The sequence below is a fragment of the Macrotis lagotis genome, chromosome 5 (genome assembly GCF_037893015.1).
Source record: "Macrotis lagotis isolate mMagLag1 chromosome 5, bilby.v1.9.chrom.fasta, whole genome shotgun sequence".
Classification (NCBI taxonomy): domain Eukaryota; kingdom Metazoa; phylum Chordata; class Mammalia; order Peramelemorphia; family Peramelidae; genus Macrotis; species Macrotis lagotis.
The window spans coordinates 2,738,795-2,839,949 of record NC_133662.1 but is presented as its reverse complement, the minus strand read 5'-3'; the positions used below and the strand labels follow the sequence as shown (position 1 = coordinate 2,839,949).

Below are 101,155 nucleotides of genomic sequence, written 5' to 3'. Positions count from 1 at the left end.
GTGGGTTCAGGTTGGTTAACCTTCCTCAGGGTTAGCTCCATCATTGTGCACCAATAGAACCTTAAGCAGCTTCTCTTTTGTATCCATTCACTTGAAGTCTGAGCTATCTTTGACTCAAGAAGAGGGGCAAGGGGCAGCTAGGTGGCGCAGTGGATAGAGCACCAGCCCTGGAGTCAGGAGTACCTGGATTCATATTCAGCCTAAAACACTTAATAATTGCCTAGCTGGACCTTGGGCAAATCACTTAACCCCATTGCCTTAAATAAATTTTAAAAAATGTTTTAAAAATCAAGAAGAGGGGCAGTAGGGGTAGCAAGCCCCCATTGACTTCTTTTTTTTTTATAGGGGTTTTTTTTTTTTGCAAGGCAAATGGGGTTAAGTGGCTTGCCCAAGGCCACACAGCTAGGTAATTATTAAGTGTCTGAGACCAGATTTGAACCCAGGTACTCCTGACTCCAAGGCCGGTGCTTTATCCACTGCACCACCTAGCCACCGCCGCGCCCCCCCCCCCAATTGACTTCTGATTAAACCCTGATTAAACATGAATACTGATTCATGTCTTCTGCCCACCCCCCACTTTTTGTCATGGACTGCCCAGGGATCCTCATCTCCTTAGTTCCTTTGTTGTCACCTTTGTTGAATCCCCTGTTTCTTCTCTGTTGAATTCCCCTTTTCTTCCTTTGACTCCCCAGGCCCCATACAGACTGAGCTTCTATGTTACCTACTGGAGGAGGATACTCTGGAGTCAGACTTACTGGTGCTGTTGTTAAAGTAAGCAGTCTTCTTTCTCTGTCTCTCATCTGAGGTCAGGCAACACTTGGGACCTTGGCACATTGTCAGAAATACATCTAGAACTGGAGTAGATCTTAAGAGGTTTTTTTTATTCCAACCATCTCTGTCTCTCTCTCTCTCTTGTTTTTTTTTTCCTTTTTTTAGATTTTTGCAAGGCAAATGGGGTTAAGTGGCTTGCCCAAGGCCACACAGCTAGGTAATTATTAAGTGTCTGAGACCAGATTTGAACCCAGGTACTCCTGACTCCAGGGCTGGTGCTTTATCCACTGCGCCACCTGGCCTCCCCAGTCTCATTTTAATATAAGGAAACCAAGACCCAGAGAAATGATGAGATTTGCCAAAATGTCTTAGGTAGTAACTGAGCCAAGATTCAAATAGGACTTTTAACCCCAGGACCCAGGCTCTTGTGCTGGCCTTGGATCAGCCAATCCTATTTCCTGTTTCCTCGATAGGAAATGATTGTCACTGACTTTGAGTTTCTGCACATTTCTGCTACCCTGCTCAGATCATTAGTGTGATTTCAGATCCTGACTCAGTCAGCCATCTTATGTATACACTAAGCACCTCCTCCGCTTTTTCCTGTTGGAAATGGAAGGGAAGGTCAAAGACCTCACCTCTGCTCTCAGAAGGGCTTACAGTCCAAGAGGTTCATGTGGACCCACATGAAAAAGGAGAAAACATGGCAGCATTAACTATGACAGCACTCTGAGCTGCTAGACTATATAAAATAGCATTCAGATAGGTGGAAGAGAGAGTTTACATTGTACAGAACTGATAGCAAATGCAAATGGAATTGGGGTTTTTTGCTTCCTACTCTACTTACATTGCTGTTTCTCATTTGTCTTATGTAGCATTTTTAGCTATTTTTTTACTATATGCAGTTTTTCATAGATGGTACATTTATTGATGAGCACTGAACAAATAAATAATGGCAGCCTCCAATATGAGGAATCTAATAAGTGCAGATATATTTCTAAGCATACCCTGTTGGTTTTCCTAGAATACATGCAGTATCCTATAAACTCTTGCTTTTCAGCAGACAGCACAATGTTAGCTACTCAAAATCTGTACCTTAGCAAAAAGAAGGTTCTTGGTGCAGATTGGCTTCCATTGGCATCACCAAGGTGGATTCATCTTCAACAAGAAGTCTTTTTTGTTTAACTGTGCCCCCACTGCTCCCTTTCTTGATTCTTCTTCTCATGTTCTGGATCCTCAGCACTTATTTAGTGTTCATTTTCTACACTTTCCACATAGAACCATCTGTAGGGTTTTGTCAGTCTTCCTGTGTCATTTAGGAAACTCACAGAGATTCAGGTACCTTGAGGGCCCACAGGGGAGACCCACAGTTCTCCATTGTCCCAGAGTCCTTGAATGCCTAGCTGCATCTTCATCCAGGCCAACCCCCTCATTTCACAGCTGAGAAAATTGAAGCCCAGAGGAAAGAATGGCCCAGGGTCTCCTGGGCCTTATCAGATTAAAAATCAGGTCTCCTGATGCCAAATCCAGAGGTCTTTCTACTCTGCCAAAACTGTGCCTGAATTCAGGAGTCTGAAAAAGGGTCACTTGACCCACTGACTGATAGCTGAAGAGCTTCTCCTGCCACTTCCCCTTCATTTCCAACTTCTGCCCCTGGGATCCTGCTTCTGGTGGGTGGAAAGAATGTGGTGGGTCAGAAGGTGGGCGAGTTCTTCCCTCTCTTCCTTTCCCTCTCCCTTATCTGGGACTCTTGTTTGCAGACAAATTTTGGAGTTGCCCTGGAGAGAAGAGACCTTCACAGTGATGCAGTCCCTTCTGGGACAGCAGGTAAAGGGTCCAGACCATCGGTGATCTTAGGATCATAACTTACTGATGATTGGAGATCAGATGACTTGCACAAGGAATGTCTCAACCCAACCTGGCATTTGTTCCTCAGTCCATTCCTCCAGATCCTGTGTCACACCACCTGCCTAGCTGGGGAGTTGGAAATAATCCTACTGCAAATATCATTGAAGAGCTTCCTATGTTCTGGGCATTATGATCCAGAGAGGACCAGGCTCACATAATCCTCATTATAGCCCTAGAGGGGTGTGCTGGTATTGCTACCCTTGGTCAGTTTCCTGGAAAGACAGAAGTCCATCCCTGCCTTCAAGGAGCTCCCTCTAGGGAGGGGGCCAATGTATAAGTAACTACACGTTATGTCTAGAAGTAAATAAAAGGTAATGAGGGTGGGGGAAGAGGTATGAACCCTTGGAGAGGACGAGGAGAGGCCTTCTTTCTTACTTGACCTGGGTCTTCCAGGCCTGCTTGCTTTCCCCCTGCAGGCTCTGAGCAACATTCTGATTCTGGGTGTTTATTTTTATTGTGGAAATGAGCTGGGGTTTTTTCCCATTAAACCAGGACACAGCTTCTCCCCAAGGTCTGGTTGACAGCAGTAATAATGGTCCGTATTTATATGGTATGGGGCAACTAGGTGGCACAGTGGATAGAGCACCAGCCCTGGAATCAGGAGGACCGAATCTCTCCAGTCTCAGACACTTAATACTAACCTAGCTGTATGACCTTGGGCAAGTCACTTAACCCATTGTCTTGCAAAAACTACAAAAGTACAAAACAAATTTATATGTTGCTTTTCAGTTAAAAAAAAGATTCTTCCTATCCATTCATCTCACCTGATCTTCACAATAGTCTGGTGAGATAGACGGTGCCAGTATTGCCACTCTGGTTTTACTGATAAGGAAATTGAGACTCAGAGTGAAGTAAATCATCCAAAGCTAATCAGTGAGTAAATGCAAAGACCAGAATTCCAACTCAGGTCCTTGGGCTCTAAATCTGCTCTTTTCTCAACCTCAATAGAAAGGGAGTGGGGATGTGTCCTACCTCTACTATTGTAGCCTGCCCCAAGCCCTCTTTTCTCTCCCTCCCCCAAACACAGGTGGATTTGTCCCCAGAGAACTTCAGTGTCTTAGTGCAAAAGCTGTCTGGTGAAGGCCCAGCTGCTGCTGCTTCTGTGGGCTATGCCAAACTGGTCCTGACAGTTGTGACAAAGTACCAAGATCAGGTGAGCTTTCTGTAGGGTTGGGGACCAAGAGGGAAGGTTTGACTCAACATGGCCAGGCCTCATTTTCCTACTTTTGGTGGGAATGACATTGGGTTACTCAGGAATGCCTTCTCTAGTTCCTGCCCAAGTCTGTCCTCCTCTTGTCCTGATGAATTTAGGATAACTGGTGGAATGTGGGGAAGAAAAGGACAAATTTCACTAGAGTCCTGAACTGGCTCTCTTCTTGCCTCCAAGCTCTCAGAAGCCCACAAAGTCTGCCTGGCTTCTGCAGTGGAGTTCAACACAACCTTCCTGAAAAAGCCTCTACAGGCAGCCCTAAGACGTTTAACCCCTTGAGGAACCTTCCCTGCCAGTATCCTGAAGAACATCTAACTCAGCCTTAATTTGCCTTCACTGCCAGCTCTCTATAGCAGAGAAAGAACAGCAAGACAAGTTTGATTTCTTATCTTAGAAGCTACTCCAGAATGCTTAAAAATCAGCTCTGACCCTCTTCTCTTACAGCACAAATGATAGCTCCAACAGGATGGAGAAGGAAGAAATAGAAACAAAACAGAGACTAACTTGAGGGCATTTTAACTTTAGGGAAGTTTGAGTTGCTTTAGCTAAGCCTGAACTGAGCACACGGCTACTCCAAGATATCTGTTCTCTGTCAATTGTGCTGAAAACTTGGGGGAGAAGTCCCAAATAGAGGATCAGCCATCCTTTTTTAAAAAAAATTATTTATTTTAAATATTACTATAATAATCATGTAGTAAAAGTAAACAACCCCTCCCACACATAAAAAAGAGAAATCTTAAATAAAAATAAAGTGAAAAAAAACAAAACATGCTTCAGTACCATCTTTTCTGTCTTTGGGATAGATAGCTTTTTTTTTTTTTTTTTTTGCATAGCAGTGGGATTAAGTGACTTGCCCAAGGTTACACAGCTAGGTAATTATTAAGTTCCCTATTTGAACTCAGGTCTTCTTGATCCCAGGGACAGTGCTCTATCCACTGCACCACTAGCTGCCCTAGATAGCATGTTTTAATCTTAAGTCCTTAAGAGTTCTCTTGGGTCCCAGCATTGCTGAGAAAAGATAGGTCATCATTTTCCATAACAGAACAGCATTTCATCTCAATCATATACCATAATTTGTTCATCCATTTCCTAATGAGGGTCATCCCCTCAATCTCCAGCTTCCTACCACCAGAAAAGAGCTGTTGCTATAAATATCCCTTTCTTTTCTTCTAGTATTAATCTCTTCTGGAATATAGACTAGCAGTGGCATTGCTAGGCCAAAAGGTAGTCAACCGTCCCTTTTAACATAGAATGACAAAGAAGTAAAAAACAAGTTGAGCAAAACCAAACAATTCATCCAATCCAACATTACCCATAGTTTTCCACACCCATAGCACCCTATGAGCAAAGAAAATTTCTCAACTCTTTTTTTAAGGTTTTTGCAAGGCAAACGGGGTTAAGTGGCTTGCCCAAGGCCACACAGCTAGGTAATTATTAAGACGGTTTTGAACCCAGGTATTCCAGACTCCAGGGCCGGTGCTTTATCCACTATGCCACCTAGCCACCCCAATTTTTTTTATTTTTAACACCAAATAAGAACTGTATTTCTATATTTCAGTAGGGTCAAATTCAAACAGAAATGGGGCCCACTAAACCATATAGAGGGATCCCTTCAGGATACATATTGACTTAGAAATCTGTGTTTTATTATATTTTCTTTCAATAAATGTTTCCCAGTTGCATTTTTTGTATGGTTCCAGCATACTCTGGAGTATTTCAGACTACATGCAAGCCACAGGCCATTACTGTTTGATGCCTCTACTATACACAAAATATATCAGAAAATGAAAATTGTACTTGAAACCATGAATTTTTTACAGCTTGTCTTTTTCCTACGTGAATATAATAAACTATATTGTTTTCAAAATTATCCTGTTTCAGCATATATACTCAATGGGACAGAGTAAGAAGGAGAGAAGGGAGACAGGAGGAAGTGGGGAGATGTGAGTGATGGAGGAGAGGGTGGACCATGGGGGGTGAGAAGTCAGATATAACACATTTTCTTTTTTACTTCTTGCAAGGGGCTGGGATTGGATGGCCCGCTCGGGGCCACAGGGCTGGGTGGATGCTGGGTCTAAGGGGTGGTATGTAGACTCGGGGCCTCTTGGCCCCAGGGCCAGGGATCTTTCTGCTGCACCACTCAGCTACCCTAGGGTACATTTAAGAAGAGGGAGTGAGAGGAGAGAGAAAATACAGTGTATGGTAGTGGGGAAGTAAGAATGGAGGGAGTTGCAATCAGCAATGGCAGCAGTGGAAAAATATGGAAGTAACTTTTGTGATGGATTTATCATAAAGAATGATCCACCGGCAACAGAGCTGGAGTTGTTATAACACAGACTGAAGCACATTTATAATAATAATAATAATTATTATTTTATTGTATTTTAGGGGGGTTTTTTGGTTTTTGCAGGGCAATGGGGTTGGGGTAGTTTGCCCAGGGTCACACAGCTGGGTGATTGTTGGGTGTCTGGGGCCAGATTTGGACTTGGGTGCTCCTGGCTCCCAGGCCAGTGCTCAGTCCACTGCTCCACCTGGCTGCCCCTATTATTATCATTTTTAATTTTTTTCTCTTTATTGCTCATATGGGTCTATTTTTGGGGGGAGGGGTATTATGTTTACTGTTAAAATAAGAATAGTTTAGTAATGTATAAAAAAATCATTTGTACAAAAATAAGAATAAAATAAAAATTCAAAAAAAAATTATCTTGTTTCCTCCTGAAATTTTTTGTTTTGCTTCTAGAGATTTAAAACAGAATGTTTAGATGGCCTTTTTTCTTTCTCTTCTATTTTTTAATACAATAATATTGCTAGCTTAATTTCCTTCCAATTTCTCCTCAATTGAAAATCTAGAAAGACCTACATCCTTGCAATAAATAAGCAAAACAAAGTTATATAATAGCCATGTCCTAAAATATATATATTTCATTCTTTACAATATATGTTGTTGTTTTTAAGTTGTATCCAATTTTGTGACTTCATATGGGTTTTTTCTTTTTGTTTTTTGCAAGGCAATGGGGTTAAGTGACTTGCCCAAGGTCATACAGCTAAGCAAGTGTCTAAGGCCCTATTTGAACTCAGGTCTTCCTGACTCCAAGGTCGGTGCTCTATCCCCTTTACCACCTAGCTACCCCCATTTGGGTGTTTTCTTGACAAAGGTACTGGAGCAATTTGCCATTTCCTTCTCCAACTTATTTTACAGATGAGAAAACTGAGGCAAAGAGTGTTAAGTGACTTGCCAAGGTCATAAAACTAGTATCTGAAGACAGTTTATAGCAGCTCTTTTTTGTAGTAGCAAAGAATTAGAAATTGAGGGAATGCCCACCAGTTGGGGAATAGCTGAACAAGTTATTGGATATGAATATTAAGGAATACTGTTCTTTAAGAAATCATGAGTGGTTGAGCTTTGGAGAAGTACAGAAAGAATTACATGAACTGAACTGAGCAAAGGAAACAGAACCAAGAGAACACTACACATTAACAACATTGTGAATTGATCAACTGATGGATGAAGCTCCTCAGCAATTCAGAGATCCAGGGCAAACCTGGGAGACCTGTTCTAGACCATGCCATTCACATACAAAGGGAAAAACAAAAAAGCCCCACAGAATCTGTTTTCACTTTTTAAAAATCTCTTATTTTTTCCTTCCTATCCCATGGTTACCAGAATCTGAACATTAATCTCCTAATTCATCAGACACAAAATGATTAATATGTAAACATGTAAAACACAAATGTACATGTACAATTTTTACTAGACTGCCACTGAGGGAAGGGTGGTAGGAAGGGAGAGTGATAGAAAAATGTGTAACTTATAAATGCAAGTGGATGAATGTTGAAAATCTTTAATAACATCTAATTGGAAAAATTAAAATATTTTAAAAATCCCTGAAACATTTAATACATCAGTTATTAGAAAAAAAAATCCTAAACTGAAATGCTAAGAGAGCTTGGAAGAGGCAGATATCAGTTGTGTGGAGGTGTGTGGTTGGGAGGAAGGACAAAGGGAAAAAGTGATAAGTCCATGAATTATGTGACAACCAAGTCAATTCTTGTGGAACACTGTTTGAATAAAGGTCTGGAGATGGGAGATGGCAAAAGAAGGGTACTGAGTTTGTCTTGACTATAGAGGACATGAAGGAGAGCAGGATTAGATAAGGCTGGGGCATCTAGGAGGCAAAGTGGATAGCATGATAAGCCTGAAGTCACTAAGATTCATCTTCCCCAGTTCATACCTGGCCTCAGATACTAACTGTGTGAACTGGGCAAGTCATTGAACCCAGTTTGCATCAGTTTCCTCATCTGTAAAATGGAAAGGAAATGGAAAGCTACCCCACTATTTTTTCCAAGAAAACTCCAAATAGAGTCACTGAGACTCTGTAACAACTGAAAAAAATTAGATAAATCTTGAAACAGTAAATTGTAGTTTGGTTTTGGATGGATTTTTAATGTCAGAATCTGAAGGTTAAGCTTTTTTTTTAGGTTAAAATGTAAGCTAAATATATATTTAGCAGATACTTGAGAGTCATCTGTGATATGAGAGTAATTAGTATCACCTTAATTTTGATAATGTGGAAGTGATACAACAATGTAAATAATGTCAACAAGGAAAGGTAACAACAAACTCCAATCTGATTTAGTACCACAATGCTAATTTATCAGGAAATATATTTTATAAATAGGTTTGCTTGGGCAGTTTTTTGTTGCATCAGAATAAAAAATGTTATCTCTAGATTGGGGCATTTAGGTAGGTTGGCTCTTGCTGATTTATCACATTCCTTTCTATCCTTCAAGTACCGGCATGATATTGGGAAAAGCATTCCATCTTAGAATTAGATAGATGACTGCCATCTCTGATGCTATGAGTTATTACCTCAGTGAGTGGACAAGTTCCTCCGTAAAATGATAAGGTTGCCCTAGATGACCTTTAAGGCAACTTCCAGTTCCAGTTCATTGATCCAATAATCCTTCCTTTACATGTTACATAAATGGAAACTATTTATAGTCTTCTAGGGAGGATTCTTGCTTTAGTATAAACTACTGAAATTCTAAGACTCCTAAAGGAGTTTTCCTTAGCAAGCAGTTTCATTTAGATGGTTAATATCAGTTAGAATAATTTTTTCTGTTGCCTTTCCATCCTGAACCAGGTATAGGCCCTGTTAACCAGGACATTCTTGATGTTATATTTTCCTCCATTGCCTACCACCTTAACACACAAATAGGCATTTAATAAATATTTATTAAACTGAATATTTTGAATGCTCATGCATTCTCTTGAATGCTAAGACAAGGAACTTTTATCAGGTCTTTTTATTCTTTCCTTTATTGATTTATTTAGGATAAATTTCTCTTCTTAAATAAATCTCCCCCTGTCCTCCCTAAACATATTCTGCTTAGCCCAACTCTTTTTTAAGCCATTGTTGTTTAGTTTCCAATTACATGTAGAGATAGTTTTCCACATTCATTTTGTAAAGTTTTCTCCAACCCTCCCTTTCCTCTCCCAAGCAATTTGATAAGGAAACATGTAAACATGTTTTCATATTAGTCATACTGTGATAGAGGAAGCAAAACAAAAGGGAGAAAGAAAAAAACATTTAAAAATGAAATTAATATGTTTTGATTTGCATTTAGACTTAATAGTTATCTCTCTGGATGTGGATGGCATTTTCCATTAAAATTCTTTGATCACTATATTTCTGAGAAGAGCTAAGTTTATCACTGTTGATCATTACACAATGTTTAAGTTATTTTACATGATGTTTTTTCCAGTTCTGCTCACATCACTCAGCATCAGTTCATATAAGTCTTTCCAGGTTTTTCTTAAATCTAAATTCCCATAGAACAAAAGTTCCATCTTATTCAGCCATTCCCAATTAATGGGCATCTCCTCAATTTTCAAATCTTTGCCACCACAAAAAGAGATGCTATAAATATATTTGTATATGTGAATTGTTTCCCCTTTGTTATGATCTCTGGGATACAGGTATAGTTGTGGTATTGCTGGATCAAAGGTTTTGCAAAGTTTTTTAACCTTTTGGGCACACTGCCAAATTGCTCTCCAGAATGGTTGAATCAACTCACAACTCCGCTAACAGAGCATTAGTGTTCCAGTTTTCCCACATCCTCTTCAACATTTCCCTTTTCTGTCATATTAATCAATCTAATAGCTATGAGGAGGTACCACAGAGTTGCTTGTATTTGCATTTCTCTAATCAAAATTTTTTATAAGACAGAAAGTTTTAATTTCTTCATCTGAAAACTGCCTGTTCATATCCGTTGACCATTTATTGGGATTGACTTGTATTCTTACGTTTGACTCAGTTTTCTGTATATTTTAGAAATATAGAAATATTCCTCTATCAGAAATGCTAGCTGTAAAAATTATTTTCAACTCTTTGCATTCCTTCTAATCTTGGTTGTATTGATTTTATTTGTGCAAAAACTTGTTTAGTTTAATGTAATCAAAATCATCCATTTTGCATTTTATACTGATCTCTATCTCTTAATTGGTCACAAATTCTTCTCCTTTCCATAGATCTGACAGATAAACTATTCCTTGCTCTCCTAATTTGTTTGGTATTTATGTCTAAATCATGTACCCATTTGAACCTTATCTTGGTATAGAACCCCCTCTTTCTTAAATGAATGGCCAAACTAAAAAAGCAACATTCCAATTGTATTCTTTGTAACAGCATTCTTATTAAGACAACAGAATTTGGACAGATGGCATAATTTGAACCTATTCTGTGTTTATTAGCTTCCCCAGTCACAGAGTGGTCCACAGCCAAAAAAAAAAAAAAGGTAAAGAACCTCTGGGTTAAGTGATCTCTAAGGCCCCTCCTACAGTGGCAGGATTCAACTAATTCTGCATTGAAATTCCACAGTTCCCTCTCTGGCTATGGATGGTATTTTCCATCACAAATCTTTTAGGATTATTTTTGATAGTGCAGGGCTGAAATGAACAAGTCATCATAGCTGATGGTGGGACTCAGCCTGTTGCCACTGATTTGTCAGAACTGATACCTAATTTTATGTTGAATTCGGGGAACTGGTTGTTAAAATGGCACTTGTTATCAGGGTCCTCTCTAAGGTGAGCACCAGGGCAGCCGCCCACTGTGGAAATCACAAATTTATATTCCTTATTCTTTTTTTAACATTCCTCTGTGCAACAGTGTTTTCTAAGAGCCCATAGTAATGTTCATTCCAACCATTATATCTTTGATGAGATACCACATTTTATTTCACTTATTTTTGTTATTTTAGCAAATAAACCTATGATGTAAAGGGGAAACAGTGCCAAACAGCAAGGAGGTGACAAAATGTCACTTATTTCTGAGTGCCCTGGCGTTCCCTGAACAATGAAACCAATAGGAAACTGGGACACAATGAACCGATAGAAATATAGATTTCAGGAGTTAACTTATCTTCCATTTTGGGAGCCATGGAGGTAGAAGAAAAAAAAGTTAGGATAGGTAGAATGAGAGAACTGGCTGTTAATTGATTTGAATCCCAGCACTGCCTCTCCAGTCCTAAATGCCATGATCCTAAATGGGAAGATAGAGTGTTCTGGCTTCCCTGAGCAGCCCTTCCTTATGCCATAACCCACCCCCCATCAAGGCTGAATTTGATTATTCTAGACATCAGAAAATATTTATGGAGATTAAACTTAAATGTATATTTGCATATACAAATACTTTTATTCTTTATCTTTAACATTCACTTTTAAAAATGTTCAGTTCAGAATTCTCTTCTTTCTGCCCCTCCCCATGAAAAGGCAAGAATGGTGATATCAATTGTATATTTGAAATCATGTAAACCATTTCCATGTTGCAAAAGAAAAACAAAATGGGGGGGAAAAGTAAGCATCGATCCGCCATCAGGTTCCATCGGTTTTTTCCTCTGTAAAAGGTAACTCAGAGAAGGGCAAAGCAAATCTAAGGCATGCCTCCCCGCGGCCCCCACTTTTCTACCTGCGACTGTAGTAACCAGAGTTCTGACTTCTCCCCCAAGTTGTTTTCTGTGCATATATGGACTGCTCTCCTAACGTTTCTTTTATTTTTTGCAAGGCAACAGGGTTAAGTAGCTTGCTCAAGGGGACACGGCTAGGTCATTATTAAGTGTCTGAGGTTGGATTTGAACCCAGGTACTGCTGATTCCAAGGCCGGTGCTCTGTCCACTGTGCCACCTAGCCACCCCTCTCCTAACGTTTCCTGTCCTTTCATCCCAGAGAGAGCCCGAGGGGCACCTGGGACTGGCGGGGGAGGGGAGAGAGAGGCCGGCCAGGAGGCCGGCGCGTGGTCACACCGTACGCATGCGTCCCAGGCTCAGCTTGGCTCCTCCCTCTCCCGCTGCGGGGGGCGGGCACAGCTAAAATTTAGAGTCTCGCGAGACCCGAGGTTCTACTTGACCGCCCGCAACGAGAGCTTGCTTCTTTTCCGGTGTGCGAGCGGCGGGCCATCATGAGGTAAGCTTCTTGGTGCTCGCGACTAGGCCGCGCTCGCATCCGCCTCCATCCAGACCCCCCCGTAGCTGAGCTTTATCTCGAACGCCCCCGAGGGGATCCGGGGAGAGGCCCCCCAGCCTTTCCTCCGGCTACTTCCCACCTCCCCTGCCCGGGCCGCGCGCCAAGGCCAAGCCCTGCTCACGGAGCGCGCCCCGGGGTTGAAGCGCCCCGAGGAGGGCAGGGGCCCACGCGGCCAGCCCCGGACTCCCTGGCCCAGCCCCGGGCTGTGTAAAAGGGCGGCCCGAGGCTCCCCGCCCGGCCCCAGCGCGTGGTGTATTTGGCGCGGGCCGGCGTGGGGCGCCAGGATCGGGGCCCCGCAGGCCCCTCATTGAGCAGCATCATTTAACCGCTTTAACCTTGCACCCCTGCAGCAGCAAAGTGTCCCGGGACACACTGTACGAGGCCGTGCGGGAGGTCCTGCATGGGACCCAGCGCAAGCGCAGAAAGTAAGAACCCCCTTCTGCTTGTCTGGCTGGGTGGGCACGGGAGACCAGTTCAAATGCCGCTTCAGGGATTCCGGACGAGTCACTAAACCGCCGGACTCAGTTTCCTCATCTGTAAGATGGGGAGCATCATACATATACACACACACACACACCTCCCAAGGCTGTTGTAAGGAACCAGGGAGATAATTCCATTAAGTGCCTGGCGCGTAGTAATGTTATTCTTTAGTTTCTGTGAAGGGTATAAGCGCTGATCTTATTTTTGTTCACTTTTCTTAAGGTTTTTGGAAACTGTGGAGCTGCAGATCAGTCTGAAGAACTATGATCCCCAAAAGGACAAACGTTTCTCTGGCACCGTCAGGTTGGCACCGTTCTGACCATACCCAGCCCTCAGTCTGTCCCTGTCTTCCTTCCATTTTTCAGTTGTTAAAAAGGAAAGGGAGCCACGTGCAGCACTGATGTGCCAGGGTAGTTCAGACCCCCTGCTCCAGGCAGGTGAGGCTGAACGGACCCCTACCCTGGGTCTTAAAACATGAGGGGAGGCGAGGGGAGGCCTTGTCCGAACCCGCCGGCTAGTTTGAGAAGCCAGACTAGCTGCTGGTGGATGTGCATTCAGAATCTGGGTAAGGCTTCCTTGGCCAAGGTCCCAGGCTTCTTCTCCTTTTTCTTAAGGCTTAGGGTTACCTGTGTTCTATCCTTTGTTCCTTTTCAGGCTCAAATCCACCCCCCGACCTAAATTTTCTGTGTGTGTCCTGGGAGACCAGCAGCACTGTGATGAGGCCAAAGCTGTAGAAATCCCCCACATGGATATTGAGGCCCTGAAGAAGTTGAATAAGAACAAGAAATTGGTCAAGAAACTGGGTGTGTGAAAGTGGGGGGGGGAGAATGAGAAGACATGGGGTTTAATCTTGGGTTTTCCATGGTTGTACTAGGTGGTCTTTGAAGGTCTCTTCCAGTTGTAGTTTATGCTCCTTGCTTTTAAGGAGGAACCCACAATTGAAGTAACATGAAACTGTTGTATTGGCAAATAATCTGAAGTCTAATTTTGTACCTTTTCAAAGGAAACTTGGGGCTTCAGCCCTGAGAATACATACCTTGGAAATTTTGGACAGGGCACTTGGGTTTTCTTGGATGGGCTAAATATGTTACTACTTGGACAGGCTGATTGGTTCTTAGCTCTGCCTTCATTATTCCCAGTTAAGAGATCCCAGAGCCCTTTTATAGAGAAACATTGTGCTACTGCACTAATATTCATCCAAAAACTATGACTTTCTTGATAGCTAAAAAATATGATGCCTTTTTGGCCTCTGAGTCCTTGATCAAGCAAATCCCTCGAATCTTGGGCCCTGGTCTGAACAAAGCTGGCAAGTTTCCATCTCTGCTCACCCACAATGAGAATATGCTGGCGAAAGTTGATGAGGTTAAATCTACTATCAAGTTCCAGATGAAAAAGGTGAGGGGAAAGTTTTAGCCCCCATAATCTTGGCATGCTAGGTGGTCTGGGGTGATGTTCAAAAATAAAAGTTGAAGACCAGGTGGGTGGATAGGTAGGTACCCTTTGGTTTAATAGATTTCAAATGCTAAGAGTACAAATCAGAAGACAATGCTCATCTTCCAAGAGTATGCCTTGTTAGAGGAGTAACTATATGGACAATATGATTTTTGAAGTGATCATTAAACTTGTTCAAAGAGTTCCTTTACCCTTGAAGGGAACTAGGGATTTTTAGAAGAAGCATTTTAGCCTAAAGCAAAGAGTGCCATGAACAGCCCCTCCAGTTGTTGCTGTGATTGGAGTGTAGATGGGGGGGCACCTGCCTAAAGTAGAACTGGCATAAAAGTGGCTGTAAACAGTGGGAACTAAAAGGTTGTTTACCCCTCTTCTTGAACTTGGGAGCAGCCTTGTTTAAGAAGGCAGGACAATAGTTAAATTGGTTTCACAGACATCACCAACTGGTCCTGGTTTTCCTCTACTTAGGTGCTGTGTCTGGCAGTAGCTGTTGGCCACGTGAAGATGACAGATGATGAGCTTGTCTACAACATCCACCTGGCTGTCAACTTCCTGGTTTCTCTGCTAAAGAAAAACTGGCAAAATGTGAGGGCATTGTATATCAAGAGCACCATGGGCAAGCCTCAGCGACTGTATTAAATCAACATGGTGTTAATAAATGGCGGAAGCTGCTAATGATTTGTCCTTTATTCCGAGTATGCAATTTGATTGGGAGGGGGAAATAATATAGGATTGTATGCCATGGGACTTCAAGTCAAGGTAGAAATGTTGGCAATGCAAACTGTTTAGCCATCATTCAAAGTGAGAGGAGAAGGAATAGAATAACCTTAAGACTTCTCCCATTGCCAGAATCAGTTGTCCTCTTTTGGCAGGACGGAAGATCCCACTTCAAGGAGACATTTCACTCTTTAATATCTTTTGTAACTGATTTTATTATTTTTTATGCAATGAGGTTTAAGTGATTAACCAAGGTCACCCAGCTAGGCCTGATTTGAAGTCTGGTTCTCCTGACTCCAGGACCAGTGCTCTATCCACTGTGTTGTTTCCATGGTATACATTGATAATTAGATAATTAATTGTACAAATAACTTTGAAAGTATTTGTACAAGAAGCTTCAGTTACTCAACAAGAAAGGATGAAAAGGTGAGGGGACAGCAGGTTGAGCAACGAACCAGTCTTCTGAAATCCAGTAGTCTGAATATTTTCCAATTGTGTCAGATTTGTAATGGAACTGAACTGGTCAGTAGGATTGTTCTATAAGAGCTGGACTCAAGTTAGGAGATAGTGATTCAAGTTAGCCCTTTACACAGGGCAGCTATGTGGTACAGTGGATAGCACAGGCCTTCAAATCCAACCTTAGACACTTGCCACTTATTAGCAATGTGACTGAGCAAGTCACTTAACCCTGATTGCCATCTCCAGTCATCTTGATATCTTGCCACTGGACCCAGGTGACTAGGAGAAAGTGAGGCTGGTGACTTAGCACATCGCTCCCTCACTTGAATCCAATTCATGTGCTTGTGACCTCTGAGGTCAGTCTTCAGAAATGAAAGATAAAAACATTACTACTATATGCTTTCTATGTAACTGGTTAAGTCCTTTAAATGTTTTTTTTTTTCCTAACTCCAGTACTCCTAGGTTGCATATCAGTTACTTGATGTGCATTGGCAGAGGGAATTTTCTCATTGGGAGTTCCTCATCTAATGAAATCACCAGTCCAATAAAATCCAGTTCAAGATAAAACTTAAAAACAAGGGAGTGAACTATATTAAATCATTAAATTATGAAATAGGCCTTGTAAACACTTTGCCACTATCATGTAATGTAAAGAAATGACCAATGGAAAGTAGATAATTTTGGACAGTTAAAACTAAATGAAATTCATTCCCCCCCTTGGAACATTCAAGAGAGTAATTGACCTTGGTGAAATCACTGATCCCTAGACAAATTGTAATCTAAGTTAGTAGGAGTCCCCTACATGGAATCAATCACAAATCCTTTTCTTTACATGTTTATTCAAGGTTGTTTCTGTTTTGGATGCTTGGTGGCGCAGGAGAGGTGGGGGAGCTGGGCCCAGGTCCAGCTGACAGAAATGAATAGTGCCAAAGACTGGTGCCCTACTGACCCCTGGCAGGTTCTACTGTTCCCCTCTGTCTAAGTACTTTTCTATCCCCATTCCTGTCCCTAGTATGAGGCTCTAGAAAAAGAAGTCCAAACCCTTATTCACTTGTTGAAATGGAGATAATTCACCTTCCGGTGACTAACCAAGTGTTTGCTTCATTAGCTTTGTTAAATAAGGCATCTAAATCATACCCTAGTATTTCAAGGTAAGTTCTAGGTTAATCTCTTCCCTGAGTCCAAACTCTGTCCCCCCCCCAAATCAAACAAGCCTAGAAAAAAATAAAGGGGGGGCGGCTAGGTGGCCTAGTGGATAAAGCACCGGCCTTGGAGTCAGGAGTACCTGGGTTCAAATCCGGTCTCAGACACTTAATAACTGCCCAGCTGTATGGCCTTGGCCAAGCCACTTAACCCCATTTGCCTTGCAAAAAAAATAAAGGAAAAGCCTTATTGAACTCAACTCAGTTTCACTCAATTGCTATAAGGAACGGAGAAAGCATTTAATAAGGACCTACTATGTAGTGGAAACAAAGCAGCTACTGTACTATAAGCACTTAACATATTTCATATGTAGGAAAAAGAATCAAAGATAAGGTAGAATGAAGGGATCCCTACGGGGCAATGAAAATGGATTTAGGTTTAGAATCCTAACGCCTTGGTTCAAATCCCAGCCATGGCACTCAATGTATGAGGACCTTAGTCAGTCCCCCGCTCCCCCCCCACCCCCATAAAAGAAGACTCAACAATGAAAAAAAAACCAGACAGTCCTTACTGTCAGGGAGCTTATATCCTAATGGGAGAGATAATACATATGAAAAGTTTCAAATGTGAATCAGATGGAAAAGTTCCATGTTTCTGTAGCAGTTTTATTACTTTGTTATAGTATGTTTTATTATCTTTGTACTAGAAAGGACTCCAAAGTAGATGGTGATGTCTCTTCTTTCCTGTTCATTTGTACTGATAACAATCCTGTCAGAACCATTTGACAGTGCCAAGGATTTTTAGTGACAAAAACTTTCTTTCCTGGGTCTCTCATAGTTCCAACAATAATTGCTGAGCCACATCTGCACAAAGGTTGCCTCTTTGGACAATTGTTTCAGGCACATGGCTAGAAGTCAAAAGCTTTTCTAGGGAGCAGAGGTTTTCTTTTTAAAAAAAGGTAACCAGGCTAAGTGACTTACTTGCCCAAGGTCACACAGTTAAGGAATTATCAAGTGTTTGAGATCAAATTTGAACTCGAGTCCTCCTGCCTCCAGGGCTGATGGTTTATCTACTGCACCACCTAGCTCCTTCTCTAGCAGTCTTTTTGTTTAATCATTTTCAGTTGTTTTTGATTCTTCGTGATCCATGACTTTCTTGGCAAAGATACTAGAGTGATTTGTCATTTCCTTCTTCAGATCATTTTACTGAAACTGAGGCAAATAGAATGAAGTGACTTGCCCAGGGTCACACAGCTACTAAATGTTTAAGTCTAATTATGAACTCAAATCTTCCCAACTTGAGGCCTGGTACTATATCCACTGTGCCAAAGTGTTTTACTTTCTTTAAAGACCTGAAAGCTACTATATAAAACTATAAATACTGAGAAAGTAGAGCTGCTTTATTCTTATTTGAAGCTTGTTTTCCCTGCAAGAGAAATTATCTTTGTATTAGGAAGGACAGGATAAAATGACTAATGGGAAGTTGATACCTAGGAATATGATAGGAGTCCTTGGTAACTACCCTTTATGTAGCTAAGTGACACAGCTGGACCTGACATTGAGAAGACCTAAATTCAAATTTGACCTCAGACACTTGCTAGCTGTCTGACTTAAGGTAGATGACAATAGCAATTGACTTCAGTTTCTTCTTCTGTAAAATGGAGATAAAAGCACCTACTTCTCAGGTGAAGAGGGTCAAATGAGATATTTGTAAAGTGCTTATTTGCTATATAAATTATTTGCTATATAAATGCTAGCATATAGTTATTATTAATGGAAATTACCTGGAAGGCCTTATCTCCTCTTTTTATTTTTTTATTTTTGGTTTTTACAAGGCAATGGGGTTGAGTGACTTGCCCAAGGTCACACAGCCAGGTAACAAGTGTCTGGGGCTGAATTTGAACTCAGACCCACCTGACTTCAGGGTTGGTGACACTTAGCCACCCCATCCAAGTCTTTGCTATCTAAAGAAAAGCAACAGGGATGAAGAAAAGCCTTACGAGGAACCTTGAGAAAAGTCATAGTGAAGGAACTGGTGGTGTAGTTTGTTTTTTCTTACTGGAAGAAGACTTGGAGGAGCTCATGACAGCTCTTTTTCAGCTCTTTAAATGTTTTTGCTTAACCCCTGAGGCAGAACCAAGAGCTCTGAATGGAAGGAAAATTCTTGTAGACCTTCTACAAAGGTGTGTAAGGGTTGTGACCTTCTGGGAGGGAGGGAGGGAGGGAGGAGGGCTATCTTACTTAAAAAATCCTGGAGTCTTGGAATAAGGAAAGTAAGCAGGAGGTCCTATGCTAAACTCTGGGGATACAAGGAAGGGAATGTCTTCAATAGAGTTTACACTCTAAAGGGATTGGGTTGAAGAGAAGTGGGAATCAGAATTTATCAAATTCACTAGGAAGTAAAATAGGAAGGTAGAATATAATTAGGGCAAATGGGAGACCTGGTCAAAATGTTAGAATTTAAAGAGATTTTGAAGGGAGACATCCCTGATGATAGGGGATGGAGGATGGGGTAGGGATCGGGAAAGGCTTCATTCGATTTGAAGGAAGAGGGCTTTTTGCCAGCATTTAGCCCAAGGTTTTGTACATGGTAGTAGGAATTTTTAAAATGTTTATTAAATTGAACAGGCACAGCAGAGGAAAGAATATGCTCCAGGTTCTTGGAAAGGCTTGTATGACTACAGGAGAGTGGGAGAGGCCAGGAGATGGGGAAATTATTAGTGGACTAGTCTCATGGAAATATAGAATGTGTGAAGAAAGGTAAGGTAAATCTAGCTGGCAAGGCAGGGTGGGACCAGTTTCTGAATTCTATTTCTGATCTATGAAAGAGATACAGACCTTTTATTGAAGCAGATTTGGACTTGGAGTCAAAATAATCTGAATTTTAATCCTGCCTCCTACACATATTAGTTGTATGCTTCTGGTCACCTCTCTGAGGCCTCAGTTTCCTCGTCTGTAAAATGAGAGTATTGGATGTGATAACTTAATATCCCATCTGTGATCCTTATGCAGTTAAGACTTAAAATTTTCACATTTTAATATACTAGCTTTTGAATATTTAATCTTTCCAATGAAAACAAGTTTCTTCTTTTTTTTTTTACCTTCCCCAGGCTTCAATTCTAATTGTCACAGTACAAACTTGAAATGATGCTTGTATTCAATAGATTAATCAATCAACAGTAGGTTCTGTGGGGATACAAAAGGAGACAAAAGACAGTTCCTGATCTCAGGGAGCATATATATAGTCTTAACAGGGACATAGTATGCAAACAAATATATACAAAGAAAGCTATGTGCAGGATAAATAAGAGACAATTAACTAAGGGAAGGTGAAAGATTGAATGGTGGTTAGGGAAAGCTTCCTATAGAAAGTGGGATTTTAGTTGGAATTTAAGGGAATACAGGAAAGTCAGTAGGCAGAGTAAAGGAGGGAGAGTATTTCCGGCATGGGGGATAAGCCAGAGAGAATGACTGGAACTGATTGATGGAGTATCTTGTTTATGGAATAGTCAGGAGATCAGTGTTGCTGGATCAAAGAATCCACATTGGGGAGTAAGGTAAAAGAAAATTGGAAAGGTAGGAGGGGGGCTATAAAGGCTTTGAATACCAGAGGCAAGAGGGAGCTACTGGAATTTATTGAATTGGAAAGATTTTCTTAAAACTTGTGTTGATCCCAGAAATCCTGCGCAGCTGATGTCCTGCCAGTGATTTGATCTTGGACAGTCATTAAACCTCTTTGGATCTCAGTTTTCCCATCCTTAATAGAGGAATAATAATAATTCCTCTAGTAATATGTTCCAGCCTCCTTCTGCCCAACACATGTTCCTCCCTTGCCCTTTGCATGATCCTCATTTTTAATTCAAGACTGCCATTACATGCTCTCTAGTTATGCAGAATTACCAGAAAAATATTGATGTTAAATGACTAATATGTAAATAAGTTACATGTTAAACCTATACAAATGTACATGTATAACTTTTATCAGACTGTTAGCCACTAAGAGGAGGGAGGAGGGAAGGGAGGTTGGCAGAAAAATGTGGAACTTATAAATTTGCAAATGGATGAATGTTGAAAAACTACTATAGCATGTAATTGGAAATTAATTTTAAAAAAAGAATATTGATGTTAACAAGATGGTCCTTTGTTTTTGGGAAAAGCTGGTGGTCATTGAAAGCATTCTATTACAACTTCCTCTCTTTCTAAAACTCTTACCAACCAATCAGCAAGCACTTATTAAGCACTTACCATGTTCTAATATGCCGGAGACACAAAGAAAAAGCAAAAAGTTTCCTTCCCCAAAGATCTTACATTTGATTGAAGAGGATAATAGATACAGAAATATATGTATTTGGCAATGTTAAAGGAGGATAGACAAGATAGACACATTCTAGGACAAAAGATAAATATTTCTCTTTATTTTTTTTTATTAACTCTGAGCCCCCAGCTAATGACATTTCAGATAAAAGATTTCATGATAGAGCACTTGGATGGGGATATTTTTCTCCTTCAGTAGTTTCCCCCCAATTCTCTTGTCAATATTAATAGAAACCCAACTCAAAATTTCCAGTGGTTACCATTATTTATTTATTTGTTTGTTAGTTCTTTTACAAGGCAATGGAGTTAAATGGCTTGCCCAAGGCCACACAGCTAGGTAATGATTAAGTGTCTGAGGTGGGATTTGAACTCAGGTACTCCTGACTCCAGGGCCGGTGCTCTATCCACTGCACCACCTAGCCGCCCTATTACCATTATTTATAAAATCAAAGTAAATGTTTAAGACAGAGAGTAAACACACTTCTTCCTGTGCCCTGGGGGAAAAGTCTGGGGCTACTTTGAGGAAAGGAGATTCAGTTTTGGGGTCTCTAACAGCAATAGCACTTCTGTCTTGGTTTACCTTTGACCACTTCCCTCCTGACCCCTTTCTTAATGACAGTTTCCTCTTCTTTCTCTAGTTCCATGCTTCTTCTGATCATTCTGTTGTTAGGAGCAGAGTCTGTCTCATGGACTCATTGAACTTACTTTTAAAGATCACACTGAGGTGTGGCCCTTCATTCTTCATCTTACCTTTGCTCCTTTCGTAATTCATTAAAGGCACTAATTTCATCTCATAAAGGGTTGCCTGGCTTAAACGTATCTTATTTATACTTTAAAACATCATCATATATGACTATCAAGTGAGCTGTGCAATGGATTCATATTCTTCTTCCCTTACATAAATAAGATTGTATATGTGTGTATATAAAAATCAGTATGAGGAGGATTGGGACACAGAATATGTCAGGAAATATAATAGGAAGTAGAATATAATATAGGCAAAGGAGAGATCTTGATAAAATGATCTGGAAGAAATTGAAAAGGGAGAGATCCCTGAGGATACACACACACACACACACACACAAACTTCTATTTGTCACTTTATCCATTCATATATCTAACTGATGAGATCCCTTTCATTGAACCTCAGGGAAGGATCTCATCATAACTGTCATCTCTCTCTCTCTCTCTCTCTCTCTCTCTCTCTCTCTCTCTCAAAAATAAGTGGGGATTTGAGCTGATTTTTGAAAGAATTGAGGGATTCCCTAGAGTGGAGATGGGGAGGGAGAGCAGGGGGATGGGATAGTCAGTTTTCAAAGGCATAGAAATGAAGTCAGAATATCAAGTGAGAGGAAGAGGAAACTGTCTTGTATTATTGGACTCTTGACTGTGAAGGAGAGGGATGTGTGAGAAGATTAGAAAGATAAGAAAGGACCAAGTTGTAAAGAACTTTAAATAATAGAGCTTAGATTTGATCCCAGGAGTAATGGGGAGCTATGGAGTTTATTCAGTAAGATTGTGTGACAGGCCATGTTCAGATTTAATGCTTTAGAAAAATCATGTTGGAAACTGTGTGGAATATGGACTGGAATAGACAAGGATTCTAATTAGGAAGCTATTGGAAAAGTCCAGATGAGAGGTGATGGGGACTTGAATTAAGATAGTAGCTGTGTGAATAGTTCAAAAGGGATGTATTAAATATGTATTGTGAAGAGAGAAATAACAAGATATGGCAATTGATTTGCTGTGGAGGGGGTGAAAGTGGTGAATAGAACCTTGGTGATTGGAATAATTGTGGGGCTTTCAACAGCAAAAAGGAAATTCAGAGGAGGGGGATAGGTTTGGGGGCAAAAACGGAAAGTTCTATCTTGCATACATTGTATTTGATGTGCCTATGGGATATCTCTAATACCCTTTAGACAGTTAAAATCGGATTGGAACCTAGGATGGAGATGCTATTTGAAGCTGATGAGCTCTTATCATGTGAAAGAATGGAGAGAGAAAAGAGAACACAGGATATGGCCTTGGGGGGATACCTCCAGTTAATGGGAATGAGATGGATAAAGATCTAGCCAAAGAGATTGAGAAGGAATATTCAGACAGGTAGGAGAATCAAGATTAATGTCAAGCAATCCCAGAGAGGAGAAAATGCAGAGGAAGAGAAAGTGGTCAACAGTTTCAGGATGATGGGGATTGATCATTAGATTTGTCAAGAGGTCATTGGTAACTTTTGAAAATGCAGTTTCAGTTGGGTGATGAAGTCAGAAGAAAGACTAGCAGAAGGTTTAGAAGAGTGAGAGGAGAGAACAAGGAAGTACCAAATGTAACTGACTTTTTCCTCAGTTGAGCTAAGAAGCTGTGGCAGTTTATAGAATAATAGCTAGTGGAAATGCTAAGAGCTCTTAAGGATTTTTGTTCTTTTGATTTTGGATAGGGGAAACTTGGGAGTGTTCAGAGGGAAGGGAGCAGTAGTTAGGAAGAGATTAGGGAAAAAAAAAGCATGGATGATAGAGAGAACTGATTGGAGAAGATGATAGAGGTTGAGATCATTAGAAAATAGAGTAAAGGAGGAAATATGGAGAATATCAGAATGAAATGAAATAAGGTGAAGAGAACCCTGGGCAAATGGCTTCAATTTATGTTGTGAAGTAAGAGGTGAGGTCCTTAACTCAGTGAGTAGGGAAAACAGATGGCTTTTAAAAGCTTGAAAAGAGAACTTTCTAACAACCACTCTGTAGAGAGAGATAGAGAATGAATGAAGGAGGAGTGGAAGGATTAATTTCCTTATTACCAAGGGCCTAGTTCAGATCAGTTAATATGAATTTGCACTGGAATCAGGCAGTAATGGTTTGTGACTGGAATAAGAGAAAAAGAGGTGTAAGGATATGATTTCTCTTTCATCACATTCAACTTAGAGATCAATGTATACCAATGTAAAGACAAGCAGACTGCCATCTGTGGGGGGTGCGGGGAGGGAAGTGAAATTAGGGGGGAAATTGTAAAAGTCAAAATAAATAAAATTTTTTAAAAGAGAGAAAGAGGTGGATGGTTGGGGTTTGTCATATTGTGCTTGTTGATAGAATTAGGGGACAAGAGATTCAAGAAAAGAGGATAAGGGGCAGCTAAGTGGCACAGAGGATAGAGTACTGGCCCTGGAGTCAGGAGAACCTGAGTTCAAATCTGACCTCAGACAATAATTACCTAGCTGTGTGATCTTGGGCAAGTCATTTAACTCCATTGTCTTGCAAAATCCAAAAAAAGAAAAGAAAAGAATATAGTGTAAAGCTTAAGTGATTCTTCATGTGGTCAAGAAAGGGAAATGAGGATAGATAGTGTAGCTAGGACTGGGTGATGACTCAGGAAAGTACTGAGTGGAGGAGGGATTGGAGGTCATAATAGAGATATTAATCAGGCCACATTTTTTTTAGATTTTTTGCAAGGCAGTGGGGTTAAGTGGTTTGCCCAAGGCCACGCAGCTAGGTAATTATTAAGTGTCTGAAGCAGAATTTGAACTCAGGTACTCCTGACTCCAGGGCCAGTGCTCTATCCACTGCGCCACCTAGTCGCCCTAACTGCACTACCTAGCCACTTGAAAATATATGTGTATATATATATATATATATATATATATATATATATATATAATATATATATAATATATATATATTATATATATATATATGTAAAAAGAAATGTGTGGGGGGCAGCTGGGTGGCACAGTAGATAGAGCACTGACCCTGGAATCAGGAGTACCTGAGTTCAAATCCAGATTCAGACACTTAATAATTACCTAGCTGCGTGGCCTTGGGCAAGCCACTTAATCCCATTGCCTTGCAAAAACCCAATATATATATATATATATATATATATATATATATATATATATATATATATACATATATATATATACACACATATATATGTATATATATATATATATCTTATTTATTTGGTTATTTTTTTTTGGTTCCAAACTCTCTCCTTTCTTTCTTCAAACCCCTTCTGAACCTGATGAAAAGACAAGCAATATGATATCCATTATACGTGTGAAGTCGTGAAAAATATAGTTCCACATTAGTCATGTTGAAAAAAAAAAAGCAAGAAAAATAAAATAAAGTTTCAATCTGCACTTAGTTCATCTCTTCTTTCTGTGGAGATAGATAGCATTTTTCATCATGAGTCCTTTAGGATTGTTACAGAACACTGTATTGATCAGAGTACCTAAGTCTTTTACAGTCGATCCTTATTTTAATATTGTTACTGGTTCTGCTCACTTCATTTTGTATCAGTTCATATAAGTCTTTCCAGATTTTCCTGAAATCACTCCCTTCCTCAGTTCTTATAACACTATCTGCAATTGTTAGTCTTCTAGAATTGCCTAAAGTAAGTATATCAGAAAACTTTCTACTGGTAATAAATGAATATGTGTTAGATGTGAGACTTGAACGCAGGTATCCTGGATCCAAGGCTGGTTCCACTGTACCAAACTGCTTCTCAGGTGGGAGGGTGAAGATTAGATTAAGATTTAGGAGAAATAAGGCATAGGAAAAATGAATGATTAGAGATTGGGATCAAAGAAAATAATTTCTAAAAATATTTTAAAAGGTTTTTAAAATGCTTTTTTATTTCTTTATCAATATCTTTGATAAAGACTTTCCCAATGACTTTCTCTGCCCCCCTAGTAGAACCCTTCCTTAACAAATAAGTAATTCCTCTGGGAGTCAGTCAATCAATAACATGGGCCAGGTCTAAGTGCTGGGGATACAAAAAAAAGGGAAAAACTAAATAGTCTCTGCCTTTGGGGGGGGGCAAGGCAATGTGGTCAGGTGACTTTCCCAAGGTCACACAGTTAAGGGTCTGAGACTGGATTTGAACTCAGATTTTCCTGACTCTAGGGCCAGTGCTCTATTCACTGAGTCTCCTAGCCGCCCCAGTCTCTGCTTTTGAAGTTACAAAAGTCAAAATTAGTCACTTCATCATTCAGAGTTCTAAAGTCTTTCAATGCTGTTTTCCTTTATGTTATTATGAACAATATTTAAATTGTTTTTTGTGTTTCACCCCCTTTGCTCTGGATCTGTTTATGGAAGCCTTCCCAAGTTTTTTGAATTCTTCATATTTATCATTCTTATGCAATAATATTCAATTATATTAATATGCCATAATATGTGGAGGGGGTTTCTGCTACCAAAAAATGCTACTATTAATATTTTTGCAGTTATGGGTCCCTTCCCTTGGTCTTTGGCATTCTTTGAGCCTATGCCTAAGAGTGGTACTGCTGTGTCAAAGGATATATATACAGTTCAGTGTATATATATATATATATATATATATATATATATATATATATATATATTTCTTTTTAAGTAAAGTAAGATATTTTCATGATTTTTATATTTTTAAGTAATATTTATGTTTAAGTAAAATAATTTATTATTTTCGAGAACCGTTGAACTACAGCTCTATCCGTGTATTGTATTATCCTTCTCCAGTTTAATTGGGCCCAGCTCATTGTCCATGTACAATATCTGTCAGAAGCTCCATGAAATGTCCATCCATATCATAGACATTCTTCATCCACTTGATTTTTCATGTCTAGATTGTTAAACTCAACACTTTTTTTTTTTTAGGTTTTTGCAAGGCAAATGAGGTTAAATGGCTTGCCCAAGGCCACACAGCTAGGTAATTATTAAGTGTCTGAGATCAGATTTGAACCCAGGTACTCCTGACTCTAAGGCTGGTGCTTTATCCACTGTGCCACCTAGCCACCCTATCTCAACACTTCTTAATCTTATTTAAGAGACTGCAAACTTTGAGGGCTTACTGCAACAAGTTCAATGTCACCAATAAATATGAAAATCTGTAGAGCCTCACTATCTATAGATGAGGAATTCCTGGAAATCTTTAATGATAGTGACAAGTACCTATGGCAAATAAGTGTCTCCCTATTTTATGTTTCACTTGATATTAGTAACCTGAAGTCATTAAAAAGAACTATCTCCGTATTTTTGAAGAAATTTTATGTAGCTTTTCCACATGTATAGGAGATATCTTGTTAATTTTTTCTTGGGTGTTTTATTCATGGTTTCTAACCCAATGCCTAAATTGCTTTTTTTAAATTGAACTTTATTGTATTTTTAGAGTTCAGAATATTCTTCCTCTTTCCTCCTTCCCCACCCAACTGAAAAGGAAAGAAAACAAAACAAATTTGCATAGTCAAGCAATACACATTTCCTCACTAGCTATGGAAAAAAGAAAAAATGCTTCACTTTGAGTGAGTTTTCTATCTGGAAGAATGTTTTATCAATTCTTTGGTATGGCTCCTCATTGTGTTGATCAGAGTACTTAAGTCAGTCTTACAGATTGACCATTGAAGCTATAACCTACTGTTTTTGCCACCTGGGCCAGTTTGTCATTCCTTAGGTATCCTAGTGGTTCTCTCCTCCAAGGAGCTTATTGCATTGATTCTGACTTAATTAGAACTCTCCATTCTATTAAAACTCATAACTCCTAAACTTGAGATCTACTAGTCTCAGCCTCCCTAGAGGCAGGGATTATAAATGCTCTATGCCATAAGGGGGTCTCATACTATTTTATGTACATCTTACTCATGAATATGAGATCATTGTTTTATATTATACTGATCAATATCACATCATACTAGAATATGTTTCTTGAGGGCAGGAACTGTTTTACTTCTCAGATTTGCTTCTCTAGTGCTTGTCTGGAACATAGTGTTTCTTATTGAATGTTTGTTGGATTGTTTTTGAAGCTATTCGTCTAAAATGATCTTTTCTAATGAATAAGGACAATTTGAAAAGTCTTAACTTTGATGAGAGAGCAAGCTTTGGAAAGATGATTGAGAAAGAAGGAAAAGAAGGATAAGACAGGAAAGAAAGCGGCAAGTGAGAAAGAGAAGAATGGTGGGTGTGAGGGCAGTGGTAGATTATATTAGAAAAAAATTTAAGGAGCAACTAGGTGAATAGTGGATAAAGTACCAGCCCTGGAGACAAGAGAATCTGAGTTCAAATCCAGCCTCAGATACTCATAAGCTGTGGGACCCTGGGCAAGTCACTTAATCCTGTTTGCCTCAAAAAAAAAAATCAGTTTGAGCAATTTTTGACCATAGACCTGGGAAATGAGACTTGAGGAAAGGTGTGTGGGGGGGAGAGGAACATAGGAACAGAGAGAGAGAGGAGAGAGAGAGGAGGGGAGAGAAGGAAGAAAAGGAGATAAGATAGGTAATGAAGTAGAAAGGTGGAGAGATAGAAACAGAAAAAAAACTACTTTCTTAAGTGTTATTGTCTTGGGGGTGGGGTGGGGAGGGGAAATAAGAAGCCCATGAAAAACACATTGAAAGTCCTTAATGTGTACAATCCCTGAGTTGTTCTGGGTCACATTCATTGTAGACTACAGACTCCAAAGATTCCTCAATTTCTACAATGTAATAGACTAAGATAGTGGTTTAGGGATCACCTAATTTAACTGCCTCATTTCAAAGATGGGAAAACAGAGGTTTAAGAAGGGTTGAAATGTTGAGTTCAAAATCACACAATTAATGGGAAGCAGAGCCAGGACTAGAACTTCTAACTCCTCTCCTCCACTTCTTTTTCCAAGAATTTCACTCTCATCTATCTACAATTATTCCCAAACCAGAGAAAAATACAATGTAAACATTTTTTTGTTTAAAAACCAAACCAAACCAAATCTTTGTTTTCTACTTCTCTAACCCTTTCTATCAAGGGTGATGGAATGGAAAGAATATGAGACCTAGATTCAAGTTTACTGTATCTTTTCATTCTGAGCCTGTTTCCCCATCCAAAAAACTGGGGCTAATATAATCCTTATGAACTTCACAGGAAGATTATGGGGATCAATTTGATAGTAGAAAGGACAGTTTAATGGAACTTTTTTTTTTTAAGATTTGCAATTTTATCAGTTCAGGAAACTCCTTCCAATTTATTCTGAGGAGTTTATTCTGAGAAATTAGGTGACCTCCTCAAAGCCATACAGCCAGAATGCATCAGAAGTCTTCCTGAGCAGAGGTTGACTCTCTAATCACTATGCAAAGCTGCCATAAAACCTAAATTTCATAAATGTGGACCAGAAGGGACCTTAGCGTTCATATGGGTAATTGATAAGCATTTATTCTAGGTCAGCTAAACTCTGGACAGCTAACCAGGTGCTGGGAATATACAAAGACAAAAACGAAATTGTCCCTGCCTTCAAGGAGCTCATATTCTAGGGAGAGGAGAGAGGATATGTGCAGATAAAATATATATAATTAATTTGGAAGGAATGGGTACTAGCAGCTTGGGAAAATTGAGGAAGGCTTCATGTAAGGGCCTTTTAGCCTTAAAGGAAACAATGAATTTTTAGAGGCAAGGGTAAGGATGGAGTAAATTTCAGGGTATTTGAAACAACCCCCTCCTTTTACGGATAATGAAACTGAGGCCCAAGGTCATATGGATGACAGAGCCAGGATTTGAAACCTGGTTCTCTACCTACTCCATTACTACTGCCACAGAACTGGGGTTTGAACTTGGATTCTGTGAACTCTAAGGTTAACTCTTCTCTTACTCCAGGACATCAAGAGGATCCTTGATCCTCACATTCCTTAGGAACCCATCTCATCTTTTTATCTGATAAGTAGCCCCCAACCCTGGTCATCACTGGCTCTGACTGGCTATTTTTATTGACCTGGTTGGGGCTAGGAGTGATGTTGATTTTAACTTGAGTAAAGGAACATCCTTGGTGTTTAAGCCTCTGAATAAACTGAATTGCCCTGGAAGTAAGTGGGAGTAGAAGCAGCAGACTGGGAAATAGTGTTCTGGTATGGGACCTTGTCAAAGGCTTTTTAGGAATCTAATTCAAGGATATTTCCAAGTCTAATCTCATCCACACACTTATTTGTTTCTAAGAATGCCAAACAGCACACTATCTTGGACCCAGAGCTCAGAAGGGACCCAAGAGATCAACTAATCCAGTGTATTTAATTAGCCAATGAAGTTCAAGTTCAGGTTGGTTAAGAGATTGGGCCAAGGTCACCCAGGTAAAGTAAGAATCATGAAGTAGAATTCAAACCCAGCTCCTGATTCTAGAACCTGTGCCTTTTTACTAAATAATGTTGCCTTTGCATTATCTAATAGGGGTTCATCTCCCCCAAATCTACCTTCTCCCTCTATAGAGACCTGAACCTTCCCAACTCCTAGAGACCACATTTTAGGATTTAGTGAACATATAGAATATCCCAGAATCAGGGTAGCATTGGGGTGGGGATGGGGTGAGAGGGGCAGATGATAGGCCACAAAGCTGACCCACAAGCAAATAACTTTAATTTTTTTCCAAGCAGGAGCTTGGCCTTCTGAGGGCCACTGCCCTGCCACACGCCTCAGATATGATACAACCCATCACAGCTGGATTAAAAAAATACACAAAAATATATATATAATATATATAATATACATTACAAAACTGGGTGTGGGAAGAGGAAGGTAAGGATGTGGGGTGGCCTGAGCAATTTGTAATCCATGAAGGGCCTGGGGGAAGCTCAGGAGGAGAGACACACCTTGGGAGGGGGTGACATGTAGATGGAAGAGAAGGGGAACAGTACTTCATATGAAACTCATAAATAATCAAAGGCTTTTGTTACTTCCTCCAAGCTGGTATCAGGGGAAAGTCTAGTGGGGGTGGCTCTTTGGGGCGATGGGCAGACCAGGAGGAGAGAGGGAGGGTTAACCTTCATTCCCAGATATGGGGTCAACCCACATCTATATCTATTTTTTCTTTTAGAAATCTCAAGCAAATCAGAATTTTAAACATGAGGAATTGAACAACAGGGACCTGGGAGGTGGGGTTCTCCCTAATGAGATGGGTCCTTCAGTTCTCTCCCATGTTCCATCCCATGCTCCAGCTGTGTCTGTGATTCTCCAGCTGCCTGTCCAGTCCTAGGCTCTAGGCCATAGGCCTCTATAACCTATTCCCCCTCACCACTGCCAGCTAAAACAGTCCCCTTCCCTCCAAAGAGAAGTTCAGACTGAAATCTAAGCAAGATGGTCTTATTTTTGTTCTCTAGAATAGGCACTTCATTAAAGGCTGTTAAATCAAATCTTCAAGTTTGGTCAGAGTGAGAAGGGAATGGTACTGGGAGTTGGTTGCCCCTGCCAGCACCAGAGAGGGAATTGGGGAAAATTCCTGGGAGAAAGGGGTATGGTGGTTAACATCAACTGGCTATGGTCTAGACAAATGGTGGCAAGAATAGTTAGGTTGCTGAGGGCCTCCTTAGGACAGGTCTGGGGTCTTTAGAAAGACATGGCAACAGTAGGATATGTGTATGTGTGGTGTGTTTCTGTGAGGTATTTTGTGGGGAAGGAGGCTGTATGTTTGGGAGGAATAGGATCTAGGGGTAGTTGTGGTTGTGAAAGTTGTGGCTAGAGCTAGTCTTCCTAAGGCCTCCTTAGGGAAGGCACTCAGAATTTGGGCCTCTAGGTCTTAAGGTGGCTCAGCTAAAGATCAATGGAATGACCACTGGCTCTCCCCTCTTCCATGACCCAGATGTTAGGGGTATAGGCTCTGGTCTCAAGGATCCCTTGCTGCTGTTGGTGGACTCTCAGCCCACTCACTCAGTATTCAGTAACTATGATTAATTATTCCCATTTCCAACTTCCTTAGGACCATAAATTTGTTGGTCCTAATTCTTTGGTGTGACTTCAGAGATCCCACATCAAACTAGCTGCAATCCTTACTATCTGACCTTAGCCCATCTCCAAGAGCCCTCAGGGCATCGCATAGTGGAGCAACTCCGGGCTCCACATAGGAATCCAGCTACATACTGACCCCATCTCCACCCTTAACTGGCTTCAGCTAGAACTGGCCTTGGGAATGCAGAGACGCCACACCTTGCTGACCTTCCTTGTGCCTGCCCCTACTCTGACCAGCCTCTAATGGGGGATGACCATTTTCCACCCTAACTTTCTGTTTCATCATTCATCATTCCATTCTTCAGTTCTCTTTTCTTCCACTTTCTGTTTTCTTATCCATTCTTCTCTTTCCCAGTTTCACTCTGAGGTCTTCTACTATTTACTTTCCAAATCCTCCCCTTCCCCTCTTCAGTTGACTGCCTCTAAGATTATGGTCTTCCCATCATATGCTTTAAAACACCTCTGATTGTGTATATGGGGAGGCGGAGAGCATCTCACTTTCTGGTACCCATCTCTCTAATTCTTCTTCAACCTCAAATGAGTCTGTCCCAGCCCACTCCCCTGGACCAGAGCCTGCTTCTCAGAGAACTTTGTTTTTTTTTGTTCTCTTTCCAATCTGGAGAGGCCTCCATTGCCCCAAATCCAGGTCAGCCATGGCCCCACTTGAACTGGATAATGGTGAAGAGGAGAAGGTGGGAAAGGAAAAGGACAGTTTTGGTGTGAGAAGGGGCTGGTTGCCCCACTGCCTGAGGCTAATCTGTCTTCTTCAACAATTAAAGCATAGACCACAATAGAGTGGAGTGTATATAAGGGTGGGACTTGTCCTGGGCCTGGGACCTGGGTCAGCAGTGGGTAGAAGGTTAAGGGGCATGTCCTAGACCAAGGCCCCCAGGTCAGGAGGTAGGGATGAGGAGGGGAGACATGTCCTGGGCCCTGGCCCTGGGTTGGCAGGTGGTAGTTGAATCAGGGAGACCCTAGTCCTTTATCAGCTTATAGACATGATGTTGGGCCCCATGCTCACTGGTGGAGACTTCAAAGACAAAGGCAATGACCAGCAGTGTCTCCTGGGAGTCTCGACTTGTTACTACCTGAAATACAAGAGGGAAGGGAGAAATATGACACAAGGGGGAAGACACCAGGTCACCAAGTCTCTGGTTTTTCCCTTAGCTCTACCACTGATTTTCTAGGTGACATTGAAGAAGTCACTTTATTTTTCTGGACTTTTGCTTGAACCTCAAGGAAATGGGAAGGAAAAAAGGAACCAGTATTTATTAAAACATGTCAAGGACCTTCCAGATATTATCTCATTTGAGATAATACAACAGCCCTAGGAGATAGGTGTCATTATTATGCTCATTTTACAGACATGGCAGACAGAGGTTAAGTGATTTGTCAAGGGTCTACAGTTAGTGCCTAAAGCTGTATTTGAACTCGGGTCTTCCTAACTCTAGGCCCAGTCCTCCATCTGCTGTGCCAACTAGTTGCCCAGGTAGAATATAGGGAAAACAGGAATAGGGTCACTTTTTTTTTTTTTGCAAGGCAATGGGGTTAAGTAACTTGCCCAAGGTCACACAGCTAGGTAATTATTAAGTTGAGGCGGGATTTGAATTCAGGTCCATCTGACTTCAGGGGAGGTGCTCTATCCACTGTGCCACCTAGCTGCCCCCAATATGGTCACTTCTGAGATCCCATTCAGTTCTTACATTGGAGAATTCTACAGTTGCTGTAGGGGAGGGGAGGGGAGAGGAAGGGAAGGGGACTGGCTCTCACCTGCAGGATAGTGAAGTTCTCCAAGACGCTGTTCATCATATACTTCTCAGGTAGGTGTTTCAGCTTGTGGATAAAGTTGATCATGTATTCACACATGGGGGAGCGATGGATGCGGTACACGAAGCGGCCATTCTCTAGCCGCGCGTACTCTGTCTAGGGTCAGAGGACACATGATGCTTGTTAGTTTCTCTCTCTTCCTCCCTTGCCACCCCCTTCCCCTCCTCCTCCTCACACTCAGCTCACCTCCACTTTCTCTACCACCTGCTTGCCAAAGGAGCAGACTTTGGTGGAGACGCTGATGGTCATGCTGTCAGCTGAGCTGTACTGGGAGCTGACCCCGTAGAAAGCCCCAGGTCCATCCTGGATGGTGCTGTTCAAGTCCGCCTAAAGGTTGGGAGTAAGGTGTAGGATGGAAGAGGGAGAGAAACTTTGGTCATCTTAGAACTTCTCCTAGAGATTCTAAGAAAGAAAGTGTAATTTTCCCCAAAGAAGCAAGCACTTGGTACTAGGAGGAGGAAATGTCCCAAGGATATCCAGGTGTTTAAGAGGCAGTTCGGCATAGTGTAGAGAGCACCAGGCTTGGGAGTCAGGAAGAGCCAGGTTCAAATCCTGCCTTTGACAATTATTGCATTTTGACCTTGGGCAAATTTTTTCACATCTCTGGGTCTCAGTTTCCTTCTCTGTAAAGTGGTGGGATTGGACTTAAGGACTTCTAAGGTTCTTTCTAATTCTAAATCTAGCATATAATGACCAAAGTGCTTCTTACTATCCCTCGAAGCATTTCACATCCCTTCCCTACTCCCAAACCCTGGGACAAGGGTGTTTTTTGATGGTCAGAAGTTGTGGGGCAGCTAGGTGGCACAGTGGATAGAGCACCAGCCCTGGAGTCAGGAGGACCTGAGTTCAAATCTGGCCTCAGACACTTAATAATTAGCTGTGTGATCTTGGGCAAGCCACTTAACCCCATTGCCTTACAACCCTCCCCCCAAAGAAGAAGTTAAGGGACTCTGAAGTTTGAGATGGGAATGGTAAGAATCTTAAATTAGGAAAAGCCTAGGCCACTTCTGAAGGGGAGAACTAAGAGACTAACTAGAATTGGGGGGAGTAGTTCATTTTATCCAGTGAGCACTTTAATCCCACTATTCCATAATTGACTTAATAATAGAACTAAATGACTGATCCTTACCCAGAACTTGACAAGGAAGAAGGCATTAGGTGGCCCCTTTTCATAGAGGTCCTTCAGCCCACCCTTTTTCTCAGGGAATTTGTCATAGATCTGGCGAACGTCTACTGCTTCCAGGGGAGGATCCGAGAAGGCAGGGTTGGTCTGGCCGATGTGCACGAACAAATGCTTGCTGTACTGTAGGGGAGGGGTCCAGTACAGGATCATGTTAGAGGCCCATGGGAGGGTCCCCATGAAGTGAGAGGGAGATGGGACCAAAGTGATGGTTGGAAGAGAAAAGGGAATGATAGTACAGGGCAGAGTGAAAAGAGACAGACAAAAGGGGTAGGATGTTGAGGAGTGTGAGGTAAGTCACGCCAGTATCCATGAGCTCCTAAGAACTCAAGGATTATCTATAGAAGTTGGGGTCCTCTGGACCCACAGATATCAGGGCTCTTTTCATCCCATGACTGTCCCCTCATGATCCATGACTCTTTGCACCCTATGATTTTATTGTGTTCCCTCTTCTCCATGTCTATACCAGGGTCTTTATTTCCAATGACTTTGTTCTCTGCTGCCATGAAGAGGTTATGGTCTCTGTTCCATTCTCTGCCACACCAGGGCCATGGCTCTGTCTTGCTCTATCCTCCCCTTTCCCCTAAGACCATTTTGGACCATCTCAAGTTCTCTTCAGTCCAATTACCGTATCTGGATCTCGCTGCACTTCCATGAAAGCTGAATATTCTAGGAGCCGAAGTCGAGTGGAGGCAATGGTGCGGTCCTGCCACACAGGCACGGCAGAGGCGGCTGGTGGGAGCGGGGCCAAGGGCTCATAACCTGGGGGAGAGACTTTTATTGTGAACAGGCAAGAGGTCTGGATATATGCCTGTAGCTCTGGATCTATGCTAGCAGCTAAGGCCAGGTCTTTATCTCTGCTCCCAGGATTGGGCTGAGGCTCAAGCCCTCTCTTGTGGTAAGGTGGACTAAGACTGGAGAGGGAAGAGAGTCAGACCAGCAGGGCAGCACAATTTGACCCCAGTGCTGGACTACTTTTCTAACATTTAAAAAAGTTCAGCAGGTACTCAACATGAGTAACCATGTTCCTGGAGATCATTACATCAGGGATCAGTAAGGTCCACGCAGGAGAGTTCTGAGACAGAAAAGGCTTGAGAATTGAGAGGTAAAGAACCATATTGAGGACAGTGGTTCTAGTGTGAGAATTCCCTTAGGAATATGCGCGCTTGTGTGTGTGTGTGTGTGTGTGTGTGTATGTGTGTGAAACAGAGAAACAGAAAGACAAAAAAACCCATAAAGACAGAGATTGTCCATGAGTTTGAGTATCTATTTGATGTGTATCAATTTGATCATGTATGATTGTGTTTAGAACTAGGAAAAAACTCATGAAAAGATCATCTCTTTAAGGAATTATAGGACTTTAGAGATGACAGGGACCTCAATGGTTGTCTGGCCCAACCCTCTTATTTGAGAGGGGAAAATTCGGGGGTTGAAGTGGGAAAATGATTTACCTGAAGTCTTATATCTAGTATTACTGACTTAAACTCAATTTTGGCAAAACCATGCCTCAGATTCAAGACTCTGGCCCTAATATACTTATGTATAAATACACACTTATATGCATGCAACAGTGTATATATATGCACACACACTGTAGAAATAGGAACACAAATGTATATTTGTATAAGTCTACACACACATGTAAATACACTTATGTTTTGGGCAAGAACTGCAGACAGTGGTCTAGAACTGTGGGTGAACAAGAACTGAGCATCTAATCACACCCAACATGGCAGAACCCAAACTGCTTCTGGAGAAGTTCATCTCTAATACTAGTATCTCCCAGGGATCCTATATAATTGTTAATCATTGAATATCACAATCACCAGTGACTTAAATTCAAAGAAAAGATGCATGGTAGGCATATTTAAAGGCCACAACATGTTAATAATGATGTCTTCAAGAGGGAAGTGGTGTAAATATCACCATTAAAGGACTAGAAAAGGAGGTGGAAGGGCGGCTGGTTGGCACAGTGGATAGAGCACCGGCCCTGGAGTCAGAAGTACCTGAGTTCAAATCCAACCTCAGACACTTAATAATTGCCTAGCTGTGTGGCCTTGGGTAAGCCACTTAACTCCATTTGCCTTGCAAAAAAAAATCTAAAAAAGAAAATAGTAGGTAGACTGCTCATGAATTAAGATTAAGATCACAAACTGGCAGCCAAAATGCAAACTAGTATCCTAGAGAAATTAAAAATATTCTAGGGGTATCTCTGGGGAAGGATTTACAGAAAGGTATGTATGAGAATTACTCAGGAGGAGTGATTGGATTGTCAGCTGTACTATTGAATTGCTTGCCATTCAGGACCTGTCTGACAGTGATAATGGAGACATTTCCAGTAGAGTTATCCCTTCTACATTGCAAGAGTTAGGGGCATGGTGCCCCTGAAATATGAAAAATATAGTAAAATGTTTTGGCCCTCCCTTCAATCCAGAGAAGAAGTTTGAATTTTGTTTTCTTTTATGGGGTGTTTACAGAATTTTATTGTAAAATATGAGTTATATAATACTATACATTTTTTTGACCTTTGCATCATCTGTGGCTTCTGCAAAACCACCAAAAATTCTCACTTAATTTCTTATACTGACCTGCAATATATCAAAATGATGAGAGGGAAAACTGCAATGTAGGAGAGTTCATTACACTCAGATATACTACATTGTCTGTGTGTGTGTGTGTGTGTGTGTGTATTTGGAGAAACACAGACTGGAGGAGGGAGAAAGGGTTGTGTACATATGGGAACTGAATCGTGTGGAAGAATGTATATATACATACATATATATCTATCTATATCTCTATATCTATCTATCTTATCTATCTATCTATATGTGACCAAATATAGGGAAAATGATAAAGCAGTTTATTTTTGGCATTTCTCAAAATATGACTCTTGCTCACTTGAAACTTCATCTTTCTCCTGGCTTGATATCACCCCTTTGACTGTATTAGTGACTGAAGGTACAACAACCAAGGATTTAGTTCTCATAAACCTGCCTCAAGGACTAGGTTGAGGTTCAAAACCTATATTGGGGCAAAGTGGAGAATAGATTGTAGAGGACACAAAGTACAATTAGGAGCCAAATCAAGGTCTGAACATATAGGAAGGTGGAAACAGATCACAGTACTGGCCACTTACTAGTGAGTGTGGGTGGCAAGGGCGGCTGGATGGGGTAAGTTGGCTGTGCGAAGGGTTTGATGCTGAAAGACACAAAAAAAGTCTAGTTAGTGGCTGTCTGTCTTTTCCTTCCTCACTTTTTTTTTCTCCCTTCTCTCTCCCTACACACACACACACACACACACACACACACACACACACACACACACACACACTTATTGTCATAATCTCCCTTCTTATTTTGGGCATCATCAAGGAGGGTGTCTGGCCTTCTGTGGCTGACTGACTGTTTAAATAAATATTTGGCTAAGTGGCTGAGTGATTGGCTAAATGACTGACTGGCCAATTAACTGACCCAACCAGGAACCACGATCAAATCAATTCTGCCACTGTTTCTGAATGAGGGTTGTTAACCTGCTTAACAACAGTATTCACTTCCCTAGTAGTGACCAAAGTGGGCCTCTCCAGTCACCATTCCCCTTTGTATACTTGTCTTCCCCTTTAGAATATAAGCTCTATGAAGGTAAGGATTATTTTTGCTCTTTGTTTTCGTAGCTCCAGTTATGAACACAGTGTTTAATCAGTTGTTCTCAAAGTTCTGTGCAGGGACTCCTACTGTGATAAAGTCTGTGAGTCAAAACTATTTTAATAATAATAATAATAATAATAATAATAATAATAATAATAATAATAATAATATATTTTAACTTTACTAGGTAGGCATATAAAATCTCATTGAAACTTTTGAAAAAATAACTATTTCCCTTCCTTTTCTTCCAGGAAACTGGTTGATTGGTTAAGTGACTGGTTAAATAATGAGTTTCCTGATTCACTAACTAGCTAAGTGACTGACTCACCAAGTGGTTGATTAACCAATTGATTATTTAACTGACTGGCTGACTAGAATTTTAACCAGTGAGAGTTTAATCCCACTATTCCATAATCGAGTAAGACTGATTGACTAAGTGATAGACTTGACCAAGAGTGGTTGAGTAAATGTCTAACTAGTTAGCTTGTTGACTGATTATCTGAATAACCACCTGTATGAAGATAAACTGCCCATCTCTCTGGCTTACTAATTAAGTAACTCTATGACTAAGTTACTCATCCATAATGACCTAGACCAGGGTCTAGTTAGATAACTGGTTAAGAGACTAACTAAGTGACTGACTCACCAAATGATTGACTGACCAACTAAACTTAATGGACTGGCTATTATCTAACTAGAATTGGGGTGGCAGTGGGGAGTTATTTTAATAGGAGCACTTAATCCTATTGTATAATAATTAACTAGAGTTAAGTGATTGATTGACCAAGTAATTGGCTGGATGACCAGTTGGTTGCCTAAATGACACATTGAGTAAGTAATTAACTAGTTACTCTATTGACTATCTGTCTGTCTGTGTGACAGATAAGCTTCTAGCTAGCTAATTAAGTAACTTCATTCATCTACAATTAATCCATTAGACCAGGGTCTGATAAATTGATCTCATATTTCATGATGGAGGTGAAGCTCTGGGCCAGGGTTGGGGCTAGGGACCCAGTGGGAATCCAGACAGGGACAATGATGAGGGACTGAGAGAGAGGCCAGGAAAGGTAAAGTTAAACTGACTGAAATACTTACTCCTGAGAGGGTCCCGGCTGCTGTCCCGGGAGAGGGGGTCCGCTCCAGAACTGCAGAGAAAGGAGAAAGTTAGGGGGATCACTTAGCCCCTTCGCATTAGGACTGGAATCCTCTAATCCCTTAATCTGTCCAATCATCAATTCTCCCGTGATATTGTAGGTGCTCACAAGACTTGATTTCTATCTCCTAGAAACTTGTATTTTTGGTCCCCTCTTCTCTGAGTCCCCTGTATCTTACCCGTGAAGCAGCCGCAGAGAAAACTGCCTGGGGGAGTGGGGGAGGTGGGCTGAGTTTATTCTGCAAAACGCTGGCTGAGACAATTTGAGCTGAGGACATAGAAGCCATACTCTGGAGAGCCTTATCCTTGGAGACCTGGTCCTGGGGAGGAAGGAAAGGAGGGAGGTGATATTAAAAGGCTCATGTGACAACCTATTCACCTATGTAATACACACTACCACCATTCCCAGTTTTATACATGCCTGTGACTAGGTAACAGAAAACATCCAGGAGGGTTTGAGGAGTGGGAAGGAAAAGGAGCCCACTCAGTGGGACATCCATTAAGGAAACCTGATTAGCAAAGGCTGGAATGGGAGACAGGACAAGGGCAGGGGACTGAGAGCCGAGATCTGGGTCTAACCTCTGCCACTAACTCAGTGGGCAAGTCTCTTTACCACTCTGGGTCTGTTTGTAAAATGTGCCCTGACATTTCTTTTACAGTTTGGAAACTATTTCATTGAATCCTAAAAATGAAATAGGGTATAGGTACTAGACCTGTGAATGTAAGGAACCCCTCCTACTAATATGGGTCAGCACCCTCTCTGCCATTTATAATCTTAGAGAATTCCCTAGAGCACTGACTAGCTAGGTGACACACCCAGGGTGGTATGTGTCAGAGGTAGTCCTTGAACCTGGGTCTCATTGGCTCAAAACTTGGCTCTCTATCCACTCTACCTCTTCTAGAAATGGCATCATAAAATAAATAAGGAAGGAAGTAGGTTCCTTATTTCAGGGATGAAGGAAACGAGACCCAGAGACATTGTGACTTGCCCAATGTTACATAACTGGTAGGCACCAGAGCCAGGATGAGATCTTGGGTTTTCAGTGCTCTAAGGTTTCTCTTAACTTACTCCAGCAGCCAGAGGAAGGAGGAAGGAGGGAAAGATGGGGTGAGGGTAGGGGATTGCCACTTACCAGGTTCATGGCCTGTGAATGAAAAAACAAAATATTGGATCAGAGGAAGAGTAGAGGGAGAAGACCATTCCTCCCCATTTCCCTCTCCTCCCTCCAATGACTCCCTAGTTCTCAGTACTCACTAAAGAGGCAGGTCCAGGAAATCTAGCTTCCTGCTGGGGGCTCCATTTCTCCAGTAGTTCCTGACTAGGAACACTCACCTGCCTTCTAGTAAGCTCACCTGGGTAACCCACTAGGATTAAGAGGTTAAGGCCCAGGAGTCTCTACAGGAGGGTACTCAGGGGAAACTAAAAGGAATTGGACAGGGGGAGGATGGAAGTATCGAATAGTGAAACTGGCTGTATGCCTTAGGATGAGGAGGAGCTATAGGAACTGAGAAGACCCTACAGAACTAGGGCAAGGAGATGAAGTCTATAATGGCAGTTGATATGGGGAAATCAGATTGAAACTACAGGGGTGGAGTCTATGCTTGGGGAGGGAAGAGTCATCTATGGGGGGAAACATTCCTGTGTCTACCTCTTAGGAGCCCAAAGGAAAGGGCTGGGTAGGCCCAGAGCTGGCATGCCTTCTGAGAACGGTTGAGGAACAGGGAGTTGAATATGACCTGATCTAAAAGGCTAGGGGCTTCCAGGGACTGAGAACTGCTTTTAGACCAGGATGCCCTGGGACCAGAGGTCCACTGTGGTAAAATGAGTCGATGGGGGGGGAGGGGAACGAATCAATCCATCATATCCATCCCACCACCACTACCAAATAGCCCATAACCAAGCCCTGACCCCCAAAAGCCCCAATGCGGTTAGTTAGCGGTGGCGAGGAGGGAAGAAGAAAAAAAGAAAGCGGAGTAGAGGAGAGATCGGCCCTAGTGGCCCTCAGACCACCAGATGCTGCACCCATTTCCCTTTCTCTCCTCCTTATAATGGGGTCTGGGGAATGTGGGGAAGATCCTCTGCTCTCTACCCTCTACCCTAGAGGATGAGGGTGCTCTCTTCCTACTTCTTCCTCCTTTGGCAGGGTCTAGGTTCCCCCATAGCATCATCCCCATTGTGCCCTCAAGGGTACCCTTGGGAAAGTAGGGAAAGTGAGAAACACCTCCTACCTGCTTTCTCCCCCTACCCAGGGACCTTTTTATAGCCCCCTCTCCCTCCGTTTCCTGGCCCTGGGACAGTCAGAAAATGCTTTGTGGGATAAAAGGTAAGGGTGGTGATCTACAGAGCTAGAGAAGGAGGCAGGGATGGGAAGGGACCAGTGGGATGCCCAAGGGGCCCCAGGAGAGGCCAGGCCGGGTGATGGGGGACCCGTACCTTCAGCTTGGACTGAATCTCCCTCGATTTCCGCCTGGCTAGAACCTGCAAGTGGCTAGAGACCTGCAGAGAAAGAGCAGAAGGAGGGAGACAGCAGAGCCGTCAGCCAGAGAAGAGGTGGGAGCGAGCGGAGCGGAGAGAGGAGGGGCAGGGGAAGTCACTTGCCCATGCTGCAGATCGGAGGATGGTATGGCGGGTTTGGGAAGAGGGAGGAAGGACAGAGGTTGGAGACCCCAGACCAGGGTGAGGTGCTGACATACCTTGATGCCCACCTGGTACTCCCGCACCTTCTTCCTTGCTAGAACCTGTATGTGGCTGGACACCTAGGGGCACCACCCCACGTCCGACCAGAGAGGAAAACACAGAGAAAGTGAGGGAGGTGGGGGAGGCCCATGGGGATTGGAGTGACTAAAGAGCCATGGCCAGGGTGGCCCTGGTCCCCAGAAAACCTTTGAGTCCAGTGGAACACCTTCCTGGTCCAGAGGGTTCCAAAGTATGTCCCATTACCTGTATGTGTAGGATTATTCAGGATATCAGTCTACAAACATGTAAACATGGTAGTAACAATCATGGAGGGATACCTCATAGCTCCCTAACCTATCAATCCTATTTTTTTCTTTATTTTTTATGGATCCTATGGATATTCCCTCAGGGCTATCTCCTAGGTCCCCTAAACTCTTCTCTGTCTGGCTATCTTTTCTCTGTCTCTGCCTCTCTCTAAATTTCCATGGGTTTAATTATCTCTATACCAAAGACATTTTACATTAGATATTCCAGAGACATCTCAAACTCAACATGCCCAAAACTGAACTTTTCATCTTTCCTCTCTATAACCCCCCCAATCAAGTCTCCTTATTTTAATCTTCCAAGTTCATTATTTTACCAATTCCATTGCCAACCTTGCTCAAATCTATAGTGGTTTCCTCTTTTCTCTTGGATCATGTCTAAATTTCTCAGCCTAATAAAATAATTACAATCTATAGTAATATTAGAGAGTCTCTAGTTGGAGCAGGTTCCGAAGTACATTTAGTTCAGCCCTTTCTTTTTCATGGATCAGGAAACTGACCCACAGAAGGGGAAGTCGCTTATATACAAGATCTCACACAGGTAGCAGGAAAGAGGTTCACCAGACCCTTTCATTCTTCTTCACACAGTCTCTCTAAGTTTTTCATAGTATTCTCCTGAAGGCAACCTTGTGAGGTAGGTTGTATAAGTGTTTGGGGGAAGGAGAGGTCAAACTAGTGATTTCATTGGTATTAGGAATCATTCTATGGAAACTCCCTCAACCAGTGCAGATAAACACCTGCTGTGCCTAGAAGTCAAGTACTTTCTCAGAACCACATAGATCAGATGTGACACTTGAAACCCAGACCTTCTGACTGAAAATCAAATGTTTTCTACAGTAGCTACCACCCCTCCCCTCAAAGTTTCCCAGTTGCTGGCTCCACCTTATTTCATGTCTGACCACCCTACTGAATAATGCCTCTTCTCCAATTCTTGCTGGATGCCTGCACACCACACCATTCACACTTTTGCCTACATGGCTCAAGTCCCTAGGAACCTTTTCTCCAAACTCTAATCACCATTTCTTTCACATCTCACCTCTTCAGAGGAACTTTCCAGGCTTTCCCAACCCTTCTGATCTTTCTCCTTCTTGGCCTCCCTGAGTATGTATATATGTAACAGTTGGTGGTTTAGGGAGCACCTTTATATCCTGTTTGCTTATTCTTGTTTTGTCACATAGGGCTTGTCTCCCCATTTGTAGGTGGACTCTGATTTAAGTTGATCCAAGGTGTTAAAATTCAGCTTTACAGGAATAGTTCCTCAGTTTATGAACGAATTAGGCATGTGACTTTTTCAAAGGCTGAATCGCCCTCCTACCTCTAATAGGATTAGATTTACTTCCAGCCTTTCAGGGACACATCTATCAAAGTGAACATATCACTTGGTGAGCTCTTCTTGGCCATGGTGGTTCATAAGTCCTATAGCTGGAATGGAACTTAGAGATGATGAAGTCATGAATTTAGAGCTGGGGGAGACTTTGGAGATAATCTAGGTCGATTCTTCCCCTTCCCACCCTGACATTCTCCCCCCCAATCTGGGTCAGCCCCCTCATTTTACAAATAGTGAACTGAGATTCAGAGGGGTTAAGTGATTTGTCTCAGATCACATGCATAATAAGTGTCAGAGCCAAGATTCAAATCCACGTGCCAAATTCAATCCACTTCCATGGCACTCTTGTGCTGCCTTTTAAAAAAATTGAAAACATCAATTTTTAAGATTAACATGATCTTTTGAAAAAAATCTGAACAGACTAATAGTGTTCTTTGTTCTTTCTCTCTCTCCCCCAGAATACCTAGCAACCTGTCACCAAATCAGGAAACCTAAAACCCTTCAGAGAAGAAGGGACACTTCTTAGGATGATGGGATCAGAGGATCCTGGCCTCTTAGAGATCTAGGACCAAACCTTTTCCACCACCATCACCAGTCTCATACTCCTTTCAGGGACAGAATCTCTGAGCTTGGTTCTGTTAACTCATAAACATGTTGAGCATCAAGTACATTAGTTCCAACTCTATCTTTGGGCAAGAAGGTCAGGGAGGATGCGGGGGGGCTACTGTTACTCCTAACCCTCAGTAGATTTCATGGCCCCAGAATTTGGATGCTGAATCTTTTTTCATCTTCAGGAGGAAAGAAGGCTTCAGAATGCAGAACATCAGAAATGCCTATTCAATATTGGTTGAATTGAACTAAAATGGTGGTGGTAATGTTAGGCAAGATTGTCTTATGTCCTAAGATCACAGATTCAGGGAACTTATTTTATAGGTGATAAAACCCCTTATATTATAGCACCCCCTTATTTTTTAGATGATGAAATTGAGGCCTGTAGAGAGGAAGTGATTTGGCTAAGGATGCCAGAATGTGTGATACTCTCAGTGGAGCTATGATTTGAACCCAGGTCTTCTGACTCAAAATCAGTGATCTTTCCTCTGAGCCTCTAGGACCTGACTTTAATCTTCCTACCATAAATGGTCTAAGGTATAACCCTTAGGGTCTTAGCTAAGGCTGGACATTGTGTGTGTGTGTGTGTGTGTGTCTGTCCCTAGTCCTGGTCATGGAGAGCTGAGGAGCAACAGCATGGGCTCTCCTGCTGACCACCAGGCTGCTGAGATCCCCAAAGTTGCTATCATTTCCCAGCTGGGGAGATAAATAGGGTATATATTATAGGGTAGGAAGGGTTATAGATTGCAGGAAGTAGGTTTCCAGATTGCTTCCTGGAATCCATTATCTGTGACCAGAGGTTCCAGAGTTAGTAAAATAGTCACTGCCCCATTCCTAATAGAAATGACCTCAATTCCTTCAGAGAAGGTAGAGGAAGAAACCAGTTATCACAAGACCTGGAACCTGAGAGCAGTGTGAAAAAAGGACCAAAAAGAATAATGATACAGGATGGGGGTGGAGACCCTGCCATCATTCTCCCTGTCCCACAGGAAGCAGGTAATTGTGGCTTTTTTAAATTCATTCAGGGTTAAGTAATTTGTCCAGGGTCACACAATCACTAAGTTTCTGAGGTGGGATTTGAACACGGGTCTTTCTGGCTAACCTTTTATTATTCTTAGCAAGTACCTTGTAGATGGGGAGTATCAGTTTTCCTTTTTAAAAATCCAGACACCTAAAATCTTTGGGAATAGTGTATTAGGTGTGGTTTTGAGGGGATGTTTAGGTTTTCAATAGAAGCTTCTATTCTAAAACTTCCCCTCAACTCCTGGAATCCATTATCTGTGAACAGAGGTGCCAGGACTAGTAAAATAGTCACTGCCCCATTCCTAATAGAAAAAACCTCAATTCCCTCAGGGAGGGTAGAGGAAAAAACTAGTGACTACAAGACTTGGAACCTGAAAGGACCTAAACTCCCTGAATAGCTGGGGGTGAGGATCTTCTTCAGGTTACAGGCCCCTATATCTGGCTTTTCTTACTTTGCAGTACTTAGCCTGATATTCAACTGTCCAACTTTTGAAATTTCAATTCTGAGGAAACCTTTAAAAGTAGGCAATGCAAGGATCCAGGATATAGGGATGGAGCAGTTCCAGGGTAGAAGGCTAGGAATAGGGAGCAGGGGGAAGAAGCATGGAATGTCAGAGTTGAGATGAACTTTGGAGACTATTTACTCTAATGTCATCATTTCACAAACAAGGAAACTGAGGGCCAGAAAGGTTAAGGGCTGAGAGGAAGGGAGGAGAAGGGGCTAGTGTTGTAGAGGACAGTGCTTCAGTTCTTTCAAAGGTGTGAGGAAGAGAAAGATGGGAGAGGGAGGAAAAAGAGGTAGAAGAAAATGGAGGGAGAGAGAAAGAGGGAGGGAAAGAGGAAGGGAGGGAAAGAGGGAAGGAAAAATGAAGAGAGGGAGGAACAGGAGAGGAGGGAAAGAGGGAAAAAGAGAAATGTATGGTATGTATGTGTGTGCCAATTATATGTATATATGTCTTTTTTTCAAGGCTGTAGCATAAATTGTCTCTTTACCTGTTTCCTTGTTCGAGTCTTTCCCGTCCTTAGCTTGATATATCGGGCTATCAACTCATTGCGACCTAGATTGAGAAGGGGGGGGGGAAACCAGGGAATAGGTAAATGGGGTAACTGAAACTAGGCAGTCTATGGTCTTCTGCAACTCAACATCTATCTCTCCTCCTCTCCCTTCCTTCCTCTCATTACCACCCCAGATCTCTCAGAGCCAGAAGGTGGCACTAGTTGGAAAGAGTTGGGTGGAGGTCAACAGAGAAAGGGGTGGTTGCAGGGGATATGAGCAGCAAGTGGGACCACATGGCTCGGAGGCCCTTCTTGCAGCTGAGGACTTGGAACAGATCCCCAGTCAGGAGGCAGAAGATAGGTGATATTAGGGGTGGTGGCAACAGCTTCTAGACCAGAAGCATTAGGGTAAGAGGGGTCAACACTATCAGGTACTGTTGTTCTATTCACAACCCTTTTTGGTTCTGTAGACAAACAGGGACAGGTGAAGAAGACAACTGGCTAACTCAGACTGTGTGAGTGTGTATCTATTCATGTCTCTCCATGCCTCTTCACTCCCTCCCACCCTGGATGTGTCATTGTGAGCATCCTTTTGTGTGTACTGTCTTATGTTCCTTTTGGTAAATGTCTATGTAACTCTGTATCCTCTGAATCATAAGGTGTGATTCCTCCACCCATGTTATATGAAATAGCACTGGTCTGGTTGTCATGAGGGGTGTGTGTGTGTGTGTGTGTGTGTGTGTGTGTGTGTGTGTGTGTGTCTGTGGTCCTGCCTCTGTTCTGGTTTCCCTTCTTTTAGACCTTTTCTGTAAAATGAGAGGGTTAGATGAGACAGTCTGTAAGGCTCCTTCAGCTCTTCAACTCTGAATGATTCTTTCGAGGAGCCTAGTATCTGTCCTTCTGAATGTCTGTAATCATGATTGATATTTCTATACACACTCCTGTGTATCTATGAGGAAGCTTATATATCTGTGTCAATGTGTTCTTGAGTGTATCACAAATAGAAAGCAGTTGCTGTCTGCTGGCCTATCTATCTATCTATCTATCTATCTATCTATCTATCTATCTATCTATCTATCTAAGGGTGTGGATATGCCCTTTGTGTGACTCGGCACTTGGTCAGCTTCCTGATGGAAGAGGGTGGGGAGCTCATCTTTGGTGGGGGGGGGGGTCGATATCTGCCCTAGAAAGCCAGAAGACCTTGCACCAATCCTAGAAAATCTGCAGAAGATACCTGGCATCCTCCCAAAGAACTTGGCAACCTGGGGAGGGGGCAGAAGCTCTTGGTATCTGCCTCTTTGAGTGTATGTCACTGAACATATGGAATTCTCCATGTTTCCTCCTGCCCACTTCCCCTTCTACCAAATCCCAGTTGTGTTACCCCCAACCCCAAGTCCTCCCCTAAAACAGTCACATTCCTGGAATACTTCTCCCCTGACTAAACCAACCCCTTCCGTCTCCCCTCCCTCCTCCTCCCTTCCCGCCTTCCCTTCTCCACTCCTCCATCTCTGGCTAAAAATACCCCATTGGGGCTGCCCCAGCTAGTCTGTGGAGCTGGGGTGGGGACAGGCAACCCAGTGAGTACTGGGGAGACAAGCCTGTCCTAGGGCATCTCCCTGCTGAAGTAGAAAGGCCCTGTTGTAGAGATAAGAAAATTAGAGGTGAGGGGGTGAAACAGGGAGCCCAAGTCAGCCCTTCCCACTCCAATCTCCTTACTTTGGTCCCTTCCCTTTTGAGACTCCTCCCTTTCCCCTTCCCTCTTAGCCTGGGCTGAAAGGCTAAGGGCCTGTCTCTTTAAGTGGCCGCCAGCTGTCTGGGCTGCTGCTGGGAGAGCCGGTTTGGGGGGGTGGGGGGAGCTGGCCAAGGGCCAGCCCCGGCACGTCAGCGGGCAGAGTCATCCCAAAAATGCAGCTCTGGATCAGGCTTACCAGGGGCTGTAAGAGTAGGGGAAACTTCCTTTTGGTTTGGGGGCCTAGCAATAGAAAAAGAGAAACTCACAGTGGGGCTCTGGACTAAGAGCACAAATAAGATGGATAAGATTTGGGGAACCAAGGAAGGACAGATGTGGGCTTCTCTTTTGCCCAGTATACCTTCAACACAGGCCACACTTGCTCTCCCCCTCCCCACTCCCAACTCCTTCAGGTTTCTCAAACCTAGAATCCTGTCTCCTACCTCCACAAAGAGTCTAGCCCCAACCCCCATCCCAGCTGTCTGTCTTGGATCCACAGCTAATATGACCAACAGTGTCTAACTAGGGCTGGGATCTCTGCTCTACCCACAGTACCCACTAGTCAAACTTCCACCCTCTGTGGCAGATACCTTCAGAAAAGGCCTCTGTCCAACTTGTTAGGTTTCTATGACAGCTCTAGGGCCTGGGGGTGGGGGGTGGGGGGGAAGGGAAGGGTGTTTACCAGTTCCCTCAATACAAGCCCCTCCATATCTCAGTCAGAGACCCCTGACAGCCCAGAGCCTGTCCACCTTTTGAATCACACCGAAACCACCAAATAGTTTGGGGGAGGGAAGGTAAAGTTGGGAGCAGGAACAGCAGATGGGGGCAGAATGTAAGCCATGGACTGGGGGAGGGGGCAAAGTTGGCTTGTTTACGAAAAGGAGGAGGGGAAGGAGGAGGAGGACGGGGAGGAGGACAAGGAGGAGGAGGCCCAGATCCAGACACACGGGCTCACACGCCCAAACTCGCCTGTGGCTGGCGCAGGGGTTATTTCACCAAACCGGCTGGGTGAGGGGGCAGAGAGCAGCAAAGGGAGGGGCTAGGGAATGGAAGGGGAGCCTCTGGAGAGAACCATTTCATGAGGGAGGTCTGGAGATCTGAGCAGCCCAGCAGACCCCACCTTCCCCAAGGTCTCCCTGATCTTTCAGTCACCAACCTGTTCCACACTATTGGGTTTCCTGCCTCTGCCCCTTCCCTACAGGCTTCTTTATTCACACAGGCCCTGCTTCCTGACCTGGCACTCACCATACATCTTGCCTTCATCGGAGAGGATGATTTTGCGCCGACCACAAGGAGGATAGATGGCGAGGGCCTCCTGGAAACTCTGCTCGATGTCAGGGCTCCACACTCCCTCCGCATCATTGTCCAGCCCTTTGTCCAGCCCCTCAGGCCCATCATCCCGGCCCTCTCCGGGGCTGTTGCTGGCGTTCCAGCTGTTGGACGCTATTGTGCTGGTTGCTCTGGGCTCTGGCCTCGAGCCCGCTGGGCACGCGAGGACCTGGTAGAACAGAGGACAGGATGGGGGTCATGGAACTGGCTCAACCAGCTCTTCCCAAACCAAAGCCACACTCACCCTTCCCCTCCACCCCCCACCTCCCAGGCTCTCTGCTCGGGGCCTCAAGCCTCTCCACCCTCTCCACCAAGAAGGTGTGTATGAGGGATGGTGACAGAGGCTGACAGCTCTATGACTCTGATGGGGGGACAGATCTAATGATTTGGAGGAAGAGATGTGTTGGGGTGACAGGCTGCTGCCCTTAGCACCCACTGCCAGTGACCTCTTCCAAGCACTCCTCCCTGCAACCACAGACTTAGAATTCAAAAGAATCTTAGAAATGACCTAGTTCAACTCCTTCAGGAAGAAATTGAGTCTCAGAGAAATTAGGTGACTTGCTTAAGTTCACATGGGAAGTTAAGCCCAAGTCCTCTGACTTCAAATTCAACATCTTCCTACTTCACCAATGGGTCTGAGCTCAGAAGCTGAAAGGGCTGGGTAGCTTAATCATAGTTGGTCCCAGAAGTCACTTGGGCTAATGAAAAAAATGTCACTTTTATGACTGATACCCAGGGAAAGAAGAATTTAGGAAAGAACAGTGATCCATTTTTTTCCTACTCTGATTCTTACCACTTTCATATCTCTCCTCCAACATCTATCCATCTTTTGAATGTGTTAGCTTTGGGGTTCTGGCCTCCTGCTCTCATGGTGCCATTTTTTACTTCAAAACATTTTGAAGAATCCCAAAGAAATTCCATCTTAATTCATCCACTTATCCAACAAGCATTTATTGAATTTCAACACTTTGGGATAAGAGAAGTCATCTGCTCCCTTCAAGAAACCTATAGTCCATGTGGGGAGATAGAATTTACTCTCACAAAAATTAGTCAAAACAAGTTGCATTAATAAATGGCCTAGACTGCATGCTAAAGGAAAAGGGATCCATCAGTGAGAATGGGAGGCACTTGGGAAAACATGTGCCTTCCTATTGCCAAGAACAGCTCCATGTCACCCCCATAGTCATACAATCCCAAGAAACTTCATATACCCCATATGAAGGACTTGGACATGACACTAGAAACCTCTCACGGGCCTACATAGTGCTGGATAGAGCCACATGGATGCATACAGTTCCACATGGCCTTGTATAATCATAGCTCACATTTTAAAAACACTTTCACTTTTGGATTGGACTTGTGATTTCATGGTACAAAGATCTCTGAGAAAGAAAACTCGTGCTACCAATACAGATCAATGAAATCTTTTATATCTCTGAACTCATTTGATCTTTGCAATTAAGGCATGGAAGCATGATTTATTATTATTTGTTTCACAGATGAGGAAACTGAGGCTCAGAAAATTAAAGGGTCACATAGTTAGCACGAACAGGCAGAAGAATTAAAACCAAGTCTTCTTTGACCATCAATTAGTGTTATGCTAAGTGCTGGAGAGTCAAAGAATGGTAAAAGGCAACTTTCTATCCAAGGTTGTTGCTGCACTTACTACACAAGGATGTCTTCCCCATGGACATCTGCACAAGGTCACATGGTGACACAGAGATCCATATAAAGTCATTGATGCTCTGAACCCTAACAATTTCTCACAGTTCTAGGTCCCATATGACTCTCTATAGCACCAGGCTTATACCCCCTGTAAACAAGAGTGAGTAGGTGCCCAGGATAAGGTGTCTATCCTAGAACAACAATCACTCCTTGTTCTGATGAGTGCATGGCCCCCTCTTCCCAGTCTGAGGGAGACTCACTCAAAGGTGAGGGGGGAAGTCAGTGAGAACTGATAAAGGGAATGCAAAGAAGCTTTCTTGAATAGGGCATAAATTGAAAGGGGGAAGTCAAAGAGATGGGAGAGTTCTTTCCCCTAAGCCTTTGAGGTTCAGAGAAAGCCTCAAAAATGATGATGGGTTGGTTGGGGGCAGGGGGGCAGGCAGGGAAGGTATCTGGGGGAATCCTGTTCTTCAGCTAGATGTGAAGATGGACATGTTCTGGGATCATGGAAAGAAGGTGCCTGTTGTCATGGCAATGACTCTAGGCATCAGCTCTTGGATCTAAGGGAGCATCTGTGCCAAGGGGTAGTCAGGTCTGGGCAAGTGAAGGAGCCTAGGAGGGCCCAGTGCAGGCCGATAAACCTGTCCCCAAAGCCCTCATAGCCACGAAAAAAGACTTTTTTGATTTTAGAGCTGATGGGGGTGGGAAGAGACAGACAGACAGAAGAGAGACAGAAGAGAAAGACAGATAAAGGAGTGAAAGTGAAGAGAGAGGAGAAAGAGAAGTTGGAGAGAGAGAAGAGAGAGACCAGAGAAAAGAGTGAAAGAGGAGAAAGAGGAAGAGTCAGATCAAAGAAGAAACAAAGAAATATAGAGTATAGAGTGATTGGGGAAGAAAAAACAGGGACAGGATAAAGAGGAAGAGAGAAAGGAAGGAAACATTTATTAAGTGCCTACTATGTGCCAACCACTGTGCTAAGTTCTTTACAATTATCTCATTTTATCTTTACAACAACCTGAGAGGTAGGTCCTATTATCATCCTCATTTTACTGTTCAGGAAACTGAAGTAGACAGGCTAGATTTGAACTCTTAATCTTCCTGACTCTAGGCTCAAGAGAAAGAGAGAGCGAGAGAGAGAGAGAGAGAGAGAGACAGAGAGAGAGACAGAGAGAGAGACAGAGAGACAGAGACAGAGAAAGACAGAAACAGAAACAGAAATAGAGAGACAGATAGAAAAAGAGACATAGAGTGACAGGGAAAGGGACAAAAAATAGACAAGAAAGACAGGGAGAAGGAAGAAAGAGACATAGGAATGAATGAGTGTGAGAGAGGAGAGAGGAAGAAAGGGGGGGGGGGAGAGAGAAAGAGAGGAGAGAGAGATCTCAAACCAAGGAACCAGACAAGATAAAGAAGACAATACATAAGGTTCTCCCTGTCCTTGATCCCTATTCTGGACCTTTCCCCAGGAAGCCAAGAGGCCTGGTTTCCTTTCTCCTCTATCTCCCAGGAGTCCCACAGCTCCTCTCCACCAAAGTCCCCTGGAAAGGAAGGGATTAGAACTACAAGTGACCTAGAGATTGAAGTGTGAATGCTGTAGGGGGAGGGGGCTAAATGAGGCCAGGCAGAGAGGCCCTCAAGGCCCAGAGAATTTGCCCTTCTTGTGGATGGGAAACCAGGATGTAGAACATTCAAAAAGCAAGTCTCTGGGCAGCCAGGGTTAAATTCATCTATTAGAAGTAAGAGTGGGAAGAAGATGAAGGGGAGGAGGCTGTTTCCTGGGACCTCACTTTAGCCAGATGCTTTCCCCAAACCCATAGGTATCTCAGTGAAGGAGTGCCAGGGAACTATTCCTTTCATGAAGCCAGCCCCAAAGTCTTGGCCTTTCAGAGCAGCAGTAGTTGGGTAGTGTGGGGAGGCCCTGGCAGCCCTAGGGATAGCTAAAGAAACTTTTCTGCCTCCCCCAACTCCCTACCCCCTGCCCCTCCTTCTCTGTTCTTGGCGCCCCCCCTTCTCGAGGTGATGTCAGCCCCCGCCCCGCCCCCCTCGGGAGCACTGTGGCCAAATAAGGAGAACACGGCAAGAGCCAGGACTGACTTGGGGGGGGGGGGAGCAGGCTGCCCCTGGCCAGGGCTACATACAACTGATCAGCTAGAGGGGGAGGGAGAAACTGTGGGAGGGGGTAGTCAGAAAAGAAAAGGGGCTGGGAAGGGGATGAAAAAAGATACCCCTCCCAACAAAGGCACTTATATTCGAATGAACTTTCAGACAAATAAAAACATAACTACTAACTTGAAAACACACATGTAAGTTTGAGTAGTTATTAACAATTAGACATATACAAGGACAATAAGACACAAATGCACACATATATCAACATGAAGACACATACAGGAAAACTTATATATGAAAATGTTATATGTTTACTTCCATACAAAGGCAGGTTTCCTCTTTATTCCCTTGACTGTGTCCTGAATTAGTATGGCACAGAAGAAAGAGGATATACTTTGGGTTCAGAGGACCTGAGTCTGAATCCTGGCTCTGCCACTATATCTATCTATGTGACCCTGGGCAAATCTCTTAACTTTCCTGGGTCTCAGCTGCCTACTCTATAAAATGTCCCCTAAGATACACAGTAGTGACCTTAGTAAGTTGTCTCAAGAGAAATAGGAAGAAAAGTCTGACCTCTCCCATCCTTATTACTATCCTGAGTGGTTATACCAGTTTGGATTCTTCTGACATTTATTAGGAGCTGGGGACAAAATAAAAAGGATAGTTGGGGTAGAGTGAAAGACTAGCAGCTTAGAAAGAGGCAGCTAAGGGTCTCAAAATACTCTATAGGAGCATAGGATTCAAAGCAATACGGGACATTTCAAAGTTGAGGAAACTGAGAGGAAGTGACTTGCCCAGAGTCACACAGGCTATAAGCAGTAGAGTGGGGATTTGAACCCGGGTTTTCTGATATCAAATCTGGTACTTTTCTTACTCTATCATGCTGGCTAGAGTAGTAAGAACTTCAAAGGTGAAAACTAACAGAGGCCTACCATTTGCAGGGCTCAAAAGTCTCTTTGCTCAAAGTAGTAAGTGGGGCACTTCTGGCCTCACTGCCCATCATTTGAGAAAGGAGAAGGGAATCAGGGGTCAAGGAAGGTAGATTGGCCAGTCAGTGCCCTTAGGAATGGGGAAAGGGCGAAGTGTAGTATGAAACTCCTTTAGCTTTTTGTCTCCCAGGGGAGACAAGGGTGTGAACCTTTGTTCCCTTCCCCCCCATCCTCCCCAATGTTGGAGACTTTCCCCTTAAGCAGAGAAGGGATGGATGGGAGGGAGACACCTTTTTCCTTAGAGACATTATAGCTTACTTCCTCCTCCCCCTACTTAGCCTCTTCAGGTTGTAGACAACCTCTGTATTGTTTGACCATGCCATTGATTAATAATAGTAATAATAATAATAATAATAGTAATAAATCACATTTATAGAACACTTTAAGGTTGACCAAACTATTTCTTCCCAAACAATCCAGTGAGGAAGGTAGTATAAATATTTCAAAACTGAGGAAAGTGATTATCAGAGAAATTAAACATCAAATGTCAGACTTGGGCTCCTGACTCGAAATCCAGCATGTTTGAAAGAGAAAGGGGAGACAGATAAAGAGAAAATGGACAAAGAGAGAATGATAGATAGAGACTAGGACACAGACTGGAACAGGGATAGGAAGGAAAAAGAGAAAAGATGGAAGAAAGAAAAAAGGAGGGAAGGAAGGAGATATGGAACTAAAGAACAAAATATACGGATAAAATGTATAAGAAAATGAGAGACAAAGGAAGGGGAAGAAGATGTAGAGGAAAAGCAGATATAAAAGGAAAGTCAGGGAAGAAAGAAAACAGAAGGGGAGAAAGGGAAGAGAGACAGAGAAGAAGCAAATGACAGAGATAAAGAGGAGAAAGAGATCAAAACAACCAAGATAAAAAAAGATAGTGGAAGAGAAGGAAAATTGTAGTGAGAGGATGAAGAAGAGAGAGAAAGATATAAAACAGAGAAGAAAGGAATGGGAGAAATGACAGCGAGGAGACCACAAGCAGCAGTACAGGCAGGGTTGAAGAGACCCAAGCATCCCAATTAGAGCTTCTGGAAAGCCACAACCTATCTTTCATCCCTTATCGTCTCTCCACCAAGGATTTGAATTTAAAAATCTATATCAGGGCGGCTAGGTGGTGCAGTGGATAAAGCACCGGCTCTGGAGTCAGGAGTACCTGGGTTCAAATCCAGCCTCAGACACTTGATAATTACCTAGCCATGTGGCCTTGGGCAAGCCACTTAACCCCGTTTGCTTTGCAAAAACCTTAAAAAAAAATCTACACCCCTGACCATTTTCACTGACTTTAATTTATCCAATTTCTAATCCACAAATATTTACTGAATGCCTATTATGTGAAAGACTTGGTGATCTCCTCTGGCCCTCAACCCAACACTGTTGGCTACTGACAGTCTCTTTCCTCTTGTAACCATCTGCTCCCTGTACTGTGACCTCTAGATTCCCACCCTCCCCTCCCACTCGGCTCCTATCTACAGATATAGCCCATCCCTTCCCTTTGTCCAAGTTTTCAATCTTCCTTGGGGTCTGCCCTAGCTTGGTATTGGGAGGGGGGGGGGGGGAGGGAAAGAAGGAGAAGGTGCCTGAGCAGGCTTTAGGACAGGTGAGAAGATAAGGGGCCTCTTGCCTGCCCACTCCCCTTGGGGCCTGATCCACCAGAAGAACAGGCTGGACTGCTCCCTGTAGCTGGGGTTAGGCCTCTGGATGCCCGGGGCTCTCTACCCCCCACACCCTCTACAGCCCCTAGCCCATCCAGGATACTATCTTCAGCTTAGCCTAGCTCTGCACAGTGCAGAATCTCCCAGGGGCCCAAAACCTTCTCCCTCCCACCCCCCACCCCCTCCTCAGGGAGAGGCTTAACTTGTGTTCTGTGACTTCAGGAAGCTGTTATTCTGGTGAGAAGAGAGAACTCTGGAGAAGCAACCCCTGGGCACTACTCCCTGCCTGGTTACTTTTCTGAGATGTGGGAGGGGTCTTCACCCAAGCATGGTTTGAAGTCCTAGCCTTGGTCCAGGGCAGATCCCATGTTAGGTGAGTTCAAGAAGTGGGGCAGTGTGGTATACAGAAGGAAGCATTGCTCAACCACAGGTAACTCCTAGATATTTCAATTGGTGGAAAAAATTAAGGATAAATCAGTAGATGTTTCCTATAAACAAGAAACTTCATCTTGGCCAAGAGCACTGCTGTGGTCCCCCCCCCCCATCTCTACCCCAACCTGATTGGCTAAGAGGCCTGGGATAGGGAGAGGAAAGGGAGATGCACACACTTTCAGTACTTTGGGGCCTTCCCCACCCCCCATCCCATTACCCACTGCCAGCTGCTCCATTGCTTTTCCCTCCTATACCCCTTCCCCCATCCCCACCCCCACCCCCACTTGAGGGCCAGCTGTTCCCCAGCTGCCAGCCAGTTCCCTCCCCAGACATGGCCACATTGCAGCCTTGGGCTGGGGGGCCCACCTGGCTCCCCCTTAGCTGAAGTCCCTTGGAGAGATTCAGCCTAAGCAACCACACCCCCAACTAGTGGGGAGGTAAGGGGCTGTAGCCCTAGAGAAGCAGGGTCGGGCCTTCTACAGGAGGAAGCAATTTGGAGAGCCTGGCTAGGCAGACTAGTGGTGGTTGGCGGTAGGGGGGGTGGGGAAGGGAGGGAGGGATAAAAGGGGCTCCTCCCCTTCTCCCCCTCCCCCCTCCTTCTCCTAATGTGCTTCCAATTTGGGCTGGGCAGCCTCACTCTCTCCACATGCACACAGGGACATGGGCACAGGGGCATGGGGGTTGGGAGCTGTTAAAGATGATCTTTGGGGAGTAAAAGAGTGGGATTCTCCTAGTAGGTCTGGGAGGGGGAAAGGCAGAAGAGTAGGAGCACGGAGCAAGATATGCTGGAGTCTGAGCATGGGTTTCTTTTTTTGGTAGGGCAGCCTTTTAGTGCCAGAGAAATAGAAATAAGAACTCCTCAGGGGTCAGGAACAGGGTAGGAAGTGGGGTTCCAGGGGGTGGCAGGAGACGGGGTCAGACTACATGACCTATAAAGTTCCTCTCAATTCTAACATTCTGAGTCTAGGAGATAGGAGCCCCTCAGTCCTGGTCTGTGTTGTGTCTCTTTGAGAGGGAAGGAACCTAGTTCTGCCCCAGCCCCCTCCTTTACTGTCCCAGGACAGCTCAACCAGGACTTGCCAGGTCCCCAAGTCCAGCTGATTGTCTTGGCCTCACTCCTGAGAGAAGCAAGTGATTGAGGTGGGGGGGGGAAGGGACAGTGAGATAACACACACCTGGTCATCTTCCACACAACCCTGGTCTGCAGATGTCAGAGGGACTTCAGGTTCACACTTGAGTCCCCCAATGTGACAGGATCTACTCTGGTCACATATGCTAGCATTGGTTAATTCCCTTTCCTTCAGCCAAACACAGAGTCCCCAAAGTTACAGTGTGGTCCGAACATTAAGTTTATCAAATACACAGGCCAAAGTCTTCGTTTCTCTTCCTTCAGTATCTCTTTCTACCTCTTGATTCAGTCTTTTCTCTATTTCCACCCTTTTTTTTTCTGTCACCTCTCTCCTCTCTGTATCTCTTTTCTCTAGTTGTCTCTTTCTCCTCTTCCCTCCTTTTGTGTATGTCTCTCCTCTCTATGGATGTTTCTCTTTGGTGTGTCTCTTCTTTTCCCCCCTCTCCTCCTGCCTTCACATATACAGAGCCACATAACTTCTCTCAGTCTTATAACACGTTTGATAACAACCATACCCTTAGTCTCCTTCCACCAATTACTACAGTATCTCTCCTTCACAATCCTTTATATACAAACAAATGTGGCCACAGAATGTTACAGTGTATCTCCTAGTTGCAAAATCATAGAGTCATTCACTGTCTCATATAATGGCACATGAAATTTCTGACACTTGATGTTAAAATTTTGCGCATATATACAATTTCAGTCACTGCCACCCCACTGTCGTTTTTTAAATTTAAACATTTTATTTATTTTGCCCCCCCGTCTTACAGTTTTTTCTCTGCCTCTGTCTTTGTCTCAGTCTAACAGATAAAATCAGCCACAGTCACATATTAGCTCTGAAACAGTCACCACAGTGCCACGAATACATACATTGTCTTAGTCACTCCACATGGTCCCTCTTCTCTTACAACATAATGCATAGGTACAAAGTTACATTAATTTTCTCTCTCAAACATACAGGATTCTCTCTCTCTCTCTCTCTCTCTCTCTCTCTCTCTCTCTCTCTCTCACCAGTTCCTCTATCACTTCCTGTCTTTTCCGGCCTGGCAGGGAGCGCAGGAAGCAATCAGTGCTCCAGGAAACCTCAGGGGCCCTGGGCCATTGGGTTGAGGGGGTGGGAGATACTCCCTTCTCCCTACTACCATCCCATAATGAGGAAGGGGGCTGCAACCCAACCCAAAGCAACTAAATGATCAAGGGTGCCTTTTGCCTTTCACTTTCTGTGAGACAGACAAAGCTTCCACATACTCCATTCCCACTGAGTATCATCTAAAGGGATTGTAGCTATATCCAGAGAAGAGTATGCAAGCAACTGGACAGCAACATGAGTATCCTGGAGAGGGTCAGAGAGGTGGAGGCAAGGGAGACTGGACTGTGGAATGACCTGCTAACCTCCCAAAGAGAACCTCACAGGATTATAGATCCGACACTGGAAGGGACCTCTTCTTCAATACCCCACTCCCCCATTTTACAGATGAGAAAATCAAGGCTCAGAGTGATTAAGTGACTTGCATCTGTGGCCACACAGTTAAAAAATGATATCAAGTTGGGGTTTTAACCTGAACTTCTTGCCTCTAAGTCAGATATTATCCATGACACCATGGTGCCTCTCAGTTTCATGCCACTGTGTGGGAAGGGTAGGTTTCAGAATCCTAAATATTAAGGCCAGACAATTTCTGCAATTTCTGGACTTAAGTAAAAAAACTCTCCAAAAATCTCTTTTTTATTATTTTTGGGGTTTTTTTTGCAAGGCAATAAGGTTAGTGACTTGTCCAAGGTCACTTATTAGTGTCTGAGGCTGGATTTGAACTTGGGTCCTCCTGACTCCAGTGTGCAAGTCATTTATTTGTAAAGTAACCACAACCACAGGACTTAGTTGTTTTTGTTTTTTTTTTTTAGTTTTTGTAAGGCAATGGGGTTAAGTGGCTTGCCCAAAACCACACAGCTAGGTAATTATTAAGTGTCTGAGACTGGATTTGAACTCAGGTACCCCTGACTCCAGGGCCGGTGCTCTATCCACTGCACCACCTAGCTGCCCCACAGGACTTAGTTTAACTTTCTTACTCTCTTCACTGATGGCTCCTAGGATGTAATCTATATTTTAGCCCTGGATCCCTCCTCTCCCTACCTCATACTCCCAGCTCAGAATCATCATAGCCTCCTCTTTGTCATCTCTCTGAGGGAAGTGAGTGCCTTCTAAGAAGCACATTTATTTTGAGTGCCAATTTGATACACCTTGATCTTCCAACTTTTATCTTTCTCCTGGTTCTCAGGTTGTGAAGTACGTGTTCAGTATGTGGAGGTTGAAGGGATGATCCAAGGGGTCTGAGCCTGTCCCTGGATTACCTATCTCTGCACTGCTAATTGGGCATAATAATAACAATAACAACTATCATTTACACAGCACTTTAACATTTGCAAAGCACTTTACAAATATTTTCTTATTTTATCCTTCTAATAACCCTGGAAGGCAGAATCTATAACTATCCTATTTTAAAGATGAGGAAATTGAAGCAGATAGATGTTAAGTGATTTTCCCAAGTTCACAAAGCTAGTGAGTATTTGAATACAGGTCTTTTGGGTGTCAGGTCCAGTGCACTATCCATTCCATCACCTAACTACCTCTATCTCTAGAGTCTTAGAAATAAGCACAAAAGAATGTAAGTTTCTTGAGGGGAAGAACAATTTCTATTTCTGTCTTCATATTTACAGGGACTAGCATACACATGATAGGTGCTTAACCAATATTTATGGATGTGGTTTAAGCAGAGACACAATGTTCATGAGCCAATACTCCAAAGGGAGTTCCTTTGAAACAGCATCTCTCCAGCCAGTTCCACTCTTTCCCTAATTCACTCTTAACTCTCATACAGTTTCTTTGTCCCTGTGTGTGTCCTATGTCCCCAACTGTTTGGGATTTCCTCATCTCCCTTCAGAATACTCTTTGTTACTTGTTACTCTTTGTTCACTCTCTTATTTCTGGTCTAATCAAGTCACACCCTACTCTCCCTGAAGGACCCCCGGGGGATCCCAAGGGTCTATAGGGAAGGTCAGAGAAGACAACTAAGACTTTAGGTCTACAGATTCATGAAATAAAAGAGCTGGATTTCATGGATAAGGAAATTGAAGTCCAGTGATGGCCTAAGATCACAAGAGTTACTGGTGGAGCTGGGAAGAGAATTCACTGTGCCTCAACTCCCATCCCAGTTTCCCACTAAATCACAATAACAATCTCCATTCCCTTCTTTCAAAAGGACCCAACTGGGTAGATTTCCCCCTTGTATTTTGAATTTCTCACCTGACTTGGGTCTGGTATTTCATTCTTCAGACTGCCTGGCCTCTGTTTCTCTCTGCCCACCTTCCTCAACTTTCTCAGGGGGTCTAATGAGACCCCTGAAATGCCTGTCTAACTCCACACCAGTTTGACTTCTATGCACTTCCCGGGCATAAATGTGTTCATTAGCATTAATTATCCTTCCCTCCCAGAAGATGGGGGTTGGGTGGGTGGATGGGGGGTGGGGGTTGGGGGAAAGACCTGCCTGAGTGAGGTTTCTATTGCCTTTAAAGGCCCCTCCCTAGTGTCTTTGCCCATGTTGGTGGGGCAGTTTGGTCCCAGGCAGCAGGGAAGAGCAGAGACCTGTGGCCGTACACTGCCCACCAAAGAAGGAACAAAGGCTGGGTGGATGGCTATTGAAAAGACATTGATCTGCCTCCCACCTACCATCAGTTTTTATGGGGGACAGAAGGGGAGAGGCAGGACAGGGAGCTTCTCAGATCCTTCTAAGGGAAGGAACATACAAGATCACCAGCATCCTCTTGAGACAGGATGTCATGAAGTAAAGGGATTGACTATGCTCCCTAATATCTTAGGTCACTCTGTCTTGTCTAGCATAAACCAGAAACTAGACCAGAACCAGGCACTCCTACTTTTAGCTAGGCATTGGGTCATAGGTCCCTGGCCTGTGGTGTCCCCCACACAAGTTGAAGCTTAGGAGTAGAGGAGGAGCCAATGTGTACAGCAGAATTGGGCCACAGGAGACAGGCACACAAAGCTACCTCAGCCAGCCCCTCACAGAGTGCTGCTGTCCACCCCCATCTCTACCACCCCCTACTCTCCAAGGCTACAAGCCCAGGCCTGACCTGGCGCTGCTTCTACCAGAAAATGGAGAGAAGAGAAACACACACATAAAGTGTGTCTACTGCCCCTCCATAACACTTCCATACTCCTAGCCTTGTGAACCCCACCCCAAATTCTGGATTCCACCTCCCCAATATACTCCAATGACTTCTTTCTTCCTAAGAACCCTCTGGGGTTTTTGCCATGGGAGCCAATATAGGAGGTCTCCCCCTGACAATCCCTCTTCCATTTACACACACACACACACACACACACACACACACACACAGAGCTGGAAGTATGTATAGGACAGCTCCTCTTCCCCCATTCATCCCAGCCCAGCAAGGGGGAGGGGGGCATGACAGACAATGGAGGGGGTACAAAGGCACATCATTTCCCCCCACCCACCCCAATAAGGCGCATGGTGAATGCATTGAAGGAGCTGTGAAAGACAGAGAACCCTGAACCTATAGATCCACTACATAGGCCCACCATACTCATTGCTCCCTCAAGTTCTGTGCTGAGTGGAAGGGGAGCACACCCCACTCTGGAGTTGAAATAACTGAGAGAGAAGCAGGGATCCTGTGGGAACTTACTAACAGTTTTAGTCTTAGTGCACAGAATTCTACCTACAACTTCTCCTATCAATACAATCAACCCTTACTCTCAATGGGGCTGAGCTCTCCTGTCCTCTTGGTCGTGGCTACCAGGGCTTGGCCCAGCATAAGGCCCGAGGGCCCGGGCTTGGAGGCCTTGTGTGGGGCTGGGCCTGGGCTCACTGACTGCGGCTCCTTAGTCCCGGGAGTCCAAAGGGCGACGGGGCCCGGAGGACCCAGAGCTCGAGCCTGGGCCCTGGAGCTTTGGTTATGGGTTGGGGGAGCGGCCCAGGGGTGGCTAACCGGGGATAGGGAGAAAAGGCGCCAGTCTTGGGAGAGGGGTTCCCTTGACCCAGCTCCCCTAGAGTGGTCAGGCCCGGCTTTCCTAGCACACTCACATCACAACGTGCAGACACTGACCCCAGCACTGAAAGACCCCGCAGCCAGGGCCCCCCAAACAACACGCTCTGGCCCTCCCCGCCACAACTTCCAGAGGTGCCTTCGCCGCTGGAAGGGGGGAGGAATGGGTAACAACTGGGGGGCGGGGCTTCCCGGAGAGGACCCCCCCCCTTTCCCTAATAAACTTCCTACCAACCCGGCTGGACTCCAGGGTTGGACAATGGGGAGCCTTCTTCCCCAGACCCCGTCCCCCAAACTGGCGGCCTCTTTCCCCAGGAGCCGCCACCTCTTCCCTCCTCGGGCCTCCTAGTCTCTGCTTACCTGGTCCGAGCTCCGGGGAGGGGGGCTCCGGGCGGGGGCCCCGCTTTGGCGCGCCAAGGGGTCTGGAAGGGTCGGGGGGGCTCCGGGGCAAGACAGCTGGGGAAGGGGGGCCCGGGGGGCCGTGGGGAGGGGGTTGGCAGGAATGTGCGGAATGAGCCGGGCTGGAGCGGGAGGCGCCGGGCGCGGAGGAGGGAGCGATCGGGGCGGAAAGTTTGTGCCGAGGAGCCCGAGCGGGGGGGCGGGGGCAGTGGAGGAGGAGGGTGGGGGGCGGGGCGGAGGCAGGCGAGGAAGGGGCGGGCAGCGCGCGGGGCCCACCCCCGGGGGGCCGGCCAGCTGCCCCTCCCCCTCCGCGCCCCGGGCCTGCGGGCAGCCCCCCGCTCCCAGACCTTCCCGCGCACTCCCTCCCCGGCCCTCCCCCCAGAGCCCCGGCCGGGGATCCGCGCCTCCGTTTCGGGCGCCGGGGCACGGAACCCTTCATCTTCTTTCTGCCCCACTCTCGCCAGCGCCCCCTCCAGGCTTTGGGGGTTCCAGCGGGGGTGTGGCCTTCTCCGGGGGCGTGGCCTCTCGCTCGGGGGCGTGGTCTTTTACCCGGAGTCCACCCAGCGGGGGGGGGGGGCTGGCCGGGGCATCACCCCGAGGGGCCTCTGACTCGGGGTTCGCAGTGGCGCTCCCAGCTCCCGAACCCAGGGTCTTCGATGATCGGAAAGTAAAGGGACTTCTTTCTCCCCCATATTCCTCAGAGCAGACTGCAGCCCTTCCTAGAGCTTGGGCCCCCTCTGCCCCCCCAGACGCTTGGGAGACCCCCGCCCCCAGTCCTGGAACCCAGCAGCTCAGGTCCCGCACCCTCCGCCCCGCCCCGGCGGCTACTCCAGCCTCGCCCCGGGCCCGGTTTGTCTGGTTCTCCCCGAGAGTCTGGTTTCTCGAATTTCCCATTTCCCACTCTCCCTCCGGCTCCTCCAAGGCCCCCTCCACCACCACCACCCCCTCCCCTTTCCCCGCGTCTTCCGTAGCTCCCCGAAGGGGAAGACAACAGCACATCCAGGAGAAGGTGTGCGGGCGGGGGTCTCCAAAGTCTTTCCTCAATGTTCCGGGGCACTGGATCGGGAGGGATGGGGTGCAATTAATTCGCAGAATTCCTTGCGGGTCGGGAGTTGCGCCCTCAGGCTCACCCAAGGAGGTCGGGTCTTCACGCTTAGCTCCCGCTTCCTCTACTGCTCTCATTCCATCACAACTTTCCCCCAACCCATCTTCAACAGCCCCTTTCCCGTTCCCCTGGAACCCTTCCTCAGTGAAGTTCTGCTCACCGCCAGGAAAATTGCTTTATTGAGATGCATGTCCCCTGCAAGTCTGCCTTCTCAACCTTGCCCCAGGGAGCCCCAGCGCAGCTCGAGGTGGGGAGGGGGGGAGGAGGAGAAAGAGGGGAGGGTGGTTTAAAAATATACAACCCCAAACTGCTCCCGGACAGGAAGTAACCGGAGGGGAGGATGAGGGGGGGCACGCTAGGGAGAGAGGGGTGGGGGGAGAGGGAGAGGGAGGGAGGGAGAGAGAGAGAGAGAGAGAGAGAGAGAGAGAGAGAGAGAGAGAGAGCACCACATCCAGATGTGCAACGCCAACTTGAGTCCAGATGTTCCTCATCTCCTCCCAGCTGTCTAAGTTCCTCCCCTTGTCTCAGCCAAGAGCTGGCAGCATGGGGGGGGGGGGCAGGGACGAAGAATCTAGGGACAGGCCCCTTAAGGAATTAGAGTCAATAACTATAGAGACAGGGTCAGAGATCATTAAGGGAGTGGACCTCACATCAGGACTTTTGGAGCAAAGGGGCCACTCCTCCAAGGGTCCTTGTGGCTGGGGTAGAGGGATCTTTGGGGTTAATGTTTACAGTAAAAGAACTCCTGGATGAGGGAACCTCAGGATCCATAATCTCTGCTGGAGTCCTTTTTCACATAGAGCATGGCATCTTGAAGCAGAGGGGGCAAGGGAGAAGTCACTCACAGGCCAGCTTTCCATCAAAGCTGGAGAGGGCTATGGCAAAGCTTTGAAGGGCGCAAAGTGGGTATCGAAAGTCCAGCGTGAATGCATCCTCTGAAATTCGGCCAAACTGCAGCACAATATAGTCAGCTAGTTGAGAGAGAGAGACAGAGGTCTGGGTTGGGGTACCCTGGTTCCTGGCACTGTTAACTGAGAGGGGAACCTCTCCTTAAAGGCAATAGATTCATTGAGGCTTCAACTGTCAAGAAACAGGGCTTTCAGGGGGCGGCTAGGTGGTGCAGTGAATAGAGCACTGGCCTTGGAGTCAGGAGTACCTGGGTTCAAATCCAACCTCAGACACTTGATAATTACCTAGCCATGTGGCCTTGGGCAAGCCACTTAACCCCATTGCCTTGAAAAAATCTAAAAAAAAAGAAAAGAAAAGAAACAGGGCTTTCTCTGGTAAAGAAACAGGGCTTTCTCTGGTCCATCCCTCTACCCTCTGAGGTCTAGATCTAAGACCTCTCAGTTCTAAGGGATCTTATTCTAGTCACAGAATGATCCTCCTAACTGATCCCACCCCAAAGCCTCATCCTTATGTCCCCTCCTCTTAGCTCCACAACATACTCCACTTTAGTCCCACTTTTCCCACCCTCAATTAGTCTATACAGTCGTCTCTTCCAGACCTAAGATCTTCTAATTCAATCCTGTTTTCCCTATCCTAGGCCTCCACCCCCCACTCTTAAAATATCCTCATCTGTCCTGTGCCCCTATGTCTCATCCCCTAGGCCAAGTAACCCCCATCCATCCACCCCCAGGATCCAGGGGGACAGGAAGCTGCTAAAAATACCCCCAACCACAGCAGACCCTGCTCTAGCTGAAACTTGATCTGCTTAGCAGCTTCCCAAGGCCTTCAGACAGGTGACAGTGGGGACTTCTTTATGGGGGTTGGGAGAGGGAACTGTGCTTTGTATTTGCCAGGCATCAGGAACCTGGAGCTCTTCCCAAAAATATCCCTATGTGCCCACTAAACATTCCAATCTCAGTGGGAAGAACCTTCCCCACCCCACCCCCAGGGCTGTATAGATAGCACTGTGGAGTATTTTTATTGCTTTAAATTCCCCTTCCCCAACTAGGCTTGTGAGCTTCTTGAAGACAAGAATGATCCTCCATGAGATTCATTCATTAAACAAAGGAATTTGTTAAGAAAGTACTGTTTCTTTTATAGGACCTACTATGTTGGGCATATAGGAGGCACTCAAAAACTACCTCTTACACAGATTTGTGAAAGGACAGCTTTGCACAGAGAAAGACACAGAATACAATGTGAAATCTTGGGGAAAAGGTGGACAGGCAAGTGGGATGGAGAACTAGGAGACTAAGTCTCAGTATCATAGATCTGGAAGGAACCTAAGAGGTGATCTAAGACTAAACCCTTCATTTTAAGAGTGGAAAAAAATCTGACCCAGAGATATGATTTATCTGAGGTCATACAGGTTTTAAGTGGCAGAGCCCAGATTTGAATCTGAACTCAGAATTCTTTCCATGCCCCACAGAATATTTCTCATCTAGCTGCTGTGCTTGTCTGAATGTTGGAGGGGAATAGGTGGCACAATGGATAAGGCGCTGAGCTTGGACACTTACTGTGAGACCCTGGGCAAGCCATTTGACCCTGTTTCCTCATCTGTAAAATGAGCTGGAGAAGGAAATGATAAACTACTCCAGTATTTCTGCCAAGAAAACCCCAAATGGGGTCACAAAGTCATTTTGACTTCAAAAAAATCAGCCATCCCTCTGTTTTAGGTGGTGGTGGTGGAGGGGTAGGTAGAAAGTGAGAAAGAAGGGAAGAGAGAGTTTAGGTTCAGTCCGGTTGGAAGCCTCTTAAACCTAAAGTGCTTACGGTCATCCAAATGTATAATCTGGAAGTTCTTTACAGAAGCCTGGGTGACCCGTCCTTGGAAATTGAGGGTATAGGAGCCACTCTCTTCATTCCAGACTGGTGTCTTGTTGTGTAGCTCTATTAGATTCTCCATTGTCTTGTTCTGCCAGCGCACCAGAAGTCCATCACTAGCCTGGAGGCAATGAGATGTTTGAGGGGCTCAAAAGCAGAGGGCATTAGGTCCTGGGGCCAATCATTAAGTTCTCCTAGGGAGTATGGGAGGAAAAAGAAAGGGGACCAGTATCATAGGATTTAGAAATGGAAAGGTCTTTGGAAATTAGCTGGTGACTCTAGTCCTTATTTCATGGATGGGGAAACAATGTGCCAAAGTCATTTTGGGTGGAAGTCAGAGTTTGAATCTGGATTTGAACCCAGGTTCCTTGATCCCACATTCATTATTTATTCTACTATACTGCTCTGCTTCTGAGGTCATGCAGGTTTTGAATCCTTCTGCTGGTTCCACTTTATGGAAGGCTCCTGAGCCTGCTTGTGTGTTTGAATGTGTGCTATAAAGGGAAACACCTGGTGTCCTTGTGGACTCTGGTGAGTGCATTTGTGTATTTTGTGTGTGTCTATCTCTCTTATGCATGTGGAATGGCAAAACATTTTCCCTTAGTTTCCTTCTGTGCTCCATTTCCCTGTGGACATGTGTCCCTCTGGGAGGGGGCTTTGTCAGCAGTAGGTTATCACTGACTGAACAGTGAAAATGAAATCTAATTTATTATTCTGTGTCATGTAAACATCTGGCAGGTGCTTTGCAATTGTAGACTCTCAAATAACTGTTGATTTTATTTTGAATTAGTTTATAAACAAACCACCAAATCTGTGGTTTATTGAATTCTGCATTTAGTTCAAGCAGTTAAATATGAATTTTGGAGTTTATGTGGTTGTTTGAGGGTGAGTGTAAAGGATTGGAGGGGTTAAAAACACTGGGTTGGGTGCAGAGGGCATCCCTCCTCTCCCTTAGGGTAATCCATAGGGCAGAAATAGCTAGGATAGGGGGCAGGGGCAGGGTAAAACTCAGGGGAGAAAGCTCACATTTCGGGGCCGGATTGGGATCCTTTCATTTTCTGAGCTCATCCCTGGGATGATGACAGTCATTCGGCGGGGTCCCCGGAAGCCCAGAACGTTGGTCTCCTAGGGTGAAGATTCTAGTCAGTATGGCCCATTAGTGGGTCTGGGAAGAGAAACAGGGATGGTAGGGTGCTTGGGAGTAGGGAGCTTGGGCTAGGATGGTAATTATAAGGAATTGTGGGATGGGGGATTGGGGCAAGCTGAAGACTGGGAGTCAAAAAGACTGAGAGCCTAGAAAAGAAACATGGTCCTCACATAGATGACAGCAGCTAATTCTTGTCGGTAGGTCCCCACATCTGCACCCCCATGATGGGGATTCTTTCCATTGTCAAACACAGTGAATCGAGACCCTATAATATTAGACCTATAATGGAGAGGAGAAGCTTGAGATGGGGCAGGGGAATCTGAGTAGCGCTAAGGGTGTGTTTGTATTTGGAAGGTCAAGTCAAGGGAATGTCTGATAGGCAAGGGGATGTAGGGGCTATGTGGTGGTCCTTATTTTCCTCCTCTCTATTGTCCCTTCTCACTATTACCTAGTGCCACCAAATCTGAGAGCAAGCGGAGGGGGTCCCTATATTTGGTTCATTGAAGGAAGGACATGCCCCACCCCCCAGGACTAGTTAGTTGAGGGAAGTATCTCTGACTGCTGAAGTATCTCTGATTGACTAGTTGTTTTGAGGTCCTAAGGAGAATATGGATTATATAAACTGTGGGGCACAATATAGACATTGCTGATTGGAGAATTTAAGAAGGATCTTTTGCCTTTCTGCCTTAGCCCTCTCCTTCCTCCCCTACAGTTTTGGGAAGAGGATAAAGGTCTGTCTAAGGGGCCCAGCCTGCTCCTCCCTGCTTCTGACCCTTGTTTAAGTCACCTTCCCCACCCTTTGCTCTGCCCAGCCCAGTTGCCCAACTGCTCAGGACTCACTGAATAGAATAATAAAGCTACAAAGGACCTTGGAGATCATCCAGTTCAACCTGTCCTTTTATAGACTAAAGGAAGTGACTTACCCAAGGTCATACCCCTATTGGGATAGAAACTAAGTCTTCAGACTTCCAAGCCCAGGTGTCTTCCATTATACCACACTGCCCCCTATGTTCACACACCTGAGCTTGCCAATGAAGTCTTCCCCTGCCCGAGATAGGTTGGTAGGGTCAACAGAGATGAGATAATTGGCTGTTTTGCTCCGTTTTCGTTTTCGACCAGCTAAGAGGAATACCTGGGATAGGAAAGGGAGTTTGGAGGTAGTGGGTTAGGAATCTGGAAATAGAAGAAGGGGAAAAGAGGGAGTCTCAACCCCTCACCCCAAAGTGCCTCTGACCTTTAGGGTTTCTCATGCCCATTCTTGACCTACCTGTCCCTGGTTCAACTCTTAACCCCCCCTTCCAATTTCTCCTTTCCCCCCCACTATTCCATCCCTTCCCTTCATTTGCTGTGCCTACTCCCCACCTTCCGGTCATTGTCCAGGTGCAGGTAGTAGGAAGGATACAATCCCCGGTCCATTCCCTTCTTGTCACGGGTTACCCGGCACCGTACAGTCCTGCCCTGTGGTGCTGGGCGCAGAACAAACTCCTTGGGGTCATCTACCTCAATGGGAGGTGATGGGGGCCTCTCCTCCTTCTGGATAGGGAAAGGGCAGCAGGAGTATCAAAGAACCCGAATATATTCAAAATTCTGTCCCAGGATTTACAATTCCCCAAGTGTCCCCTATCCTAAGTTCCTTGTCCTTAGCTCTTGAAGAGGGCCTGCCCTTATATCTGGAGGATAGAAATTGGAGGCACCAACTATGCCTTCCTTCAAGTTCATCCTTCTCTTCCATGAGAAATAAAAAAAAATTTTCCCCAATTCCTACCTCTTAGAAGCTTATGTTAGGACTGAGTAATGGATTTTAAATTTTCATCTTAAAAAAATCATTTCCCCAAATCTTTGTTATATATGCATGAGAATATGTGAGTGTTTGTATAGGAACATGTGTAACTGTCTATTAGTGAATGTTTGCAAATCTAAATGTCTCTGCATAAAAAAATTTACATTATGACTATGGTTTATGTGTATATGTATATTTCTCTGGAATATTTCTGAAAATGACTTGTCAAATGATTACCCTGTGATTCCATTCTACATTCCTTTGAATTTCCAGACCAAAACAGTGCTCACTACACCCACCATTCAGTACACATGTCTATTAGAGCATAAACTTCTTGAGAGCAGGGATAATTTCTCTTCTGTGTTTGTATTGTTAACCCCATACCTAGTGCTATTACGGGATCAGGGGTGGACTTGTGGTTTCATTGGTTTGAGATAAGAAAACTTCCCCTGAAAAATATGAGCTGGTATCTGGTTCTCTGCAATTTAGAGGGTTGTCTAGAGGAATGAGAGGTTGTTACTGACCCAGGGTCACCCAGACAATATGGAGCATGTGGGATCTGAACCTAAGCCTTCTTGCTTCCAAGGCTAGCCCTCTTACCTTGGTCCTAGGCTGCTTTTCATCCAGAGTAAGCACTTAATAAGTGTTTTTCATACATTCTGCATATACAAGTGTGCCCACACACACATATACATACAAATAGTCATCCCTCTGTGAATGTGCTTTTATATTTGAGCATGAAGGTGCTTGACTATGAATGTGTCCAACCATGAAAAGTATTTGTGTGTAATAGAGGGACTTTGGTCTCATTGGAGGGGTGGATCTCAGAGGGTAGGACTGAGAGACCAGGTAGCACCTGGCACTGGGCTGTTGGTTATGTCCTACTCTGAAATGGGAAAGAACCTGTCCCCACCCACAAAGATCCCAAGCTCCTTAAGCTATCTGAAAATTCACTTTCCCAAAACTCCTCTAAAATTCTATCCCTGCCCCAGATATTCTGCCATTTGAGAAGATCTTTAATCCAACTCCCCAGGGATCCTACCTTTGGGACTTTCCCTTTCCCTTTCCCTTTTCCCTTCCGATTGCTGTTCTTGGTTGTTGCCTCTTCCTCTTCACTCTCAGCTTCTGGGACTTTGGGGGAGGCTGGGGATGGGATAGAAAGTGATGAAGTTCTCCCTGGGTGCTCCATCCCCACACAAGGAAATGGAATCCACTTGAGAAAGAAGGGAGGGACAAGTTCTGACTCTCCCAGTACTTTCTGGTGCTCAGATTTGATCAGACTTTGGGGAAACCATGGATGTCATTCTTACACCCACCACCACCAGGACTTGACTCTTCTATCTCTTATCCCAGATGTTTCTGGCTCATTGAATGGAGTAAGATGGAGGTAATCCAGAAAACCTTGGGAGTGTAGTGTGATCCTCACCTTTCTTCTTCAATGGTTTTTCTATAGGTACACCTCCTCCAACCTGGAACATGGACATTGGCATCTTTCTGTTTCCAGTAGGTGTTCCAATGGAGTCCTTTTCAGCCTCACCAGATCCTAGGATTGGGGAAAGGGGAGATAATCAAAATGGCAGAGGCATAACTCTCTTCTTCCACTCCCAGTACTCTGGACTTAAGGGTGAGAGGGTAGGTAGATCTCACCTTTCTTTTTGCCCTTTCTTATTTTGGGCTCCTCCCCAGCTGAACCCCCTGCTGTGGCCTCCTTCTTCTTATTTCGGACAGCTTTCCGAGGGACAGCAGGGCTTCTTAGATCTCCTAGATATTGTAAGTAGGAGAGAAGAAAGAAGAAAAAAAAAGGACTAAGGGCTTCTGGTGTCCTGTCATATCCTGGGACCTGTGCCTCAATTGCTGATGAGATTATAAACTCCTAGAAGTCAGGGATCATGACCACCATGATATGCTATGGATACAAATCCAAACACAAGAGATGCTATCCCTCCCCTCAAGGACCTTACCCTCTGATAGGGAGACAACTTATAGACTGAATGGTGGCTAGTAGGGAACAAAGTTTTGGTCTAGAAAGTCAAAGGCATATGGGGTAATCAAATGACAATTTAGAGAACCTAGGTTCAAATCCCAATCTGGTTTGCTACCTATGTGACTAAGCAAACAATTTAACCTCTTCAAGGGTCAATCTCCTTATCTGCAAAATTAGATGATTGGAGTATATGACCTCTGAGGTTCCTTCCATTTTTCTTGAATTTGCTATAAGGTTTGCCACTATACTGGATGTTCAAATAATAGTCATTAGGTATCTATTCTGAACAATATACTGTGCTGAGCACTGAAGAAGTGGGTAAATCCTTGATAGATATTAATAATAGTTCATATTTTTGCCGTTTTTTTTAAGTTTACAAAATGCTTTCCTCATTCACACTCCATTCTATGAGAAAGGTAGGACAATTATGTTGTTATATCCAGTTAACAGATGAGGAAACTGAGACCCAGAAAGTTAAATGACTCCCCCAAAGATAGCTAGTGCCCAGTGGAGCCTGGATTCAAGCCTATGTCTTTGCACTTTCAAGTCCAACATATTTTGCATTATACTAACCTACCTCTCCTTAAGGACAGCTAGCCCAGAGTCAGGGAGACCTGAGTTCAAATTTGACCTCAGACATATACTAGCAAGTCACTTAACCCCTTTTGTCTCCATTCCTCATTTGTAAAATGGGCACACACTGGAGAAGGAAATGGCAAACTACTCCAGTATCTTTGCCAAGAAAATCTCATAGAAAAGTCCATAGGATCACAAAGAGTCAGACATGACTGAACAACTTAATAACTTCTTTTTAATTCTAATCATCTCTAACTATACCTACTGGAAAGGATCATAAGATCAGAGATTTAAAATAGAAAGGGGACTTTGAAGTCATCTTTATAGTTGAGGAAATTGGGGACCAGTGATGTTAAAGTGATTTGCTCAAAATTATCCTAAGTAGGATGTGGCAGAGTCAGAATTTAAATCCAGGTTCTGTGTCTTCAAATTCAAATCCATTCTTTGAAGTCCTTGGTCATGACTTCTACCTATATAGTTTTTTGTTTTTATTTTGTAGATTTTTCAAGGCAATGGGGTTAAGTGGCATGCCCAAGGCCACATGGCTAGGTAATTATTAAGTGTTTGAGATTGGATTTGAACCCAGGTACTCCTGACTCCAAGGCCGGTGCTCTATACACTACCCCACCTAGCTGCCGCCCCCCCCATATAGTTTTTTGACTTTTATTTTTTTAAATTTTATTTTGACCAGACTTTTGCCACACTGGTATGGAAAGTTCAAGGTGGCCTACTTGTATTTTAAATTAACATCTAAAAATGTGCCTACATCCCCAATGAGACTGTGAATTCTCTAGGGGTAGGTACTGTGACATGCAACTCCCTGAACCCTTACAGTATTCACTGCACACTTTTATCCTTAGTATTTGTTCAATATTCATTGATTGATTTGACCTTCTTTCTATTCTTGATTCTTTCTTCCTTTTCCTTCCATCCTTCAGCCCCTCTTATCATTCCATTCATTTCATCTTAACTTTTTTCCTCCTCACCTTGGACCTGGGTCCCCTTTCCCTTTGTGTCTTCATCTGTTTTCCCTTTGAGGATGTTCTTTGAAGGTTTTAAAAGAGAGACTTTCTCTTTCCTTTTTTCTTTCTCCTCTTCCTCCTCCTCTTCCTCCTCCTCCTCTTCTAGGGATAGACACAATTTTGTGGGTTGTAACTTCCCTATCTAATCTGTTCTGGGGAAATGAGGTCCAGGATCCTCGAGATTGGGCTCCCAGTGGAAAAGGAGTTGGAAGAGAACCAAGACCCTGGGACTTGGTGAGGGACTGGGGTAGAGAGTCCAGAAAGGAGGACATTATTTTATTTATGTCTTGTGGGAAAGGACTTTCTGGGGAAAGCATCCTTCTTACAACATGGCTGATTTGATTGCTAATCTTTTTAGTTCCCATATTTTCCCTCTTCTTACTCTGTATGTCTCTTTGCTTGCCTGTCTCCCCTCTTCTCTATTTGCTGTCTCTTTTCTGTCTTTTTCCTTCTCTCACTTCTTTCTCCATTTGCTTATATATATCTTTCTTTCCTTCCCCTCCCGTCTTTCTGTCTCCTTTCACTTATCTTTTTTTTGTCTCTATCCTTTCTCTTCTCTAAATAGCTTTCCTTCCTTGTCTCTCTGTCTCTCTCCTATAAACGATTTTCTTTCTCTTCTTTTGTACAACTTTGATCTCCTTTCCCTGTAACCTCCTTTTCTGTTTCATTTCTCCCTATTCTTTTGTCCTGTATCTCCTCTCTCTGTCTCTTTTCCTTTCTACCCAGTCCCCAGCTCTGTCTGCTTGCCTGTCTGTCGGTCTCATCCTTTTCCTCTCCATCCTCCGACGTTCCCTCCCTCCCTCCCGCCTCTCGCGCCCTCTATCTTTCTCCGTCTTGTCCCCTGTCTCTTTGTCTTTCTTTTCTTCTTCGCCTTGGTCTCTCTCTCAGACTCTCCCTCATCTTTTACTCTTGGCCCCACTTTCCCGTTCTCCTTCTGTGCCCCCCAGCTACTCCCTTCGGTTATCCTCAGGGGCTTCTTTCAGTCTCACCCTCCGGTACGTTGGGGGCCCGGGCTACCAGGAAAGTCTCCCCGGGGCTTGGCTTCTTCCTCTCCGGGTCACGGATGAACTTGGCGTAGGGGTTCGGTTCGGCAGGGGTCCTGAGCCGCTCATCCCGCCGCCTCCCCTTCCTACCCTCTGGGCAGAGACGTGTCTGTTAGGGCCAGGGACCCCGGCGGCCCACCCTCCCCTCGCGCAGCGTCCGCTTCCCCATCCCTAATCCTCGGAGTGATAGAGAGGTGGAGTAGGGGGTTCATGGGGTCCTCCCCCCCAGCTCTGGAGCCCAGCTCTCTCTCACCCTGCGGGGGCGCCCCCCGCTCGCCCCCACGCCCTGCGGCCGCGCTTCTCGCGGGTTTGGCTTCGGCGGGGTTGGGGCACTCCTGGGGTTCAGGCCGCTTCTTCCTCGGCTTCTGCCCTGCGGCGAGACGCTGCGGGACCGGGATGGGGTGCAGAGGGGCGGTCAAAGAGTGGGGTGGAGAGGTGGTACTGGCGGACGGGAGGGGCTGGCCTCAGGGTAGCCAGGGAAGTGGTAAGGCCGGGAGGGGCAGGGAGGGGGTCAGGCTAGCGAGGCTAATCGGTTTTAGCTGTGGCTAGAAATAACTACGGATTATTGGGGAGGGGCGGTGCAAGTACCCTCCTTTTCATGCCCACAGTGACCCTGGGGGGACCCAGGAATACATATACGCCTCCCTTCATACCCCAGAGCCCACCCGCTGATTTGCCCTCTATCTCCAGAAGTATCCATCCGTTAGGAACCACCCCCCCCACTCCCCAAAGCTTTTCAGTTCCTCAAGACATTTATCACATCGGAGAATAACACCTCACTCTCTTGACCCCTGAGACCCATCCTCAGGGGAAGTCACCCACTTCACACACACACACACACACACACACACACACACACACGCACACCCACGCACACACACACGGGCTATACGTGAACTGTATGAGTAGACTCGTTTCCATCTGATTTCATCAGGATTAGGGGGACGTTAGCCGGCTTGGTTACCTGTTTGGGCCGAGTGTGTAGTTCAGGGCTCCCGGATTCCTCCTCCAGCTCACTGGGGTTTGAAGGAAGAGAGTGAATGTTCAACCTCTAAGCGCCCCTCTGACCCCTCTAACTCCTCCGAGTCAGGACCCTCCTCTCCCTCTCCAGGGATTGGAAAGTCTGGCAACTCTCAGATCCAGGAGCTCAGGTAAGGTAGGAGATGCCACTGACCTTTCAGAGACCCAGATTTCTCGAAGGGTATTGTCCTCCAAAGGCATGTTGGGGGTCTAACTCCCCTTCCTGCCTTTGCCTTTTCGGGTTCCTGTGTGTGTGGAGCCTACTGCTTGCTTGGCTAATCTGCACAGCTCATCCCCTGTGCCTCTGGAGCTCAGGACAGCTGGAGGTGTGTGTTGGAGGATGGGGGAGGGAAAGAAAAGGAGCAGAGGTAGGCACTGTATGATCCAGAGAAGAACTGGAAGTAACACGGTGGGTGGGTGGTGGTGGTGGGATGTCAGGACTAGGTTATGCCCTAATTGTCACCATGGACATGCCATGTTTCTTTCTACTCCTTTTGCTCAGTCTGGCCCCCAGGGCCTTCATTCTCCTCCCCCCAAGGCTTCCAACCATCATACTGCCTTGGGCTGGGTTTCACAGTAGGATGCTTCAGGTCATCTTGAAAGCTACTGGATTTGGCATCAGAAGATCTGGGTTCAAATTCCATTTCTGCTACTTGCTCTGTCATGTTGGACAAACTAAATTAATCTCTCTTGGCCAAAGTTCCTTAACTGTATAAGGAGGGGATTTAAACTAGATGTCTGTAAGTTCTCTTCCTGCTCTAATGTACTATTCTATCATTCAAGAATCAGGCTGGAAATAGAGTAATGGAGTCAAAAAGACATGACTTTAAATTCTGACTGAGATACTTGCTGAGTTCTTTACTTCATCTGTGTGACATTAGATCACTTAATCTCTCAGCCTTAGTTTCCTCATTTGCAAAATAGGAATAACAAAGGCACCCATCCCAAAGGACAAGTCAACCTGTAATAGGTTGTATACATGGACATAAAGAACAACAGAACCAGATCTGGAACTCAGATATCCTGAGCCCAGTACTCTATATTTATGATATGGGATAATTCAAGTTACCACTTTTCATATCTCAAATGAATGGCTTAAATTAGACAATTTTTAAGGTGCATCTACAGACTTCAAGGCCATTTATAGATGAGGAAATAGAATTTGAACTCAGGTCTTTCTGACTCCAACACTTAATTCACTGCCATCAGATCTTTGTCCTCATTCTAATCACTAGATTATAGGATAATAGATTTAGATCTGAAAGGGACTTTATGGGCTGCCTTTGTTTGTTTATGGGCTGTCAGTGTCCCCTGAATTGCATTTTTGCCTCTGGTGCCAGAATTCCTAGTTAGAACTTTGTGCACATGTCAAAAGTATGACTTCCACATTCCATGTAAAATTCAACATGTCCAAAATAGAATTCATTATCTCCCCCTCCTCAAAAACTACTTCCCTTACCAGCTTCCTTGCTTCTGTTGAGATCATCACCATTCTTTCAGTCATCCAGGTTCACAACTTTGGTATTATCCTCAACTCCTTATTTTCCAATACATTCAAACAACTGACTATTCTTGTCCTTTTTAGAATCTCTTATAACTGGCCCTTACTCGCACACCTTTTTAGAATCTCTTATAACTGGCCCTTACTCGCACAGCCACCAACCAGGCTTAGGCTCTCATTGTTGCCATTGTAATTGCCCTCCCTTCCTCAAGTCTCTACTCTCTCCAATCCATACTCTATCACACTTGCTAAAGTGAATTTCCTGAAGTTCCTCCTTCTCCTCCTCCTCTCCTCCTCTTCTCCTCCCCCTCCTCCTCCTCTTCTTCTTCTTGAACTGAGTTTTTAAAATTTTTTCATTCTGAGTTGTGAGATAAGAACTGCTATGGGTCTCTAAGGGGAGTGAGACCTTGATCATACCATATGACTGTGAACCTATGGAGTCTCTTGTTTCTTCTGTTTCTGTTGTATTTTTTTCTTCTGATATTGGGTGAGTGTATATGAAATGGAATAGACCAGATTATGACCTTATGGGGTTTTTAAGGTTAGATGAACATCAAAGATTTAGCAAATGGAGTCCATAGTATGCTATTAACTAACAGTCAAACTGCCTGAAGAGAGATATTTTTCCCCCAGTCTGAGTCACAATGTCCTGAAAGGGAACTAATTGTCCATTGAGTCTTCCATTTTCAGAAGTAAAATTGGTAGGAAAAATATTGATAGTCATCATTTTAAGTTGACGTCCGGTGTTCCAGGAATGACCTGGAGAGATTGAACCTCTGTTTGAGGCTTGTCAATTTTCCTTTGTAAAAGCTAATTGATACTAATTCATTATTTGATATTGAGTGGATAATTACTGGCATTAGATACTGTGGAGGTACCAGCTGATTGGGTCCTGACATTAACAAATGGGGGAATGCCTTCCTGATGACAATGATGATGACTACTACTACTATTACCATCTCTACCACCACCACTATCACCACCAATACAACAACGATAAAAAAAAGTGGTAATAGTAGTGGAAGTATTTTTATCCTTATAATGATGATGATAATGGGTGGGGGACACCCCATCATAAATCCTCAGTTACATGTAAATAGGTATAGGTAGTTCTTCTCTCATGTACTAAATCAGTGCTGTCCATAATGGTAGAAGACAGGACAGTCAGGGTGGAAACCATGTGAATAAATTCTTAGGACCTTGACTGGAAAGTTTTTTAATTAAAGATTTTATTTGAGTTTTACAATTTTTTCCCCAAACTTACTTCCCCCCCCAGAAAGCAATCTGTCAGTCTTTACTTTGTTTCCATGTTGTACATTGATCCAAATTGAGTGTGATGAGAGAGAAATCATATCCTTAAGGAAGAAACAAAAAGTATACGAGATAACAAGATCAGACAATAAGATATCTGTTTTTTTTCCCTAAATTAAAGGGAATAGTCCTTGAACTTTGTTCAAACTCCATGGCTCTGGGGCGGCTAAGTGGCTCAGTGGATAAAGCACCAGCTCTGCAGTCAGGAGTACCTGAGTTTAAATCCAGCCTCAGACACTTAATAATTACCTAGCTGTGTGGCCTTGGGCAAGCCACTTAACCCCATTTGCCTTGCAAAAACCTAAAAAAATAAAAAAATAAAAACAAACTCCATGGCTCTTTATCTGGATACAGATGGCACTCTCCATTGCAGACAGCTCAAAATTGTCCCTGATTGTTGTACTGATGAAATGAACGTGTCCATCAAGATTGATCATCACCCCCGTGTTGCTGTTAGGATATATGGTGTTTTTCTGGTTCTGCTCATCTCACTCAGCATCAGTTTATTCAAATCCCTTCAGGCTTCCCTGAATTCCCATCCCTCCTGGTTTCTAATAGAACAATAATGTTCCATGACATACATATACCACAGTTTGCTAAGCCATTCCCCAACTGAAGGACCTTTATTTGATTTCCAATTCTTTGTCACCACAAACAGGGCTGCTATGAATATTTTTGTACAAGTTATGTTTTTACCCTTTTTCATCATCTCTTCAGGGTATAGACCCAGTAGTGGTATTGCTGGATCAAAGGGTATGCTCATTTTTGTTGCCCTTTGGGCGTAGTGCCAAATTTCTCTCCAGAAAGGTTGGATGAGTTCACAGTTCCACCAACCACTGTCCCAGATTTCCAACAACCCTTCCAACAATGATCATTATCCTGACCTGAAAGTTCTTGATTCACTTTAGGTTATTCATTGCTCTCTGCTTAAAATATTTCTTGTTTGTCAATTTGAGCTGACTCAGGTATACAGGGGTGAACTAACCCAGAAAAGTTTATGGGTCCCCAGAGGCAGCTTGGTGGTACAATGGTTGGAACTCTGGGCTTGGAGTCAGGAAGATTAGAGTTCAAATCTGAACCGAGCCTGCTAGCATAAGTAGTGGTTGTTGTTGTAAGGAGAAAAATGATACAATAATTGTAAAACACTCAGAACAGTGCCTGGCACACTTAGAATGTTCTTGTTTCTTTCCTAACCCAGAGGGGACCTCTCTCTACCTCCTACTCAGGTGGGCTGTGTCTTTGTCTCCAGCTTTCTATCTAGATCTAACATTTCCCTAAACCTCTATGTGAGTTAGTAGTAATCCCAAAGCCAGGATTAGAGGCTACTAGGATTGCTCTATACAAAGCAGAATGAACAGCAACAATGAAAGACCTGAGAGCAAAAGAGGATTCATGGGATAGATGGCAGCCAGAGGTAAATGCTGCTGAATGTGGCAGGAATCTACTCTTCCTGCTTTTAGATTACTTCTCAGTACTCAGAGGACTGCTCAGTTATTGAGACTTGCTTCTTTCTCCAACTCAGAGACAGGGAAGAAGGAAATTGTCTCCAAGGGGACACGGGTTAGTTCAACAACACTTGTCTATACTGATGTGGCAAACATCCTTTTTGGCCACAGCAGAAGTGGTAGCATCAACTTGTTGCAGCATCTTTTTTTTTCTTTACATAATGTTTTATTTTTTCCCCAATTATATGTAAAAATAATTTTAACATTTATTTTAAAAAAATTTTTCAGTTCCAAATTCTACTCTTCCTTTCCTTCTCTCACCCTTCTTTGAGACAGTAAGCAACTGATATATGTTATACATGTATAATCATGTAAAACATATTTCCATATTAGTCATTTAGTGGCAGAAAACTCAGACAGAAAGAAAAAGCGAGAAAGATTTTCTCATTCTCACCAAAGACAACATCTAGCTTTTACAATTCCTACCTTGGTCAGAATGAATTCTGGCAGGGAAACTATACATAGAGGAAGATTCCCTGCCTCAACACCTTGGCAACCATAGTAGCTTTGATTCATGGTTGGGTATGCTTGTGTCTGTTGGGTGAAATGGTTACTTATCACTAGGATGCACCTTCAGTTTTTGCCATCCCCTTTAATAAACATAAAGTCAATGCACATAAACTCCAAAGACTTGCTAGTAATTAACCACTCCACCATCTCAAACCTTCATGCAATCTTTCTAATCCCCTTGAATTATATTTTCTCCCTAAAATGAGAATTGTGCATAGTTTAAGTAGAAATTTTTGGTATGCAGCATGAGTGATAGCACTTGCCTATCAATGCACAAAGCACTGTTTGCATAAAAATAAACAAACAAATAACTCTTGTAACAAATATGCACAATCACAAAGCAAAGTCCCATATTGGCCATGTCCAGAGAGATGCTTCAATCTGAACTCTGAGTCCATCACCTCTCAGGCAGAAAGGTGGGAAGTTGCTAGTATGTTTCATCCTGAGTCCTTTGGAATTGTGGATGAATATTGTATTGAGCCAAATTCCTAAATCTTCCAAGGTTGTTTGTCTTAATTTAAAAAAAGATCACTATTTTTAACACAAAATTTTTTGATTTTCACATTTTCCCTCCCTCCCACTCCTCCCCCACCTATTGAGAAGGCAAAAAATGTGATATCAATTATGCATGTGAGATCATGAAAAAAATATTTCCATATTAGCCATGTTACAAAAAAAGCAAGAAAAATGAAGAAAGTATAAAAGATTAAGCTTCAGTCTCCACTCAGAGCTCAACAGAGCTCTCTGTGGAACTGGGTAGCATAACTGTCTTGATCAGACCAGTTCAGTTTTTCACAGTTGATCATTTGCACAATATTGTTGTACCACATACACTGTTCTCTTGGTTCTGTTCACTTCACTTTTCATGAGTTTATGTAAGTCTGAACCAAAGAATCTTGGGAACAGCATTACTTCCAGCTCAGTGCTTGTGGCCATAATCCTAGAAAACAAACCCTGTGAAGATGCAACCTGGTAACCGTTCCTGCAGGGACTGCAACCACATCTATATAAAGAACAGAAGGTTCTTGCCACCAAAAACTTTGGGATCATCAAATGGTTCAACATCAGAAATTGATAGTAATCAATCAATCAATCAATCAGTAAACATTTATTTACTACCAACTATGAGGTATTATGCTTATAAAAAAAGGCAAAAGAGAATCCTTACCCTCATGGAGTTTATAATCTAATGGAGTTTACCATTGCCTAAGAACCACAGGACTTTTCCCATCTGATTTTTGCAGCTGAAATCTTCCATGCATACTGTCTCCCTCATGAGAAGATGAGTCTCTTGAGACCAGGGACCATCTTATTTTTCTGTTTGTATCTTCAGGATTTAGCATAGTGCTTTGCATATTGTAAGCACTTAATACATACTTCATCCATCCATCCATTCATCCATCTATCCATCCATCCATCCATCAGAGAAAAAAAGTACTCTTGATACTGGCCAAGTGTTCCTTGGATTTCCACCACTTTCCTTTTTCTTTTTGCTTCTGTGCAAACAGGAAAGGTCAAATTGTTTGGGTAATGTATTGCAGCTTTCTGCTTACTTTATATTGCTAGTATCTAGAATGAATTGAAATTGGTCTCACTCAATGATGACATACATGCCAGGGAGGTTCTCTGGATCTGGTCAGAATTTGAATTCAGTTATCCTCATTCCAGTTTCAATATTTGTTTAAATTCATCCTACTGTCTCTTGTTTTTGTTTTTAATTAATATATTTTAACACTTATTTTAAAAAATATTTTTGAGTTCCAATTTCTCTCCCTTCCTCCCACCCCTCCCAACCCATTGAAAAGACAAGCAATACCTTGTTATTTCTTCTTAATAGATATTGAATTATGTTCTCTGTAGGGTAAAATTAGGTTGGAGTAAAGGAAGGTGATTAGTTAGAGTTATCATTTTAAGGTCAGTCATATGATCAATATGAAAGTAAGGACATATCTCCTGGTGCTGGTGATAAAGTTTAGCATTGTGTTAGATCTCAAGGTGGTGGTGGGAATGAAGTCATTTTCTTTAGGAAAAGGATTGTATTTTAATGGTCTAAGTTTGGATTTTGTTCAATGATAGTTAGGATTTCCCATGAGGTACAAATATCTCATTTTGCTCCTAAAGCATTTGGACTTCTCTAGACCTCTCCATCCTTCTTTTGCTCCTCAGGAAACTCATCATTGGGAAATCTCACTATGCAGCAAGATTGAATCTTCCTGGTGCTCACATTTCATCAACACCTTTCTGATTGTGGAGGGGTCCAGGGGACTCAGCACAGTTTTTCTGTCCATTTCCCACCAAATAGCTTTTTTTTTTTTTTTTTTAAGATTTACAGGAATGTTTTTTATTATTTTGAATTTTTTACAATTCTTTCCCCTAATCTTGCTTCCCTCCCCCACTCCCCACAGAAGGCAGTCTGTTAGTCTTTACATTGTTTTCATGGTATACATTGATATAAGTTGAATGTGATGAGAGAGGAATCATATCCTTAAGGAAGAAAAATAAAGTATTGTGCCTGATTGTTGCATTAATGGAATGAGCAAGTCCATCAAAGTTGACCATTACCCCCATGTTGTTGCTAGAGTGTGCTATGTTCAGTTCATGCAAATCCTTCCTGGCTTCCCTGAATTCCCATCTCTCCCAGCTTCCAACAGAACAATAGTGTTCCATCACATACATATACCACAGTTTATTAAGCCATTCCCCAATTGATGGACATTCACTTAATTTCCAATTCTTAGCCACCACAAACAGAGCTGCTATGGATATTTTTGTACAAGTGAGTTTTTTTATACATTATTAAAATATTCTTGTTTAAGAGTGAACATAATACCCCTCCCCCCCAAAATATAGAACCTTATGAAAAATAAAGTAAAAGAGAGAGAAAAAAATGTGTTTCAGTCTGTGTTCTGATACCATCAGCTCTGTCTTGGATGGATCACATTCTTTATCATAAGTCCATCACAGAAGTTACTCCCATATTTTTCCACAGTTGCTGTTGCTGATTATAATTCCCTCCATCCATTCCTCCCCACTGCCATATATTATATTTTATATCTCCTTTCACTCTGTCCCTCTTCCAAAATGTGCTGTAGGATAGCTGAGTGGTACAGTGGACTGAGCACTGGCCCTGGGGCCAAGAGGCCCCAAGCCTACGTACCACCCCTGAGACCCAGCAACCACTCAGCCCTGTGGTCCCAGACAGGCCACCAAATCCCAGACCCTTGCAATAAGTAAAAAAAGAAAATGTGTTATATCTGACTATTCTCTCCTATGATCTACCCTCTCCTCTATCACCCATACTTTCCCCTTTCCCCCATTCTCCCTCCTCTCCTTTTCACTCTAGATATCTATACCCTATTGAGTGGGTATGCTGTTTCCTCTTTGAGTCATTTCTGATGAGAAGTGAAGGTTCCCTCATCCCTTCCATATCATTGCAAAAAAAATCTTTTATATGAAATGTCTTAGCCTATTCAACCTCTCTTTTCTCTTATTCCAGGTACATTTCCCTTTTTTAGCCACTGACTCCATTTTTACAATATATTATATCTTCAAATTCAGCTCTCTCCTGTGCTTCATCTATAAAAACTCCTTCTACCTGCTCTATTAAATGGGAAGTATCCTATGAGTATTATCAGTATCATTTTTCTATGCAGGAATACATGCAGTTCATTATCATTAAGTCCCTCATATTTTACCCCTCTCCTCCACTCTCTATGCTTCACTTGAGTCCTGTATTTGAAGGTCAGACTTTCTGTTCAGCTCTGGCCATTCCAACAGGAACATTTGAAATTCCCTCAGTTCATTGAAAGTCCATCTTTTCCCCTGGAAGAGGATGTTCAGTTTTGCTGGGTAGTTGATTCTCAGTTGCATTCCAAGTTCTTTTGCCTTCTGGAATATTATATTCCAAGCCCTACAAGCCCTTAATGTAGTTGCTACTAAGTCCTGAATCATCCTGACTGCAGCTCCACAATATTTGAATTGTGTTCTTCTGGCTGCTTGTATTATTTTCTCTTTGACTTGGGAGTTCTGGAACTTGGCTATAATATTCTTGGGGGTTGTTTTTTTTTGGATCTCTTTCTGGGGGCAATTGGTGGATTCTCTCAATTTCTTCTAGAATTTCTGGGCAATTTTCCTATAGGACTTCTTTAAAAATGAGATCAAGGCTCTTTTCCTGATCATGACTTTCAGGTATCCCAATAATTTTAAAATTATCTTTCCTGAATCTGTTTTCCAGATCAGTTGTTTTTTCAATGAGATATTTCACATTTTCTTCTAATTTTTCATTCTTTTGGTGTTGAAGTATTGTGTCTTGACTTCTCATAAAGTCATCAGGTTCCATTAGCTCCATTCTACATCTGAAGGATTTTGTTTTCCTCAGAGAGCTTTCTTATCTCCTTTTCCATCTGGCTGATTCTGCTTTTTAAAGCATTCTTCTCCTCAATAATTTTTTGAACTGTTTTATCCATTTGACCTATGCTAGTTTTTTTTAAATTTATTTTTATTAAGGATATTATTTGAGTTTTACAATTTTCCCCCCAATCTTGCTTCCCTCCCCCCACCCCACCCCCCAAAGAAAGCACTCTGTCAGTCTTTACTTTGTTTCCATGTTGTACCTTGATCCAAATTGGGTGTGATGAGAGAGAAATCATATCCTTAAAGAAGAAAAGTCTCAGAGGTAACAAGATCAGACAATAAGATCTGTTTTTTTCTAAATTAAAAGTAATAGTCCTTGCACTTTGTTCAAATTCCACAGCTCCTTATTTGGATACAGATGGCACTCTCCTTTGCAGACAGCCCAATATTGTTCCTGATGGTTGCACTGATGGAATGAGCAAGTCCTTCAAGGTTGAACATCACTCCCATGTTGCTGTTAGGGTGTACAGTGTTTTTCTGGTTCTGCTCATCTCACTCAGCATCAGTTCATGCAAATCCCTCCAGGCTTCCCTGAAATCCCGTCCCTCCTGGTTTCTAATAGAACAATAGTGTTCCATGACATACATATACCACAGTTTGCTAAGCCATTCCCCAATTGAAGGACATTTACTTGATTTCCAATTCTTTGCCACCATAAACAGGGCTGCTATAAATATTTTTGTACAAGTAATGTTTTTACCCTTTTTCATCATCTCTTCAGGGTATAGACCCAGTAGTGGTATTGCTGGGTCAAAGGGTATGCACATTTTTGTTGCCCTTTGGGCATAGTTCCAAATAGCTCTCCAGAGGGGTTGGATGAGTTCACAGCTCCACCAACAGTATAGTAGTGTCCCAGATTTCCCACAACCCTTCCAACAATGATCATTATCTTTCCTGATCATATTGGCCAATCTGAGAGGTGTGAGGTGGTACCTCAGAGAAGCTTTAATTTGCATTTCTCTAATAATTAATGATTGAGAGCATTTTTTTCATATGGCTATAGATTGCTTTGATCTCCTCATCTGTAAATTGCCTTTGTATATCCTTTGACCATTTGTCAATTGGGGAATGGCTTTTTGTTTTAAAAATATGACTCAGTTCTCTGTATATTTTAGAAATGAGTCCTTTGTCAGAATCATTAGTTGTAAAGATTGTTTCCCAATTTACTACATTTCTTTTGATCTTGGTTATATTGGTTTTATCTGTGCAAAAGCTTTTTAATTTAATGTAATCAAAATCATCTAATTGGTTTTTGGTGATGTTCTCCAGCTCTTCCTTAGTCATAAACTGCTCCCCTTTCCATAGATCTGACAGGTAGACTAGTCCTTGATCTTCTAATTTGCTTATAGTATTGTTTTTTATGTCTATGTCCTGTAACCATTTGGATCTTATCTTGGTAAAGGGTGTGAGGTGTTGGTCTAATCTAAGTTTCTTCCATACTAACTTCCAATTATCCCAGCAGTTTTTATCAAAGAGGGAGTTTTTATCCCAATGGCCGGACTCTTTGGGTTTATCAAACAGCAGATTACTATAATCATCTTCTGCTTTTGCACCTAGTCTATTCCACTGGTCCACTGCTCTATTTCTTAGCCAATACCAAACAGTTTTGATGACTGATGCTTTATAATATAATTTTAGATTCAGGTAGGGCTAAGCCACCTTCTTTTGCACTTTCTTTCATTAAGTTCCTGGCAATTCTTGACTTTTTATTTCTCCATATGAATTTACTTACAATTTTTTCTAACTTGTTAAAGTAATTTTTTGGAATTTTGATTGGTAGGGCACTAAACAGATAGTTTAGTTTTGGTAGAATTGTCAGTTTTATTCTATTAGCTCTACCTATCCATGAGCAGTTGATATTTGCCCAGTTATTTAAATCTAATTTAATTTGTGTGAGAAGTGTTTTGTAATTGTTTTCAAAAAGATTCTGAGTCTGTCTTGGCAAATAGACTCCCAAATATTTTATATTGTCTGAGGTTACTTTGAATGGGATTTTTCTTTGTAGCTCTTCCTGCTGTTTCTTGCTAGACATATATAGAAAAGTTGAGGATTTATGAGGGTTTATTTTATAACCTGCAACTTTGCTAAAATTGCTAATTGTTTCCAATAGTTTTTTGGATGATTTCTTGGGATTCTCTAGGTAGACCATCATGTCATCTGCAAAGAGTGAGAGTTTTGTCTCTTCCTTCCCAATTCTAATTCCTTCAATTTCTTTTTCTTCTCTAATTGCTGATGCTAACATTTCTAATACAATATTGAATAGTAGTGGTGATAATGGGCACCCTTGTTTCACCCCTGATCTTATTGGGAATGCCTCTAGCCTCTCCCCATTGAATATAGTACTTGTTGATGGTTTCAAATAGATACTGCTAATTATTTTAAGGAACAGTTCATTTATTCCTACACTCTCTAGTGTTTTTAAGAGGAATGGATGCTGTATTTTGTCAAAAGCTTTTTCAGCATCTATTGATATGATCATATGGTTTCTGATAGATTTGTTGTTTATATAATTGAGTATATTAACAGTTTTCCTAATATTGAACCAACCCTGCATTCCTGGAATAAATCCTACTTGATCATAAGGTATTATCCTAGTGATGACTTGTTGTAATCATTTTGCTAAGATTTTATTTAGGATTTTTGCATCTATATTCATCAGGGAAATAGGTCTATAATTTTCTTTCTCTATTTTAACTCTTCCTGGTTTAGGTAACAGTACCATATTGGTTTCATAGAAAGAGTTAGGCAGAGTTCCATCTTTCCCTATTTTTCCAAAGAGTTTATATAGGATTGGAACCAATTGTTCCTTAAATGTTTGGTAGAATTCACTTGTGAATCCATCAGGCCCTGGAGATTTTTTTGGGGGGGAGTTCAATAATGGCTTGTTGAATTTCTTTTTCTGAGATAGGGTTGTTTGGGTATTTAATCTCATCTTCATTTAACCTGGGCAATTTATATTTTTGTAAATATTCATCCATTTCACTTAGATTATCAAATTTATTGGCATAGAGTTGGGCAAAATAATTTCAAATTATTACTTTAATTTCCTCCTCATTGGTGGTGTGTTCACCTTTTTCATTTATGATACTAGTAATTTCGTTTTCTTCTTTCTTTTTTTTAATCAAATTGACCAGAGGTTTATCAATTTTATTGGTTTTTTCATAATACCAACTTTTGGTTTTATTTATTAATTCAATAGTTTTTTTGCTTTCGATTTTATTAATTTCTCCTTTAATTTTTAGAATTTCTAATTTGGTATTTAATTGGGGATTTTTGATTTGTTCTTTCTCTAATTTTTTTAGTTGCATGTTTAGTTCATTGATTTTCTCTTTCTCCAATTTATTCATGTAAGCATTTAGAGCTATAATATATCCCCTGAGAGTCGCTTTGAATGAATCCCATAGGTTTTGGTATGTTGTTTCATTATTATCATTATCTATGATAAAATGGTTAATTCTTTCTATAATTTGTTTTTTGGTCCACTCATTTTTTAAAATGAGGTTATTCAGTTTCCAATTTGTCCTGGGTCTATATCTCCTTGGCCCAGTATTGCATATGACTTTTATTGCATTGTGATCTGAGAAAGATGTATTCACTATTTCTGCCTTTCTGCAGTTGATCATTAGGTTTTTATGTCCTAGTTCATGGTCAATTATTGTATAAGTTCCATGTACTGCAGAGAAAAAGGTATATTCCTTTCTATCCCCATTCAGTTTCCTCCATAAGTCTACCATATCTAATTTTTCTAACAATCTATTTACCTCCTTAACTTCTTTCTTGTTTATTTTATGATTCGATTTATCTAGATCTGATAGCGGGAGGTTGAGGTCTCCCACTAGTAGTGTTTTGCTGTCTATGTCTTCCTGTAGTTCTTTCAGCTTCTCCTCTAAGAATTTGGGTGCTGTCCCACTGCGTGCATATATATTCAATATTGAAATGACTTTATTGTCTATGGTACCTTTTAGGAGGATAAAGTTTCCTTCCTTATCTCTTTTAACGCTATCTATTTTTGCTGCTGCTTTGTCTGAAATAAGGATTGCTACCCCTGCTTTTTTTACTTCAGCTGAAGCAAAATATATTTTGCTCCAGCCTTTTACCTTTATTCTATATGTATCTCTCTGCTTCAAATGAGTTTCTTGTAAGCAGCATGTTATAGGATTCTGGTTTTTAATCCACTCTGCTATTTGCTTACATTTTAGGGGAGAGTTCATCCCATTCATATTCAAGGTTATGATTACTAATTTTTTTTTTTTGCAAGGCAATGGGGTTAAGTGGATTGCCCAAGGCCACACGGCTAGGTAATTATTAAGTGTCTGAGGCGGGATTTGGACTCAGGTACTTCTGACTCCAAGGCCAGTGCTTTATCCACTGCACCACCTAGCCACCCCCCACTGCGCCACCTAACCGCCCCGATTACTAATTCTTTATTGCCCTTCCTGCTATCTTCCCTTTGTTTTTATTTTCCCCCTTTCTCCCCCCTTTATCCATATTCCTGAGTATTTTGTTTCTGAATGCCACCCCTTCAGTGTGTTTGCCCGCCTACATCACACCCTCCCCTTTCTTTCCTCTTTCCCTTTTTCCCTTTTCCCTTCCCTTCCTTTTGTTATTTCCCGCTTTTCCACCCCACTCCCCTTCCCATTCTCCATCCCCCTCCCCTTTTCCCCTTTTAGTCCTCATATTTTTAGATGTTTTATAAGTTAACTGAGTATGTGTAGGTTGACTTTAAGCCCAGTCTGATGAGAAGAAGATTCAGGAGTTTAAAAAACATGGTTACATGCCACAGAGTAGGTGGCAATGCCTTAACCGTATATGTGTTGTAAAGGCCACTAGGACCTCTTCCATCCTTATCAAGGGGAGTGCTACTTCCTTTCATACAACACCCTGTGCTGGGTTTTAACATGTTATTTTCTTCAGCATTTTTTTGGATCTCCTTGACTAAGCTGATGACTTTTTTTTTTTAGATTTTTTTAAGGCAACGGGGTTAAGTGGCTTGCCCAAGGCCACACAGCTAGGTAATTATTAAGTGTCTGAGGCTGGATTTGAACCCAGGTACTCCTGACTCCAAGGCCGGTGCTCTATTCACTGCGCCACCTAGCCGCCCCCTGCTGATGACTTTTTTTCATGTTTTTCCTGCATCTCTCTCATTTCTTTTCCCAATTTTTCTTCCATGTCCCTTACTTGATTTTCAAAATCTTTTTTGAGCTCTATCATAGCCTGAGCCCAACTTCCATTTTTCTTGGAGTCTTTAGATGTAAAAGCTTGTACTTCCTCATCTTCAGATTAAGTATTTTGATCCTTCTTGAGATCATAGGCAAAGTATTTGTCAATGGTGTTCCTCTATTTTCTCTGTTTACTCATTTCCCCAGCCTGTGCCTGGTTTTGGGGTGCTTCCTGAGCTATTGAATTTTAATTGGGACACCCCCACAAGGACCTCAGTGTGTGAGGCTCTGACTGTTCTTCTGGTCTGTGAATGACCACAAGCGCACCCTGGAATTGAGGGTGGGGTCCTGATCTATGAGGGGGCCTAGACTGCAATCAGGATCTGAATGTAGTCAGAGCCCCAGAGTCCTGTTCCAGGGCCAGAAAACAGACCTCGACTGTCTTCCTCCACTCCCTTAACTTTGGTGGGCTGGGCACTCAGGGCACATCTGCCTGGAGGTGTCTGCTTCTGTTTCCTGGATCTGGGCTAGTGGCTGCTGCCTCCCCACTTCAGCAACTGCCCTGAGACCCTGGGCTTCATGCTTACTCTGGCAGAGGTCTCCCTGCTTAACCTACAATTTGTGCCCAGTGCTCCCTGGGGTGCAGGTCAGTAAACTGCTTCTGCTGCTGGGAGCCACAGCTCCCAGGCATCTTGAGGCTGTTTCCGGGAGGCTGAAGTTTCTTCACTCTGGCGGGGCCATCCTTCTAACTCTGTGGAGTGAAGTTTTCCCACTATTTTCCAGGTTACCTTGGACTGGAGAATTGCCTCAATAGATCTTTCTGTGAGTTCTGTCTCTCAAAAATTTAGTTAGAGGGGGCGGCTAGGTAGTGCAGTGGATAGAGCATTGGCCTTGGAGTCAGGAATGCCTGAGTTCAAATCCAGCCTCAGACACTTAATAATTACCTAGCTGTGTGGCCTTGGGCAAGCCACTTAACCCCATTGCCTTGAAAAAAATCTAAAAAACCCCAAACAAACAAAAAAACAAAAAAGAAAATTTAGTTAGAGTCATAATTTTAAGATTTTTTAAATATTTTGGAGAGAGCACCTTGGAGAGGCTCTTCTCTTGCTGTAATCTTCACCCTCACCCCAAAATAGCTTTTATACTTCTCCAAAATGGCCCTGTGTGGGACACCTTTCCTTCAATCCCTTTTCAGCATCCTTTCGTGTGTTATCTTCCCCATGTGATTGTAAGCTCTTTAGGATGGTTTCAGAAAAACTGGGAAATCTTATATGAACTGATGCAAAGTGAAGTGAGCAGAACCAGAACACTGTGTACAGTGTTCCACAGTAACAGCAATAGTGTAAGGATGATTAAAATGTGAAAAACCTTAGCTACTCTGATCAAGACAATCATCTAAGACAATTCCAAAGGACCTATGATGAAAACTACTATTTGCCTCCAGAGAGAGAACTGATGAAACTGAATATGGATTAAAATATACTTTTTTTCCTCATTTTATTTTTATGCTTTTTTTGGGAAGTGTGTTTTCTTTTGTAACATAGCTAATATGGAAATATATTTTACAAGACTTCACATGTATAACTGACAATATATTGTTTGCCTTCTCAAGGGGTAGTGGAGGGACAAAAGGGAAGAAGAGAATTTGGAACCCAAAATGTAAACAATCTTAAAAATATTTTAAAATGTAATTGGGGGGCGGCTAGGTGGTACAGTGGATAAAGCACCAGCCCTGGAGTCAGGAGTACCTGGGTTTAAGTCTGGTCTCAGACACTTAATAATTACCTAGCTGTGTGGCCTTGGGCAAGCCACTTAACCCAATTTGCCTTGCAAAAACCTTAAAAAGAAAGAAAATGTTATTGGGAAATAAAAATTTAATAATATATATTGTAAACTCTCTGTGGGCAGGCACTATGTATAGTCTTGACACATAGTAGGTGCTTAATAAATGCCTGTTAATTGATTGATTAAGTGTTTTGTTTTGATATGTGTTCATATAAGGTTTCCTTTGGACTCTTCTCCTTGGCCATTCCTGACTCAGGCTCAGGACTGGAATGAAATGAGGCATTGATAGATCCCACAACCTTTAATTAAAGGAAGGTTAAGCTAAGTTTGCATTGAAAGTATATTCAGTGGAGCTACAGCATTGACTCCACTGGGCATGGCTCCTTATCACTTCTGCATTTGCTGTGATGGAGTACTACTCACTTCATGGTGTGAAGTCCATAAAGCCTGAGGAACCCTGACTTACCTGTAAACCTTAGGCAGCCAGCAAGTTACTTAACAACATTTAATGTTAGAATGTACAGAATTTTGAAGGATTTCCATTTTGGGGGAAGGCTAACCTGAGTGGCAGGGAGTTTCCAGTCTTCTCAGATCATGCCTAATGAATTTCTAGCTGCATGGGGCTTTCTGCCATGGACCCAGTCTAATCACTAGCAGGAGTTGCTTCTACCACAAATTGGATTTGTGATTTCATCAGAGTAGGGAGGGACTACCATGTAAGTAACTCTCTGGCAGAACAAAGTGGCACCTCCAGAACTTATTGTCTTAAGGAGTGACTTGGCAGACCAAGAAGTTAAATGTCTTGTCAAAGAAATAAGGATTGCTAATTTTGTTGTTTTTCACTTGTGTCCAATTTGGGCCCTATTTGGGGTTTTCTTGGCCAAGATGCTGGAGTGGCTTTTCCATTTTTTCTCCAGGTCATTTTAAAGATTAAGGCAAATAGGGTTAAGTGACTTACCCAGCTCCTACAGCTTTCAGACTTACTAGCTACTCAGATTTAGCTACTCAAGATACCAAATCCCTTCAAAGAAGATTCTTTTTGAAGTAGGTACCCGTGGCAGGAATTGAACATAGGTGTTCCTGAATATGAGGCTAGTCCTTTTTCCACTCTGCCCCTCTCCACTCACTTTGTCATGCTTTGCCCTAGCTAGTCTTGGAGTTGGTGTTAGTGGTGAGATTAAGGATTTGATTAGGGTTTGAATTAAGAGGAAGCAATAAGATATAGTGACCCCCCCCCCCAGAATTTGAAATCATAGAGAGCTGACCCAGAGTCCCTTGTCTACACCCCTAATGGAGGGAAGCCAGAATCCCCACACCACAAAGACCTTCAGGTCTATTGCCCATGGTCTCAATGGTGATTGGCAGAGATCCTCCAGACTTCTTCATTCTGTAGGAGCAGACAAGGCTGCTTACACCACTTGGATTGGGAGCTAAAAATCACCAGATACAATCCTGGTAAGATAAAAGGTCATCAGGCTTGACCATCTGCTCTGCCAATTCAACCTAAGTCCTCCATTTGCCTTGGCTTCAAATTAGTCACTACTATTTTCTGGAGCTGCTGCTTCTCACCACCTAACTCAGATGTGACTTTCTTTGCACTGGTTCCTAGTTGGCTACTTAGGTTTCCAGGGCAAGCTTGCTGGGGCACTTGGTGGCTTTGGTTTGGACTACCCAGGGAGTAGCAGGCAATGACCATCATCTCTAACCCTCTCAAAAGTTTTCAGTTTCAGGGATAAAAATGACAAAAATGGGGTACTCTATGTTCCCTTTGCTGAATGGAAAAGCAGAGTTTCTGTTGATGGCAAAGGAAGGGGAGAAAAAAAATCCATTGTGACCACCTGCTTCCAGATCTCATATCTTTCTTTCTTTTTAAAAATGATTTTAATAGCATCAATGCTCAAATTTTTCTACTTATTATGAGGTCTATTGCACCAGGTGGCCATCCAGTGGGCCAGTCTTGCTTCCAGTATTTTGACTCAGTTTCCCCCCCCATGGGAACCCTCCTGCTCCCACTAGAGGCAACCCATTCCACTTTCATATAATTCTAATTGTTGGAAAGTATTTCCTCCCATTAAAGCCAAAATTATGTTCTCTACTACTCCTGCCCATTGCTTCTAGTTTTGCCCTCCGGCATAGAATAAATCTAATCCCTGGATCCTCCTAAGAATACTTTAAAGGAGGACTAGACTCCAATCTGTCAAATCAAAGATATGTTTAGGATTAATAATGTTGTTATGATTGAGATCAGGTTAGAGACACAGTTTATTGTGAGGTCTAGATTTAGGATTAGGTGATAGGTGTGGAATTTTGCCTTAGGACAAGGGTTTGTATGCATTTATTATGAGTACCTGAATTGGCCTTGGTCTCCCTGTCAATAAGTCACTACTTAATACTTCTTAGCCTTCTCCTCCAGTCTTTGTTATTACACCACCTTCATTTATGAACATATCCTTCCCACTCCTACCTAGCAAGCTATCTTTTGTAATAAAAAATAAAATAAATCATAAAATGAGAAATAAGAATAAAACTTTTAAAAAGAGAAAAAGTACAATGTACCAATGCGGAGTCAGTCATCCAAGTCACTCTGTCATTGGCTATCACTCTGTGGGTAATTATCCTTCTTAACCTGGGTGTTCATATGGACTATATATGCCCAACGTGTGATAGAGTATTTGGAGCTCATATTGGTCTGATCAGCCACAGTCAGACACACCGTAATTTGTCTCAAACATAATAATGTTGTTTTGGTTTTCTTTGATAACAAAGGACAAGAACCAACCAGCTCACAAGCAAGCATCCATCAATATGCTTCCCTTTCACAACTAACCAGAACATATACCATTCAAACAAAGAGTTCCTCCTACTTTCTAGGCACATGCTTTCTCTTGCATACAACCAGAGTTGGGGGAGAAGCAATATAGTATTAGTGGGGAAAGAGCAAAGGGGGAAGCAGTGAGAGTTAGTAGTGAGGAACATGTGACAGGAATCCACATGGCTAGAATTCAAAGCTTCAGAACTGAAAGTTTTTGCCATGACAGAGCATTTTGTTGGTGATAGACACCTTATTCTGTTGCTTTGACAGACCAGAAATAATCTGAGTTTGCTCCTTCTTGGCACCCAACTGGATAAACTGATCCACAAACACTTAGGCTGGGTAAGTGGGATGTTTCAGAAAGCTATGGTCCCTCACGTGGCTGATTGACACCATATTTTTTTTAGCTGATGGGTCACCAGCTGGCGTGTTAGTGGAATCTTTTCAGCTGGACTGTTACAGAACTCTTTCAATAAGGGGCAATGACCCTTTGCTAAGGATTAGTCAAAGTGTCTCTGATTTGACTCCCTCAGATCTCTGAGGAGGTGTGTTCCCTCCAGACAAGAGATGGGAGTCCAAAAATAAGGACTTCCTGAATAAATTTCTGGGGTTGGCAGATCTGAATGGGGAAAATATTTACTTCAATATAACTAGTTTTCTTGATAATCCCATGTAATTTATTTTAAAGGTTTCATAGGCTTCACCAAACTGCCAAAGGGGTCAATGACACAAAAAAGGTTAAGAATTCCTGTTTGAGAGTGACTACTGTCCCTCACTGATTCTCCATTTCTTTCCCTCAACATCTTCATTTTTTTCCTCTCCCCAAGAATCCTTCTCTTTCTATTCATGTCCTTTTCCTCTCCTGAGGATATTTGGAGGAAATGTAAAACTTGTACTCTATTCTTCTGTTTCCTTCCCTCCCTCTGACCCTTCCTTCCTTCCTTCCTTCCTTCCTTCCTTCCTTCCTTCCTTCCTTCCTTCCTTCCTTCCTTCCTTCCTTCCTTCCTTCCTTCCTTCCTCTCTTCCTCCTTCTCCTTCTCTTTTTACTCCTCCTCACAGTGTCTTAGGGTAACTTTGCTATAAGTTGCAGAGGCAGTGCTGACCTACTTTGGTAGAGGGAGTTGCTTCTTCCAGGAGTTCCCTGTAATCTCTGAGATACAGGTCTCTCAGTCAGATGTCTCACTGTGATGAGGAGGTAACTGGGGCTTCTTAAAGGACAAGATCAGAGAACAGAAGCTCTGAGAAATCCTCTCAGGCTGGAAAGGTTTTGAATCCATGGGCAGCAACAAATTATGTTGCTGTGACCAGTCCATTTGCATCCTGAGAGGCTTTCAACCAGTTTGTGACAAATTTTCTGGCTCTGAAAACACATGAAACAAAGGAAAACACCAAATAGTTCACAATTCTGGATGGTACCTTTCTGTTTCTACAATGGTAGTGGCAAAAGAGGGAGGAGGTACTAAGATTCCTACCTAGGTGATGCAGAAGATAGAGCACTAGACCTGGAGTCAAGACCTGAATTCAAATCTCACCTTAGATACTAGCTGTGAGACCTCTACCTGCCTCATTTTCTTCATCTATAAAATGGGGTAAATAATGGCTTCTACTTCTGAGGTTTTAATTTAAACTAAATTTAAATTTAATTTTAATTTTAAATTTAATTGAAAATTAAAATATAATTAAATTTAATTTAAATTAAAATTTTTAAAATTTAAAATGTTTAAAAAATTAAAAGTTTAAATTTAAATTTAATTTAAACCTCTGAGATTTAAATGAGATAATATTTATAAAGTGCTTTGGAAACCTTAAAGTATTAAAGATGCTAGCTATTATTAGAATTTAAAAAATGATTTTTTTATTGAACTAAAATAAAATTAACATTTCCATATACATTGGAGGACAGAAAAAGAGGATCGAACATGAAACTATAGATTTCTATCATGTATAACTTGATTTTTGTGGCAGGAGGCAATGACTCAGGGTCTTACATATTTCTTTTCTTTTTAAATACATAATGTTAAACCTGTAGCTTTTTTTTTTTTAGGTTTTTTTTCGAGGCAAATGGGGTTAAGTTGCTTGCCCAAGTCCACACAGCTAGGTAATTATTAAGTGTCTGAGACCGGATTTGAACCCAGGTACTCCTGACTCCAAGGCTGGTGCTTTATCCACTGTGCCACCTAGCCGCCCCTTTTTTCTTTTTTTTTTAGTTTTTGCAAGGCAAATGGGGTTAAAAGTGGTTTGCCCAAGGCCACACAGCTAGGTAATTATTAAGTGTCTGAGGCCAGATTTGAACTCAGGTACTCCTGACTCCAGGGCTGGTGCTCTATCCATTGCTCCACCTAGCTATCCCTAAACTTGTAGCTTTTAAAGCTATTCTATCTGTAAATCTTTCTGGTTTTCCTTCAGTTCTCTAGTATGGACATTTTTAATTTTTTTTTTTTTAGGTTTTTTGCAAGGCAATGGGGTTAAGTGGCTTGCCCAAGGCCACACAGCTAGGTAATTATTAAGGGTCTGAGGTTGGATTTGAACTCCTGACTCCAAGGCTGGTGCTTTATCCACTGCTCCACCTAGCCACCCCTTGGACATTTTTTAAAAAGATGCCTTAGCAATCCTCTTCTTTTTCTTTCTTGTCTTCCCTTCCCTTCTCCTTTTCTTCTCCCCTTTTCATTCCATTTAGCTTTCTACCTCTCTAATTAAAAAAAAAAATCCAACAAATCTCTTCAAAGAAGAGATAAAAAGACACCAAGATCTGGACTTCTTTGCAGAGATTGGAGGTCCATGGGTGTGATGCATTGCACATATTTCAGACCTTTTTTTATATCGATCTGTTTTGTTATTTTTTCCCCCTTTAAAATATTATTTCTTATATAAGGAGGCTCCCTTAAGAGAAAATTTGATGATGTAAAAACAAAAGCTATCAACAAAAATTAATTTAAGAAATCAAATACATAAAGGTAAGTAAAACAAATTCCTTCAATGACTGTGTCAGAAAATGTATGTCTCATTTAGCACCTTGAGTCCATCATTTCTCTATCAGGGGAAATAAAATACTTTTTCATTGGTCCTCTGAAATTAAAATAGATCAGAAGGCATTGGTCAATATTCCTAAGACTTTCAAAGACAACAAAGTCTTTGTAATGTCATCATCACTATTTATCTCTTGGTTTTATTCACTTCATCTGTGTCAGTTCATGCATATCTTCCTAGGTTTTACTGAAACTGTTCATGTCATCATTTCTTACAGTGGAATAATGTTCCATAACAAGGAATCATACAATTTTTAGACCACTTGCAAATATGAATCTGATTGGTGGTGGCACTCTTGATGTGAGATCCATATCCGAGGCTTAAAGGACTGGATGTACTACTGGAAAAAAATTGATATCAACCTTGACATTCTAGCTACAAATGAATCCAGAAGGAAAAAAACAAGCAGAAGGACAACTCTGAGGCTTTTCTTAGAAGGACCAAAAAAAAGAAAACACCAAAAACTCAAAAGCAATTGACAGCTTTGTCAGTAATATAAGAGCAATAGGAAACATTATTTAACGGCATATTTTATCATCTCATATGGCACTGCTCATGGTGAGTGTAAGCAAGAAAAGCCACCAGTGAATATAATTACATATTATGTGCCAACATCATTTGCAAGAGATAAGGAGTCAATTAGTCAGTTAATAAGTATTTATCATGTGTCAGATATCATATTCAGTGCTGGAGGAGGTGGGAAAATTCTATGAAGAAACTGATTAGACCTTCTAAATTAGAGAAATGTATATTTTAAACAATTTAAAGGGTCATCCTTTTTTACATCATCTTCATTTCCATGCATATCCCACTACTTCCCTCTCTAAAGAGTCCTTCTTTAGAACAAAGAAATAGAGACAGACAGAGAAAAGGGGGTAGGGAGAGAGCATTTCAGCAAAAATAATAACCATATCTATCTTGTACTGCAGTATATTCAGTGGTTCACACTCATAATCCATCATCTCTGCAAAGATGGGTGGTAGGCATATTTCCCTCACTTTTCTTTGGGGTCAAGCTTAACCATTATAATTACACAGTGTTCAGTTTCCCAATATATATTTTAAAACTCATTGATTTCAGGTAGGAAGATAGGTATCTGGAGGATGGTGAAAACTGTAGAAAGTAGTAAACTGTAGAAACAAGAGAGATGTCTAAAACTTTTAGATTCCACAGAAGCTTTATGCTTACATGTATCATGAATAATTTCTTCAATAAGTGAATTTAAGAAGATGTGTTGCTATTGTTGAGTTGTGTCTGACTCTTTGTGACTCTGTGGAACCTATGTCCATAGGGTTTTCTCCACAGGGTTTTCTTTTTTTCCCTATTGTTTTTTAATTGGAGAGCGATAGGCAGAATTGCTATGGCATTTTTATGATAAAAATACTGGAGTGGTTTGCTATTTCCTTCTCTAGCTCATTTTACAGATGAAGAAACTGAGGGAAACAGGGTTAAGTGACTTTCCTAATGTCACACAATTAATAAATGTCTGAAGTCAATTTGAACTCAGGTCTTCCTGACTGCAGGCCCACCATTCTATCCACTCTACTACTTAGCTTCCCCAATCCTAGATGTTTCCAGCATCCGATAATATCTCAAAAATGGAAATTGCTTATATTCTGATAGAAAACAATAAGTTACTGGTGTATACTTAGTTGTCTGACTTGTTAAAGTTAAAATTAATACCATGTTAGAAGAAAGGATGAAAAGAGGGGGCAAACAATTAAAGTTATTGCAATCTAATTAAACAAGTTATCCTTATAATTTCACACAACTTCTTTTTGGATTCATTTCCCTTTTCCTTTTTAAAGGAGTTTAGCCCAGGCCTCTAGATCTTTTCTTTTCTCAAACATATTGATGTACCCTCAGGTATCTGCCAATTCATCAAACTCCAAACCCTGTGATATTCATCTTCTTTCTAGCTTAGTTCCCTATAGAAATGGTCCTCAGCTATGACTGTCCCACTTCCATGATACAGAACTCTGAAATTCCTCTCTGATCAAGACATCTTCCTATCTTTCAATCTTTCCTTTTGCCTCACCCTTCCTAAATCTATTTTGCATCCTCACTGTGACCTCCCATGCCTCCACCCCTTTCCTGTTCTCCCAGTTCATCACCCCAATTCTTTTTTCAGACTTGGCCTTTTGGCCAACCAGTTTAACCATACACAATCAACTACCCTTGAATTCCTCACCCAGTTAACTTGTCAGTCGCTTCTTGTCAAATCCTAACTTAGGTTACCCTACCATCAACCTTTTCTGTTTCTCCTCATGTGGTGCTGAATAGTCAGTATTTTTTATTGTACCTACTACATATGCACTAGGAGGTGCTTTACAAATATTATCTCATTTGATCATCACAACACTTCCATGAGGAAAGTGCTATTATTATCCTAGTGAAGGCAAATTTTGAGGCAGTTTTGTGGACAAATTGGACAGGGAATGGAAGAGAAAATAAAGATAAAGTGGTGAGAATGATATGAATCATGTAAGAGAAGTAATCTGACAGGTCAGTGACCAGAGCAGGTATCAACAGGATGCACTTGAAATCATTTCCCTTTATTTTTTGGGTTAATTTCCCCTCCTTTCCTCCCTTTTCCCCTCTTCCTTACCTCCTTCCTTTTGTTTTTCCTTCTTTTCTCCCTTCATCCCTACTTCCCTTCCTTTTTTCATTTCCCTCCTTCTTTCTCTTCTTTCTTTCTTCTTTTGTCCTTCCCTCCCTCCTTTCTTCCTTTTTCCCTTTGTCCCTCCTTCTCTTCTGTTCTCATCCTCCCTTTTGCCCTTTCTTTTCTTCCTTCCTTCCTTCCTTTTCTTCCTTTATCCCTTTTTTCCTTCCACCTTTCTTTTCCTTCTTTCTTTCCTCCTTCCCTTCCTTTTTATTTCCCTCCTTTCTTCTCTTCCTTTCTCCCTTCATTCTTCCCTCCATCTTTCTTTCCTTCCTCCCTCCATCCCCCCTTCTCTTCCTCTTTTCCTTTCCTCCCTTCTTTTCCCTTCCCTTCCTTCTTTCATCTCCTTCCTTCCTTCTCTTCTTCCTCTCTTTCTCTTCTTCCTTCTTTCCCACCTATGTCTTTACCGGTTGAAATCCCAGGACCAGACAGGAACCTCCCCCAACTCTCAACCCTCCTTTTTCTCCTTTGGACCTCACTCAGCAACCAGGTGATGCCACAATGCATAGAGTCTTTGACCTGGAGTCAGGAAGATTCATCTAAGTTCAAATCTGGCCTTAGACACTTACTACCTATATGACCCCGTTTGACTCAATTTCCTCAGCTGCAAAGTGAACTGGAGCAGGGAATGGCAAACCACTCCTGTAACTCTGCCAAGAAAATTCTACACAGGCTCATGAAGAGTTGGATGTGATTGAACAATAATGGCATTTTAAACCTTTAGTACACTCTTGTCACATTCTGTTCTGCATTACACATTCTGCATTGTTGAATGTCTCACATCCCCTTGCTGGATTAACCTCCAGGAGGACATGGATAGTAATAATACTAATAGCTGATCTGTCATTTATAATTTAGCAGGCACTGTATAAGCACTCTTTATTTCCCTCCTTTCTTCTCTTCCTTTCTTCTTTCATTCTTCCCTCCATCTTTCTTTCCTTCCTCCCTCCATCTCCCCCTTCTCTTCTTTTCCTTTCCTCCCTTCTTTTCCCTTCCCTTCCTTCTTTCATCTCCTTCCTTCCTTCTCTCCTTCCTCTCTTTCTCATCTGATCCTCACACTAACCCTGGGTGGTAGGTGCTACATATGAATC

General features: G+C 42.9%; 4 protein-coding genes and 1 non-coding gene across 6 annotated transcripts in view; 2 read left to right on the top strand and 3 right to left on the bottom strand.

Moving 5' to 3' along the window:
- The window catches only part of FANCE (FA complementation group E), a 17,467-nt gene extending 11,711 nt beyond the window's left edge, over nucleotides 1-5,756 (top strand). The window contains exons 6-10 of one of the 2 annotated variants that reach the window (XM_074236458.1): nucleotides 1-10; nucleotides 693-771; nucleotides 2,529-2,595; nucleotides 3,704-3,829; nucleotides 4,064-5,756. The exon at nucleotides 1-10 is cut by the window's left edge and continues 114 nt beyond it. In XM_074236458.1, the coding sequence (XP_074092559.1) occupies nucleotides 1-10; nucleotides 693-771; nucleotides 2,529-2,595; nucleotides 3,704-3,829; nucleotides 4,064-4,165 (384 nt within the window). In that variant the 3' untranslated portion in view covers nucleotides 4,166-5,756. Of the gene's footprint in view, nucleotides 11-692; nucleotides 772-2,528; nucleotides 3,550-3,703; nucleotides 3,830-4,063 lie in introns of those variants that run through there. The other variant, XR_012478463.1, reaches the window with a different exon arrangement.
- Nucleotides 5,757-12,268: 6,512 nt separating this feature from the next.
- On the top strand, nucleotides 12,269-15,011 carry RPL10A (ribosomal protein L10a). The gene is made up of 6 exons (XM_074236457.1): nucleotides 12,269-12,347; nucleotides 12,758-12,832; nucleotides 13,110-13,190; nucleotides 13,542-13,690; nucleotides 14,110-14,282; nucleotides 14,805-15,011. The coding sequence occupies exons 1-6, from the start codon at nucleotides 12,343-12,345 to the stop codon at nucleotides 14,973-14,975; spliced, it is 654 nt and encodes a 217-aa protein (XP_074092558.1). The 5' UTR covers nucleotides 12,269-12,342; the 3' UTR covers nucleotides 14,976-15,011.
- A 16,935-nt stretch (nucleotides 15,012-31,946) lies between these two features.
- On the bottom strand, nucleotides 31,947-64,112 carry TEAD3 (TEA domain transcription factor 3). Its single transcript, XM_074187865.1, has 14 exons — nucleotides 63,386-64,112; nucleotides 62,892-62,953; nucleotides 49,399-49,651; nucleotides 46,422-46,486; nucleotides 42,164-42,226; nucleotides 40,603-40,614; nucleotides 39,649-39,789; nucleotides 39,412-39,461; nucleotides 37,809-37,870; nucleotides 35,301-35,434; nucleotides 34,622-34,795; nucleotides 33,679-33,819; nucleotides 33,436-33,588; nucleotides 31,947-32,753 (listed from the first exon to the last, which is right to left on the bottom strand). Exons 1-14 carry the CDS (start codon nucleotides 64,110-64,112, stop codon nucleotides 32,640-32,642), a joined length of 2,151 nt encoding a protein of 716 aa, XP_074043966.1. The 3' UTR covers nucleotides 31,947-32,639.
- A 760-nt stretch (nucleotides 64,113-64,872) lies between these two features.
- TULP1 (TUB like protein 1) lies at nucleotides 64,873-75,580 on the bottom strand. Its single transcript, XM_074187864.1, has 14 exons — nucleotides 75,534-75,580; nucleotides 75,252-75,375; nucleotides 74,613-74,742; nucleotides 74,306-74,452; nucleotides 73,266-73,418; nucleotides 71,382-71,495; nucleotides 71,161-71,277; nucleotides 70,777-70,877; nucleotides 69,317-69,487; nucleotides 68,974-69,086; nucleotides 68,125-68,233; nucleotides 67,834-67,932; nucleotides 66,757-66,928; nucleotides 64,873-65,006 (listed from the first exon to the last, which is right to left on the bottom strand). The coding sequence occupies exons 1-14, from the start codon at nucleotides 75,578-75,580 to the stop codon at nucleotides 64,873-64,875; spliced, it is 1,731 nt and encodes a 576-aa protein (XP_074043965.1).
- Nucleotides 75,581-89,377: 13,797 nt separating this feature from the next.
- LOC141490345 (U6atac minor spliceosomal RNA) lies at nucleotides 89,378-89,499 on the bottom strand. Its single transcript, XR_012469182.1, has one exon. It is a non-coding gene; the product is annotated as a U6atac minor spliceosomal RNA (small nuclear RNA).
- Nucleotides 89,500-101,155: the final 11,656 nt, after the last annotated feature.

Coding starts and splice junctions, on each gene's coding strand:
- RPL10A (XM_074236457.1), top strand. Junction 12,833..13,109: donor ACCCAGCGCAAGCGCAGAAA/GTAAGAACCCCC, acceptor ACTTTTCTTAAG/GTTTTTGGAAACTGTGGAGC. Junction 14,283..14,804: donor TCAAGTTCCAGATGAAAAAG/GTGAGGGGAAAG, acceptor TCCTCTACTTAG/GTGCTGTGTCTGGCAGTAGC.
- TULP1 (XM_074187864.1), bottom strand. CDS start 75,580: ATGCCTTTGGAGGACAATACCCTTCGAGAAATCTGGGTCTCTGAAAG. Junction 74,453..74,612: donor GCGGGGGGCGCCCCCGCAGG/GTGAGAGAGAGC, acceptor GTCTCTGCCCAG/AGGGTAGGAAGGGGAGGCGG. Junction 69,087..69,316: donor ACCTGGACAATGACCGGAAG/GTGGGGAGTAGG, acceptor TTCCTATCCCAG/GTATTCCTCTTAGCTGGTCG.
- TEAD3 (XM_074187865.1), bottom strand. CDS start 64,112: ATGAGAGCAGTAGAGGAAGCGGGAGCTAAGCGTGAAGACCCGACCTCC. Junction 49,652..62,891: donor CTCCCCGGAGCTCGGACCAG/GTAAGCAGAGAC, acceptor CTGTTCTACCAG/GTCCTCGCGTGCCCAGCGGG. Junction 42,227..46,421: donor AGACTCGAACAAGGAAACAG/GTAAAGAGACAA, acceptor TGGTGCCCCTAG/GTGTCCAGCCACATACAGGT.